The sequence below is a fragment of the Schistocerca nitens genome, chromosome 2 (genome assembly GCF_023898315.1).
Source record: "Schistocerca nitens isolate TAMUIC-IGC-003100 chromosome 2, iqSchNite1.1, whole genome shotgun sequence".
Classification (NCBI taxonomy): domain Eukaryota; kingdom Metazoa; phylum Arthropoda; class Insecta; order Orthoptera; family Acrididae; genus Schistocerca; species Schistocerca nitens.
This window is the reverse complement of record NC_064615.1, coordinates 365,626,770-365,770,948: the sequence shown is the minus strand read 5'-3', so window position 1 is coordinate 365,770,948 and position 144,179 is coordinate 365,626,770. Positions and strand designations below refer to the sequence as shown.

Below are 144,179 nucleotides of genomic sequence, written 5' to 3'. Positions count from 1 at the left end.
AACACCCACCTGAAGACACTGATTAGCAAAAATGACAAAAAACTGTTAAAGCAATATGCGTCCCTGCAGAGTAAGGACAAGAGAGGTTCAAGGCACCTCCAAAAATGTGTCCATGACCATCGGCATGGAGGTCATTTTGTAACACCTTGTCGCCATTTGTTGGATCTTGCCTACTTGCCTTGTATAGGATGCCATTCTCGGAATATTACACAACAATTCAAACATTTAACATTAGTAGTTTTATTTCAAATAAGCAGATTGACAATACTTAACTTTGAGATTTACAAGCAGAAGTCACAAATGAGTGGTGACATGCAATATAATTTAGAGTCCTTGGCTTATTATAGCGTTCCTGGAAATTGACACACATCAGTAATGCTGCTCAGCAAATCCTGTCCACTATTGTCCATATACGGAGCCAATCTGAGCAGCCGAGGCTGGCAGGAGCTGTGCTTATATTCACTTCTTGCAGGGGGCATTTGTGGCATGGTGCAGTCCTTGTCTGCGCACCATTGGCCGACGTTTCCTCACCACCTTCTCTGGTTTTCCGTTCTTCGTCTTTGTTCCAGCACTTGTGGTTATGCCAAAATTATCACTCAAAATAAAACCAAAATATAAAATTGCAGTCCTAAACAAAAAGTTTTTCACGTGACTCTCAATCACCATCAGTTTGAACAAAAGTAGAAGCAATTGTTGGAAATGCCTTGTTGCAAATGATGATGTTGCTGTTGGCTCAGTTGAATGATGTTGTAGTTTGCTGTACTCATGGTTGAAACTTGTATTTTATTTTGCCCAAATAATTGTTTGTCTTTGTTTATTCTTCTCTTTGTCCAAAGTTTGTTTCAGATCATGATTTTTGATGATGTGTTGTCAAAGTATACATGAAACTTCAAAATTGTGCTGCCAGAAATTTGTATTGAACCCAGCTCCTCCATCACTTGAAATGTTTCCTATTATGGCTGGAATGAAATATTTAATTTGAGTTATGTGCTTCATTGAGTTGACCTGTTACTATTGCTTCAGACAAGAAACTAGTTGATATCCTGGTATAACAAAGGCTGACCAAGCGGGTACTATTTCCCACATTAATTCGTGCCACTCATGATATTTGAGTTTTGTTCTAGCTCAAAGGAGTTTTTCCAGAAACTAACAAGGTTTCTGTTCTCTTTTGCATGTACATATTGACAACTTAATGCTTCTGCTATTCACTATTCAGTGAGCAGTCCCTTTATTCCTAAATTATTTGCAAAATTAAATAGTGGTAATGCAGGCATAGGTTTAACAATTAATAATAAATTATAAATTAACGATTTAAGATATCCACCTCTGGGTATTTGACAGATGCAGATGAGCTGGCTTAAGTATCCCAGTAGAATAGTGCTGAGTGCTGTCACAGAGAGCATGCGTGAAGCATTGCATTGACAGAGCCACTGACTGGTGTTTACCAGCCATCAGCAGTAGGCGTGGCCCAGCAGCTCTTATCTCAGACCTGGCCTTTGCCTTGGCCTGTGCTGTTTACTGTGTGCTTAGTTTATTCAGTCTCTTGCACTGCTCCCCACCTCTACAGGGTGTTCAGACTTTCTACTTCCCCATAGATTGAGTCACAGTTCTAATTTCATTCCTTCTTCCTGGGTTCAACTCGCTGAGCTTGTTATCAAGCAATCATCAGCTAGTATAGTAATATTTTGTGCTGACAGTGACACTTTTGCGGCATTATCAATCCTGTACAGATACAAAAGTGGTGACACAGGACATTTATGTGGGTGTGACGCTTTTCTTTTTCATTTGTATTAAATTATGGCTGCCATGAACCTAACATTTTTGGAATACTGCTAGGAGCAGTGCCCCTCAAGAAGCAGCAAAAAGGCTGTAGCCCGAGAAGACACAAGAAGTTCTCAAACAGAATGAAAAATAGCTCCATACACATGTTGTGCTCTTGGTGAGCCAGGCAGCTGCAAGAAAGTATTCTCCTTTGCATCCCTGATGCCATTAGCTGGCTTCAGCAAATCTACGGAAAGGTGAGAGAATCACCCATGCCAATTCTTGCTGTGCAACCAGACAAGGCATATTGTTGATCTAGTTGATAAGAATGCCTTGTCCTGCAGTTTGGGTCTATACAAAATAGTGCAGTACCTGAACATTGAGGATCTGTGTCAGTTGCTCATACAGTATTAGGGTGATCAAACTCATGTGGTAGAGGCACAATTAGTCATATATGGCATGTGGAATGGATTGCTGACCTTCAAGGTCTCTGACGCAAGTGTTGTTCTGAGTGTATGTGCTACCTCATATGCAGACATGCTAATTAGGTACATGATCATCTGGTTAACACCTGACCCTGAAATGCAAACTAAGGAATTAGCATTTCTGACCCTTCCTTAGCCAAAGTTGCTAAGATTTCAGATCTCATGAACTTCCAGCAGTGGCAATGGTTGTGCCGTCAGGCAATTGGCAGGTGGAAAGTTACATATACATGGAACAGATCTCAGTGCTCCATGTAGTGAGCCAGGTGGCCTAAGCCACTGTGTGTTGATGCCATTGATGATTTGAGTAGAACAACATCACAGCACTGCTTGCTGTCACTAGTGTTGGGCTAAGCAGTTTTGAGTCAGTCACAGCATCATTATCCCCATCTGCATGGTTTTTTGGCTCTTTGATATTGCTCTCCTTCCACATCTGTTTCCGCTGAGTGGACGAGTAGGTAGTCCTGCTCCATCCGTGACTTTGTGCATATTCAATGGTAGTGCCTGTGTGTAGAGGCCATGTGGGGGTATGCCACAAGTTGGGCCACTTGTCAATGGTTTCTGATAGTCAGCAAGCCACTGGATTGTTTTGCCTTGGTGTTTTCCTCAACTCTTAGGATGTCTCTGACATGCCACAAGTATGAGCCCAGCATATTCTGTATATATTGGTAGTGGATAGGTGGCTTATTAACTTTCAGGTAGACACAGGGGCTATGCTCACCCTATTTAATATAGATACATTCAGGTTCGTGGGCTGCCATGCATTACAATGACACTACATCACATTGGGTCTTACAGTAAACAGTGTATTCTTTTGAGGGGCAATTCTCCATCTCAGCATGTTATAAGAATGTGGAACAGCAGCTTCATTGTTAGTGGTTAATTCACTGTTGGAAAAAAATATTTTTGGGTAAAGATGTCTTCATCCCTGTGGCAATCACATCAAAGCCATTATCAGCGTGCCAGAGAACCTGAAGGAGTTCCAATCCTTCAGTCCTTTTTGGGCAAGCTTTCTTATTACGCTAATTTCATTCCCCGGCCATGCACATCTGCTGTCCCCTTAACCAGATTTGCCTAAAGGGCATCACATTTGTGTGATCTGCAGACAGTCAACATGCTTTTCAGTCCCTCAAGCAGTCTTTGTGCTCCCTGTTTGGCTTCCATTACAATGGGTAAACCATTAACCGGGGCCACTAATTTCTCCCAGTATACCACTGGTGCAGTTCACTCACATTGAAACATTGAAACCTAGACAGCACTAAGTGGCCCACCAAATTTTATTTTATTTTATTTATTTATTTATTTATTTTTTTAATCAGTCTACTGACTGGTTAGATGCAGCCCAGCCCGCCACGAATTCCTTTCCTGTGCTAACCTCTTCATCTCAGAGTAGCACTTGCAACCTACATCCTCAATTATTTGCTTGACATATTCCAATCTCTGTCTTCCTCTACAGTTTTGGCCCTCTACAGCTCCCCCTAGTACCATGGAAGTCATTCCCTCATGTCTTAGCAATGTCCTATCATCCTGTCCCTTCTCCTTATCAGTGTTTTCCACATATTCCTTTCCTCTCCAATTCTGCATAGAACCTCCTCATTCCTTACCTTATCAGTCCACGTAATTTTCAACATTTGTCTATAGCACCACATCTCAAATGCTTCAATCCTCTTCTGTTCCGGTTTTCCCACAGTCCATGCTGTACTCCAGATGTATATCCTCAGAAATTTCTTCCTCAAATTAAGGCCGGTATTTGATATTAGTAGACTTCTCTTGGCCAGAAATGCCTTTTTTGCCATAGCAAGTCTGCTTTTGATGTCCTCCTTGCTCCGTCTGTCATTGGTTATTTTACTGCCTAGGTAGCAGAATTCCTTAACTTCATTGACTTCGTGACCATCAATCCTGATGTTAAGTTTCTCGCTGTTCTTATTTCTACTACTTCTCATTACCTTTGTCTTTCTCCGATTTACTCTCAAACCATACTGTGTACTCATTAGACTGTTCATTCCGTTCAGCAGATCATTTAATTCTTCTTCACTTTCACTCAGGATAGCAATGTCATCAGCGAATCATATCATTGATATCCTTTCACCTTGTATTTTAATTCCACTCTTGAACCTTTCTTTTATTTCCATCATTGCTTCCTCGATGTACAGATTGAAGAGTAGGGGCGAAAGGCTACAGCCTTATCTTACACCCTTCTTAATACAAGCACTTCGTTCTTGATCGTCCACTCTTATTATTCCCTCTTGTTTGTTGTACATATTGTATATGACCCGTCTCTCCCTATAGCTTACCCCTACTTTTTTCAGAATCTCGAACAGCTTGCACCATTTTATATTGTTGAACGCTTTTTCCGGGTCGACAAATCCTATGAAAATGTCTTGATTTTTCTTTAGCCTTGCTTCCATTATTAGCCGTAACGTCAGAATTGCCTCTCTCGTCCCTTTACTTTTCCTAAAGCCAAACTGATCGTCACCTAGCGCATTCTCAATTTTCTTTTCCATTCTTCTGTATATTATTCTTGTAAGCAGCTTCGATGCATGAGCTGTTAAGCTGATTGTGCGATAATTCTCGCACTTGTCAGCTCTTGCTGTCTTCGGAATTGTGTGGATGATGCTTTTCCGAAAGTCAGATGGTATGTCGCCAGACTCATATATTCTACACACCAACGTGAATAGTCATTTTGTTGCCACTTCCCCCAACGATTTTAGAAATTCTGATGAAATGTTATCTATCCCTTCTGCCTTATTTGACCGTAAGTCCTCCAGAGCTCTTTTAAATTCCGATTCTAATACTGGATCCCCTATCTCTTCTAAATCGACTCCTGTTTCTTCTTCTATCACATCAGACAAATCTTCACCCTCATAGAGGCTTTCAATGTATTCTTTCCACCTATCTGCTCTCTCCTCTGCATTTAACAGTGGAATTCCCGTTGCACTCTTAATGTTACCACCATTGCCTTTAATGTCACCAAAGGTTGTTTTGACTTTCCTGTATGCTGAGTCTGTCCTTCCAACAATCATATCTTTTTCGATGGCTTCACATTTTTCCTGCAGCCATTTTGTCTTAGCTTCCCTGCACTTCCTATTTATTTCATTCCTCAGCAAGTTGTATTTCTGTATTCCTGATTTTCCTGGAACATGTTTGTACTTCCTCCTTTCATCAATCAACTGAAGTATTTCTTCTGTTACCCATGGTTTCTTCGCAGCTACCTTCTTTATACCTATGTTTTCCTTCCCAACTTCTGTGATGGCCTTTTTTAGAGATGTCCATTCCTCTTCAACTGTACTGCCTACTGCGCTATTCCTTATTGCTGTATCTATAGCGTTAGAGAACTGCAAACGTATCTCGTCATTCCTTAGTACTTCCGTATCCCACATCTTTGTGTATTGATTCTTCCTGACTAATGTCTTGAACTTCAGCCTACTCTTCATCACTACTATATTGTGATCTGAGTCTATATCTGCTCCTGGGTACGCCTTACAATCCAGTATCCCATCACTTATGCATTGATTATTCTTTCTGTGGGACAATGTGGAAAAGGAGATACCAGCTATCATTTTCTGCACTTAAAAATGTCATTTTTTTTATGTGGAGCGAAGTTCATACTCACTGCCAACCACAGGCCCTTGGTTTCCTTATTTGGCTCTTGCTCTAAGCTACCAGTCTACACTGCCCACCAATAGCAGAGGCATGTCATCTTTCTCAGTCATTATTCTGACGACATTTGTTACCTGTCCACTGCTCAGCATGCTAATACATATGTGCTGTTGCAGCTGCCGGTTGGAATTTGGTTGACAGGAGGCTTTATTTTTCACACTGGGCAATATCTTGGTGCTGACATTGCTGTATTTTTCTTTGATTGTGGAAGAGCTCATGGCCACCAACCTGCTTTTCTGGGAAGGTGTTTCAGCAGTCTAGATGGGATGGTGTGAGCACACTCCTTTGGGTGTGGACTTGGAATGGCATACAGTTTTTCTGCTGCAGGATTGGCTAAATATTCTCCAGGGGGTCATGCTGGCGACAGAGGAGCGAAGCTGTCATGTGATTGCTTTCTGGTATTGCTTCATTGCATACTCCAGTTGCTGCATATGTCACAATGGAGTACACCAGGTATGGAAACACTGGCATAGTGTCACATCAACCGACCAGTGATCAATCACAATATTGACCATTGTGTGCAGGCTTGTGTGTCTTGTGCATAGAACCAGGCTGCACCACCAATTCAGTTTACTTCTTGACTAGTTTCGGAGCACCCTTGGGACAGGGTGAACATTGACTTTGTGGACCCTTTCTTTGGAGGCAAGTGGTTCTTAGTGGTCAACACATTTTTTAAATTTTCTGTGTGTGACTAAACTGAATGATATTGACTGCCACTATTTATGCATGTCTCTCATTTCTGCTGTTGAGAGCTCTCCTCAAACCCTTCACTCTGATAATGGTGGGAAATTCATGTCATGGGGGTCTGCAGATTTTTGTATTTGTAATGGTGTCTGGCATCTGACTGCTACCTCTTCTCACCCAGATTTTAACTTGGATGTGGATCTACTCCTACAAATGTTCAAAATGCAAATGAAGAAGTCCACATCTGTCTCATATTGCCACAACGCCTTGTCTTGTTCTCTTGCCACATACCAGGTGATGTCAGTTAAAGGCTATTGCCTGGCAGAACATTTGCATGAGTGCCAGCCATGTGGCCTTTTGCAACCCAAGTCACATGCACAGTTGTGGCCAAGTGCATTTTTCTTGTGGGGTTACCATTTGGGCGCAGTGTTTTGGCCAGCAGCAGGAGGCACTGCCAAGTGCCATGGGGAACACAAAGGTTGACAGTTGTTTGTGACAAATGTCCAATGGAGCAGGTGACTCATCATTCTGACCAGTTGGATCTGCGACCTGTTGGAACCTTGGCACCATTCTCTCCATGCCAGCTTGGTGACTGAACCAGTTGCAGTGTTGTTCTAGTGGGAGACTCCCAATTGCAGCAAAGTGCTCAGCCACTGCTGCCACCATCCTCCTTTTGGCCTCGGAACAGAACACTAGTAAGGATAGCTCCTCCAACTACTGATGCAGGCCCCATGGAAGCTTAACCAGTCTGTTCTTTCCCATGTTTGCCAGTCGAAGAAGCCTCACCCCACTGGTACTGCTGGACCAACTCTTATCTCCACCTATGCAATATTCTGCCCCTCTGCCTCAGCTGGTTGTGTCAGTGTTGTCTCCTTTGACACTCAGTCCACCTCCAGGAAATTTAAAGCCCTCTCTGGTTTTGCACTTGATGTTGTGGCACAAGCCTGACCATTTTCAGCCCCACGTGGCCTTTTAATGCGAGAGGCTTTAGTATCTCTAACAGTGGATATTGGGATGGATTCAGATGAAATGGTATAGGTTTTGCAGTGGAATAATACAGAAGGCATACAGAGGGCATACACAAAATATTGTATGGGTAGCACCACTGATCTAGGTGTTTACCTGCCAGGAGCAATAGGCCTGGCCTGGTAGATTGTGTGCAGACATTTATGTTAGGCGGCATTCACCTCATGCCATGCTGTTTTCTGTGTACTTAGTTTACTCACTCACTCTCACTGGTCACATTGTGTTGGCTCCCTCTTCCTGAGCTCAACTCTCTGGGCTTGTAGTCGAGCCTATATCGGCTAGTATAGTAATATTTTGTGCCAGGAGTGATGGTTTCATGATATTGTACACCTGTGCGGATACAAGGAACAGCATTTTTGTAGCTAAGACAGATACAAAGCTAAAATTCAGCACAGTAATACAAATTGATACAATAAAAAGACTAATTCCTACGCTCATGATTTCACATTACTTCTTTTCTTCCTATGCTCATGATTTCACATTACTTCTTTTCTTCCTGTCAATAAACTGCATCATTCTGAATTGTTTTGTTGTTAATCTAAATAAAAATGAATATTGCATCCCCCCCCCCCCCCCCATTCTCTGCATATACTTTTCCCATCCAAAATGTGATGCCATCTAAGTCAGTCTTGTTCCTTCCCTTGCTCTACTTTAGTTTTCCTTTTCTCACCAGAAAGATTACTGTAAGAGGAAAGATAAGTTTCAAGTGCAGAGCCCATGATATGATCTTTTTAACTAATTCCATAACTGGTAATATGGAATCCTAAGTTTGTTGGGCAGCAAACAAGGTATTAATATGAAAAATAAAGTCAAAAGCCAATGAGAAGTGTGTGGATTTGAGGGATGGGGAGGGGGTGGGGGAGAGGAATGAAAAATTTCTGGCCTTGGGTGTTGCCGTCTATAAATCCTATCTTGAGGGTCCCTACCCTAGCCTGCTCATATTTCTTGAAAATATTATTCTGCTTCTATGTTGAGTGAAGATGACATCTAATAATATTTTATTTCACTAATTTAAGCACTAACAGATGCTATACACTAAGTGATCCTTCATGCTATCTCAGCAAAATTAATGCTTTACCAATTTTTGCATTTTCAGCTAAGTTTTTGTGACACATGTTGCTTCACAAGAAGAAGTGGCTGTACAGTAACATATGAAGACCACCAAATTGTGTGGGCGAATGCTATTATGACTTGATTAACATTATTTCGAGTTTGTTCATTTGATAAATCTCAGTGTCATTTCTAGGTGTTTACCCATACTCATCCAGACACCACTGGGCTGCATAAGCTTTTCCATCTCAATTACACTGTACATACACAAGAAGAATGTGAAACACATTTACATTGGAATGCTATACAATTCTACTTCAACTTACATAGGAGCATCTACTAGTAGTCTGAACCATTACCCATCCTGTGTTGGTATAAATAACACAGAACACCATTGCTGCAGACAAACTGTACACTTACAGATGTATGACATCTGATCAAAAAGTAATAGGAATTTTTTTAATTCACAGGCTTTATACATCCCATAAAAATTGTTCTGTTGAAAACATGCTCCTGATTTATGTTTGCATTTTCAGCTGTTTTAAATAGTTAATTTATTGTCACTGATCAAAATGGTTGTACATATTTTGGAGTGCTTGGCAAAATTTTACTTTTGAAATAGCTGGATCAAAGAATTTGCATTAAATCTTACTTGGAGAATCGAAAAAATTCAGCACCACATTGGACATGTTGGCTATGGGTTTTGGCAAGTCTGCTATGATTAAGAAAGTGAGTGGTATAAACATTTCAAAGAGGGTCGAGAAGACATTGAAGATGGTGATCGTCCTGGATGCCCTAGCACTTCAGTTACTGATGGTAATTTAGAAGTAGTATAGAAAATTGTTCTTGAAAGTTGTTGAATCATCATCACAGAGCTTTCTGATGATGTTGGCGTATGTTTTGGCTTATTCCATGATTTTTTTGTGTAACAGCAAAATTTGTTCTAAAATTTCTGAATTTTGACCAAAATCAAAGTCATTTGGACATCACTCAGAAATTGCTGAATGATGGGGACAGCCACACAGAACTTCTTGAGAAGATTATAACTGGTGATGAAACATGGGTATGAGGGTGTAATGCCGAAACCAAGGCCTGAAAATCTTAATGGAAACTGCTTTAACAGTCAAGACTGAAAATATTTGACAAGTTTGATCATATGTGAAGGTTCTTCTCAGTGTTTTCTTCGTTTACAATGCCATAGTGCATCATGAGTTCCTGCGTTATGGTTGTGTGATCAAAACGGGGAACTACCTGGAAGTTACACACTGTTACCATAAGCAATCTGAAGGAAATGATCAGAATTATGGCAAAACCTCTCATAGACATTGCTTCATGATAATGCTCCTGCTCACACCTCAAAGCTTGTCCATGATTTTTTGGCAAAAACCAGACAATTATATTGTCTCAGCCATTGTACTTTCTGGACATGGCCCCCTGCAACTTCTTTCTATCCCCAAGGATGAAAAGAACCATGAGAGAACGTCATTTTACACCATTCACTAGATAAAAGCAGAATCACTGAAGGAAGTGAACACCATAATGAAAAGAGAGTTCCAGAAGTGCTTCTAAGATTGGAAAAAGTGCAGGTACAAGTGGGTTATATCTAAGGGGGACTACTTTGAAGGGGACAAAATTGGTGTTTATGAATAAGTAAAGATTCCTAATGAAAAACAGAACTTCCCTTTTGGTCATACTTTGTGTATGTCACATTTTATTTCTCTCCAAAATTGGTGTGATGTGTCTCAGCACCCTCATGTAAATCCCCATTACCCCCATGTCATACCTTATTCTGCATTTACTCCCCCAAAACTCTTTACCAAAACTAATATTTAAACTTTATAAATATATATTGAAAAAACTTCCTTGTAATTCTTATGACAATTGGTTTTAAGTGGAAAATTATGACAATGGCTCATCAACGAATCACTGCCAGTTTCTTAGACAAAGAATGTAAACAGATTTACATTAATATGCAAGTTAGTACATTCTTCTAAATACAAGTAGCACATTGACTGAATAATAAACATTATCTCAATGCTACATCAGGATTAAGTTTATTTGGCACCTCCACACACAATGCTTCTACTTATGTACATTTCCTCATCATGTAAAACAATATTTCTAATACTTTATGTTCAAATTGAAGAAACTGACACAGAACATGTGCTATGATGATTACAGTGTGTAGAGTCTGGCCTTGTATGACCACTGCTGGAAGAGTAGTGAGCCACTCTTCTCTAGTAATAATTGTTTGGCTGCTCCCTATCTAGGCTTTCTGGGTACAAAAGTTGACCTATTCACATGCTCTGTGAGCAAAGAATGGTCATTGTGAACAGGAACTAATTAGCAAGACACCAACATATGAGTATGAGTAGAACATTTTATTAACCATGGGCTTTCAGACATCGAGCATGATCAGACATGGATCTCTAGCTTGTGTGAAGCAAGGCTGCACTGCGAAACTTGGTCTGTGAGGCAGCTCTAGACTTGATGGTGGATGAGGCAATGCATTGCAAGATGCAGCTGATGCTGATTCACTGGAGTCATAGCCCTTCTGCTTGGCTTGCATTACAGGCTGCAACCATAGTACTGGGGATGACAGGGATGGAGAGCTGAGATGGCTCTAAACTCCAGGCCTCAATGTACAATGAAGCGTGGTGATGAACAACAGTTTCCCCGAGGAAGCTGAGCAGGTGGAGGATGCAGCTGTCATGCTACAGTGGCCATCAGCTTGATACCCTGGTGGCTGGATGGCCACTTATAAATATTGTGCCTTAGTGGCTGTTTGTTTAGCTGCTCGCTGTAGCATGATGTAGCAAGGTTGGTGCAACACTGACTCGACACCATGCATGTTGAACTGCTGCAAAGCCAGCATAACATGGATCATGGATGACAGATAGTGTTCAGATGATGATTTTTGTTGCAAAGGAAATGGCACAATAGCCACTGAAAGTGTACCATGTCATGTGGCCACCGAAGTACACACTGCTACTCACACATCATGTCTGCAAGCATGCATCATCTATCCTGATATCATCTAATGATGATTCATTGGGAATCACCAATGATACCATTTGTGGGACCTGAGTTTGAAAAACACAATAAAAGAACAACCATTCTGAGTCTGGGGCATACACAGAATTCAAACCTGTAATTTCCACTTTTCATGAGTGCTCATCTTCACCAATTAAGCAGTGAAATAGGAGATATGATACTGGGAGAAGAATTTGACAGAGCACTAAAAGACCTAAGTGGAAACAAGGTCCCAGGAGTAGACAGCATTCCATTAGAACTACTGATAGCCTTGGGAGAGCCAGCCCTGATAAAACTCTACCATCTGGTGAGCAAGATGTACAAGACAGGAGAAATATCCTCAGACTTCAAGAAGAATATAATAATTTCAGTCCCATAGAAGGAAGGTGTTGACAGTTGTGAAAATTACTGAGCTATCAATTTAATAAGTCAAAGCTGCAAAATACTAACAGGAATTGTTCACAGACAAATGGAAAAGCTGGTAGAAGCTGACCTCGGGGAGAATCAGTTTGGATTCTGTAGAAATGTTGGAACACGTGAGGCAATACTGCACCTACGACTATCTTAAAAGATAGATTAAGGAAAGGCAAACCTATGTTTCTAGCATTTGTAGACGTAGAGAAAGCTTTCGACAATGTTGACTGGAATACTCCCTTTCAAATTTGAAGGTGGCAGGGGTAAAATACAGGGAGTGAAAGCCTATTTACAATTTGTACAGAAACCTGATGGCAGTTATGAGTCAGGGGGCATGAAAGGGAAGCAGTGGTTGGGAAGGGAGTGAGATAGGGTTGCAGCCTATCGCCCATGTTATTCAATCTATATATTGAGCAAGCACTAAAGGAAACAAAATAAAAATTTTGAGTAGGAATTAAAAGCCATGGAGAAGAAATAAAAACTTTGCGGTTTGCCAATGACATTGTAATTCTGTCAGAGACAGCAAATGACCTGGAAGAGCAGGTGAACAGAATGGATGGTGTCTTGAAAGGAGGATATGAGATGAACATCAACAAAAGCAAAATGAGGATAATGGTATGTTGTCAAATTAAATCAGTTGATGCTGCTGGAATTAGATTAGGAAATGAGACACTTAAAGTAACAGATGAGTTTTGCTATTTGGGGAGTAAAATAACTGATGATGGTCGAGGTAGAGAGAATATGAAATGTAGACTGGCAATGGCAAGGAAAGTGTTTCTGAATAAGAGAAATTTGTTAACGAGTATAGATTTAAGTGTCAGGAAGACATTTCTTAAAGTTTTTAAGTAGAGTGTAGCCATGTATGGAAGTGAAACGTGGACGGTAACTAGTTTAGACAAGAAGAGAATAGAAGCTTTCAAAATGTGGTGCTACAGAAGAATACTGAAGATTAGATGGGTAGATCAAATAACTAATGAGGAGGTAATGAACAGAATTGGGGAGAAGAGGAATTTGTGGCACAGCTTGAATAGTAGAAGTGATTGGGTGGTAGGACATGTTCTGAGGCATCAAGGGATCATCAATTTAGTGTTGGAGGGCAGCATGGAGGGTAAAAACCATAGAGGGAGACCAAGAGATGACTACACCAAGCAGATTCAGAAGGATGTAAGTTGCAGTAGTTACTTGGAGATGAAGAAACTTGTGCAGGAAAGAGTAGCATGGAGGGCTGCATCAAATCAGTTTCTGGACTGAAGACCACAGCAACAACAGCAACTCAAAAAGGAATTGGGTATAACATAAAGCTACAGTGAAACTTTCTGAACACAGCCCTCACACAAATTGTTGTTGTTGTTATTGTGGTCTTCAGTCTGAAGAATGGTTTGACATAGCTCTTCATGCTCATCCATTCTGTGTAAGCATCTTTGTCTCTACATAACTCCTGCAACATGCATACATTTGAGCATGCTTATCGCAACACTTCATACCATTACGTAAGTGACTGGTCCTTGAAGCCTCAGTATGTGTCCTATCAACCTATCCCATCTCTCAGCGAATTTAGACCACAAATTTCTTTGTTAGATTCTGGTTTGTGAACAGTTAAGGTTCTCCATCCAAAGAGAGTCTATCTGTTCACCATCGATGGAACAGACAGACATATCGCTCTTATGAGCGGCAAATTTGCCCAAAAAATCCACAAGAGATACATGAACTACTGACATCATTGTGCACATGCCTGGGGGTCTTAAATTTCAAAAGAGCTGCAGAGGCTTCTTATGGCAAACACCAAAATAAATGTTGAATCCTTCACCACTCTCCTCAATTTTAAAGTGTAAGAATTTGATTCAGTACATTCTTATTAGTTATTCACTCTACTCATTTAATTTTCAATATCCTTATGTAGTGCCACATTTCAAAGACTTCTATTCTCTTCTTGTCTGAAGTGCTTACCCTCCATATTTCACTTCTGTACAATGCTACACTCCTACAGGACATTCAGAAAAGACCTCTCAACATTTAAATTTATAACTGATGATAACAAATTTGACTTTTTTTAGAAATATTTTTAGTGCTATTGTCAGTCTGCATATTATATCCACTCTGCTTTGGCAGTCATCTGTTACTTTGCTGCTAAAGTAACAAAACTTATGGACTTCTTTTAGTGCCTCATTTTGTAATCAAATTCTATCAGCATCAGTTACATTCTGTTACCCTCATTGTACTTTTTCTTATGTTCATCTTAATAGTCTCTTTTCAAAATATTATCCAGTCAGTTCAAGTGAACCTCCAAGTATGTAAATAAATAAATTTCCTTTACCGCTAGCTGTGGTTGCCAATCAAATAACACTGGGGAGAAGCTACAACCTAGTCTTAATCCCTTCTCAACTACTACTTCCCTTTAATGTCCTTTGACTCGTGTGTGTAGCCCAGATTCTGTACAGGTTGCAGATAACTTTTTGCTCTCTGAATTTTACACATGCTGCCTTCAAAACTTCAAAGAGTTTGTTCCAGGTAACATTGTTAATAACTTTCTCTAAATCTAAAAATGCTATGAATGTAGGTTTTCTTTCTTCAGAGTCAATCTCCTGAAAGGCATTGCTGATCTGATCCTTGTAGTATCTCCTCAATAACACCACTCTCAATCACCATGAAGCAAAACGTCTAAATGAGTGTGGGATGGTGTTTGCTGAAAGATGTACGTGACACCATAATTCAGATTGAAACTAACATCCACATTTATTCTTCACTAAGCTGAGTTATTAAGAATGGTGATCATTTGTACACTATGAAAATATTAGCTCTCTGGACCATGTAAAGCTCCTAGTCTCATTAATGTCTTTTTATTTTTGTGGATATTGGTCTATCAGACTCAAGTATGGGAGCTTCACATTGAGAACATGCTTCAAAATAGAGTTGACCATGTGCCTAATATGAACATTTTACTTTTCAGATATTAAAGTTACTCAGTTAAAGAATGAAAAATGCCACTTTTTAATAACAGTAGAAGTCAAAGTACTTTCCTCTGTTACACATTTCCCTAAGAAGGCATACTCTTATCCAGGCCTGCTTAACAATTGTGTTTTTTCACATTCAAACTGAAGTAGCAGTTGCTATGTAACATTTCCACATTAATTAAACAGGTAATTACTAATCATGAAGGCCTTTTCATCTATGATCTGCTTCCAATATGTTTCTCTATGACAATTACTGATTCTAATACTCTTCTGCTACAAACCAATGTAACACTTTCAATCATTATTTCCACTTTCTAGCAAATTTTCTTCTTATTACATATTCTTGACACAGCAGCATGTGACAGCTCCATGCTGGAGCTCAACACTGACTCCTTGCACACTCCAAAAGATGTGATGACTAGCAATGGGGCATTGTTGTCATTATACACCATGACAGTGGTCCATCAGAGGAAAGGTGCACTCGTTACAACCAGATCAGAATATACAATACCTAATAGCAGCGGCATCTCCTGCAAAATTTTACCAATATGGTACAGTGCAGTGTCCAGTAGCCTTTTGACTTACAAAGGCAGTAATCAGAAAAAAATTTGATGTAGTAATTTTGTGTATATGAATACACATATTATATAATTAATAAATAATTGATGGTAGCAGCAGGAATCAAACCTGAGCTGACAAACTGCCAGTCAGTGCACTTGACCACTGGGCTACAGCTGCTCAAAAAGCCCTAATACTCTGCGTGTAAATTTTTAAAGAGTATTTTACCTTTCCTATAGCCCACCCGGCTTAGATATCCTAGGTACCTGGAAGGGGCATCTACCTGTTTCCACTCATAAAGTTTGAGGCAAATCAGTGAACTTTATCCCACGTCCTCCTGTTGTTAGATTTCAATTTTGAGTAAATATATCTAACTCTTCAACTTCCAATTTCTCCTCCAAAGAGATACTGGAAAAGGGCCACTTTAGCACATCATCTGCAGAAAACATTTTCACACAAAATTACCTCGTATACTCTTTTCTTTATCATCACCTATAGCCTTGTGACTTACAATGGTAGTTATCATAACTAAATAGAATATATTAATTTTATGTACACAAACTGAAGTGTCTGAATAAAATGAAATTTTATAATAAACATGTTATTTTAAAGTGCAGGCAACTGCAGCCAAATTTTCACATTTTGGATGAAATGGTCGACACTGGTTGTAAAATACTTTTATTCAGTGTCGTGACCAGTTTCATATCCTCAGGTGATATGTGCAAAAATTAATAGAGAAAAGATGTTTACAAAGAATTCTTAACAGTGATCTAAACAATAAAGAGATACTTAAAAATAATATCATACAGCAATACTCTTGGCACAGTAAGGCTCTACTCGTTTTTTGTATTTTTACATCTGCTTATAACTTGATGTGAATGATGGAGAGTTGCTCTAACACAGTTACCCTGCTGCTATGAGTTGTTAAAAATAATCTCTGCGTGACATAACATCAAAGCATGCACAGACAGCTGCATCCCTCCCCTGAGTTGATAGTAGCATGGCTGACCATCATTTCAGCACTTGATAGTGTTTTCTAGTTATCACAGGGAGAGCACTACAAAACATATTTTAGTCTATTTAATTTGCATACTAACATGCATTCAAAGAGAAATGTCATGATTTTAGTGCAATTTTCAGCTCACATTCACATTTACAGTGTGCCAGTGGTGGATTTAAAAATTTTGCACCCCTAGCCACACCATATTATATGTCCCCCCAAAAAAGCATGTTTTAAATAATAACTATTACCCGATCACTTGACAATTGCCATTTTGGGTGGGAGCACTGTGAGCTGTTTCTGTACTCTGCTATTCATTGTCCTGAAGGATGCGTCAGTGGTCTACTCGCGCTCAATCAAACTGTAATATGGTTCCTGAACTGTAGTTGGTGTACGGCAGCAGATAAAACAAACTTAAAATTGCATTGTGTTAACACATTCTTCTGTCAAAAGACAACAGAAATGAACAGAAGGAAAATAACTTTTCTTTCGTGGCCTAACAATTCAGCAGAGCGTGTAGGAGACAACCGATTTCTGTTATACATTCGCATTTAATATTGTCAAGTAGAAAAGGTGTAATTAGATGAATGATGAACACTAACTTCACTTAATGAAGGTTTATTCAGCATTTGCACATACAAGAGCGTGGAGTGAACTGCCTGCGGCCAGAACACATACAGTATATATACAGCTACAGAACATTCCAGTACAATGATCCTGTCAATTTGTGGATACTTGTAAAATTTACTTGAAAGGAATATAGAAATTAAAATTGTACAGTCCTTGTGAGTTTTAAACTAACGACCTTCGAAGCAACAGTTTAGTATCATTACCGCTATACCATGGTGCTATTCAGCAACTTCTGTGAAATTGCTCCCTCCTTAAGTGAACAGTGTCTTGGTGTTATGTCCTCCTAATCCAGGAGCAAGCCATCGGTCCTGCATACTCCAACTCCTGATGACTGACTCTAGCGCTGGCGGTGAACTACTTAGAACTTCTTTTGCTGTTACGCTCTTCGTCACCGTTCTGCTTGCTGCCTGTCACTGGAGCTTCAAATTTAAGCTGGGTTGCAGGATCCTTATAGGGCTTCATTCAAAGGATGTTGACTGTATCTCTGATATTTTGTCGTCTTGTGTCAGCGTCGAAATCTTCAACTTCATAAATAACATCAGACAACTGTCTTTACAACCTTATAAGGTCCAAAGTAGCGCTTGAGATGCTTCTCTGAGAGACCAACCTTCTGAACAGGAATGAAGATCCAGAGTCGAGCTAACTGCCAAGCTTCCTCCGCTCTAGTTAACACCTGGCCATTGTAGTCATTGTCCACATCATCAGGATGTAACAGAAACACAGTGTCTATCCTTGTAGTCGCCTCACGCCCATGCACCAGGAAAAATGGCGTAAATCTTGTGGTGTCTTGTTTGGCGGTGTTGTAGGCAAACGCCACGAAAGGTAGCACCTCATCTCAGTTGCTGTGCTCAACATTGACGAACATCGATAGCATGTCGGCCAGGGTCTTATTAAGGCGTTCAGTAAGCCCGTTAGTTTGCAGATAGTAGGCAGTCGCCATGTGATAAGTAATGTTGCACCAACGGTTTATCTCTGTCACAAGATTCGATTGAAAAACTTTCCCTCGATCCGTAATTAACGACCTCAGGGCACTGTGTTTTAATACAATGTTTTCCATGATGAATTTGGCTACATCAGATGCTTCGGCTACTTTCAAGGCTTTTGTAATGGCACAGCCTGTCAGATAATCAGTGCAAACAATAATCCATCTATTGCCACTAGCAGACGTTGGAAATAGTCCGATGAGGTCAGTCCCAACATGCTGGAAAGGCGTTTAGGCTGGTGGAATTGGTATCAGTCGCCAGGTGGTTTCTAAGGGACTGCCTTTCTCCTCTGGCACTCTCGACAGTGAGACACATAATGACGGACGCTCCTAAATAAACCTGGCCAGAAAAAATCTCTTGCGGATGTCTTAATAAACCCTAAACGTCCAGTCTCAGGTGTGTCATGGAATTTCTGTAGAACGTCTAAGTGGATGTGTTTAGGAATCACTGGTAGCCACCTCCTTCCAAACGGATCAAAGTTTTTCTTACAAAGTAATCCATTAACTACCTTACATTGTCCTTTCACATCCTCTGACCGATTGAAGGCAAGCATAATTCGAGCTATCTTGGCATCCTTCTGCTCAGCAGAGAGATCCTGGAGTGCAGTGAGACAGTCACTATCGTCATCAAAGTCTTGACGGTCTTGCACAGGGTTTCTTGCGAGACAGTCGGCATCTTGGTGTTTTCTTTCACTTTTGTACACTATGGCAATGTCATACTCTTGAAGACGTAGTGCCCACCAGGCGAGTCTTCCCGTTGGATCCTTAAGACCTGTCAACGAACAAAGTTGATGGTCTGTAACAACTGTGAATGGCCTTCCATAGAGATACTGTCGAAATTTGCATGTGGCCCAGATCACAGCAAGACATTATCTTTCTGTAGTTGAGTAGTTTCTCTCAGCTTTTGTAGGTGTATTAGAAGCATAGGCTATAACCTTCTCTTTTCCATCCGAAATTTGCACCAGAACAGCGCCGATCCCATACTCGCTGGCATCTGTGTGTAGTTGTGTAGCTGCTCTCTCATCATACAGACCAAGTACAGCGTCAGTCGTCAGAGCTTTTTGCAGCACATCGAAAGAATCTTGTTGAGCACCACTGGCAATAAATTTAGCAGCAGCTTTTAACAACTCTGACAAAATGACGGTAATAAGAACAATCCGAAGAAGCTTCTCACATCTCTAATACTTTCAAGAATAGGAAATTCCGTTATAGATCTCACTTTTTCTGGATCTGGCCGCACACCTTCGTTTGACACAGGGTGCCCAAGTATTTTGATTTCTTTTGCTCCAAAGAGACACTTTCTTGGATTAAGTATCAGTCCGCCTTGTTGGAGACATAATAATAATATTTATTTATTTATTTATTTATTTGATTAGCCATCCATAGACATTTTGCAATGTATGGATGTTGTCAGTTTGGATACAGTGATTTTTGCAGATACATTGACACTTTTATATGCATTTACAGAGTATACAAATACAATGACATTTATCACTTACATTCAACAATTAAATATTCACTTATTGTTTAGAAACAGTGTTCCTGAAAATATATTTTAAGGGTTTTCTGTAACAGTACATGTTGTTAATTTCTTTGATGTCCTGTGCAGCTTGTTATACATTTACAGAATATACAATACAATGTCATTATGTCACTTAAATTACATTCAAACATTTAAATATTCACTTACTGTGTAAAAACAGTGTTCCTGAAAATACAGTTTAAGAGTTTTTCTGAAACAGTACATGCTGTTAATTTCTTTGATTTCCTGTGGCAGCTTGTTGTACAATTTTACACCCTGATACAAGAAACTTTTTTGGGTCTTATGCTTGTTTCTCCTATCTAGATGAAGGCAGTGGCTTGTTCTTGTGCTATAGCTGTGTAAAATGCTGTTTGTACTATAATTCACTATATTTTTCTTTATATATACTATAGTGTGGAACATAAATAAACAGGGAACAGTTAGAATACCAAGTATTTTGAATAGTTCTCTGCAGTGAGCCCACTTACTGCTTTTAGTTATAATTCTCACTGCTCTCTTCTGCACTTTAAAAACTGTTTGTAAGTTGAGTACATTATTTCCCCAGAAAATTATCCCATAGCTTATGACTGAATGTACATAGCTAAAATATACAGTTCTTAGACATTCATCGCTGCATACTGAGGAGAGAACTCTAAGTGCGTAACACGTTGTAGATATCTTTTTTGTGAGTTTTTTAACATGTTCACTCCACCTAAGCTGGCTGTCAATATGCAACCCTAGGAATTTTGTGGTGGGCACTTCGTCTACAGAGGTGTTATGTAGCTTTAACTTTAGGGGACTGTTTTTTCTGTTTATTCTAAAGCGTATGCTATTTGTTTTCTTAATATTTAAGGTCACTTTATTCTCTGTAGACCATTTGTAGACATCTTTCAGTGATTCATTACAAGTTTCCAACATTTTTGCTGATGTCTCACTGGTGATTATAATATTGCTGTCATCGGCAAACAATATCTTCTCTCCATGTCGGATATATTGTGGAAAGTCATTTATATAAATCAAGAACAACACCGGACCCAGCACACTTCCCTGAGGGACCCCAATATTAATATGTTGTGGATCTGACAGGTGTTTTTCTATGAACTTTGATCTACTGGAGACATGCGAGATCTCTACCCACTGTACTCTATTTTTTAGGTATGAATGGAACCATTTGTTGATTACCCCTCTTACTCCTAGTGCTTCTAACTTAAGTAATAGATTCTGGTGGTCAACTGTATCAAAGGCCTTTGACAGGTCAAGGAATATGCCAGATACATAGTTGCCTTCATCCAGTGCTTCTAAAACCACTTTAGTGAAATGTGCTATTGCCATTTCTGTATCTCTGCCTGGTCTGAAACCAAATTGGTCATTTGAAAGAAGGTTGTATTTGTTTAGATAGCTCATAAGTCTGTTCTTCATTATGGACTCTATTATTTTGGAAAATGATGACAGTAGGGCAATTGGCCTGTAGTTCTCAATGTTTTCTACATCATCTTTTTTGTGTAGAGGTAAAATTTTTGCATGTTTCAGATAATCAGGGAAACAACCGGCTTTGAAAGATTCATTTATGATATTGGTTAGGGGGGCTTTGATACTATTTATGCATTTTTTCAGCACTGACATTGGAATTTCATCTAAACCTGCTGAATTTTTGCTCTTTAATTTCCTTACCACATTACATACTTCTTCCTCAGTAGTGGGTAGCAATACCATTGAATTTGATGTATATTCCCGTGTTCGTGGATTATGAGATTTTGAAAAATTTTCCTGTAACTTTGTAGCTATACTACTAAAGTAAGAATTAACAAAGTTTGCTAGTTCTTTTGGGGTACTTGTTAGGTTTTCTTTGTTCCTGATTTGGGTGTTTATTTGCCTTTGTGTTGCTGTTCCTGTCTCTTGTTTCACTATAGTCCATGTAGCTTTACTTTTATTTTTAGCTAGATTTATTAGTCTATCATTGGCCTTTTTTTTTGCAACATTGAGCACCTTCCTATAGATTTTTTTGTAGTTTCTGTAGTAATGAAGAAAATCTGGATCACTGTTGTTGTTTTTTATAGAGTTTAGGTATTTAAAAGTTTGGGCAGATTTTCTAATTCCTGTGGTAATCCACTTATTTTTGGTGGATGTTCCAGTAGAACTTAGTGCTTTGGGGAATAATAATAATAATAATAATAATAATAATAATAATAATAATTTTACTGTCGTTCAGCTGATTACAGCAATAGATAAAGTCAAGAGCATATATTTCTACATAAACTACTATATCGATGTAAATTGGTTTACATAAAATAGGTACACGTTAGAATACAGTATTTTCATCTTCAAAGAATTCATCAATGGTCTAAAACGGATTGTTCACTAGTAGCTTGTATTATTTAGCTTTAAAGATATTTACAGGCAGTTCTTTAAGGTCAGCACTTAGCCTATTAAACATCCTTAGTCCAATAACTAGGTAAGAGTTATGCGATATTGATAATCTATGATATGGTACGTCTACAGATGTTCTGTTTCTAGTAATATGGCTATGAATATCAATTCTCAACACAAAATTAGACACATTGTTTCTAATGTACATTAAAACATTGTAGATGAATAAGTTTACTACTGTAAGACACTGCAATTTAATAAACAGAGGTTTACAATGTTCTGTTTTATCAGAATCCATTATCATTCTTTTTACTTTCTTCTGTAAAAGTAAAATGTCATTTACATGACAGCTACTACCCCACAGTAAAATTCCATAAGAGATGATGCTTTGGAAGAAGGCAAAATATGCTGATCTCACATAGTCATTGGGTACATGCCTTTTTAAATTTCTAATTAGATAAATAACTCTTGAAAGCCTAGCCAATATATTTTAATGTGTGGTTCCCACGTCAATTTATTGTCAATAGTAACACCTAAAAATTTAACAGTTTCTAATTCCTGGTAGTTAGGAATCTCTTTGAGGCTAAAGTAAAGTGTCTGGGTTTTGTTTTCATTTAGCAAGAAGCCATTAGCTTTGAACCATAATGAGGACTGAGCAAGTGTATTTTTGGTCAGTGTTTTCAGTGTACCTAGATCAGAGCTTTTATGTAGAAAAGTTGTGTCATCAGCATACAATATTGTATGAGAATTTATGAATAAGGGCAGGTCATTAATCATTAGTATAAACAGTAAAGGTCCAAGCACCGACCCTTGAGGCACTCCGTACCTAACATTAACCAAATTTGATGTCTCCCTACCAATGCACACAACTTGTTGACGGTTCTCTAGAAAAGACCTGAACATATTTATACTGTTGTCATCAAAACCTTAGTAAACTAGCTTATTCAGCACAGTGTCATGCTCTACACAGTCAAAGGCTCTGCTCAGGTCACAAAATGTAGCCTGGGCATAGTCCCTAGCCTCGAACACACCTAGGACTAATTTTACGAGGGAGTCCATTGCATCAGTTGTGGATTTACCTTTCCTAAATCCAAACTGTTTATCACTAATTATATTTAGTTTACCCAAGTAGGCACTAACTTGCTCATACATAATCGTTTCTAAAATTTCTGAAAAAACTGGGGTTATGGATATAGGTCTGTACTAGCGGGACAGTTCTTTTCCCCTTTTGTGTATATGGGCACAACTCTAGAAATTTTTAGTATGTCGGGGAACTTACTTTCAACTAGGCATTTGTTAACACGAAAGGTTAAAGTTTAAATCACACAATCAATAACATCTTTCAACAAATTACATTACATATCATAGTAAACAACACTAACTGAAGGTTTGAAATATTTCACTATTTTTAGGATATTATTTAGGCTCACTTCTGTGAAAGTGAAGGTGCTTGGGGGAATCTTTTCAAAGCAGCTGTCCATAATACTAACAAGGGAACCTCCCCATCGCACCCCCCTCAGAATTAGTTATAAGTTGGTACAGTGGATAGGCCTTGAAGAACTGAACACAGATCAATCGAGAAAACAGGAAGAAGTTATGTGGAACTATGAAAAAAAAAAAAAAGTAAGCAAAATATACAAACTGAGTAGTCCATGTGCAAGACGGGCAACATCTAGGAGAGTCTAAGTTCAGGAGCGCCGTGGTTAGCGTGAGCAACTGCGTAACGAGAGGTTCGTGGTTCAAATCTTCCCTAGAGTGAAAAGTTTACTTTCTTTATTTTTGCCAACTTATAACTAAATCTGAGGGGGGTGCGATGGGGAGGTTCCCTTGTAAGTGAATTTTCAGGTGGTTTGATTATTGAACTACTAATTTCTTCAATGGACTGAATGCAATATTTATTAAATTCTTCTGGGGTAATGGCAATTTCCTCTTTGTGTTTAGTGTGTGCAATGGAGTTTATTACACTCCAGGCCTTCTTGCATTTATCGTTAGATTTTTCAATGTTTACTATGTTATGCAGTTTCTTTGCTTCATTTATTGCCTTCCTATATTTGCATTTAGCTTTAGCAGAGGTCTTTATACAGTTCTGATTTACTGGTTTTGTACAGACTAGAATACAGCATAACAGTATTTTTCAGTTGCCCTAACTGTGAAGTATACCATTCCTTCGTTTTCCTTTTCTTGTAATTAATACTAATATTCACTGTACTATTTTTCAGAGGGATGTTATTTTCAAATACATTTAAAAAGACGGAGAAAAACTTTGTGAATACAATATCAGCTGAACAGTGTTGAAGCCTAATAAAACATGTGTCCCAACTGAAATAAGTGAGGGCATGTCTAAACCTATCCATCCTCTCTCTGCCCACTGGTCTAGTAATCACAGTTTTAGATTCTGGTTTGGTGCAGTCTGAAGTTACATTATTAAGACTAAGATATACTGCATCATGGTCTGAGAAAGGGAAACTAATTACATCAGTGGACATACAAGTTCTCTTAATATTTGTAAATATATTGTCTAGACAGGATGAGCCTCTGGAAGGTTTGCAGTTAACATAGTACAGGATAAATTGTCGAAGCTCATTTTTGAACTCTGTCACAGTTTTTCTGTCCTGCAGGACATCAAAACTTGAATTGATATCCCCTCCAATGACAACATTGTATTTTTTCCATTTCGGTATACATATGTACATTAAGAGTTCCTCAAGTTTCTCCAGAAAGATATAGGGGTCACCACTAGGTGGCCTGTACACTACTACTACCATTAGCTTAAGGCTCTCAATTACTAGACCTGACATTTCAAAATGCATTTCATCACAAAGTGTATCGAGATCTATCCTGCCACAGTTTGGTGCAAGAGGTGTTTTTACATATATTGCTACGCCACCACGGAGGTGCTGTTTTCTGCAATAGCAATTAAGTAGTGTGTAATCGTCCAATACTTTGTACCCAAGTTCATCCTCTTTACACCAATGTTCACTTAAACATAGAATATCTATCACGTTTTCATTTGAAAATTCGTTGACAATTAAGTTTTTATCTGCCATGCCATGAATATTGAGGTAGCATATTTTAAACTCTACTTTAGGCATTTCTTTTTTTGCATATTCGCTTAGTTGACACGACCTACTGTTACTGCATGAAAGTTGACCAGGTTGTGTCCTTATGTTACTAGAACACCCAACCTGGTCTATGCATACAAGTTTTTTGTCATCTCAGTTGAAACATAATCCAAACACATTACTGGTCTTTTTTCCTTCTCTAGCTTATCCAATACTATTACGATAATTGTATCACTTAAAACACGTTTACCTAGATAACTGAAATGTTGACCATGCTTGGTATGCCATTCTCTGCTACAACTACTGGTGTTAATTAAGGAAACATTCTTAAAGTGCTTACAGATAGCTTTGTACTCCTTGTTTGTCTGCTCCACTTCCTTATTCACACATGACCACTGGGGCAAATCATGTCGATGTGGCACATTAACAACAATCACGTTGGTGTGGGTTAACATTCCGAGAGTCTTCTTCAGTGTCGAGGTAACAATCTTCCTTTCGTTTCTGCGGACGTCGTTTGCTCCGGCCATTACCACTACAAAGTCTCTGTCCGCGAGGACTGTGCTTTCTTTCTTGATTGATGTTGAAACATCTCGTAAACCAGCTCCTGATTTAACGGTACCTTCTATTTCAAACTCGTTAATCACACGAGGTCCGCTTTCCGTTAACATAGCTGCTAATCCTCTGGCGTAACTGTCTGAATAAATCTTGATTTTACGTTTTTTCTTATACCTTACTTGGCTGTTCGCTAAGTTTTGAGAGTCCTGCACCACCTTATCAGATGAGTGTGCTGATACAGTTTCTATGTCATTGTGTTTTGAAGCGAATTATATTTGTTATTTAATGGTAACACAAAGTCCTGGCTATGTTTATTGTTAATATGTTTGTAAGCGCTCCCCTTCGATTTTACAGTTACCCATCTACTGCTAGGCCTGTTGTGAGCCGTTTTAGTCGTAGCTTCCCTTTCTGGCAATCCTTCCATAGGTTTTGGGATATTAAGACATACCTGATGACCACTTTCGTCCAATTTAAGGTTGAGTCTTCTGTTTTCATCACTCAGAATTTTTGTGTCCACTCGTTGCTCAGCAATAATTAACAACAGATCATTTTCGGAGGATGAAGCACCGATTTTCACATCTTTGGTTTTTGTTTTACCACGCCATTGCTCCGACTTGTGTGGATTTAATTCATATTTCTGTACAGTTTTTTTAATTCGTCCTGTAAGAGTCCAATAATTGTAATATATGATAGGCACAGTTTACAATCGGCACAGTTCCACGTAGTCGCACAATTATCGTCGCTTCTCAGGGAAGGATCAACCTTTCCCCAACGAAAATGAAATTTATGGTTACACTGGACACAGACGAAGCCACTTTTAACAGGTTTCGTGCACTTTTTGCAAGATTGACACTGTATAACACTATTTTCGCGAACTTCTATATTCAATACTTCCGCAACTGACGCCATCTTGCTCATATCTTAAGAACGGCCCTCAGTCTTTTGATATGTTCATCAAATGTCTCTGAGAACACTATAATGTCATCTAAATAACAAAGACACATCGTCCACTTCAGGTGTCTTAGAAGATTATCCATCATCCGTTCAAAAGTTGATGGTGCATTACACAAACCAAACGGCATTACGTTAAACTCATACAGGCCCTCAGGGGTGATGAATGCAGTTTTCTCAAGATCAGCCTCATCTGTTTCGATTTGTCAGTATCCCGAGTACATGTCCATGGTTGGGAAAAACTTAGCCCCCTTCAGACGATCTAGTGTATCGTCAATTCGTGAAAGAGGTTAAACGTCCCTTTTAGTTATCTTATTAAGCTTCCTGTAATCAACACAAAAGTGCCAACTGCCATCCTTCTTCCTGACGAGTACCACTGGCTCTGCAAAGGCTGAATGATGTCATTCTTCATCATTTTCTCTACCTCGTTGTGAATTATTCGACGTTCCGTTGCTGACACACGGTATGCTCTCTGTCTTATTGGTTTATGATCTCCAGTGCTAATCCGGTTCTTCACCATCGATTTGTCTAATTTGCTCTTCACCTGTGGATTGAAGCATTCAGAGAACTCTTCAAGAATGGCAAGTAGATTCTTCTGTTGTTCCTTAGTGAGATCTGGTGATAGTCGAGCTAGAATGTCTTGTCTCGTAGTGGTAGCGCTAATTTCGCCCACAGACTCGGCAAGGGAGGTTTCTATTACGCTCAGCTGTTCAACTAACGGCTCAGTGTTTGCTATGCACATGCATCTTGGAAGAATTTGCGGTTCTTGGCGCCAGTTAACTATCCACAATTCACCGAATCCGTTCTTAAATAAGAAGACAGAGGCTGGGATGACCAAGTTATTCTTCAATTGTATGTACATTCCACTACAAGATCCATGGGTTGATGCATGGCATGACACATGACACTAACCTTTCTAGCGCTGACTGTAGGAATGATCACTTCATCCAGTACACATAGTCTCCACACACTAAGATGTGCATCTTCCTTCCACAGTATCTCATCTCGTCTAGCATAAACTTCGAGTGACCACAATCTATAATTGCCTGAGAAGCTTTCAACAAATCTTATCCGAGAATGACATCATGACTACACTCATGTAAGACAATGAATTCTAAGGACTGTGTGTGGCCTCTTATACCCACACGAATGATACATCTTCCTGTAGGTTTTACATATTTCCCATTCGCCACCTTCAGAAGAGATGTTTTGCTGTCGACAAATACGGTTTTCTGCAACTGGCGACGGTACTTCTCCAAAATGACGGAATATGATGCTCCAGAGTCCACAAGAGCTTGGGCTGGTTGGCCACCCATGAGGATATCGACATAGTTTCCTATCATTTTTGCAGTGATCCATGGCAGAGGATTTTTTCCCTTCGGTGGCCTCACCTCCAAGGAGGGTCATACCCTTTAGTTCTACAGGTTGTGGCGGCTAGGTGATAGGCTGGAGCTTCTAAACGGCGATGGAGACCTTGATCGGCATGTTGGGGAGCGTTCTCTCCAGCGGCTATCTTGCGGCGATGGTGACCTACGTCATCCTGTACCCACATCTTCTTGTTCATCTTCGTCGTCCCGGAGCTGGCGTCAGCTAAGATCAGTCTGCTGTCTTCTGGTGCGGGCGTCATCAAATATCCGCCGCCTTTCTCGACAATAGCGCACCGTATGTCTCTGTCGTCTACAGTGGAAACATACTGGTTGGTTATCCTGGGTCCTCCAGACGTCAGTCTTCCTTGGTACCCAAACAGGTTCCTCATGAGGCATTGTAGGAACGTATCTCCATCTGGGTCTCGACGTTTTCACCGTTTTAAAGGGAAATGAAGGACGAGAGATTGGGTTCAATATCTGTTCCACTTCCTTTTTATGACCTCTTGAAGCGTCTCGGTTTTTGGCTCACCGTGCAATCCTAGCGCCTCCTGAACTTCCTCTCTCACTACTTGACGAAGAGCATTTGTGAAATCAGTCGCTTCCTCCATTATAGACATTGATACGACGTTTGGAAGCCTTTCAAACTTCTTGCATGTAATTCTTTTTTGATGCATTGTCTCGATATACTGGCACCCTTTTATGAAGTCATCTGCTGTCGAAACCTCCTTCAGGAGTAGGGCTTGATACATGTCCTCAGCAACACCCTTCATGAGATGTGCAACCTTACCTTCCTCCTTCTTTCTAGGATCCACTATTTTGCACAGCTCCAAGACGTCTTGAATGTAGGATGCTGTAGTTTCTCCTGGACGCCGTGCACTGCACTTTAATTTATCTTCAGCCTTGCACTTCTGTCGTTGTGTGTCGCCAAAATACTTGCGCAGTTCCGCCTGGATTACTTCCCAATTTGTGAACTTCTCCTCGTTGTTCTCATACCATTGCTTGGCAGTGCCCTCCAAGTAGAAAAATACATGAGCCAAACACATGGTGTCATCCCAATTGTTCAATTTGGCTACACACTCATACACCTTCAGCCACTTGTATGGATCTTAGCCATCATCACCAGAGAACCCGGAAGGATGTCTCATGGGGTGGCACACAGTTGCTGTCAGCGTAATGTCCTCTTCTTGTTCTGTCTCCGATAGATTGCGATCTGTTGAATATGGCTCTAACTCAGGTTTCTCGCCACGTAAGCGGCGGCTCTGTCGTGGCCTGATGGGAGCCACTGTGACGTCGATAATGCGTGGCATCAAAAGTTCCAATACCCAGTGTCTCCACCAGAATAACGTCATGTAGAAGAAAAGGTGTAATTAGATGAATGACGAACACTAACTTCACTTAACAAAGGTTTATTCAACACTTGCACATACAAGAGCGCGGAGCGAACTGCCTCCGGCCAGAACACATACAGAATATATATAGCTACAGAACATTCCAGTATAATGATCCTGTCAATTTGTGGATACTTCTAGAATGTACTCGAACCGGATACAGAAATTAAAATTGTACAGTCCACATGAGTTTTAAACTAACGACCTTCGAAGCAACAGTTTAGTATCATAACCACTATACCAGTGCTACTCAGCTTCTTCTGCAACAATATGTTTCCATGAAACAATTGAAAATGAAAATAAAAAAGTTGTGTTACGATCTAAAAATTGAACCGAATGAGTCATACATTAGAAATTAAAAAAAAGAAAAAAAAAGTGAAACTGTAGGGAACCAGACAATTGGGGCAGTGCTATAACAGGAAGTCCCCAGTGCAACCCAACCCCTACGATTTTTCTTGCACAAACTTACTGACTCCCAGAAAATGCGGTTAACCTTCAACCATGAGCTTTCGGTGATATACAAAGCAGTTCAGTACTTCTGAGATGACATCAAGGACCGGTCACTTAATATCTACATGAGCACTGTCCTCTGACTGATGCTACTAAAGACCTGCCAGCTGATGCATCCCCTCAACGATTCCACCAACTGTTCTTGATTTCACAATATACTATGGATATCCGTTATGTACAGGGAGCAGAAAACACGGTGGCTGACCACCTCTCATGACTTGCCGCCTCATCGGCACACCTTGACTTCAACCATCTAGTGGAGGTAGAAGCAACTGACACCAACCTTCGAAACCTGCTATCTGGAGACACAATGGGCCTCCAGCTCAATCAGAGCAGCATCTCATGGTAGGCAATGACCAGCTGTCCCACAGTACTTCAGGAAGACAGTTTTCGACCTCCACCACAACTTGTCTCTCCCTGGAGTATGCCTAACACTGAAACCTATAATGGAATATTTTGTTTGGACTAACATTAAACAGGACTGTGCTGCATGGATGAGAGCCTGCATCCAATGCCAACAAGGCAAGACCGGACGTCACACCCAACCACACTTCAGGAAATTCCCCAAACTAAAGGGCAGTTTCCAACATGTATACACAGACCTGGTGGGGCCATTCCCAGATTCAAATGGATACTAGTACATCTTGTCAGCCATAGACAGGACAACTCAATGGGTGGAGGTCGCACCTCTGACTGATATCTTGGCTGACACCATCACCCAAGCTTTCATCACACTATGGATTGCACACTTCAGCTGCCCAGAGTCTCTGACAACTTACCAGGGTCAGCAGTTCAAGTCAGCCCTGTTCTCCCAGCTCTGCCGCCTCTGTGGGTGCCACCAGTTCCACATGACAGCCTACCATCCTCAATCCAAGGGTCTTGATGAATGGTGGCACCGCACCCTCGAGAATGCATTCATATGCAATGAGCAGGAGTGGACGGGGGCCCTCCCCTGGATGCTGCTGAGTATATGAGCTGCCTACAAAGAAGATCTGGATGCCTCAGCCACAGAGGTGCTCTATGGGGAACCAATCACCCTCCCAGTAGAGTTCATATCATAAACCTCCAACCCAGTGGACGTCAACCTGCCAGACCTAGTAAAACATGTCAGGGACCACATCCATCACGTCCACATCCCACTGCCATCCCACCATGCCACACCGACCATCTTCATGCAGAAGGACCTCCAATCATGTACACACATAATGCTCAGGACTGACTCTGCCAAACCCGCCCTCCACCCTGCGTACAGTGGCCTGTACAAGGTGTTGAAACAAGGACCAAACACTTTTGATATCTTGCAAGCTGGAAAAATGACAACAGTGTCACTGAAGCATCTGAAATCTAGACCTGCAAGACTACCTCCCAGAAGACATTTCTGTAACACTGCACAGGCACCTGGTGGACTATGATATGTCAGCCCTCACCATCACTAGCAGGACACTTCATTATGATATACACCAGTCACCGTGCTCTGCACTAGTGGGGGGAGGGGTCTCTGTGGGGCCATAGAACCACTGGCCCTACCCCCCAATAATATCACTGCCTTACCTCATGAAGAGCAACTGTATCTTTGCCAGATCAGTTCTCTGTAGTACACACTCTATGCTTCATGCATTGTGTATACGCTTGTAGAATAAAAGTATTTATAGTGAGTGATGGGAGTGTGGGTGATTATTTATTGTCATAATCACCATGCTCACTCCCCACTACCTACAATATCATTAACAGCATTAGACTGTGGAAAAATGAGCTTCTAGTTTACATCTTTTCTGTGATAGTTTTGAGCTCATTAATTTAATAGTATGTTTTTTTTTAGTTCTATGGAATACATTTTCCAAAATTTCTGTTGATTTCTTTAAGATGAATGTATATTTCTTAATTTGGTACCCTATTTCATTTTCAAAGTTAGTGGTAGTTGTCAGTTATGATTCAATTTAGTGTCCAAAGTTCATCTACAGTATTTGTAGATTCACATTGTAATCTGTCTTTGAGATATATGACTCAAGTTTATTTTTGGATGGTTCTCGTTTTTATGAGAAACAGTTCTTTTCAGTTCATATTATGACAGCCTAATAGACTGTCTCTGTATGTTCTGATGTCCATTATAAGATAATGTGTTTTTACGATATTCAATCCCTTTCTGTTTCCAATAATTATTATTTACATCATTCATTACAATATTAGTTATTCAAAGAATTTGTTTTGCAATGTGGTAAATTTTCTTACTCAGAAGTGTTTCTGTTTATTATATTCCTGAAAAGGGCACTGATATGATGTCACAGTCAGCATATTGTTTATGATGTTTTTTGATTGTTTCCTACATCACTGATCATACCTGACAACTTGTGTTGAACATTCCTGTTTATTACCAAGCCCTAGTGCCATGTATTAGATTGGATAGTTTGGTAGTTATTTTATTTCAAGCAAACAGAGCCAACAAAACAACCAAAGAAGCATATTGGATGGTGTTGTAGGTTGATGTGCCAGCTCCTCGCACATTGTCATTTCATTACCTTCAGAAGAATCACATGTCAGTGGGAAACTGAATAGTTGGAAGGTGACAAAAAAACTGCCGTTATGCTGACATCGTAGACTTCATGGCAACCTCACTGATGGAAGGAATGTACAACACACTGCATATAAGTCATAGCACTTTAACACACGATTTCCTCCTCCGGCAGGGGATCCACCACGCTGTGAAGTTCATGGTGTGCCACTTTCACTTCAGTATATTTTGTTTACATGTGTCTTATACACTGACATCATGGCAGCTCTCGGTTTGACTCGAGATTGGCTCACCATCCTTGCTGACACTGACAACACTGTGCACAGGTTCTGAAATTTTGTGAACTGTTGGGCACTGTCCCCAAAGTGTTGGGGAGGGGAGATGGACTTAAATGCAGTATAAACTACTCCACATGTGAGGACAGCCTTCTTCCACTGACCCTCCCTTCCCCATGAAAATGTTATGATGACTTTTCATCAGGATGCTGATGACCAAGATGCTGGGTGCCAAGCTTCTAAAATCATCATCATCATCATCATCATCATCATCATCATCATTATCATTATCATCCCTGACAGCCATATCTCTAAGGGGCACCATTACATGCCTAAAGGTTTAAGTGTGCTGTACATTCACGTTTGCCTCAACAATGCTAATCACACACTGGATTGCAGTGAGGACTGTGTGTTGTTACAGCATGTGATGCAATACCAAAAATTCTGACCTATGATGAGATTAACCAAAAATTAGAAGTGAGCGAGACAAAAGTAGTATCTGCCTCATATTGTGTCTAAATAGAACCTATCAGCCAAACAGTGTGAAACATTTTGGCACTGGTTGTTGCAGAGCTATTCATCATTGTGTGAACAGCCTAGAACAGCTGTACCCCGATTAGAAATGACTACCAGAGCAGCAAATCCAATTAGCATTTATCTATCAGTGCACGGTCACATCAAAATTAAAGTTAAACTGCTATTTTGGTTAGTAGTGGATGACATAATGTAAAACAAGAGTGTTTCAACTTCAAATAATTGTCCTATTTTTATGTATAAAAAGTATTGAAATTTGTAGCTAGTGTTTGAATATCTGAACAAAGCTTAAGAAATGGCATCTTCATACGTGGTCCACTCACATTAATGTGACCACCACTTATGTTCAACATCAGTGTGCAATAACCACTCACAGACTGGGGTAGCATCAGTAGCAGTGGCAGGTATACAAAGAGTATTGGGTGAGGGATGCAAATAACAGTGCAGTCGTTATCATGATGCCGAAATGGAGCAATTTATCTGATGTCCAGAAGGGCATGATCATTGGTTTTTGAGCCCAGATTGGAAGCATTTCTGAAATGGCTAAATTTGTAAACTTTTCATGTGCTATCATGGTTAAAAAGTATTGTGCATGGCAAAATGTCGCTATATGGTACCAGTGCTGATGCAACTGTGGTGTACCAGGGGCCATAGATGACAGGTTTGAATGACAGTGGCAGAGATGTGTATGGCTAAATAGACTTGCAGCTGTTGAGCAACTGAACACCCAAATGAATCAAAGGGCTAACAACAATGTCTGCTCAATAACTGTTCAGTGAATTTTTCTGCTTATGAGCCTCCACAGCAGGCACCTCGTTGATGCACCCATGCTGATTGCTGTCCATTGGCTACAAAGGCTGGAATTTGCATGCCAGTACTGCAACTAGATGTCCACTGAGTGGCAACAGGTGACCTTTACAGATGTATCATATTGAAGCCCCATCGGACAGATGGTCATTGGTGTATACAGTATGGAATGTCTGACAGCAAACACTGATCAACAATTATGGTCTGGGGAGTGTTTTTGTGGCATTGCCTGGATTATTTCATCATTCTGGTAGCCTCAATGAATCAACAAAAGTATGCATCTATCATAGGGATCATGTCCGCCCGTAAATCCAGTTTGCTTTTCCTCAGTACGGATTCATCTATCAGCAGGACAGTGCGGTGTGTCACACAGCTTGGATTGTATGTGCATGAGTCAAAGAGCAGCAGGATGAGCTGACCATACTCATCTGGCCACCAGACTCTCACAATTTAAACCCAATTGAGAATTTATGGGACCACTTCAACCAAACTGTTCATACTATGGATTGTCAACTGAGAAATCTAGCATAGCTGTCAGCATAACACCACATCCATGCTAGTAATTTCCAGAACCTCACTGACTGTCTTCCTGCATGACTTGCACAGTGAAAGGTGTTTATTCAGGCTTTTAACAGGTGGCCATATTAATGTGACTGGAAAACGTAGATCAGACTGTTATTGCTGCATTGGTGAAAAAAACCCAGAAGGTTTTTGTTTGTGGTCTTCAGTCCTGAGACTGGTTTGATGCAGCTCTCGATGCTACTCTATCCTGTGCAAGCTTCTTCATCTCCCGGTACCTACTACAGCCTACATCCATCTGAATCTGCTTAGTGTAGTCATCTCTTGGTATCCCACTATGAATCTTACCCTCCACACTGCCCTCCTGTACTAAATTGGTGATCCCTCAATGTCTCAGAACATGTCCTACCAACCAATCCCTTCTTCTAGTCACGTTGTGCCACAAGCTCCATTTCTCCCCAATTCTATTCAATACCTCCTCATTAGTTATGTGATCTACCCATCTAATATTCAGCATTCTTCTGTAGCACCACATTTCAAAAGATTCTATTCTCTTCTTGTCTATACTATTTATCATCCATGTTTCACTTCCATACATGGCTACACTCCATACAAACACTTCCAGAAACGACTTCCTGACACTTAAATCTACACTCGATGTTAACAAATTTTTCTTCTTCAGAAACGCTTTCTTTGCCATTGCCAGTCTACATTTTATATTCTCTCTACTTTGACCATCATCAGTTATTTTGCTCCCCAAATAGCAAAATTCCTTCACTACTTTAAGTCTCTCATTTCCTAATCTAATTCCCTCAGCATCACCCGATTTAATTTGACTACATTCCATTATCCTCGTTTTGCTTTTGTTGATGTTCATCTTATACCCTCCTTTCAAGACACTGTCCATTCTGTTCAACTGCTCTTCCAAGTCCTTTAGCTGTCCCTGACAGAATTACAATGTCATTGGCGAACCTCAAAGTTTTTGTTTCTTCTCCATGGATTTTAATACCTACTCTGAACTTTTCTTTTGTTTCCTTTATTGCTCGCTCAATATACAGATTGAATAACATCGGGGATAGGCTACAACCGTGTCTCACTCCCTTCCCAACCACTGCTTCCCTTTCATGTCCCTCAACTCTTATAACTGCCATCTGCTTTCTGTACAAACTGTAAATAGCCTTTCGCTCCCTGTATTTTACCCCTGCCACCTTTAGAATTTGAAAGAGAGTATTCCAATCAACATTGTCAAAAGCTTTCTCTATGTCTACAAATGCTAGAAACGTAGGTTTGCCTTTCCTAAATCTTTCTTCTAAGATACGTTGTAGGGTCAGTATTGCCTCAAGTGTTCCTACATTTCTACAGAATCCAAACTGATCTTCCCCGAGGTCGGCTTCTATCAGTTTTTCCATTTGTCTGTAAAGAATTCGTGTTAGTATTTTGCAGCTGTGACTTATTAAACTGATAGTTCAGTAATTTTCACATCTGTCAACACCTGCTTTCTTTGGGATTGGATTTATTATATTCTTCTTGAAGTCTGAGGGTATTTCGCCTGTCTAATACATCTTGCTCACCAGATGGGAGAGTTTTGTCACGACTGGCTCTCCCAAGGCTGTCAGTAGTTCCAATGGAATGTTGTCTACTCCGGGGGCCTTGTTTCGACTCAGGTCTTTCAGTGCCCTGTCAAACTCTTCATGCAGTATCATATCTCCCATTTCATCTTCATCTACATCCTCTTCCATTTCGATAATATTGCCCTCAAGTACATCGCCCTTGCATAGACCCTCTATATACTCCTTCCACCTTTCTGCTTTCTCTTCTTTGCTTAGAACTGGGTTTCCATCAAAGCTCTTGATATTCATGCAAGTGGTTAGGAATGTGTTATAGTTGCTTAGTTACATGTGATACTCAATTGTAGTCATAACTCTACTGCTCCTCCTGGATTTATGAAGGCTGATTTATTCATTTGAAGGTTCATGCATATATTTTAAGTCTTCTGGAACCTTCTAGGAGCAGAGCCAGAATCACAGTGGTAGTATTGTTGGTAACAAGGCCTTGCTACTTGTGGAAATCATGGCAATGATGATCTCTCTGCCAGTGTGCATCAGTTGTTCAAACCGGCATCCAGCTTAGACGAGGGGCTGTCCTCTGTATGCAGAAGTGGGAAAATTCCATCAAATGAAAGTGAATAACCATTTATTGTATGGAAAAGGTCAAAAGAAATTCGAGGCTACTGATTCTTCATTTTGCTATCTTGTTTGCTGAAGCCTTAAAAAACTAATATCACAAGCCAGAGTCACCACCAGTAGGTGCGACTGTCAACACTTGCTCTTTCATATTTCCCTTTCAGGTCACCTAGACCACTTCTCTCTCCAGAGAAGCAGAAAAAAAGGAAGCTGCAACATCCCATATGAAGAAGAGATCTATTCCAAGATTTGATAAATAAAAAAATATATTTCACAGTTATCTGACCAAATATCTGTAGTCAATCTAATCAAATATCTGTGGTCATTAATCTCCTGGGCAGATTAAAACTTTGAGCTGTATCAGGACTCAAAACCAAAGACCAATATGTTTCATGGTCAAGGAGTCTATCAATGAAGCTACTCGAGCATGACTCTTGACCCATCCTCACAGCTTTACTTCTGACAGTATCCCACCTCCTACCTTCCAGACGTATGACCCTGGTAGAGCACTAGTTCCTGAAAGGCAAAGGTTTTGGTTTAGGGGTGCCAGTCTGGCACACAGTTTTAATTTGCCAGGAAGTTTTATATTAGTGTGCACTCTACTGCAGAGTGAAAATTCATTCTGGAATGTCTAATCATATCAGAGAAACTGGATAAAGAGCTTTCAAGAATGGATGTATGTGCTGATGGCTTCCTGAGGAAACTGTGGAGCCCTTAACCTAAATGGAGAGTTAAGTGACAGTATGGAATAATTCTTGTCAGTAAGATACTTTTGTGCTTCAGTAGAACATAAATTTGTTCATGATTCGTGTGGATTAGCTGAGCCTTTTGTTACAACTTTAGGTTCATGTGTCTTTTTTTCCAGGGAACTCATGTAAAGGATTCTTATGTGCCTTTGGTAAGAAACTGTAGCCTCAACAGAAAGAAAAGCTTAGTGAACTACCTTCCATCAATTTCAGCTTGGAAGCAGTTGCTGAAATAGTGTATGCGTTATGCGTTTTTGTCCCTGAATGAAGATTCAGGCAAAGTGGCTCTCACAAAATTTATTGCATGGCTCCTTTACCCCTTCCTCCTTTGTGGATGCTTTAACGTTAACAATGTGCTATAGAGCTCTTCAAAATGCCCATTTCAGGGATCGGACTACTAAAAGCCACAATCCTCAGAAACATTACATCTTTGGAACATAGGGCAGGGCCTGCACTTTGGCACTTCTATGGAACTGTTCTCCATCATAGAGAACTTGTTATAGTGCCCCATCTATCTCAACACTGTTACTTGGAAAATTTGTTATATATTTTCACTCTAATGGTCTTCCCTGATTTGAATATGCCTAAATATCAAAGATTGCTATAAAAAGAAGCTGCCAAATGGGCATTAAGAATGCCTAGCTGGATAGTGAATGGCCAACTGGCTGTGTTTGTATAGCATGACTATCCAGAAATGGTCAGGTCTCATTACATCTGTGATCCATGACAGGCAAGCAGCTCTGTGAAATTTCAAATCCCAGTTAACTGCAGAGAAAGTACCTTCCTTTTTGTTAAGAAGTGGCAGTTGTTACAGAGATTAAAAAAAAGAGAACAAGACAAGATCATGGAATGAATCATTCCACCAAGTCCATATTGCTGACATAGAACAACAGACAACTTGTAGACAACATGGTAGATACTCAGTTCTAGGTCCTGTAATAAAAGTGGTCAATAGTACAGACTAGTATACAATTTGTTCCCCTAACTTTGATATGGATTCCAATACACAGGCCATGGGAATGACGACATTTGTAAATACTGTTAACTTTCTGTCTCTGTTATTTATACCATGGTGGACATATACGTGTATATAAAACTGTGTGTGTGTGTGTGTGTGTGTGTGTGTGTGTGTGTGTGTGTGTGTGTGTGTGTGTGTGTGTGCAATAACAGAACTTTCTGTACACAACACAGATGTGTTAAAGGTTTTTCTTCTTTTTATTTTCTTTAATAAAAATACAAATCATATTTCCCCAAAATATTCCAATCCATAAATAAAATAAGGGAAAGGCAACCACTCACCTATAGGGAGCTGAAATGTGCACCACAGAAACACATAACAGAATATGGTATTCACACTAACTTTTGAGTTCTTGCTCATTTTCTAGTAAAAGTACAAACATTCACAAACACAATAAGACATAGACACCCAAACATACACCCCACAGCAAGACTGAGAATAATCGGTCTTGCCAAAGCCGTATTAGTGCATGTTTCAATGTCTGTGTGGTTGCATGTGTGAATATGTGTACTTTTACTAGCAAAAGTACAAGACCTCAAAAGCTAGTGTGATGACCTTTTTGTGTTATGTGTTTCTGTGCTCCAGCATCAGTTTCCTATAGTTTAATGGTTGCCTTTCCTTTATTTTACATATTGTTCCATCCAGGAGTTCCCATTATTGTTGTTCCAATTCATGGTTCCCTGAAGGAAATTGTTTATGTCTATGTTAACAAATTTTTGCTTCAAAGTAAATAAAATAAATTCATAACATTTCCCTTCCGTAACTGTCCAAGCATATTTTTACTATTGTGTATACTTTAGGTGTGGAACACATTCAAATTATCTCATGTATTTCAATTTATAGGCAACTACGCATTTTAACATTATGAAGCCACTCAATTAACAGTTTTAGATGGCACTAGCTGTCTTAAGAACTTTGTGATGTCTCATAAAACATGACTTAACATTCATATAGAAAATAACACCATTTCAGATGTGAAGGAGATTTCTGTGACTGATTGTTTGCTAGAACTGTCAAACACATTCACATAAAATTTAAAATGTAACTTACTGGTTTTGAACCAGTCACCAGTCATTCTTATATCTGAAGATGGCTGGTGACAGCTGAAAATTGTAATTTTTCATTTGGAAGTTTGTGGTTGTGCTGGAAAGTAAACCATTTCAAAAAGAATTTCTTACAATGTTTTTATCTTATTCTCTTCTCTATGTGAAGAGATATGTTTTCATGATATGTTTTTGACCTGCAAACAGAGCTTCATTATACTCTTTTGAAGCCTTTCCAACATTTATTAATTGGGAAGCAATGTAATTTTGCCTCTCATTCTGATATTATCTAACTCACCTGTTTACTTCTTTTTGCAGTGAATAGCCTCAGCATATCATTCATTCAGTAAACATAGTATAGTTCCTGGCAGATCAAAATTGTGTGCCAAATGTGGACTTGTAACCAGGGTCCTGCCTTTTGTGGATAACGCTCTTATAGCCCAGTCAATGAAGACCAAAAAATGTTGACTGGGAGAAGATATTTGTATAGACACAAATTTTTGTACAGTGGAGAAGGGGAGTATCATGCACAACACAGTAATAATTCTGACTGGTAGGGTGTGGGCATGGGGATGTGGTGTGGTGGTTGTGTAAACATCACATGTTTTAGGTTTTTCTTGAACATCAGTAAAACTGCAGCATGCAGTGAAAATTTTTCTGAGTTCAAAATTAAGCTTTTTTTTCTACAAAAAATATCTTATTCATTTTTTTGTATAGGACTAATAGTTTCTGCCTTGTAGTGGACGGAAAAATCACATAGTATTAAAAGCAGTATTTTAATGGTATAAAATTTATGTGTACTGTTAAACAAAGGAGGTTAATAACAAATATTAAATGTGTGCTAAATGCAGCAGAACCATTTTAAGGGGTAAATTGTGTTTTAGAGTTGTAACAGGGTGGAAAGACAGGAGTGGAGCTTACAAGCATGGGAAATGGTAGGGCACTGGATTGTGGATTCATTTCCTTCTTCATAGATCTGTAAAATGAAGAGCAAGCATTCTCTATCCACTATGTCACAAAAAACAAATTATACCAACCCTTCTGCAGTTCGCCCTATGAATCACCGGTGACACAGTAAGTAGACACTCCCAGGAGGGATGTTTATTTTCCCCAAAGTGTGTTAACACTATCGTTGGCAAGTGCTCTACTGACTGACCTTCCCAAGCACAACTCATGATCTGTCCTCACAGCTTTACTTCCACCAGTACCTTACCTCCTACCTTCCAAACTTGCCCATAAAAGGCAAAGATCCTGAGTTTGAGTATTGGTCTGGCACAAAGTTTTAATCTACAGGAAGTGACATATCAGTGCACAATCTGCTGTAGAGTGAAAATTTCATTCTGGAAACATCCCCCTGACTGTGGCTGTGCCATGTCTCTGCAGTATCCCTTCTTTCAGAAGGGCTTGTCTTGCAAGTTTCACTGGAGAGATCCTGTGAAGTTTGGAATGTAGAGCATGAGGTTCTAGCAGAAGAAAATCTGTGAGGATCACTCGTGGGTCATACCTGGGAAGCTCAGTCAGTAGAGCACTTGCCCATGAGAGGCAAAGGTCCTCAGTTCAAGTCTTGGTCCAGCACACAGTTTTAATCCACCAGGAACTTCCACATCAGTGTATACTCTACTGCACAGCAAAAATTTCATTCTGAAAACATCCCTCAGGCTGTGGCTAAGCTATGTCTCCACAATATTATTTCTTCCATGATTGCTAATCTTGCAAGTTTTGCAAGAGAGCTTCTGTGAAGTTTGGAAGGAAGGAGATGAGGTATGGGTAGCCCAGCTGATGGAGCACTTGCCCACAAAGGGCAAACATCACAGGTTCAAGTCTTGGTCTGGCACGTAGTTTTAATCTGCCAGGAAGTTTCAAATCAGCACACACTCCAATTCAGAGCGAAAATTTCATTCTGGAAACAGCCCCAGGCCATGGCTAAGCCATGCCTTCATAGTATCCTTTCTTTCAGGAGTGCCAGTCTTGCAAGCTTTGCATGAGAGATTCTGTGAAGTTTGGAAGGTAGGTGGTGAGGTCCTGGTGGAAGTAAAGCTGTGAGGATGGGCGATGAGTTCTGCTTGCATAGCTCAACTGGTGGAGCCCTTGCCTGAGAAAGGCAAATGTCCCAAGTTTGAGTTTCAGTTCAACACACAATTTTAATATGCCAGGAAGTTTCATATCAGTCACCCTCCACTGCAGAATGAAAATTTAAATCTGTGTTAATACTGCATTGAACACAGACATTAATTGCTAATAATACAAATGCAAGGACTGAAGTGGAAACATCCCTTCATTCTTAGTTTTCCTGTATGGCAGCTGTAGTAGTCTTCCAAGAAATGCAATTTCCTCCACAAAGAGCACTGCTTGCTTTTCAGTTTATAGACAGACTATATCTGCCTGGCATTTCCTATGCAGTCCAATCAAGTCCAGTCTAGTACTCTTATGAAACAGGCAAAATAACTTCACACAGCTTGTGTTTATGTAGTGGAGCTATTTTCAGTTTATTAAGTGAGTACTGATTTGCAGTTGTTTATGTAAATTATATTCCTATAAAGAAAGGCTGGGAAATGCTTAATTTGTAAATGTGAATTTGTCAGTGATGCACATGGTGTTGGTGGGAAAGGGGTTGTGTGACATCTTGCTGGTGTCTGTCATTGGAAGCATATTGTAAAGTCATGTAACAGTGTTGCAATCAGTTGGTGGTGAATTAATTAAAGACCAGACAGAATGTTAATGCATTCCTCTCATCATTAATTGTGTTACCAGTAGACTGCATAAATCTCTTTCAGCCCACCTGTGGGGTGGGCTGCACTGAGTAGATCCACTTACCACTTATCTTGAAAGGTAGGTGTCAATGTGCCTGTTGAATAGGACTGATCATTGTTAAATTTAGAACACAAATCTTATGTAATGCATTGCTTGACTTGTGTTGAAATATTTGAAGCTCAGTAACTTACCGCATCACTGCTTTTACTCCATTGAAGAATATTTAAATTTATGAAGTGTGTTATAATTATGTATAAAGTGTAATATTATAACCTTAAATATATATGCCTAGAAATGACTTTCAGCTGTATATTTATAACTTGACTTGTCCAACGTCTTATGCATAAGCTGCTTTGTAGGCAACAGGATCAATAAATACGACAACAACAACATCTAGGTGACCTACTTCTGTTAGGTAGGGAGCCAATTTAACCTCCTGTCCTCTTCACATATTGGGAGATGAGAGGACTGGGATGATACAGGTGATACCCTTAAAGCTGCAAAGAGTATTCCAGCCATGGTAGTGGATTCAATGAAATCAAAATTGTTGAAACATGTTAACAGCATGTTACTCTGGGAGGGGATGGTGGGGGTGGGGTGGGGGGGGGGCAGACTCTTACGTGTGATAGATAGACAACAACTTAAGCTGTTGACCTTTCTTACATAATAACTCATTTAACAACTGCAAATATTTTCTCACTTAATAAAATGAAAATAGTTCCACTATATAAACTCGAGCTCATTTTGTCTATTTACATAAGAGAACTTGATGGATATACAGGGGAGATGAAATCAGTCTGTAGACTGAAAAACAAGCTGTGTTGGTGGTGGGGGAATTTGCATTTACTGGAAGAATGCTATAGCTGCTGTACGGGATGACCAGAATCAATTTACCTTCTAGCAATGTAGAACAATGTGCAGAGATTTACATAGATTCTGGCCATTTGTGTTTCTTGCATTGGCATTATTAGTACCTCCTATCTGTATTCTATGTAGTGTTAATGCATTTTGTGAAAAATAAACAATACCTGAGCATGTCTATGCACTGCGTCACCAGTGATTCATAAGGGATGCTCCTGAGAGTCAGTATAACTTTGTGAAACAAACTATAGTAGGTTCTTATATGACATAGTTAAGTAGGTAGCATGGGCAATGACCTGCTCCCTCTTCGGTTTACAGACCTATGAAGGAGGGTACTGCATGAACACAGTCTGGCGACCTAGCTTTTCCCACACTTCTTTCAGATCCCTATTTCCAACCTTTTATGCCCTCAAAATGCAGTTTATTGCTTAATGTGACTATGCTATACTTATGTGTGTACACACATTTAATTTTTGCTGATAACTCACTTTATTTAAAAGTAAACAGTAATTTTACACTTTATACCATTAAAACACTATTTTTAATGTTCTGCAACTTTTCAATTCCCTGCAATGCAGAAACTATTGGTCCCAGAGAAAAAAATGAATATGACTCTTTTTGCAGGAAATTTAAACAGTTTAATTTTGTACTGTGCAATATTTTTGCTGTATGCCACTGTTTTCCAAATAGTCAAGAAAAATGTGAAAAAGTGACCTTTACATGTCACCACACTCCCACACTGATGCCCCAGGTGCAGAATTTTTTAATATGTTATTCGTTACACTTCCTCCCTCCCCTCCCCTACCTCCCCAACCACCCTATGCTTCTCCTGACCACTGTACAAAAATTTTTGATTACAATAATTTTTCCCTCTAACTTTTCTTTGTTGACTGGGTTATTACCGATTGAGTTACCAAGGCAAACTCACAATGCATCTACACAGCCTTACTGCTGCCAGTACCTCTTCTCCTACTTTTTCAACTTCACATAAGTTCTCCTGCATGTCTTTCTGGACTGGCACTGCAGAAAGAAAGGGTATTGTGAAGAACTGGTTTAGCCAATACCTTGGGGACTGTTTCCAAAAGGAATATTTTACCCTGCACTGGATGGTGTACTATTTTGCAACCATCTGGGACATTAATGCTTTCTGGCACTGGAACTCAAACCCAGAAGTATATCTTTTGTGGACAATGCTCTTCCTAACTGACCTATCTGACTGTTATGACAGGATAACTTAGTCAATAGGAGCATTTCCCACACGAGGTGAGGTCCTAGCATCTAGTCAAGATCCAGCATAAAAGATTTTTCTAATCTACTAGGATTTGTGGAAAGAGTATACATTCTGCTGCAGAGTGAGAGCTTAATTCTGGAGTCTTAGAATAGTTTATTCATTCTGATTTAATACTCACATTTTACAAGCTAAACCCCAACTTTCTTAACAAATTTTTATTAGGTCACTTCCTATGTGTTGGGTATAAATTTTGCAAATAATTTTAAAATAACTTCCTGATGAATTAGGGACTTGAAATCTTAAACATAGCTCAGCATAGATGACAATGCAATATTAACTTCCTTTCTTGTGTTTCTGATCTATGTAGCTCTCATTGGAGCTAGGGTGAAAGGGTTGATAGTACTTGATATTCCAGCTGCCCTGCAGGGTCAACATGTTGTGCAAATTGGACTAGAAAGTACAAAATAATTTGTTTAGTCCCATACAGAATTGTGACCCCAATAAGGATAGTTTTGAAAATTTGTAATTGTGAATTTTTGATAGCTATGAAAAATGTAGGGTACATGCAGTACATCAGTGATGCATAAATAATTCACCTCCCAACTATTGTATGTTTCATGCACCCTGCATTATTTGTTATAAATCTTACAAATAACTTCGTAGCTATTAAAAATTCAGTCACAAAAATTCAGTTAGGAGTCTGTATGTGGCTAGGAAAAATTATTTTATATTGTTTAGTCTGATTTAAAAATGTTTTATATTAAATATTTATTTCTATACATATATAATTATTTTAAGTAATGGTGTATATATTTCAGAGACAGCTGTGAGTCATTAAAGATGAATTATTCCTTACATCTCACTTACATCTTCAAAACAACTGGTATGCATCTTCCAGGTGCAGGGTATTCTCAGACAGCCTAATCTCCAGATTTGATTTATTTCGGTTTTCCCTGTTGTGAGATAGGTTTTTTATTTAGCTTTCCTTATTTTCATGCTGCATTACTTACTTATATAGATGAATGTTTGGTGCAACAGAGCAACACAAGGAAACTCTCTGATAAGTCAGGTGAGCAACAGAACTGGAAAGGAAGAGTTCTGCTGCCATGCAAGGGGTGTATGCCAAGAGCCACAGGAAAAATTAGGTGCAGAGTGCAGAATCACAAGTTTTGTGAAACCAATTACTAAATTTAGCCAGTTAACAGGAGGTGTGGGACAAATATGTAAGGGTTTTAACAAAGAAGTTCAAGTGCTAATATTTTGGTGGAGCTGGAAACAGACGTTAAATGAAAAATTAAGTCATTGTTGTTATAGTCTTAGAATGCTGCAAACTTCCTATTGTATTGAAACAGTGTTATGTTCATACTTTTCACTCATACATAGCATGTTAAGATATGGCATCATATTTTGGAAGAGTACCAGTCTGGCAAAACATGTATTTATGCTCCAAAAAAGAGAAATAAGAATAATAAAAGGGATGATGCATAGACAGTCAAGTAAAAATTTTTCAAGAAACTAAAAATCATTACGCCACCATGAATTAATATTTATGAAAGTATATGTTTTCTGAAGGCTCACCATGAACATTCTGTGTTAAATAGTCAAGTTCACAACTGCAAAATGAGAAATAGAGATGATTTTCATAGAGAACTTCACACAAAAGCCATGTATCAAGAAAGTGCTCTTTATCAGCCTAAAATACTGTTGATTGAACTACCAAAGGAAATTAAAAGAATATCAAAATGCTACATATTCAAAAAAAGAACTCAAAGAAATGTTTATTAGCAATAGTTTCTGTATTATCAAGGAATACTTGTATCATCAACATATAAAATAGAGCAGTTTATTCCCTTCATCAAAGTAACCTGTAGAGCTCATTTGAAAAATAAGTGGTATTCATTTATTATTCTAATTTTGTGTAGTATGACTGTTGTCATGCATATGGTTTCATGTTATACAGAAGGAAGTTTTATTAGCCAACATATAATGGTAAATCTTTCATGTCCTATTATCTATGTAAGATTGTCTATGACAAGTCCTGTATCATTTCAAAATGATGACATACAAGGATGGCAAATAAATAAATAAATGGCTAAAAGCAAAAAGATACAGTATTATGGGTTATATGGATAAAATAGGAGCAGCTACTGAGCACCCAAATGTGAGTTTTGTGAAAATTCTGTGACACCATAAACAGCCATGGGTTCACTCTGTTGTTAAGCAAGGAAACAGGGAACTGAGGGGACTGCTTCACATGGATGCCAAGTGTCATATTGATGCTGTTCCAGTAGCTGCTACAGGAAGGTGGGCACATACTTTGTATGACCTGGACATGAATAGGAGAGGGTTAACTAATCTATTTATAGAAAACAAGGGGGCCCACGAGCACACAAAGGTAAATTCCTACAGTTTTTTGAGTCAAGTAAGACACTTAATTTATGTCAAATTTTGAATTCAGACATTGTAGTCACATGAAATTAAAGTGATATAGTTCATTTTATAGTAATAGAAAGAAAAGTGAAATCAACTTGTTGCATTAAGATATTAGAGGACAAAAACTAAAGTAAATGAGCTGTTGATTTGTTTCAAAGATCATTAGTAGTTAGAAATAAATTGATGTCATTTGTTTGTCTAAACACCACACAACCACAGGGACAGAAAAAATTAATGGAAATGGTTAAAAATTAGACACATATTCATATAGATCCAATATAGATAAAGTAGGAGTTACTATATTTATATAAAAAGGAATAAAAATACAATAATGTTCAAATAAATTAATTCTATAAAGAGCAGGACAAAGCAACTAGTGTTTGTGAGTTAATATTAGGAAATGTAATTGTTACAGTATACACCCAATTGGAAAATTTCCATGCAAAACTTTATTGTGTCCTCTGTCTGACAAATAGAACGGATTGTGATTATTATGGTGATTTTAATGTGAATTTCTTGAAGGAGTCTTACAGGAAAAGTGATCTAGAGGTGCTGCTAACCTCTTGTAGTGTAGTATCTGCTAAGTTTTCATACCTAAAGTTGCTCAAGATAGCAGTACCCTTATAGATAATATATTCACACAACAAGCACAAGTAGAAGAGGCACATACCTATCCTGTTGTAAACCTGTTGTTGGATTACAGTATTAAGAAAAGGAAAGTCGCTACTTACTATCTAGCAGAGATGCTGAGTTGCAGATAGGCACAACAAAATACTGTCACAAATAAAGCTTTTGGCCATTAAGGCCTTCATCAACAACAGACGACACAAACACAAACACACACACACACACACACACACACACACACACACACACACACACACACACACACACTCACACACACACAAACACACACTCATGCCGACACAAATCACACAAACTGCAGTCTCAAGCAACTGAAGCCACACTGCAAGCAGCAGTACCAGTGCACGATCGGAGTGGCAACTGGATGGTGGTAAGGAGGAGGCTGGGGTGGAGAGGGGGACAGATAGTTTGGTGGGGCTGGTGGACAGTGAAATTATGCAGGTTAGATGGGGGTAGGGGAGAGGTGGTATGGGGGGAGGCGGGGGGGGGGGGGAAGCAGTGGGAAAGGAGAGAAATAAAACGACTGGGTGTGATGGTGGAATGATGGTTGATTAGTCCTGGAATAGGAACAGGGAAGGGGCTGGATGGGTGAGGACAGCAACTAACAAAGGTTCAGGCCAGGACTATTACGGGAACATATGATGTAGTGGAAGGAAAGTTTCCACCTGCACAATTCAGAAAAGCCAGTGTTGGTGGGAAGGACCCATATGGCACAGGCTGTGAAGCAGTTATTGAAATGAAGGATATCATATTTGGTAGTATGTTCAGCAGTAATGTGATCCACTTGTTTCTTGGCCACAGTTTGTTGATGGCCATTCATGCGGATAGACAGCTTCTTGGTTGTCATGCCCACATAGAATGCAGCACAGTGGTTGCAGATTAGCTTGTAGATCACTTGACTAGTTTCACGGGTAGCCCTGCTTTTGATGGGATAGGTGATGTTAGTGACCAGACTGGAGTAGGTGGTGGTGGGAGGATTATAGGACAGGTCTTGCATCTAGGTCTATCACAGGAGTATGAGCCATGAGATAAGGGATTGGGAGCAGTGGTTATGTAAGCATGGACAACTATATTGTGTACATTCAGTGGACAATGGAATACTACTGTGGGAGGGGTGGGAAGGATAGTGGGCAGGACATTTCTCAATTCAGGACATGATGAGAGGTAATCCTGGCAGACAATGTAATTCAGTTGGTACCGAGTTATGGTGGAATGCTCCTCTGTGGCTGGATGGTGGAACTTTGGGAGGTGGTGGGAGACTGGAAAGATAGGGCATGGGAGATTTGTTTTTGTACAAGGTTGGGAGGATAATTACAGTCAGTGAGACCCTCAGTATATTTATAGGGGGACTGCTCATTACTGCACATGGGTGGGTAGACTGTAATTATCCTCCCAAACTTGTACAAAAACAAATATCCCATGCCTTATTTTTCGTCTCCCAAAAGAGGTCATCAAATGCATATTCAACAAGAAATCTAAATCTAAGAGACAAAGAAGAAAACCATTGATTACCTGGAATAGAATTATGGAGAAGAAAATCAAAGGTGCACAGAGTGGACAGAAGGCAACTTCCTTGAATCAGATCAAGATGGATGGAAAAGATTTGTAGTTGCTTTGTGTACAAGTTACCAATAAAGATAATGATGAGAGAAGTGGAGATTTTACAGTAAATTTTGTTATGAAATAATCATGGGGCATTGTTAGATTTCATAAAAAACTGTTATGATGAAGACATCATATAGCTATTGCTCTTCATTATTGGAATGTTCTAAATTTTATGGCATAGAATTTTTTTGAATAATTTTCAGTTTTATAACCTTCCTCGGAAACATGGGAGATGACAGCAAGTAAAAAGGAAACTGCAAGTACTTATGAACAAATGTCTTTTTTCCACAGTTGGTTTCAGGTGACAAAACTCGTATCAAATTAATATCAGGGGAAGTCACTCAGAGCTGTCTGATGTGGCAGTTGAAGATATCAAAATGAAAGTAGAAGTTTTAAATTTCATGTTCAAGAAATCATTCACAAAGGAGAATCATACAAACATACCATCATTTGACCATCAGACAGGTTCACATATGGACAACATAGTAATAAGCATCCCTGGCATAGATAAACTACTAAAAGATTTGAAACCAAATAAATCAGCAGGTCTGGGTGGAATCCCTAGCTTGCATTTATCATGAATCTCTCACCCAGCACGAAGTCCCAAGTGATTGAGAAATGGCACAGGTGACTCCAATATATGAGAAAGGTAAAACAACGAACCTGCAAAATTACAGACCAGTATCCTTAACTTCTGTTTGCTGCAGAATACTTGAACACATTCTCAGTTTGAATATAATAAACTTTCTGGAGACTGAGAAGCTTTTGTCCATGAATAAGCATTTTCAAGAGATATTGTTGAGAAAATTTAGAGAACTGGCATTTGAAGCCGACTGCCAAACTCTTGCAGATCTCAGCTTGCCCTTTTCTCATATGATTTACTGTGAATTATGGATGAAGGGCAATAGACAGATACTACACTTCTAGATTTCTTGAAAGCATTTGACATGATGCCCCATTGCAGGCTGTTAACGAAGGTATGAGCATTTGGAATATGTTCTCAGATATGTGAATTGCTTGAAGACTTCTTAAGTAATAGAATCCAGTATGTTGTCCTTGATGGTGAATGTTCATTGGAGACAAGGGTATGATTTACTGTGAATTATGGATGAAGGGCAATAGACAGATACTATACTTCTAGATTTCTTGAAAGCATTTGACATGATGCCCCATTGCAGGCTGTTAATGAAGGTATGAGCATATGGAATATGTTCTCAGATATGTGAATTGCTCGAAGACTTCTTAAGTAATAGAATCCAGTATGTTGTCCTTGATGGTGAATGTTCATTGGAGACAAGGGTATTGTCAGGAGTACCCTAGGGAAGTGTGATAGGACAACTGGTGTTCTCTATATACATAAATGATTTGGCAGCCAGGGTGACCAGCAACCTTCAGTTGTTTGCTGATGATGCATGGTGTACAGTAAGGTGTTGAAGTTGAGTGACTGTAGGAAGCTACAAGATGACATTGATATAATTTCTAGTTGGTATGATGAATGGCAGCTAGTCCTAAATGTGGAAAAATGTAAGTTAATGCAGATGAGTAGGAAGAACAAACCTGTAAAGTTCAGAGACAGTATTACTATTGTGCTACTTGACACAGTCAATATTTGGGCATAATGTTGCAAAATGATAGGAGATGTAATGAACATGTGAGAACTGTTGTGGGGAAGGCAAATGGTCAACTTCGGTTTATCAGGAGAATTTCAGGAAAGAGTGGCTCACCTGTAAAGGAGACCACTTATAGGAAACTGTGCAACCTATTCTTGAGTACTGCTCGAGTGTTTGGGATCCATACCAGGTTGGATTGAAGGAAGTCATCAAAGCCATTCAGAGGTGGGCTCCTAGATTTGTTACTAGTAAGTCTGAACAACACCAAAGTGTTACAGAGATGCTTCAGGAACTCAAATAGGAGTCCCTGGAGGGAAGGTGACATTCTTTTTGAGAGATACTGTTGAAAAAATTTAGATAACTGATATTTGAAGGTGACTTCCAAATGATTATACTGCCACCAGCATACATTGCTTTTAAGGACCATGAAGATAAGATAATGAGAAATTAGGGCTCATACGAAGACATATAGGCAGTTGTTCTTCCTTGCTCTATTTGCGAGTGGAACAGGAAAGGAAATGACTAGTAGTGGTGCAGGGTACCCTCCACCATGCACTGTACAGTGGCTTGTGGAGTGTCTATGTAGATGTGGATGTGGACGTAAATAGAAAATATATGGCAGTCAACATGTACACACCATCTAACATTATGTGCTAGTTGTGTTGTGCTCCCCACATTTCCTTATACTTATGGCCTTTCCCCTCCTTTTTTAAGTTTTTAAGAATCCCAGTAGTAATCAGGCATGAATTTATTTACATACTACTATCTTCTTTCTGTTGCTGTTCAGCATAATTATGTCCATTATTGCAACATTAGGAATAATCACCTGTGATTATAAGTAGCTTTGTCATTATTGTGATAGCACAAGTGTCATTATATCTGAAATAATGTACCTATTGTTTCTAATACCTGTACCAAGACACTCCATTACTATTTCAATCATTTTGTTGTGGTTACTTGGTTTGATTTTCATGTTGAACCTTCTCACACCTGAACTGAAGATTTCAATCCACTTATAGAACACTGATGCACTCCTTGCCTCATTCTGTAAAACTGTCTTGTCCTGCATACTGGACAAACAAATAACTCCCAAATTTCAATATGCAGTGACACTGTGAATAGAGTTCACCACTAAAAGGATGTAACATACAGTCATAATCAGACAGAGGGAAAAAACCATTTGTATGGTGCAAATAAAAAATCTTGTAGTGTCACTTAAAACTTAGTATTTGTATAATCTATATAAATTAATTTGTGATAAAATAGCAACAGTAAGTATTAGTTTATCAATACTGGCATCTAATGTGTTACCATTTCAACTTTTGTAATAAAAGTGTTTCATACAGGGCAATGTAGTACAGTCGATATTGCAATATTATAAATGGAAACAAACTATAACTTTAGCCTTATAAATAAAAAAAAAAGGCCTCACAGATGTTAAAGAGCAACAAATAAATATTCTGCAAAAGCAGGTAATTGTTGCTTAAACTCATAACCAGAAAACATCCAGAGTGCAGATATTGCGTAAATGACAAACATTCATTAACATCTTTGATAGTACATATACTCTTTAATTGCATTGTGACTGATAACAAAAGTGAGTTTTTGAGTAAACTGTGATGTGCAAAAGTGGAGGACAAAGTATTCCAAAACTATTTTCTTTTAAAGCTTAATAGGGAGTCCTCTGTTTTGGTAAACAGCATTTGCAAAATGTTCCAAAGACATGAGAGATAACATTAACAAAGATGATGTGACTTACCAAATGAAAGTGCTGGCAGGTCGACAGACACACAAACGAACACAAACATACACACAAAATTCAAGCTTTCGCAACAAACTGTTGCCTCATCAGGAAAGAGGGAAGGAGAGGGAAAGACGAAAGGATATGGGTTTTAAGGGAGAAGGTAAGGAGTCATTCCAATCCCGGGAGCGGAAAGACTTACCTTAGGGGGAAAAAAGGACGGGTATACACTCGCACACACACACATATCCATCCACACATATACAGACACAAGCAGACATCTCACAAGCAGACATATTTAAAGACAAAGAGTATATATATATATATATATATATATATATATATATATATATATATATATATATATATATATATATATATAGTGACTTACCAAACGAAAGTGCCGGCAGGCTGATAGTGCCCTCTTTCCTGAAGAAGCAACCGTTGGTTGCGAAAGCTTGAATTTTGTGTGTATGTTTGTGTTTATTTATGTGTCTATCAGCCTGCCAGTGCTTTCGTTTCGTAAGTCACATCATCTTTGTTTTTAGATATATTTTTCCCATGCGGAATGTATGAACCTAATATTTTGTATTGTCAGACTGAAAACACTTCTTAAAAAATTTTCTGGAATCAATGTTCACAGCAAAATAAATCTTCCAGCATACATGTCTACATGGAATGTACACTGTACATGTAAACAGCAGCTGAGTACTGGAACCGAGACATAATGATGTTTTTATTGGATATAATACAGGAATTGAACCAGTTTTGACATGTTTAAGTGTCTATCCAAGAATTTTGAAGAAAAGTCAAGAATATATACAAACAGAATATGTTCAGAATTGCACTGAGAAACCAACATCAACTGCATATGTATTTCATGGAGGTAATAAAAGTTTATTACACAATTATTGGTATGTGCCTGGTCATATCTCTTGCCAGAAAGAAACTGTATTTCCATGTTTCACATATATTGGTAATATGTACAAATAAGAGTTGCTTCATTTCTGACCACTCCAAGTACTGTTATTCCTTTGTGCAAAAAAATCACTAGCTGACTTCAGTAACATTTCTACAAGAATATTTTGAATTGTACTTTGTGATGCCATTGTTTACTTGGTCATATTATTGTGGTGTACAGATATTAATTTTCAGTGTACAGTGCAACACAGTCCACTTAAATCCATTTAGGAAAGCACCCATATAACATTTCACAGCTCAGACTAATTTGACAGTCCTGCAACAAATACAAGATGCAATCAAACAATGCAAGTGGCTGTAATTTATCTCAGAAAAATATTTTCCACTTCTCTTACCTTTCACTGTAAACTGTCTGACAGAAACAACTTCCTGTCAGGCATCAATGGTTGCATCAAATGCACGAACTACCAGACTGTACAGCTGCAAAAGTTATTAAAAATACTGAATGTAACTTACAGAATTTTGCTAATAGTAGTCTATTTATAACAAGTATGAAATCTAGTTATTAAATTGAACCAAAACCTCTAAACGAGAGTCTGCAGATATTTATATTGATAATACAGGTGGAATTAATCATAAATGTAATTCATAATGTAACACTGAGACTGAATATTTGTCAATAACTATCTGTTAAAGCTCTATTTCACATTGGGACTCTATCTGTGTAGCAACAGTGGAGTGCCTGTCCTGTTATTCAAGTAAACTTCACGGAGATTGACTCAAGGTCTCAGCTTGATGCAAGCTTCTCTATGAGCATTCTTAACTTATGGGAAGCTGAGACTTCATGTTACTCTGTTGTAATGCAACCTGTAAAACAAAGTTTAACTTGGTATCTTGGAATTTGTAATATAACCAGTGTATATGCTCCAGAGAGATCATAAGCCCTGCTGCATTGGGGAGAAGGGGGGGGGGGGGGGGAGGCTGTGATAAATTAAAGCTTTTAGGCTGTGTAAAGGGACACCCTCCTCTAGAATTACTTTTCTTCAACAGTAGTTGATACCAAAAATAATTACAACTTTTTAGACAGGTTAGTACATAGCTAACAATTGGTTCAAGAATCATAAAAGAAGGTCGTATACATGGAAGAAGCCTGGAGATACTGACAAGTTTCAGATAGATTATATAATGGTAAGACAGAGATTTAGGAACCAGGTTTTAAATTGTAAGACATTTCCAGGGGCAGATGTGGAATCTGATCACAATCTATTGGTTATGAACTGTAGATTAAAACTGAAGAAACTGCAAAAAGGTGGGAATTTAAGGAGATGGGACCTGGATAAACTGAAAGAACCAGAGATTGTACAGAGTTTCAGGGAGAGCATAAGAGAAAAACTGACAGGGATGGGGGAAAGAAATACAGTAGAAGAAGGATGGGTAGCTTTGAGGGATGAAGTAGTGAGGGCAGAAGAGGATCAAATAGATAAAAAGACAAGGGCTAGTAGAAACCCTTGGGTAACAGAAGAAATATTGAATTTAATTGATGAAAGGAGAAAATATAAAAATGCAGTAAATGAAGCAGACAAAAAGGAATACAAACGTCTCAAAAATGAGATCGACACGAAGTGCAAAATGGCTAAACAGAGATGGCTAGAGGACAAATGTAAGAATGTAGAAGCGTATCTCACTAGGGGTAAGCTAGATACCACCTACAGGAATATTAAAAGAGACCTTTGGAGAGAAGAGAAACACTTGTATGAATATCAAGAGCTCAGATGGAAACCCAGTTCTAAGCAAAGAAGGGAAAGCAGAAAGGTGGAAGGAGTATATAGAGGGTCTATACAAGGGCGATTTACTTGAGGCCAATATTATGGAAATGGAAGAGGATGTAGATGAAGATGAAATGGGAGATATGATACTGCGTGAAGAGTTTGACAGGGCACTGAAAGACCTGAGTCAAAACAAGGCCCCCGGAGTAGACAACATTCCATTGGAACTACTGACAGCCTTGAGAGAGCCAGTCCTGACAAAATTCTACCATCTGGTGAGCCAGATGTATGAGACAGGCGAAATACCCTCAGACTTCAAGAAGAATATAATAATTCCAATCCCAAAGAAAGCAGGTACTGACAGATGTGAAAATTACTGAACTATCAGTTTAATATATCACGGATGCAAAATATTAACGCGAATTCTTTACAGACGAATGGAAAAACTGGTAGAAGCCAATATTGGGGAAGATCAGTTTGGATTACGTAGAAATACTGGAACACGTGAGGCAGTACTGACCCTACGACTTATCTTAGAAGCTAGATTAAGGAAAGGCAAACCTACATTTCTAGAATTAGTAGAGAAAGCTTTTGACAATGTTGACTGGAATAATCTTTTCAAATTCTGAAGGTGACAGGGGTAAAATACGGGAAGCGAAATGCTATTTACAATTTGTACAGAAACCAGATGGCAGCTTTAAGAGTCGAAGGACATGAAAGGGAAGCAGTGGTTGGGAAGGGAGTGTGACAGGGTTGTAGCCTCTCCCCGATGTTATTCAGTCTGTATATTGAGCAAGCAGTGAAGGAAGCAAAAGAAAAATTTGGAGTAGGTATTAAAATCCATGGAGAAGAAATAAAAACTTTGAGGTTCGCCGATGACATTGTAATTCTGTCAGAGACAGCAAAGGACTTGGAAGAGCAGTTGAATGGAATGGATAGCGTCTTGAAAGGAGGATATAAGATGAACATCAACAAAAGCAAAATGAGGATAATGGAATGTAGTCAAATTAAGTCGGGTGATACTGAGGGAATTAGATTAGGAAATGAGACACTTAAAGTAGTAAAGGAGTTTTGCTATTTCTGATGATGGTCGAAGTAGAGAGGATATAAAATGTAGACTGGCAATGGCATGGAAAGCGTTTTTGAAGAAGAGAATTTTGTTAACATCGAGTATAGATTTAAGTGTAAGGAAGTCAATTTGATATAATCCATTATGGAGTCGAGGTAGCAGTTGTCGTTATACTGGTTATCACATTTAGCATTCAACCGCGATTTTTATATATATTTTAACAACGCGTTTCGAGAGACAATGCTCTCATCATCAGGTTGTAAAATCTATGTCGCGAAATTAAACGTACTAAAAAGACAAAATACCATCACCAATAGTTGGTGGGTCCATAAAGTAAAAAAGAATTAAAAGTATATTGGACTGTGGGTCCTCGTCTTACATTAAAGTTGTTGACGCAGGTCGATGGCCGTCCCATATCTACCAAATATGCTGTCGACTGCGCCGGCTCGGGTGCTGTTGTGGACTAACGTGCCTAGGTGTTGTGGCGTGGTTACCGCCGTGTGCTTGACGGTAACGCTATGCTATTGGGCGCCTCATTTCCTTACTGCATTGGTCTGCCATCGTTAGCCTCTCGCAACTCCGTCATTGACATGCTACAAGTTTTAAGTCGCATGCCTGCCCTAAAATAATTCTAAAAACCCGCTAAAAAATCTCATTTCTTTAAAGTTATCTTGTACATTTAGGATATTGCTTTGTTTCTTTTCATGGATAGCTATCTCGAATTCCTCTAGTAAGTCAAGTTTCCTCCCTTTCTTTTCTACATGCAATATTTCTACGTTGTCTTCTATGCTATTAAGGGGATGGCCTATTTCATATATATGGTTCGCAACAGCTGATTTGTCATAATTTCCTAACCTGAACGCATCTTTATGTTCTTTATACCGGATCGCGAATGATCTTCCTGTCTGCCCTATATATTTTGCATCACACGTTCTGCACTGAATCTTATAAACTCCCGATCTTTCAAACTTATTTCTCTTCTCGCCAATATCGTGCTTAAGGCTATACCTCACTAGGTTATTAGTCTGAAAGGCTATTTTGACATCGTATGGCTTAAAAATATTTGCTATCTTTTGTGAGACTTTTCCGTAGTATGGCATCGTGATAATTTTCGCTTTCTCTCCATCAGGTTTATTCTTTTTGCGCTTATTACATTTTCGTAACAGTTTTTTAACTATATCTATTCTGTAACCGTTATTCTTCGCTATTCTCTTAACGGTGTTAATTTCAGTCTCCCTATCTTTTTCACTCATAGATATATTGACTGCCCTATGCACGAGACTACGGAAAGCAGCTTCTTTATACGCCTGCGGATGGCATGAATCATTCGGGATCACGGCATCAGTTGTAGTTTGTTTTCTATAAACGGAAAACGCATGTTTGTTGCCCTGCTTTTTTATATTCAGGTCCAGGAACTGTAGACAATTGTCAGTTTCGTACTCCACGGTAAATTTTATTTTATTATGTGCGTCGTTGAACTTTTTTACTATTTCCTCAATGTCCTCACTGGAACCATCAACAAGTAACAGAGTGTCGTCAACATAACGTTTGTAATAAACAATTTTATCCGTAATGTTTTCGTCAGAATTTAGAACTTTATCTTCAAGGTCATTCATAAAAATGTCCGCCATAGTTCCTGAAATGCTGGACCCCATGGCTAACCCATCGTCCTGAATATAAAATTTGTTATTAAACGTAAAATAATTAAAACTTGTAATGAGCTGTAGGAGTTCAATAAATTCAATTGTCTCTTGCGTTGAAATTTTACCGTATTTCAGGAAATTTCTCTTAATGATTTCTATAGTTTCGTTAACCGGAACACTGGAGTATAAGTTCTTAACATCCAACGAAACCAAACGGGAAGTGTCGGTGACTGGCGTATCTTTAATTTCACCTATCATGGTCATACTACCACGCACTGAATAATTATTATTATACACGTAAGTCTTTTTCAGAATTTGGTCCAACATTTTCGTTATTTTATATGCTGGACTATTTCGACCGTTAACAATCGGACGAACCGGATGCAGATCTTTATGTATCTTCACCTGTGATCTTAATTTGGGGGCCGTTGGATTCATGATAACACATCTTCTTTTTTCGGCTTCTGTCAGCAGGAAGTGCGTGCGTTTAAGAACATTTTTTAGTTTAGTTTGGAAATTGGCTGTTATGTCTTTCGGAATTTCTGTAATGCTATTTTCGACAAAGAACGCTAAGGTTTTCGAAACGTACTCCTCCTCTTTTAATATTACGACCGTATTCCCCTTATCCGCTTTCGTGGCAATAGCTTTCGCTTCATTAAGCTTTTTATTTATAGAATCGACAGTTAGTCGGTCTGCTCTAGTCTTATGATTAACACTATTTCTGTTATTTAATTCATTTGTTACTATTTTATGTAGCTTATGACCGACATGGCCTGTTTCATTATTATTTAATTGCCCTCACTAAAATGACAACAGAAATTGCTAAATTAAATAATAATGAAACAGGCCATGTCGGTCATAAGCTACATAAAATAGTAACAAATGAATTAAATAACAGAAATAGTGTTAATCATAAGACTAGAGCAGACCGACTAACTGTCGATTCTATAAATAAAAAGCTTAATGAAGCGAAAGCTATTGCCACGAAAGCGGATAAGGGGAATACGGTCGTAATATTAAAAGAGGAGGAGTACGTTTCGAAAACCTTAGCGTTCTTTGTCGAAAATAGCATTACAGAAATTCCGAAAGACATAACAGCCAATTTCCAAACTAAACTAAAAAATGTTCTTAAACGCACGCACTTCCTGCTGACAGAAGCCGAAAAAAGAAGATGTGTTATCATGAATCCAACGGCCCCCAAATTAAGATCACAGGTGAAGATACATAAAGATCTGCATCCGGTTCGTCCGATTGTTAACGGTCGAAATAGTCCAGCATATAAAATAACGAAAATGTTGGACCAAATTCTGAAAAAGACTTACGTGTATAATAATAATTATTCAGTGCGTGGTAGTATGACCATGATAGGTGAAATTAAAGATACGCCAGTCACCGACACTTCCCGTTTGGTTTCGTTGGATGTTAAGAACTTATACTCCAGTGTTCCGGTTAACGAAACTATAGAAATCATTAAGAGAAATTTCCTGAAATACGGTAAAATTTCAACGCAAGAGACAATTGAATTTATTGAACTCCTACAGCTCATTACAAGTTTTAATTATTTTACGTTTAATAACAAATTTTATATTCAGGACGATGGGTTAGCCATGGGGTCCAGCATTTCAGGAACTATGGCGGACATTTTTATGAATGACCTTGAAGATAAAGTTCTAAATTCTGACGAAAACATTACGGATAAAATTGTTTATTACAAACGTTATGTTGACGACACTCTGTTACTTGTTGATGGTTCCAGTGAGGACATTGAGGAAATAGTAAAAAAGTTCAACGACGCACATAATAAAATAAAATTTACCGTGGAGTACGAAACTGACAATTGTCTACAGTTCCTGGACCTGAATATAAAAAAGCAGGGCAACAAACATGCGTTTTCCGTTTATAGAAAACAAACTACAACTGATGCCGTGATCCCGAATGATTCATGCCATCCGCAGGCGTATAAAGAAGCTGCTTTCCGTAGTCTCGTGCATAGGGCAGTCAATATATCTATGAGTGAAAAAGATAGGGAGACTGAAATTAACACCGTTAAGAGAATAGCGAAGAATAACGGTTACAGAATAGATATAGTTAAAAAACTGTTACGAAAATGTAATAAGCGCAAAAAGAATAAACCTGATGGAGAGAAAGCGAAAATTATCACGATGCCATACTACGGAAAAGTCTCACAAAAGATAGCAAATATTTTTAAGCCATACGATGTCAAAATAGCCTTTCAGACTAATAACCTAGTGAGGTATAGCCTTAAGCACGATATTGGCGAGAAGAGAAATAAGTTTGAAAGATCGGGAGTTTATAAGATTCAGTGCAGAACGTGTGATGCAAAATATATAGGGCAGACAGGAAGATCATTCGCGATCCGGTATAAAGAACATAAAGATGCGTTCAGGTTAGGAAATTATGACAAATCAGCTGTTGCGAACCATATATATGAAATAGGCCATCCCCTTAATAGCATAGAAGACAACGTAGAAATATTGCATGTAGAAAAGAAAGGGAGGAAACTTGACTTACTAGAGGAATTCGAGATAGCTATCCATGAAAAGAAACAAAGCAATATCCTAAATGTACAAGATAACTTTAAAGAAATGAGATTTTTTAGCGGGTTTTTAGAATTATTTTAGGGCAGGCATGCGACTTAAAACTTGTAGCATGTCAATGACGGAGTTGCGAGAGGCTAACGATGGCAGACCAATGCAGTAAGGAAATGAGGCGCCCAATAGCATAGCGTTACCGTCAAGCACACGGCGGTAACCACGCCACAACACCTAGGCACGTTAGTCCACAACAGCACCCGAGCCGGCGCAGTCGACAGCATATTTGGTAGATATGGGACGGCCATCGACCTGCGTCAACAACTTTAATGTAAGACGAGGACCCACAGTCCAATATACTTTTAATTCTTTTTTACTTTATGGACCCACCAACTATTGGTGATGGTATTTTGTCTTTTTAGTACGTTTAATTTCGCGACATAGATTTTACAACCTGATGATGAGAGCATTGTCTCTCGAAATGCGTTGTTAAAATATATATAAAAATCACGGTTGAATGCTAAATGTGATAACCAGTAAGGAAGTCATTTCTGAAAGTATGTGTATGGAGTGTAGCCATGTATGGAAGTGAAACATGGATGATAAATAGTTTGGACAAGAAGAGAATAGAAGCTTTTGAAATGTGGTGCTACAGAAGAATGCTGAATATTAGATGGGTAGATCATATAACTAATGAGGAGGTACTGAATCGGATTGGGGAGAAGAGAAGTTTGTGGCATGACTTGACTAGAAGAAGGTATCGGTTGGTAGGACATGTTCTGAGGCATCAAGGGATCACCAATTTAGTACTGGAGGGCAGCGTGGAGGGTAATAATCATAGAGGGAGGCCAAGAGATGAATACACTAAACAGATACAGAAGGATGTACGTTGCAGTAGGTACTGGGAGATGAAGAAGCTTGCACAGGATAGAGTAGCATGGAGAGTTGCATCAAACCAGTCTCAGGACTGAATACCACAACAACAACAGTATTACCTCAGCCATTTTTGTAAAAGAATTTCATATGATTTTGTACATGAGGTGGTATATTTAGGCTATAAGACATAAAAAGAAATTACTTTATTTTCGTTGTTATAGTCAACAAGTTAAAATTTCTTAAAAAAAATTGTAATTACAAAATAACTGGCAGTCTTAAAATTCCTGTTATTAATTGCATAATCTGGTGATATTTATTATGTTTACTTCTGGATTCCTTTATAAAATAATGATATAGAAATTAATAGAATGTCATTTGTCAAGAAAATTTGTAAACCTTTTTGGAATATTGATATTAGCATAGAGTGGAGTAGTAGGCTTCTGTTGTGATCATACATGTTTTTATTTTTGGCAATAACAATGTAATTTTCGGTTTTGTTGAAGTGGAAATTGTAAAGACAGTGTGATATGCAAAAATGTGAAGGAATAAAAATAAAAAAAATAGAAATTATTGCTCAGTCAATACTTCAGCATTATTTATGTCAATTGGAACCATAAGAACATAACAATGTCAAAAATTTCAGCTTCAAGAATGAGCCCCTAGACATGAAGAACTGGAGCTAACTGCTAGAAAAGAGAATAAGTAAAAAGTTTATTGTAAATCTTTCTTCTCTTGAAGCTTGTTAAAAGAGTTAATTTTGAAATCAGTGACAATCAACAAATGATATGAAGGAGGGGTAGACTACAAGTGATGGTGGCATCTGGGATTAGTTGATTGATAATGAAGTTTTGTCTGTTGCAGAAGAAGGCAGAGTGATTTGAGTAAATTGCAGTTTATGTATGAACAGATTCCTAATCACTTGAAGAAAGATGACTGAGAGCTGTCAACAAAGTTGGATCACCAGTGACGATGTACTACTAACGATGACGGACCGGATCAAATGAGAGATGACATTACAACTATGACGAGAGACATCAAAAAGGAAATATAAGTACAAAGTATTTGTGAAATTAATTTGTTTGTGGATTTGTGTGCTTGTTAACAAAATTAATATAGATGAGGGTATTAGTGATGTAGAAGTGAAAGTGTGGTATCCAGTCAGGACATGTTTGAGCTGAGTGAAAGTTTAGTCAGCAAAGAAATAGTAAAAACTTATATATCTAAAAACAAAGATGATGTGACTTACCGAACGAAAGTGCTGGCAGGTCGATTGACACACAAACAAACACAAACATACACACGAAATTCAAGCTTTCCCAACAAACTGTTGCTTCATCAGGAAAGAGCGAAGGAGAGGAAAAGACGAAAGGATGTGGGTTTTAAGGAAGAGGGTAAGGAGTCATTCCAATCCCGGGAGTGGGAAGACTTACCTTGGGGGAAAAAAGGACAGGTATACACTCGCACACATACACATATCCATCCGCACATACACAGACACAAGCAGACATTTGTAAAGGCAAAGAGTTTGGGTAGAGATGTCAGTCAAGGCGGAAGTAGAGGCAAAGATGTTGTTGAAAGACAGGTGACGTATGAGCGGCGGCAAATTGAAATTAGGGGAGATTGAGGCCTGGCAGATAATGAAAAGAGAGGATATACTGAAGGGCAGAAGAACCCCAAAAGTGCCCCACTTGTGACAGGATACTTTCCGGGACTGGATTAGACTCTGAATGTGGCTCTCCAGCAGGGATACGACTTCCTCAAATTCTGCCCTGAAATGAGATCCATCCTTCATGAAATCCTCCCAACTCCACCGAGAGTGTCTTTCCACCATCCACCTAACCTTCGTAACCTCTTAGTTCATCCCTATGAAATCCCCAAACCACCTTCCCTACCCTCTGGCTCCTACCCTTGTAACCGCCCCCAGTGTAAAACCTGTCCCATGCACCCTCCCACCACCACCTACTCCAGTCCTGTAACCCAGAAGGTGTACACGATCAAAGGCAGAGCCACGTGTGAAAGCACCCACGTGATTTACCAACTGACCTGCCTACACTGTGAAGCTTTCAGTGTGGGAATGACAAGCAACAAACCGTCCATTCGCATGAATGGACACAGGCAGACAATGTTTGTTGGTAATGAGGATCACCCTGTGGCTAAACATGCCTTGGTGCACGGCCAGCACATCTTGGCACAGTGTTACACCATCCGGGTTATCTGGATACTTCCCACTAACACCAACCTGTCAGAACTCCGGAGATGGGAACTTGCCCTTCAGTATATCCTCTCTTCTCATTATCTGCCAGGCCTCAATCTCCCCTAATTTCAATTTGCCGCCGCTCATACGTCACCTGTCTTTCAACAACATCTTTGCCTCTACTTCCGCCTCGACTGACATCTCTGCCCAAACTCTTTGCCTTTACAAATGTCTGCTTGTGTCTGTGTATGTGCGGATGGATATGTGTGTGTGTGCGAGTGTATACCTGTCCTTTTTTCCCCCAAGGTAAGTCTTCCCACTCCCGGGATTGGAATGACTCCTTACCCTCTTCCTTAAAACCCCCATCCTTTCGTCTTTTCCTCTCCTTCGCTCTTTCCTGATGAAGCAACAGTTTGTTGCGAAAGCTTGAATTTCGTGTGTATGTTTGTGTTTGTTTGTGTGTCAATCGACCTGCCAGCACTTTCGTTTGGTAAGTCGCATCATCTTTGTTTTTAGATATATTTTTCCCACGTGGAATGTTTCCCTCTATTATATTCGTATCATTAAATAGTAAAAACTGATATTTTGCAGTTAGATTTGGCAAAACTAGAGGAAACAAAGACAGATAATAATAGCAGATTTAATGGAGTTAATGTTCAGTTAACTGAAATAAGAACAGATAATATAGCAAATTTACTTCACTACAAGGACAATTAAATGACCTAAAAACTGAAAACAATAGTAAAATGGATAGGGTACAATTACAAATAAACCAACTTAGTAATCAAGTTTTAGAGTTAAAAAATGGGTTGTCAGAGAGGTTAAAAAGTGTGAATGAAAAAGTTGATGTCTTAGAAAATAAATTTATTTTTTTGGAAAATGAGTTCATTGTCGAATCAGCAAGACAGTCCAAGAATGTTAATGATGTCAGAGTTGAACAGAAGTCCATGGCAGATCAACATCATTAGTTTAGATAAAAAAATTTTAAATGTTGAAAACAGTGTGCAAACTAATGTAAATGTTTTTGATCAAAAAATTTCAGCAGTTCAGGAAAAATGCATTCACAAAAATCTGTATTCAAACAATGGTATTGCATGGTCCATCATTCCTATCAAAAGTCTTCTCTCAGACAATTTATGTCCAATGAATTTTCTGCACCACTGTAGAAATAGTTTTGTGTCAGGCATGAGTGACAATCAAAAATTTAAATTTGCTAAAAGGTGTCTTGAAGGTGAAGCTGTACCTTGGGCAAATTTAAGTCAGTGCGAAACATATCAAAGTTTCGGAAAAAGTTTTTTAAGTAAATTTTGGTTGGAAGCTGAAGAGAGCAGAATTAAAAGTGAATTTTAGAATGTTCTTAATTATAGGAATAGGGACAGTACTCTGAAAGAGTTTTGTAAGAATCGGCTTAAGAAATCAACACACCTTGACAAACCATTTGATGAAATGACATTGATTGATCCAGTTAAAAGGAGATTACCAGAAAGTTTACAGGGGGGTTTGGTACATGGACCTGTCGTTTGTCTTGAGCAGCTTTTATGAAATGTTGACAAGCTGGACAGGGCAGTAGAAAGAAATATTTATCATAACAATTAGAATGGTAGAAATTGTAATGGGAATAATTACAGAGTCGGCCGTTGTGGCTGAGCGGTTCTAGGCACTTCAGTCTGGAACCACGCTACTGCTATGGTCATAGGTTCAAATCCTGCCTCGGGCATGGGTGTGTCTCATGTCCTTAGGTTAGTTAGGTTTAAGTAGTTCTAAATCTAGGGGACTGATGACCTCACATTTTAAGTCCCATAGTGCTTAGAACCATTTGAATCAAAAACTACAGAAACAGAGATAATGGTATCAAAATGTTGATAGAGAGAGAAATTCTGAACATCAGCAGAATAGGAATAATGGAGGCCTGCCTCAATGAAGGTCTACAGTTTTGGGGTGAGGAAACACTACAAGCACAGGACCCCCAATTTACAGTTGCAATTAGACAATAATAAGTGTTAATGATATCACAGGTACCTGAAATTGAACAGAAGGAATATCATATTTCTCATTTATGTCTTGATCAAACTTTTTGGGATACTTTGTTTAATTATGGTGATGTAGGTACTAATCATAAATGAGAATGTGAGAGTAGTGACAATTTTGATGTAATATGCACTAATGATTTCTTCTCTTGGTCAGAAAACAGTGTTATTAATGTATGTAAATAAGGTGACAAATGTATTGGATCTGAAGCAGGTGATATTTTTGATATAGTCGTGAAAGAGAGCTGTGAAATAGCTGAGGTTGGTAAGTCTGAGACTGGTAGCTTATTGCAAATGAATGTAGGTGTTGATGGAGATGAGACTTGTGTTGTTAATGATGTTGTTGATGAATTAATTTTGGAATGATATTATAATAATGATGATGATGTTGATGTTGATAGTATCAGGTATTTGTGGAATTTAAGTGTAATGAAGTTTCAGAGTTGTTTGTGACTAATGTTGCAATAAAGATAAGGTAAGTGAAGTATCTGATGATTTAAGTGAGAGTCATGGTATACCAGTCCAGTCAAAGCAGTTTTTCGTTAATGTCATATAGAGTAATGAATCAAACAGTAAAGGTGAGTTATTGGTAAGCCTAGAGAATAAAGGTGGAAACTTTCTGAAGTTTGTTTGGGCCATGTTGATGATAATGTAGATAAATGTCATTCTGGAATAAGTTAGCTGTGGTTAGTCGAAATTTGTATCCTGATTGGTGGAATGAAGTGAGAGAAGATCTAGGCAGGAAGTGTAATTTTGACAATAATATGTTTTGTGTTCCTTCTGTAATAAGTGATTTTAATTGTGCTATGGAATCCATTCATTGTGTTCAAACTTTTCGTGACAACATTAGTAACCAAAGTACTGCTAAGATACCAGTAAGGTTGATAATACCCTGTGAAGACAGTGTGGATGTAGCATTTGATGAAATTGAAAGTGATCTTTTACATGAAGTGTCTAATAACGGAGATGATGATTCAGATTTTGGGTGTCCTTACATTAAGATTAAGACTGATCAGTGGGAAGGAAACTGTTTGATTGATACAGGTAGCCCAATTTGTGGAATATCCAAACCATTTAGAGACAAGATTAAGTATAGTAAGAATTTAGTGGAAATGCTCATTGTGGGAGCTACAAGTAAGCAAAGCAAATTGGTAAAATCTCAGGTACTTTTAACGTTTAGTATACAAGACAAAACTGTTGAACATGGATGCTTAACAATCCCTAGTCTGGAAGAAAATATAGTTCTTAGTGTGGACTGGATAGTGAAAGATGAGGCTTGTTTTGGATGGAATGCTAATGAACTGTTTATTTTGGAATCTAGAAGTAATATTTATGTGAAAACTAATTTCTGTATTTGAAACTATGGGAAAAGTTGTAACTATTTGCTAAACATTATGAACTGAGGTGAGCACCAGGTTCTTGATGATGATATGGATTTTGATGAGACTGAGGATCAAGATTTTAAAAGTGTAGTAGATTCTAAAGTAAAGGAAGCTACAGCTCTTACCGACCAACAAAAGGAACAACTTAAGAATTTGTTATTGGAGTTTAGAAATGGGTTTAGTGAGAAAGCAAGGAAAGTGAATAGCTATCAGTGCATGCTTTATCTTACAGACCATCAACCTTACTTTCTCAAGCCATATAATATACCATTTTTAAAAAGGAAAGATGTAGAGAAAGAAATTCAGAAAATGGAAATGTGGGGTGTAATTGAGAGAAGTATGAGTGTTTACAATAATCCTTTAGGTGTGGTAAGTAAGAGAAATGGTGAAGTGAGAATTGTTTTGGACTCCAGACATCTTAATAAGCTTCTTATCAGAGACAATGACCTTCCTGAGAACATGGGCGAGCTGTTTCACAAATTTGATTATGTAAATTACATGAATAGTTTGGAGTTGACCTCTGGGTTTCACCAGATCCCACTTGAAATTAATTCTAGAAACTAAACAGCATTTTTGTATGGAGGTAAGTGTTTTGAGTACTGTTTGGTGCCATTTGGGATAAATGTATATGTAGCTGAATTCATAAGAGCTCTGGATTCTGTGTTGGTAAGTGAAGTGAGTTCAAAATTAATTGTGTACATTGATGATAATTTGCTCACTGAATAGACTTGGGAAAAACATTTGGATCTGTTAAGAAATGTGTTTTCAAAATTAGAGTCAGGAGGTATGACTCTGAAAATAGGTACGTGTAAATTTGGTGCGGAAGAAGTTAAATTTTTAGGACATGTTATATTTGAAAAAGAAATTGCACCTGATAAAGAGAAAGTTGATGCTATTGCTAATTTTCCTACTCCTCACAACAAAAACAACTTAAATCATTTTTTGGGTTAACTGGATTTTATAGAAAATTTTGTAGCTGCCAAGCTTTGAATGCTTTTGAAGAAGAATACCATTTGGGATTGGAATCAGAAGTGTTAGGATGCTTTTGCTGAGATCAAAGGACAGTTGTGTCAAAGTCAGTTATTGTTCAAACCAGATTTGTCTCTCCCTTTTTGTATTATGACAGATAGTAGAGATATTGGTTTGGGTGCTCATCTGTTTCATGAGGTTGAAGTTGATGGTGTTATTGAACATAGATCTCTTGAATTTGCTAGTAGAGTATTGCAGAAACATGAAAAGGCATACACTGTAACTGATAAAGAACTTTTGGCTGTACATTGGGCATTGAACAAGTTTAAAAATTATCATTATGTTATCTACAGGTGTGTAAACTGTACCATAACAGAATTACTCGTTGGGCCTTATTTTTACAGCAATTCAATTATGAAATCAGATACATTAAGGGCACAGACAATGTAGTTGCTGATGGTTTCTGTGGGCTACTTTTAGGGAGTGAATCATCTAACAACTTTGGAGAAGGAAAGAAAGAGTTTAAAATTATGTGCTTGAGAGGTGTGAAAGAGGAAAAAGAGATCTTGAAAATTTGCAAAGACATCTGCAGGTATCAAAATCATGATGAAAACTCGAAATTGATTAAGAGCATATTGAGTAAGAAAGGAGGAGAAAAGATGGAACAGTATTATAAGGTACACAAGAGTATCTTATTCAGGGGACTCAGCAGATTGGAAACTATGTTGGCTGAAACAGTGCATTGATACATTAATTAATTATACACATGAGAGTTTTGGTCATTGTGTATCAACCAAATGCACACAAAAGATTCAGGAAAACATCTATTTTTAAAATGTATCAAGGAGAGTCAAGAAGAAGATTGCCAGCTATGACAGATGTCCAAGTGTGAAGATAAGTAACCACGCAAGTGGAGGCCAAATGCAGAACATACTGCCTAATAGTAGCCTAGATCTCATGTCTGTGGATGTTTATAGAACTCTGCCTAAGTCTAAGAATGGATTTTGTTATGTTTTTGCGACGATGTATTTTCGAAGTTCATACAGCTGTTTCCTCTTCAGACAGCTACCAGTAAGCAAATCATTCCTAAGTTTGAAAACACATATTTTCATCAGGTGGGTATTCCTTAAACAATTTTATCTGACAACCGTTCTCAGTTTACATCACAAGCTTGGAAAGTTTTTGTTGATCACACAAAAGTAAGTCATATTCTAACCTTGGTGTACCATCCTTCGAGTAAATCTGCAGAAATTTATATGAGAGGGTTTGGAAGAATGTTTAGAACATACTGTAGTGATTTTGAGGATATTATGAACAGCTTACAACATTCTTCAACAGCTTTTTCACCATTTGAAATCATGTTTAATCACAGACCAGCTAACCTTATTTTTGAGAATGTTGAGTTTCTACCATGTAAAATTCTGTCACTGCGAGAGAGGGAATAATGTTTAAGGGAGATGATGAAAGAACAGGAACATAGGAGAAAGCAGAGGCATGTTGGCAGACTTTTTAAGTTTGAGGTAGAAGATGTTGTGTTGGCGAAAGCCAAAGAGAAATCTAAAGTGTTGACATCTGAGATAAATAAATCTTTCAATATATATAATGGACCATTTGAAATTCTTGAAAATCCACATTCTAATGCATGCAGACACATGTATCCTAAATCTAAGAAGTTGTCTGGTTTATGCAATATCACTGAACTGAAAGCGTATAGATATGATCCATCAGTATCTAAATTTTTGTTTGTTTGTTCTTTTTCCATTGTTAGGAATTTATTATGTAAGATAATGTGCTTTTTAAAGTTCTGTCTTAACTATTGACTGAGTTTAAATCTATGATACACTATATACTTATGTTTTGTAGTAGATTTGTGCTGTAGAATTTGATACATACATGCCATGATAGTAAATCAGTAGATCTTTTTACAATTTTGAAATAGGACAATGCCATTAAATATCTAGCAGTGAGTTTTCATACTGTAAAAATTAGGAATAGTATCTTAGTATATCTGTGCGTATCATCTTATTATTTAAAAACAAAGATGTTGAGGAGGACTTTGATGTTGAGGACTTATGATGTGACTTACCAAATGAAAGTGCTGGCAGGTCGATAGACACACAAACAAACACACAAAATTCAAGCTTTCGCAACCAACGGTTGCTTCATCAGGAAAGAGGGAAGGAGAGGGGAAGATGAAAGGATGTGGGTTTTAAGGGAGAGGGTAAGGAGTCATTCCAATCCCGGGAGCGGAAAGACTTACCTTAGGGGGAAAAAAGGACAGGTATACACTCACACACACACACACATATCCATCCGCACATACACAGACACAAGCAGACATTTGCCTTTACAAATGTTTAGAACAACTTGCCTTTGCCTTTACAAATGTCTGCTTGTGTCTGTGTATGTGCAGATGGATATGTGTGTGTGTGCGAGTGTATACCTGTCCTTTTTTCCCCCTAAGGTAAGTCTTTCCGCTCCCGGGATTGGAATGACTCCTTACCCTCTCTCTTAAAACCCACATCCTTTCATCTTCCCCTCTCCTTCCCTCTTTCCTGACAAAGCAACCGTTGGTTGCGAAAGCTTGAATTTTGTGTGTTTGTTTGTGTGTCTATCGACCTGCCAGCACTTTCATTTGGTAAGTCACATCATCTTTGTTTTTAGATATATTTTTCCCACGTGGAATGTTTCCCTCTATTATATTCATCTTATTATTTCATTTTTTTCACTGCATTTAGATCTGTTTATTAAAATTTCATATGTGAACACTTTTTAATCCTATCTGACGTAAATCCTACATAATTACTTTTGCAATAGAAATGCTGTGTGATGTGAGGAAGGTATTGAACAGCATATTTAGTACACAAAACAATGTTTCAGGATTTGATGTGAATGTTAGACAGGAAGTTATCTATCTGTTGGAGGGTGTGATGAGAACTCTAGGGAGGAAACTGCAAGATGTTTGCAGATCCACTCCCCACACTGCTGTGTGGCTGTACTCCACTGGACCTGTCAACTTACAAGAGATTATAGGTGCTGCATAATGTACTCAATTCTGTGTCAACTACATCAGTAATGACTGAGATTTGTAAATTGTTAGCCAAGACTGCCAAAGAAAGTATTATTCCACATAAATGTGTGTTTTTTCAAGTAGGGGATTGACTTTCCAATACATTATATAACTCTAAATCAGTATTTTTTTATCAGTTGTAAATGAATCTTCTAGGCCTTTATTTATGTATGTTAGTTTGTATGGACAATTAGCAAATAGTATGGAAGGCATTTGGTAGTATAGACAATATAACAAGATGTATACATGTCTGCTTTCATACACTGATTTTGGTCCTCAAGCTACTTGATTATGTCATCATTCAAACCTATTTATGACTCTATTTACCTGTATTTATCCTGAACACTGCAATATTGTATCTCATAAGAACTTGAGTTGTGTGCAAACTCATGCTTAACTCTGTTTTCGGTACCTCTGGTCATCGCAACTGTGTGTGTGTGTACTCAAGGAGAGTGTGCAACTATTGATTAAGGCTACATGCTTCTTATAATTACTCTTTACATATGATCAAACTTATTGAGATGATTATGAACTTTATTCATTTTGTTGTGTCGAAACATTTTTTGCTGGTTTCTACCCGGTGTGGTACACCTGGGCTCTGAATTTTTTCTCTTCTCTTTTAAAGGTTTTGAAGGCATGATTTTATGAATGTAAACTTGCAATTTGTAATTCTAGTAATTTACATTGTCTCTGTACTTATTTCTATAGTTTAGTGTGGTAATGTTGTAGTTTTGACTTTGTATTAATTGTCTTGTGACAGAATGTTCCACAGATCTGAAAATCTGAGTGCCATGTCCTGATATATGTAGTATAAATTATGACTTGTATAGTAGATATTTTTCTTATGTTTTCTGTAATATGTTATGTATCAGATACTTCTATAGATCCGTATGCTATCTTTTGGCACTGATTTCTCAGGATCTATGCACCCAAATTGCGTGAAAATGTAATCACATGTCAGTTCTAGTACAATAGATTAGTCTAATGAATACCCATTTATCATCTGCATTTCTTCTTGGTGTAGCAATATTAATGGCCAGTAGTGTATAACATGCCACAGCTGTTAGGAATATTGTAGACACCCACACAAATCAGAATCATCTTCTATGAAACCTAAAAGGATTTTAATCTTAGTACTGGTTGAAAAACAGATTTGACATCAAATTTCCACAAAATAATACCAGTCCTGTTGGTAACGCTCCCTATGTAAGGCATAAGGCTTTGGTGCCACCTCAGTATTATCATCAGTGTGTAGATTGTCTGTCTTTCACTGTAACCTTGCTGATGAAAGGTGACCTCAGGATGGGCTAACTCAACAGACAGAATCTCTGGGACTTGGATAATGTGGGTCTTGTGAACTAGGGTACAAAGTACCCAATCATGCTGAGACAGATGGTGACAACTATCAGGCTGTAGGTGCAAATCAGTGTGAGAAGGCTTGCTATAGGAAGCATATCCCAATTTGCCATTAACCATCCTCCTGATCAACAAATCAAGGAAGGGCAGGCAGCCATCCTTTTCCATTGTGAAACAAATATTTGGGTGTGTTGTATCCAGATGTTCCAAAAAGTTGTTGAAACTCTGACTGCCACGAGGCCAAATAACAAAAGTATCATCTGTGTATCTGCAAATATGCAGTGGACTCATAATTCTTGAGGTCTGCCATCCACATTTAGAGGTCTCATGGTTTCGTACATTCCTTAATTGAAATGTTGGGTTAGCCTATTCAAAAATGACACAATTTCCTCAATGCTGAGCTTGTGCTCTGTCTCTTATGACGTCATTGTTGATGGGGCATTGCCCTACTTATCCTTGATTTTTCCATCTACAAATATAAACAAATCTGGAATTCATAGAATAGACTTAAATACATAATTCCAGGTGACTATAAGATCCCAACTCTAACAGGCTGATTGTTTTACTGCATTGAAAATTTCTATAGTTTTTTAGAAAACCAGTATCAAGGACATGGGACCTGGATATACTGAAAGAACCAGTGATTTTTGAGAATTTTAAAGAGAACATTAAGTAGTCATTGACTGAAACAGGGGAGATGAATACAATAAAAGATGGAAAGATCCCTTTGGGATATAGCTGACATCCATGAATAATACGCAAGATATTGAATTTTATTGAGAAGAGGTTGAAATATCAAAGTCCAGCAAATGAAGCGAGCAAAAGTGTGTACTGCTGTCTAGAAAATGAGATAGATAGGCAATGCAAAATGGCTAAACAGGAATGGTTAGAGGAGAAACGTAAAGCAGTAAAAGTGTGCTGATTACAGGAAAGAGAGATGCCATGTCTAAGAATACTACAGAAACTGTATGAACATGAAGGACTCGAATGGTAAGTGAATACTAAGCAAGAAAGAAAAAGCTGAAAAATGGAAAGAATGTATAGAAAGACTACAAAGGAAACAAAATTGTAGACAATGCTATTGAAGAGTAAGAGGAAGTAGATGAGAATGCGATGGGAGATATGATACTGTGAGAAAAATTTGATAGCGCACTGAATAACCTAAGTTGAAACAAAGCACTTGGGATTGCAAACATTTCCTCATAAACAATGAGATCCTAGAGGAAATCAAGATATTATGCAAGATATATGAAGCAGACAAAATACCCTCAGGCTTGAAGAAGAATGCAGTTTATAATCCCGGTTCTAAAGAAGGCAGGTACTGACATTTGTAATCATTACCCAACCAACAGTTTAATAAGTTATGGTTGCAAAATACTAACACAAATTCTTTTCAGAAGAATGGAAAAACTAATAGAAGTTTACCTCTGTGAAGATTGGTTTTGGTTCCAGACCAATGTAGGAGCACACGAAACAAACTATTATTTTGGAAGATAGATTGTAGATGTAAAAATCCACAGTTATATTATTTGTGGGTAGAGAAATATTTTGAGAATAACTGGATTGCTTTCTCAAATTTTTCAAGGAGTAGACAGAAAATGCAAGGAACAACTTATGTAGAAACCATGTAGCTGGTATAAGTATCAAAGGATATGAAACAGAAGCAGTAATTCTTCAGGAAGACACTGATCCTGTCGCAGATGGAAAAGGAGTTGTAAGAACACATGAATGGAATGGATAGTATCTTGAAAGGAGTTTATAAAATGAACATTAGTAAAAGTAAAAATATAGTGCTTAATGGTGTGTAGTCATATTAAATCAGCTAATGCTGAGAGAATCACTTTAGGAAAGGGAATCCAAAAGTAGTGGCTGAGTTGTTCTATTTGGGCAGCATAATAACTGATGATCACTGATGCAGAGAGGATTTGAAATATGTATTTGTGGTAGCCACAAAGAATATATGAAAAAGAGAAATATTTTAACATATAACATAAATATAAGTATTGGAAACTCTTTTATGAATGTATTTGTATGGAGTGTAGTGCTACATGCAAGTGAAAATGCACGGGTACTAATTAGTACAGAAATGAAGAGAATATAAACTTTTAAAATGTGGTACAGGGAAGAATGCCAAAGATTAAATGTGTAGAATGGAAGACTGATGAAGAGATACTGAACTGAACTGATGAGAAGAGAAATTTATCAAACAACCTGACTAAAAGAAGTGGTCAGCTGGTAGGACGCATCAAGGAATAGTCAGTATGTTTATAGAGAGAAGTGGAAGAGGTAAAAATTGTAGAGAGAAAACAAGGTTGGTTTTAGGAAGAAGGTTCTCATGGGTATAGATTGCAATGAATATGCAGAGATGAAGAAGCTTGGACAGGATAGATCAGCATGGGAAGCTGTATCAAACCAGTCTTTAGACTGAAGACCACAACAATATTAAGAACAAAATAATACAGTCCACTCACCTCAGGGTCACTCTGTTTATAGCACTGATGTATCTGGTAAGCTGTCTGACAAGCTTCATCATGATCTGTAACATAAATTTTGTAATTCTTGTAGGTTTTTTAGCTTTGCAATTCATGGAATGAATATCATTATTTTAGTAAACTTCATCTCAGACTTTACATCAGCATTACTTACTTATGTGTTTGCAGCTGTGTACAACCCTATGGCCTTCTTCTTTTATTTCTGGAGGAACATTTTCTAATTCTTCTTCCAAAACAAAAACTCCATCCTCTGAGAGCTTAAACAGGAAATGTTTATTTATTATAATGCATGACTGTTAAAAGTGTTTGGTATTTTACAGAATTGTTTTGTAAGACTTGAGATACTTACAGAATTAAACTCAACCATAATACATTTCAAGTAACACTGAAAGAAAAAGAAAAGCAAAGTTTGTCAGATGCATTCTGTTTTGTATACTGAAATCAGTTCATAAGCAGTATCACTTATTTATTGGATATGAATTTTGCAATCATGCATGTGAGTACAGCACCAAATAAATGACAAAATATGTGGCTACAAACCTTGAAATCATCGTCATCTACTGTTTCCCCATCAGCATATCTATGGAGCATTTCTGTAAATAAAAATGTATCTTAAATGCCATTTTTTACACATTTACTTGGTAGTTATCTGTTAAACCCATCACTTAACTGAAAATTTCTCTGTAATATGACTGATATAGAATGTATTTGAGGTACCTTACTTCATTCACATATTCATCATATTGCATAGATCACATCAAGAAGGAGAAACTTGAGGTGTATGGAACACGTCAAGTTGCCCTCCCTCTATAGCTTTAACCCCCTGCCCCCCTTACCCATCCCCCCTTGCCTACCAGTACTAAATTGGTAATCCCGTGATGTCTCAGAATGTGTCCTATCAACTGATCCATTCTTCTAGTCAGATTGTTCTAGAAATTTCTTTTCTCCCCAATTCTGTACAGTACCTCCTCATTAGTTACATGCTCTTCAGCATTCTTTTGTAACACACTCTGAAAGCTTCTATTCTCTTCTCACCTGAACTGTTCATCATCCATGTTTCACCTCAGCTTCCACAATATCCTAAACAAAAGTCAGTTTGGTTTTCGTGCAGGTCTTTGTAAGGAACAAACAATATTCTCTTTCACCAATCAAGTTCTGGAATCCATGAACAAAAAGATGTCTCCAGTAGGTATTTTTTGTGACCTTTCTAAAGCCTTTGATTGTGTAAACCATCTAATTCTTTTGAAAAAAACCAGAATATTATGGTTTGGGTGGTACCATTGGTTCGTGCCTCCAGTCATATCTAAAGGACCAAAAGCAGACTGTAATGCTGAATGGAACATCCAGAGAACCTGCCTCATCTAAGTGGGGCACAGTGAGTTGTGGTGTGCCACAAGGCTCTGTTTTGGATCCAGTGCTGTTTCTCATCTTCATTAATGATCTTCCACTTTGTTCTGACACAAAGAGTAAATTTACTATTTTTGAAGATGACACTACGATTCTAATTGATGATTTTACAGACAAAAATCTTGAACAAACTAACTTTTCAATGATATAGTAAATTGTTTTTCGTCAAACGGTCTCTCACTCAATACAGATAAAACCATTTATATGAGATTCCATACTCTGCAAAGAAATCTGGAAGAAATTAACATTAAGTGTAGAGATCAAGCAATACAAAAAGTTGAGGTTACAAAATTCCTGGGTGCTTATATAGACATCAAATGTAATTGGTCGACACACATTCTTCATCTTGACAAAACACTTAGCTCAGCAATATTTGCACTAAGGGTTATTGCTTCAGTGGCTGACATAGATACCATTAAGGTTTCTTACTTTGGTTATTTTCATTCATTAATGTAATATGCTATTATATTCTGGGGGAACCAACCTCTCACAAAAAAATTTCACTGCAAAAAAAAAAAAAAAAAAAAAAAAAATCAGAATAATGAGTGGCGTCCATCACAGACACTCTTGTAGATGCTTGTTTCGAAAGATGCGGATCCTTAACACCACCTCACAGTATATCTTTTCTTTGTTGATCTTTGTCTGTAATACCCCTTCTATCTACAGAGATAACAGCCAATTGCATGACTATAGCACAAGGACCAAAAACAGTCTGCACATTGAATGGAAAAGTCTCGCTATGTTTCCAAAAGGAGCTTACTACTCCAGCATTAAGCTGTTTAATGCTCTCCTACCACACATAAAATGCCTTAACAATAGATTGCCAGCAATCAAACAAACTCTCAAGGAATACCTGATAGAGAAATCTTTTTATACAATTGATGAATATGTGAAAGAAAGTGTATATAATCACTAAACTTGCAAGTGTTGTATAAATAATGTAATTATTTTTGTTTTGAATAGGCATATGAAAATTGTTTATTGTTATTTCAGTGTTTCCCTTGGAATAAGAATAAGAATCTTTATTAGCCGTTCAGTATTTTCTTATACAACGGGCTTCGTCAATAAGTTCAATTACAGTATAAAGATGTATATATAAATCATATGAAATTTAGTGTAGTACAATAGCACACATTTGGAATTTTATATATTATTAATTTTACAATAAAAAGGAAAACATTATACAGATTTATACTAAGCAGGGAGTATTCATGTTGATGACACTATGTCATTATCATATACATGTTGATAACACTATGTCATTATCCTAAGCTATTGATACAAATTTAGGTCCTACTACAGGCAGAGGTACCTTTCTCTATGTTAAAACAGCAAATCTGCCATATTACAATCTTTAAATTCATCAACTGAGTAAAATGCTTTACCTTTGAGCCATTGACCCAATGTTGTCTTAAATTTACTTTTAGATACTGTTTGTTCAATTTTAAGGAGCATATTAAACAGTTCGAGACCTACATAGTGAACTTATCTTGATTCCCATATATATTACTCATCATTAACATGTGAAACATAAACTTTCTGTCAGTTTAATGTGTTTAGTTGGTATCTTATTTACATTGTATCTTTTTGTTGCATTTATATAAGATGTACTTCAGGTGTGTACAATCAGACACATGCCATATCATATATATATTACCTATCCTTAATATGTGAAAAACAATTTTCTGCTTATTGATTGTGCTGTTGTCTATTGATTTTATTTACATTGTATCTTTATTGTAAGTATTTATACAAGTTATGCTTGAACTATGTACAATTTGACACATTCCATATCCTTGCGATTTACTTGCTTCCAGGATCTAAGGAACATGAGATAAATAAATAAACTTCCATACAGGCTACATTCCATACAAATATTTTCAGAAAAGACTCCCTGACACTTAAATTTTTACTCAACATTAACAAATTTCTTTTGTTCAGAAATGCTTTTTCTGCAGTTGCCAATCTACATTTTATATCCTCTCTACTTTGGCCATCATCAATTATTTTGCTGCCCAAATAGCAAAACTCATTTACCACTTTAAGTGTCTTGTTTTCTAATCTAATTCACTCACTGTCACCTGGTTTAATTCAGCTACACTCCATTATCCTCATTTTGCATTTTTTGATGTTCATCTTATATCCTTCTTTCAAGACACTGTCCATTTTGTGCAACTACTCTTCCAAGTTGTTTGCTCCTTCTGACAGAATTACAATGTCATCAGCAAACCTTAAAAGTTTTTATTGCTCCTCCCTGGACTTTAATACTTGCACCAAATTTTTCTTTTGTTTCCTTTACTGCTTGCTCAATGTATAGATTGAATAACGTAAGGGATTGGCTACAACCCGGTCTCATTCCCTCCTCAACCACTGCTTCCCTTTCATGCCCTCGACTCTTGTAACCACCATCTGGTTTCTGTACATGTTGTAAATTAGCCTTTCATTCCTTGTATTTTTCCTCTGCTACCCTCAGAATTTCAAAGAGAGTATTCCAGTCAACATTGTCAAAAGCTTTCCTTAAGTCTACAAATGCTGTAAACATAGGTTTGCCTTTCCTGAACATATTTTCTAAGAGAAATAGTAAGGTTAGTACTATCTTGCATATTCCTACATTGCTCCAGAATCCAAACTGATCTTCTTTGAGGTCAGTTTCTATAAGTTTCCCATTCTTCTGTAAAGAATCTGTGTTAGTGTTTTGCATCCATGATATATTAAACAGATAGTTCAGTAATATTCACTCCTGTCAGCACATGCTTTTCTGGAATATGAATTATTACATTCTTGTTGAAGTCTGAGGGCATTTTTCCTGTCTCATATATATTGCTTACCAGATGGAAAAGTTTTGTCTCCCCAGGCTATCAGTAGTTCTAACAGAATCTCGTGTACTGTCAAACGGGGTGATTTTGGACACTGCAGCAAATTTGGACAGTATGCCTTATTTGCTCTTTGCTACTGTATAGAAACAAAGAGTTACTTATTTTAACGTCTGTCCACCAGTTATTTTAAGTGCAAGATTGCATTTATCGCTTTCCACAACTTTTATTTTGCGTCAATTGTATCCTTAGGTGAATAACTGATGAAAAGTCTGAGTGTTAAAAATCCATGCATTATCATAAAGTGGAAACTTTCTATTGTTGCACTGAGCAGGAAGTTATTGTAACCATAATTGTCAACGCACTCAGTAGCTAACAGCATTGAGACAATTTCTGTACAAGTTTGTCAAGTTTCTCGTGCAAGTTTATATAATAATGACGGATTTTGTAAAACTGTGTACCATGTGGGGTGATTTTGGACAATGCCAAGAAGGTATAAGAGCGGGAGAGGTGCTACAGTACGGTGTAATTATGACCTGGAACTTTAATATAAAGCTGTTCATGATGTTCAGAGTGGTAAATTATCATACAGAAAAGCATGTGATGGTATACCTAAATCAACCATACCGTATAAAGTGCAGGAAGCACATCGCAAAAAAAATGGGAGGACAGCCAGTGCTAAATAAAGAAGAAGAAATGTTGAAGCAAGGTATCTTGAAGGCTGCACATTGGGGATTTCCCTACACTAAATTGGATATTAGATATTTAGTTAAAGGCTACCTTGATAAATCTAGCCAAAAAGGGAAGAAATTTTGTAATATCTTGCCAGGGGAAGAATGGGTGCATTTATTCCTCAAACGACAGTCAGAAGATCTTTCCATTTGCTTAAGCGAAAATATTAAATGAGCTCATGCAGAAGTGAACAAAGAGACTGTTTATTTAAATTCTTGCAAAATAAAAACTTATCTGTAATATATAACATTCATTATATCATTCCCACATCACTTATTCATAACAAAGGGCTTTCTTAAAATGTGTAAAATGTCACCAAAATCAAATAAATAGCATGTAGAATTTAAAATAAAGCAGTAACTGTCCGAATTTGACCTCTATATACTGTAACTTCAGACAGAGATTTAGAAAACACACATATCCAAAATCACCCCAATCCATGGGGTGACTTCAGATACTTTATTTAACTGCCTCAGATAAATATACCTACGCATACACTTTCTGGTTCTCGGATATTTTATTTGTTACACATGTACCCTACCACTTTCATAACAATCAATTTAATCTAACAATGTATATGAAAGTTACAATCAAAATAATGACAAAACCGTCCAAAATCACCCCATTTGACGGTACTCCTGGGACCTTGTTTCTTCTTAGGCTTTTCAGTGCTCTGCCAAATTCCTCTCACAGTATCATCTCTCTCATCTGATTTTCATCTAGATCTTCTTCCATTTTTATAATATTGTCCTCAACTACATCTCCCTTGTATAGACCCTCTACCGACTGCTTCCATCTTTCAGCTTACCCTTCTGTGCTTAGGACTGTTTTCCTTCAGAGATCTTGATATTCATACAGATTTACTCCAAAGGTCTCTTTAATTTTCCTCTAGGCGGTATCTATCTTTCCCCAAGAGAAATATCCTTCTATGTCCTTGCATTTTTCCTCTTATCATTCTCACTTAGCCATTTTGCACATCCTGTCAATCTCATTTCTTAGAAGTTGTATTCCCATTTGCCTGCTTCATTTACATTATTTTTATATTTTTATATTTCTTCCTTTCATCAATAAAATTTTGTATTTTTGTATTATCCAAGGATTTCTGCTAGACCTTGTCTGTTTACCTATTTGACCCTCTGCCGCCTTCACTATTTCATCTCTCAAAGCTATTTATACTTCTTCTACTGCATTACTTCACCATATTCTTGTCAATTGTTCCCTAATGCTCCCTTTGAAACTCTCAAGAACCGCTGGTTCTTTCAGTTTATACAGATCCCATCTTGTTATTTTCTTACATTTTTGCAATTTCTCCAGTTGTAATCTATATCTTGTAACCAATAAATTGTGGTCAGAATCTACATCTGCCCCCGGAAATGTCTCATAATTTAAAATCTAGTTCCAAAATCTCTGTCTTACCATTATACGATCAATCAGAAACCTTCCAATGTCTCCAGGTCTCTTCCATGTACATAATCTTCTTTCACAATTCTTAAACCAAGTGTTGGTAATGATTAAATTATGCTTTGGGCAAAATTCTACCACACAGCTTCCTTTTTCATTCCTTTCTCCCAATCCACATGCATCTACTAATTTTCCTTCTCTTCCTTTTCCTACTATTGAATTTCAGTTCCCCATGACTTTTTAATTTTCATTTCCCTTAACCATGTGAATAATTTCTTTTATCTCATCATACATTTTTTTGATCTCTTCATCATCTGCACAGATAATTGGCATATAAACTTGTACTACTGTGATGGGTGTGGGCTTTGTCTCTATCTTGGCTACAATAATGCATTCAATATGTTGTTCACAGTAGCCTGCTTGTTTCATATTTTGTTATTAATTATAAAACCTACTCCAGCATTGCCCCTATTTGATTTTGTATTTATAACCCTGTATTCATGTGACCAGAAGTCCTGCTTCTCCTGCCACTGAACTTCACTATTTCCCACTATAACTAATTTTAACCTATCCATTTCACTTTCTAAATTTTCTAACCTAGCTGCCCAATTAAGAGGTCTGACATTCCATGCCCCAATTTGTAGACCACCAGTTTTGTTTATCTTGAAAATGACATCCTCATGAGTAGTCCCCACCTGGAGATCCAAATAGGGGCTATTTTACCTCTGGAATATTTTACACAAGGAGATGCCATTGTCATTTAACCATACAGTTACATGTCATGCAGACATACAAAGAACACTTCAGCTTGCCATTTAGCCAAAAGGAATTTACAATCTTTGAATCTAGGTAATTAGATAATTTTTAAGAGTGAAATTGCAATGAAACGAATACCCTTAGCTGCTTACAGGTGCGGATATAAGTCAACGAGGACAGTTGAAAACCTGTGCCCCAACTGGGACTCGAACCCTCAAAGGGTGCGGGGCAAAGTCAGGACATGCGGGAACCAAGCACCAATCGGTATTGTAATTGTAAGCTGTTGAAGCTGCATTGGTAAAGTACCGGAACTTCAAGTGCTGATAGGAAGCACCGAAGCTGAAATTGTTATAGGTACAGAAAGCTGTCTGAAGGCACAGATAAATTCTGCTGAAATTTTTACAAAGGCACAGACAGTGTTTAGAAAGGATAGATTGCATGCAACTGGTGGTGGTGTGTTTGTTACTGTTATTAGTTGTTTATCCTGTAGTGAAATAGAAGTGGATAGTTCCTGTGAATTGTTATGGGTGGAGGCTATACTCAACAACTGAGCTAGGTTAATAATTGGCTCCTTTTACCATTCTCCCAACTCAGCAGCATTAGTGGCATAACAACTGACAGAAGCATGTTATAGTCTTAGGTGGAGATTTCAATTTACCAGATATAGACTGGGACACTCAGATGTTTAGGACAGGTGGTAGGGACACAGCATCGAGTGACATTATACTGAGAGCACTATCCGAAAAATTACCTCGAGCAATTAAACAGAGAACGGACTCATGGAGATAACATCTTGGACCTACTGATAACAAACAGACTCGAACTTATCGACTCTGTAAGCGCAGAACAGGGAATCAGAGATCATAAGGCCATTGCAGCATCCCTGAATATGGAAGTAAATAGGAATATAAAAAAGGGAGGAAGGTTTATATGTTTAGCAAGAGTAATAGGAGGCAGATTTCTGACTACCTGACAGAGCAAAACAAAAATTTGTGTTCCGACACTGACAATGTTGAGTGTTTATGGAAAAAGTTCAATGCAATCGTAAAATGCATTTTAGACAGGTACGTGCCGAGTAAAACTGTGAGGGACAGGAAGAACCCACAACAAACTTAGGAAACTACTGAAAAAGCAAAGAGAGCTTCACTGCAAATTTAAACATAGCCAAAACCTCTCAGACAAACGCAAGCTAAATGATGTCAAAGTTAGTGTAAGGAGGGCTATGCATGAAGCGATCAGTAAATTCGAAAGTAAAATTCTATGTACCGACTAGACGGAAAATCCTAGGAAGTTCTGGTCTTATGTTAAATCAGTAAGTAGATTGAAACAGCATATCCAGACACTCTGGGATGATAATGGCATTGAAACAGAGGATGACACGCGTAAAGCTGAAATACTAAACACCTTTTTCCAAAGCAGAGGAAGACCGCACTGCAGTTCCTTCTCTAAATCCTCTCATCAATGAAGAAATGTCTGACATTGAAATGTGCCCAAGGAATAGAAAAGTAACTGAAATCACTCAACAGAGGAAAGTCCACTGGACCTGATGGGATACCAATTCTATTCTACACAGAGTACGTGAAAGAACTTGCGCCCCTTGCAGCCGTGTACTGCAAGTCTCTAGAGGAACGGAAGGATCCAAATGACTGGAAAAGAGCACAGGTAGTTCCAGTTTTCAAGAAGGGTCGTCAAGCAAATGTACAAAACTATAGGCCTATATCTCTGACATCGATCTGTTGTAGAATTTTAGAACATGTTTTTTGCTCACGTATCATGTCATTTCTGGAAACCCAGAATCTACTCTGTAGGAATCAACATGGATTCTGGAAACAGCAATTGTGTGAGACCCAACTCACTTTATTTGTTCATGAGAGGCAGAAAATATTTGATACAGGCTCCCAGGTAGATGCTAGTTTCCTTGACTTCTGGAAGGTGTTCGATACAGTTCCGCACTGTTGCCTGATAAGGTAAGAGCCTATGGAATATCAGACCAGCTGTGTGGCTGGACAGAAGAGTTTTTAGCAAACAGAACACAGCATGTTATTCTCAATGGAGAGACGTCTACAGATGTTAAAGTAACCTCTGGCGTGCCACAGGGGAGTGTTATGGGACCATTGCTTTTCACAATATATATAAATAACCTAGTAGATAGTGTCGGAAATTCCATGCGGATTTTTGTGGATGATGCTGTAGCATACAGAGAAGTTGCAGCATTATAAAATTGCAGCGAAATGCAGGAAGATATGCAGCAGATAGGCACTTGCTGAAGGGAGTGGAAACTGACCCTTAACACAGACAAATGTAATGTATTACGAATACATAGAAAGAAGGATCCTTTATTGTATGATTATATGATAGCAGAACAAACACTGGTAGCAGTTACTTCTGTAAAGTATCTGCGAGTATGTGTATGGAATGATTTGAAGTGGAATGATCATATAAAATTAATTGTTGGTTGTGAGGGTGCCAAGTTGAGATTCATTGGGAGAGTCCTTAGAAAATGTAGTCCATCAACAAAGGAGGTGGCTTACAAAACACTCGTTCGACCTGTACTTGAGTATTGCTCATCAGTGTGGGATCCATACCAACTCGGGTTGACAGAGGAGATAGAGAAGATCCAAAGAAGAACTGCGCGTTTTGTCACAGAGTTATTTGGTAAGCGTGATAGCATTACGGAGATGTTTAGCAAACTCAAGTGGCAGACTCTGCAAGAGAGGTGCTCTGCAGCGCAGTGTAGCTTGCTATCCAGGTTTCAAGAGGGTGTGTTTCTGGATGGGGTATCCAATATATTGCTTTCCCCTACTTACACCACCTGAGGAGATCAGAAATGTAAAATTAGAGAGATTCGAGTGCGCACGGAGGCTTTCCGGCAGTCTTTCTTCCCTCAAACCATACGCGAGTGGAACAGAAAAGAGAGGTAATGCAGTGGCACGTAAAATGCCCTCCACCACACACCATTGGGTGGCTTGCGGAGTATAAATGTAGATGTAGATGTAGATGTAGATGTAGATCTCCTGCTTAAATGGCAGACACTCTATCCATATGAGCCACCGAGGACACAGAGGGTAGTGCGACTGAAGGGACTTATCTCTGGCACACCTTCCTTGAGACCCACATTCGCAATTTATTGCCCCACACTATATTCATAGTGCCCCTGCCCATCGTACTCATTACTCACAACTTTACTGCCAATTCCCGTAAGCGTTCAGGCACTGTTTGTGCATCTGCACAGAAGAAGATGGTAAAATGGCCAGTGAGCCTTAACTACATAAATATGAAGATGGTATCTACTCTTTCGGACATGTCTGAAAGAACAGATACCATTGTCATACATATATTTTTAAGAGTGTCTGATGGGGTATGTTTCATATTCCCTTTTGAACTGGTAGAGATTCCTAATTTCTTTCACTAAGTTAAATTGGAACTTGTTGAATACCTTTGAACCAGAGAACATACTGTGATTCTAACCACAGACAAGAGGTCAATACCTACATGAAAAATATTTTTGTGTCCTATATTATGATAGTGTGTGTCACAGATCAGTCAAAACTGCCCTCCATTATCAGTAACAAAAACTCTGGAAGGAACAAATGTCTCTATGTGTTCCTAAATATTTGAAAGTACCTCTGTGTGATCTTTTGGAATTATCTTATGGCAGCAAAAAGTAAATATTCTTTCTATAAAAGTGAGCAGGAAGAATATTGTTTAAAGCTGATAACAGCATATTTTGCAGATACCTCTTTATACATCTTGTAATTCCCACATTTACTCTCCAGCTCTTTTGCTCCTCAACTGTATCCCTTGCTATTAATAAAAATTACTTTCAATACAACATTAACTTAAAGTCCTCCAGTAAAATTTTAAATAGATCATAATGGTGTAAGTACGAACAGTAAGTACTAGAAATACACAGTAGTGGATTGTAATTATTTATGTTTGTTCTGGGGCATAAAATATATTATTGTAATTAAAAAGGAGATTTTACTGGAAGATTTAGAGTGCTGTTACCATTCTGATATGCATATGGAAAGAAATTGCTGTATGATTTTATTATGACCTCAGTTTAATAACTTTAATAGTTTTTCCACACCTCATAGCTATACATTCAGTGATAAACTAAAATATGGTGTGATAGAAATTGGCAAAATAATAGCACATGAAACTGGTAAATGGATGAATGTTTAGTTTTGAATGTGTAATGTGACAAAATTGCAGCTTGACAACTATTAGGTTGGTGCATAACTTTGTAGCATTTTTGTTTTGCATGTTGTTATTCCTGTTGCTATGGGTTTATTTATCAATTGTCATTTTTTATTTGTAGTTCACTGTTGTTACTTGATTTTAGATATTGTCATTTCATTATTTGGGGAGAGTGAGTGGAGCAGTGAAAGCTAAAATGTAGAATGCCAAGTGGAGAAATCAGAATGTTTCTTACATACATTTCATAGGTCCCTTGAACAAAAAAAGCTATGCCCAGTTCTTGAGGAAAAGTGCAAGTCACACCTGTCTACAAGAAGGGTAGCACAAGTGATACACAAAACTACCATCCAGTATCCTTGACATTGATTTGTTGTAGAATCTTAAAACATAATCTGAGCTCAAACATAATGAGGTGTCTTTAGCAGAATGACCTCCTAAATTCCAACCAGCATGGACTCCAAAAATATCAATAATGTGAAACCCTACTCTCACTTTTCTCACATGACATACGGAAAGCTTTTAATCAAGGCAGTCAGGTAGATGCGGTATTTCTTGATTTCTAAAAAACATTTGACTCATTACCACACATAGGCTTATTGTCAAAAGTATGATCATATGGGGTATCAAGTGAAATCTGTGACTGGATTGAGGACTCTTTGGTAGGGAGGGTGCAGCATGTTATCTTGGATGGAGAGTCATCATCAGATGTAGAAGTAACTTTGAGTGTGCCCCAGGGATGTGTGTTGTTGGTACCCTTGCTCTTCATGCTGTATGTTGATAACTTTGTGGACAATAGCAATAGTAACTTCAGACTTTTTGCAGATGATGCAGTTATCTATAATGAACTACTGTCTGAAAGAAATTGCATAAATATTGAATCAGATCTTGATAAGATTTGAAAGTGGTGCAAAGATTGGCAGCTTTGTTTAAATATTCAGAAATATAAAATTATGCCCTTCACTAAATGAAAGCGTGATATATCCTACGACTGTAATATCAATGAGTCATTGTTCGAATTGGCCAACTCATACATATACTTGAGTGTCACATTTCATAGGGATATGAAATGGAATCATTACAAATGCTCAGTCATGGCTAAAGTGGATGGTAGACTTTGATTTCATGATATAATACTGAGGAAGTGAAATCAGTCTACAATGGAGACTGCTTACAAATCAAGCAGGAGATACTTAACATATACAGAGAAGGGCAACACAAATGGTGACAGGTTTGTTTGTTTCATGGGAGAGTGTCACAGAGATACTGAAGGAAGTGAGTGGGAGACTCTTGAAGACAGACATAAACTATTCTGAGGAAGTCTATTAGCATAGTTTCAAAAACTGGCTTTAAATGATGACCCTAGGTATACACTACAATTTCCTACATGTCACTCATATAGGGTCATGAGGATAAGATTAAAACAATTACTGCATGCACAGAGGCATTCCAGCAATCATTCTTCCTACACTCCATATGTGAATGGAACAGGAAGAAATCCCAGTAACTGGCACAGTGGGATTGTACCCTCTGCCATGCGCCTCAAAGTGGTTTGCAGAGTATAGATGTAGATATTCTTCTGGTTGAGTCCTTTAGAGGGGTGACCGCATTGTAGGCATGCAGGAACATTCATGCTGTGTGTGGGGATAACACCTTTGAACAGAGCATGGAAAGAAAATTTTTCTCATTTTAAGGAGGACTGTTTTGACATTAGTGGCTCACCAATTTCAGGAAGACCTTTAAGCTTTGATGAAGATCATTTAAATGCATTAATCCACAATGATGCATGTCATTATTATCTAGAATTGGCAAATGTGATGAACTGTGATCATTCCACCATTATGTCACATTTGCACGCAATGTGGAGTGTTCGAAACTTGGATTTACGGATACTGCGTGCTGTAAGGCAAAATCACAAGTATCAGCCATTGGCTATAAGTGCATCTCTGCTTGCTCATCATCTGTCAGCTCATGAACAGCACTGACCATTCCTGCCCTGTATCATTACTGTTGATGAGAAATGGTGCTCTGATGCAAACATAAGGAAAAGAAAGGGATGGTTGAGACTATACAAAACAAAATTCTCCATACCAAGACCTGTATGGGTCCACAAAATGCTGTGCATCTTGTGGAACAGTGAGTGTGTGGTGTATTACAAATTGCTTCCCTGAGGTGTAGCCATCAGTGCTGACATTTATTGTCAACAACTGAGATGTCTTGCAGATGAAGTCCAAGAACGAAGACCAGGAAGACTGCATGAAGTGATGCTACTCCATGATAATGCCTGCCAGCATTCTGCTGGACTGACAAAAACCTCTATACAGGAGTTGGGTTGGGAAGTCATTCCACACCCACCTTATTCACCTGACGCTGCCCCCTCAGATTTTCACCTGTTCTGCCCTCTGTCAAGAAGCCTTTAAGAAACTTCCTTTCTGGGTGAAAATGCACTCCAAACATGACTCAAAGAGTTCTTCAACTCAAAACCATGTGATTTCTATAGTCACAGAATGAAAAAGTTACTCCAGCATTGGCAGGCTGTTGTAAACAGTGAAGGAGAATATATTATTGATGACTAAAAGCTTGTGATGTGTAACTTTTATAGTTATTAAACTTATCGAAAAATGATATGAACTTATGCACAAACTCAGTATGCTTGTATTTATATTATAATTATAAGTTTGTTGTGTTTATTATTATACCTACATCTTGTGCAACAGAATCACACAATGCAAAAATATAGTTTTCGAGTGTTTGTCTGTCAAGTTGACCCCTGCCTGGTCTGTTTTAAAGTTGTACACGCATTGTGTAAGTATATCATGCTCTTCACCTGTTTATTTATTTTATTTATTTATTTATTTGATTATTGTTCCTTTTTTCATTATTTGTTGCATACAAGACTTACAACAATACAGAACATATATAACAATGACAATTTTTTAAAAAGATAGATAATGTCTACAATCAAGATAATTTATATATGGAGGTCAGGGAATAACAAATACAAATCAAATAACTCTTGCAATAAAGAAAAAGAGTTTCATGTTTTAAGAAACTCATTTAAGGAATAAAAGCAGTGTTCAGCCAAGTGGCCCTTTGCCCATATTTTAAACTGTTTAGTGTCTTTTAATAATTTTATGTGTGCAGGTAAAGCAATGACGAATTTGATGCCAGGGTGCAAGATATCTTTCTGCAAAAATGTCATTCTTGTTTTTTTACATGGGTCTCTTCCTTTTATTTAATTTTGTAATTATGTAGTATGTAATTTTGATAAGTCTGTGAGTATTTTACATTAACTTTTCCTTTCACAAGTATCACATTTTCCAAAATGTGTGTGCAAGGAAGAAGCAAGATGCAGTTTTTTTAAACAATGCCCTTCTTGATTTTCTCTGGTCTACAACTTCCAATACTCTTGTTATTTTCCTTTGTAGTCTGAAAGCCTAAAGGCTGACACCACTACTGCCCCAAAAGTGATATAAAATATGTAAGTATGGAGTGGACGTAAAAGACACAAACCTAAGTGTGTCACTTCTGGTACAGTTTTTTTGATACCATGACTGTGCAAAGAGTTGTACTAAGTTTTTTATTTATTTTATGTACATGTGTGTTCCATTGAGGATTATACTGTATCCAAAGACACAGAAATTTTATACAGTCTGTCTTTTATGATTATTTGACAATGCAGTTTAGTGTGAGGAGACAATGAAGTGCTGTTCTGGACTGTGTAGGCCTATGTGTTCATAGCCACTGTTTTCTGTGTGTTTATTATTAAACAGTTAGTAGAAAAATAATCTGAGATGCTATCTGTGGCCTCTTGGATGTGTTTCAGCAGTGTTTCTTCTGTGCTGCTTTTAATCATTATAACAGTGTCATCTGAAAATTGAAATGTCTTATATGCATTATCTTTCTAACACTAAGTTATTCACATAGGCAGGACTTTTTCCTGTCTGAAAGTTATGACTCAACCAATTAATTTGCTGTTGCCCTAACATATATTTTTCTGATTTAAAAAGCAGATTTTTATAAAAGTTTGTGTTAAATTCTTGTGATAAGTCTAGAAATAAAACTTTAACATTCTCTTGCTAACTGCTAATAGCACATCATGTACAGCTGAGAGGCAACTGTTCTGTTGAGCTAGCTGTTCAGAAACCCTTTTCAGTCTATGGCAACATGTTTTTGTTTTCTAAGAAGTCCGATACCCTTCCAGGGAAAGATTTTTCTATTGCCTTTGAAAATGCTGATAATTTGAGACACTACCCTTATTCCACTTTCTATTCAGTGGTTTGACTTTTTTGTTATAAGATGCGTTCTGAAAATTGTATGCAATTTAATCATTGGGTGCAAATGACTGCAGTTGTTTTTGTGCCCTGAACCAAAACAAAACAAACAATTTAATCATACAAGACAGAGGTGTGGATATCGGATCCTCACATGTTTTTATAATGAAGTCCGGTATGCTACCTATGCCTGTCATGTATTTGGTTTTAAGTTTTTATTGTAGCTTGTCACACCTTCTCTACACTTGTCTGGTATAAAAAGCATTGTTTGGCACAGTGGTTAACATGGAAATTAGATATAAGACCAAACATATGAAGCACCTATTAGACACATTAAGATAACTAAACTTCTGCTGTCTAAATGACAAATCCTCCAAGCTCAATGCACTTGTAGATAATATAATCTGCAACTTTCAGCCAAATAAAACTGAATTTGGTACTGTAAACCCCAGGACAAAGATCAAGCAAGGCTGTGGCTTAGGCACCATCTAAATAACAAAATAGAGAGTTTTTCAACTACACTAGAAAAGGCAATCATAATCAATCAGTGTACATAAATTAAATGAGCTAAAAAACAATCTTAATCACATAAACAGGGATTCAGTACTCAATAATGACTATTGACTGAGAAAACAACCTGTACAACTCTTCTAGATGTGAGTAAGGCTTTTGATACTGTCTCCCATAGCATACTTAACAAAAAGCTCCAGTACAATGGAGTTGGGAAGAATGCTCTTCACATTATTGAGCCACATGTTAGCAACAGAGAGCAGATGGTAATGATAAACAACAAAAGGTCAGACACATTACCTGGTACAAAAGGTGTTCTACAGGGCTCGGCTCTGGATCTGTTCCTGTTGATTTTATATATAAACAACTCACCCTCATTCTTGCCATGTGAGACAGTATTGTACACAAATGATACAACTTTAATCACACAAGCTGACAATCAAGAAGAGCTGTGACATAATGTAAATGTAGCAATGAACTGGTTCCAGGCAAATTATTTAAAAATTAAGAACAATAAAATGGAAGGCATTTTTACAGTCTAAGTCTTCAATGGGGATCAAAAAATAATAAAACTCTTAGGTTTCTACATAGATCTGAAACTGTTGTACAAACTGAGGAATAATGTAAGCAAATACTGCTATATGTGTATATTTTACATTTTTCCACTCCCATCTTACCTATGGAACTCTTCAATGAGGTAGCTTCCTCAGCTCAAAAAGTGTAAAGAATTGGCAGAGAAAGACAATCAGATGTATAGCAGCACTTACTCCAAGAGAATATTGTAAAGATCACTTCAAAGAGGTCAGTATTATGACAGTTCATAGCCTCTATATGTACATAGTTGCTTTCTCAGTGTTAAAGATAATTTAAATAATTTTAAAACTAGGATTTCCTTATATGATCATAACACAAGAACTGGATAATCAATTGATACACCCTACAGTAGGCTAGCAAGGGTTTGAAATGACAACAAATATCTAGACTTCAGATATTTCAGTAGACTCTCAAAAGCAGTCCATTCTTTCCCCTACATGACATTTAAGAAGAAGGCATACTACTCCATAAAAGAGTATCAGGAATCAGATTTAAGTGACATGAAATAGTGACCTCTGACATACTAAGTTGCAATAAATAAATGGCTGAAAGGGTCCTGCATATATAATTTACACATTTATGTGCAACAATGTGTCAGTGATGTAAATATCATGAAATTTTTATGTACTTCATGTCTCTTAGCTTTATGTGTAAATATTTACACAAATAACATATAAAATATTTGAAGGTGAATAAATTCTATTCTGCTTTGTTGAGCTGATCTATCTTATCCACAGTTTCTCTTTTTCTCCTTTCCCTGCAGCTTTTGTCCTTTGTAAGCTTTAAAGTATCTGTCAAAGTCAGATGTGATCCATCTTTTCTTAGCTACATTTCCTGGCACACGATTTTAATGTACCAAACTCAATCACCCACCTGTTATGGATGTTTGTATCCTGTTGAGTTCTGTAACTCATTTTTGCCACTCCTAGTGGCATCTAGAGCTGCATATTGCAACTGGGCAAGTCAACCTGTTCAGTGCAATCTACTCTCTGCAGGAAATACATGTAGCTGTGTTGGGTGCGACTGCCTGGAGCATCTGACCCTTTGGTAACAGCACCAGCTAACTTGGAGATGCCACAGCAAGTGGTCATGTGTGTGAGCCTGGCAAGCTCCACTGTTTGCAGAACATTTCTTTTTATCACTTGATATAATGAATGTGTTTTTGTATCAGGTACCTGGTGGTGTATTATCTGAGTGGAAATAAGGCAAGGCAATGAGTCTTGTCAGATAATACACTTGTAATGTAAGTGCACCAATGGAGGACCAGAGGCCCTGCATTGGTACACACACATTATCTTAAATTTTAAAAGGAAAGCAAGATTGAAGCAGTATCTGTGAAAAATTGAAATTTGTATGACACTTCACACTGCTCATTAACTGAATCCCAAGATTTTTGCTCTAAGTCGCTTCTGAATGGTGTTCTGTGGTTGCTATAGAACCCACCTTGAAAAGTAAATTAGTTGCTTTGTGTTATGTGGTGAGTTATTTGGAGTATCTGGAGTATCAAAATGTATGACTTGTGCATGGTGATCTCTTAGACCCATATTTAGTACTTGTAAATGTAATTTAGCTTATTAGCAGTAATTGTTATCTGACATGAAATATAGCTGGAATCTCAGTTTCACAAGTGGGGGAGCACATACTGCTCTCTATGTTGTAGGTTGATAATATATTTTCTGATTTAGTTTTTTCCCTTTATGGTTTACTAAAATCTACATTAAAGTGTCCAGAGACAAGCACATTTTTTCCTTTTTGCTCTCATTGTTTTGTTTAGTGCTATTTTGAGTTTCATAAGAAAGCTTTTCAGGTCTCTATTTGGAGATCTATATAAACACAGAATAATTATTATTATGACTAATTCTATTCTCTATCCTTGCACTACCCACCCATATCTTTAACTGTAATAATGTCAGTAATGATGGGACAGTACATTCTAATGTTCCACCCATACTTCCTTCTTTCATCTTTACCTCTTGGCACCCCAGTAGATCCACGGCACTTGTGGTCCACTTCCTTTGCTGCATCCATAATGCGGCCAGTCAGTTTCTGTGAACCAAAGTAAAATAAAAGTGATCAGTGTAACAAAATTGATCTAACAAAAGACTTCATGGATATGTAATTTCCTATACATGTGTCATTGAAAACACTGAAAGTACGAATACAGATTGGTTGTGCAAAACTCAGCTCACATTTTTCTTGCGTGACATCATGAAAGTTAGCTAGATGCAATACTTCTTGACTTCCAGAAAGTATTATTTGAATCTGTAACGTACCTACACTCATTACTAAAAGTATAACTGTATGAGGAATCAAGCGAAATTTGTGAATGGATAGAGGTTTTATTGGCAGGAAGAACACAGCACATTATTTAGAATGGAGAGTCATTGACAGACATAGAAGAAATTGCAAGCATGGCACAAGGGAAATCTGTTGGGAAACTTGTTGTTCATGTTGTATAATAATGAGATGCACACAGTATCGATAGTAGCCACAGACTTTCTTCGGATGACACAGTTATCTACAATGAAATATTGTCTGAAAAAGCTGCACAAACATTCAGTTAGATCTTGATGAGATATTACAGAGGTGGAAAGATTGGTAACTTGCTTTAAATGTTCATAAATATAAAATATTGCTGTAAACACGATGAAAAAATGTAGTACCCTATGACTAAATTCTCAATGAGCCACAGATAGAATTGATCGGCTCATACAATACAAAACAACTGGTTGGGGTATGAAATGGAATGATAACATACGCTCAGTTGTAGCACATTCAGGATGACAGGGTTTGGTATGTTGGTAGAATATTATGAAAATTCAGTCAGTCTACAGAGAAGATTGTGTATAAAAAACTAGTATGCCTATGACTCATCTTAAAACATTGCTGAAGTGTGTGGTACCCATGCCATATATGACTATCAGGATATACTGAACATACACATATAAGGGCACAACAAATGGTCACAGATTTGTCTGATGCATGAGAGAGAATTATGGAGATGTTGTAAAAGCTAAACTGGCAGAGGCTTAACTATTTAGTGTGTAAAGGGAGACCATCCTCTAATATTACCTTTACTCAACAGAACTAATCGATACCAAAAATATTTTCAAATCTTGTATAGGTTAATATTATCTGTTTAACTAAAAGAATTTCATATGATTTTCTATATGATGTGGTATATTTCAGGCTAAAATGTATAAAAAGGAATAACTCTGTTACAATCAATATGTACTAACTCTATATGTACACTTAAAATTACTTTTCTTTTAGAAACATTTGAAATTATGAAATATTTGGCACATTTAAAATACCTATTATTAGTTGCACAATCCGACAATATTTATTAAATTTATTTCTGGACTCATTTATAAAATAGTAATATAACTTGGTGAAGATTCTTCTTTTGTCAAGAAAGTTTGTAAACTCTGTTAGTTTTGCAAACTCTTTGGAATATTGGTCCTACTTCAGAACGAGTTAGTAGTGGGGATGCCTCTGATGAGATCAGATGTGTTTTTATGTTTGGCAACAACAATGTGATTTGTGGTGATATAGAAGTGGAAATTGTAAAGATGGTGTGATATGGAAGAATGTGACATATTAAAATTTATGAAAACAGAAATCATGGAGCAGGCTTACTTAGACATTATCACATCATTTTGAATCAACAATGTCAAAAATTTCAGCCTCAAGAATCAATCCCTAGACATCATGAAGTGGAGCCAACTACGAGAAAAGAAGATAAGTAAAAAAAAGTTTATTTTTAAATCTTACTCCTGTTGTAGCTTATGAAATGAGTCAATTGTGAAGAGAGTGAAAATTAACTGGTGATGTGAGGGAGGCTAAGATTACAAGCGTTTCAAGATTCGGTTTTAAATGATGAATCTAGTAATATGCTAATAAAATCCCTATGTCTCACTTCAATTGGGATGGCAACTATAAGATTAGCTAATTACAGTGCATAGAGAGGCATTTAGGCATTCATTCTTCCCATGCTCCTTATGCAAACAGAATGGAAAGAAGCCCTGATAACTGGTACCGTGGGAAGTACCATCTGGCAGCACTTATCAGTGGTTTTCAGACTAAAAGTCACTGAATACACAGTCATCATAGTAGAAAGAATAGTGCAATTTACACAGAGATGTGGGACTGATCTCATAAGGCCAGTTCCACATCAGAGGAATAGCAAGCTCTGGTTGATTGAGATAGACATAGAAATAGAAAAATATCTAACAGAGAGGGATATGTGTGAGCTGTAAGCAAGTCTCCAATGAGACAGTGTTCGTTAGATGCTGTTTGTTTGAAAGGGAGATTTAATTTATGACATCTAGCAATGAATACATTCACAGAGGTGATTAATGTTAGTTACCTGTTTGGTTTATTCAACCTGACAACATATTTCATTCATGCTGGTCTGTGTAGGACATATTCAAGTCTGTTGCTAAGTGAACTTATGTCAATGGAGATTAAAATGTAATTGTGAGAGTTGAAATACCATTATTTGTGGTTGGATATCACAACGTCTATATTATACTACATTTAGGCCAACACTGGACCATGTACCACTTAATTCTGTGAACATTCCTCTTAGCTTAATATTCTCTCATCCTGGAAGTAGGGTAGTTTTCAGTTTCTGTGTCCATTTTACTCATTTCCTGGATGCACTTTAACTGCCGTTAGTAACTGGAAGAAATCTGATTTTCATGTAAGTATTCTGTACTGGTATCTATAGTGAATGATGTGATTAATTTCTGATAATCAAGGTCTTCCTGGAATTTTTTCGTTCATAATAGAGCCCCTCATATCCGTAAATGATGTTGCTTCTGAAATAATCAGGCAAAATGAGTTCTTTTTGCAGATGATACACTATTGTAATCAATCTGTGCATACATACAGCAACAGTTTAAATGGTACACAGATAAGCACCCTCCATCATGACTACCTATCTAGCAAACATATTTTTAAACAGATGTAGCATGGAAGCAAAATGGTTGCAGACATGTGTTCCAATTCAACATAATGTCTTCTCAGTCCCTCTATAACTGCCTTAAATTTGTAAGGTGAATTTCCGAACACCATGTACAGTTGTCGAGTAAAAGTGTCATTAACTGGTTTTCTGCAAATGGTCTGATGCCAAGTTTTAAAAAGACAAAACATATTCAATACTGCCCATCTTGGGAGACTACACCAATGTTAAGTGTAAAACTTGGTGAAGAAATACTAAATAGGGTGGAAACTTCAAAATTCTCACACAACATAACTACTGACATCTGGGCAGTAATAAACAGTTTTAGAACTGGCAATGACAAATCCTGTATGGACTTTACTATTAACCACAATGGCATGCTCATAAAAGACCAACTGGAAATTGCAAATATTTTTAATGAATATTTTTCTTCCGTAGGGGAAGTCATAAATGGCAAACATAAAAACATGCACTACAGTTTTAAAGGTAATACATGTGACCATAGTATATATCTAGCCCCCACAAACTGTGCAGAAATAATGGGCATCATTAGCTCTCTAAAACCCTCTAATTCAGCTGGGAATGATGGCCTAAATACTAATGTTTTAAAAGCCTGTAGCCAAAATGTATCTGTACCTCTGTCTGCAGCAGTCAACAATATAATAGAATCAGGCACCTTTCCAGACAGACTCAAAATAGCACAGGTAACACCCATTTTTAAGAAAGGTGACAACAACAAAATAGAAAACTACAGACCAGTCTCAATCCTTCCTGCCTTTTCCAAAATAGTTGAGAAAGTTATATACAACAGGATTATAAACTTTCTTAACAAACACAACCTGATGTTCGAAAATCAAAATGGATTCGTAAAAGGTAAATCAACTAGCACTGCAGCTGCTCAACTAATTGAAGAGGTGTTACGGGGTATCGAAAGCAAGGAACATGTGGCAGGTGTATACCTAGACCTGGAAAAAGCCTTTGATTGTGTGAACGTTGACATCCTATTAGACAAGCTATGGAACATGGGCATTAGAGGTGCTGCTTATGATCTAATAAAATGTTATATGAGCAATAGAAAGCAGTTTGTTCTACTTAAAACAGAAAGTGGTGTCTACAAATCAGAGATCTCTTGCATAAAATATGGGGTGCCCCAGGGCTCGGTATTGGGCCCCCTTCTGTTCTTGATCTATGTAAATGATATTAAATACTGTACTATAAATTCCAAAATTGTCCTGTATGCTGATGACATGTCCATTGTATGTAAAAAGGAATCATGTAATGAACTAGAGGCCGAGTGTAATAATGTGACAAAAGAAATTGTTCAGTTTTTTAATGAAAGCCACTTAAATGTAAGCACCAGTAAAACATGTTTGATGGAGTTTAACAAAAGTAGTTTGAATAATGAAATAAAATTATACATGGGCAACGAATTGGTAAAGAAAGAGTCTAGTGTAAAATTCCTTGGCATAACAATCCAAAGCAACCTGAAATGGGACACACATATTGACTCTCTAGCAACTAAGCTGTCAAAAAATATATTTGCAATCAGTACTATTAGCAAGTTCTGTAGAGACACCGTAGTCCTAAAGACTGCATACCATGCTCTTTTCTCCTCTCACTTGAACTATGGTATTGAAATTTGGGGGGCAACAACCAAAGCTAATCTAGATAAGCTACTCATTCTTCAAAAAAGGGGTGTGAGAATAATCTGTGGAGCAAAATATAGGGAATCTTGTCGCAACTTGTTTCCAAAAACAGAGGTGTTAACTGTTATAAACACATACATTCTAAAAGCCATATTGCTTGTGAAAAGACTGCACCCAAACACTTATTCAGATTTCCACCAGTACAATACTAGAAATAAAGAAAGATTTTACATTGGCAGCCACAGAACAGCACTTTACGAAAAGGGGCCTCAGTATGCAGGTATAAAATTAGCTAATGCACTGCCTAGAGCAGTCATGGCTCTTCCTACAATTAAACTGAAACATCAGCTTAAGAAATTTTTAGTAAAACACCCTTTCTACACATTAGAAGAGTACCATACTTATATGAAGAACAACAAATGCTTTGTGAAATTATGTGAACAGAAATAAGTAAACACCTTATTGTAATTTTGTTGTAAATTAATGACGTATTCAGAAGAATGTGTCTTGTGTATTGTACAAATAACTTTAATTATTACTGTTTCTTTGTACATGTGCAGTGTACCATTCGATGTTGAACAAAGCTATTATTATTATTATTATTATTATGAGAATTTAAACAGAAAAAAGTGCATTTTGGAATTCTTGAAACAGCTTAGTTCAGCTACTTTTGCATTTACAATCATTGCAAATCTTGAGGGGATACAAATGAGTACATAGTCATATTTTGTATATTTTCATTCAGTAATGTCATGTGGAATGCCCATCTTTAATAAAGTAAGTCTTCTTTGTTCAAAAACATGCAGTAACGGTAACATGCGAGCTTTGTTTAAGTTTGGCATTCTGACTACTGCTGCACAGTTATTCCCTCATGAGGTTCATTGTAAATAATCCTCTTCAGTCCACAATGAACAATAATCTACATAATTACAATAGCAGAGGAAAAAATGACAGTCATTATTCCACATTACTGTCATATTTAGCACAGAAGAGTGCACAATACTGCAACTAAAATTTTTGATAACTGACCCAGTGATATAAAATGCCTGACAGCAAATTAAAATTTGAAAGCAAAGTAAAAAAATTTCTCCTTGACAACTCCTTCTATTCCGTAGAAGAACAGCTGTTGTGGTAATGTTGTGAGTAGGAATTACTAACTCACATCTGTGTATTAAAAAAGCTTACACATATTCAGAATGTAGTCATATTTAAAATTTAATTTGCTGTATGAATATAAAATGACTTGTTCCATGTAATTAAATTTTATCAAGCAAATGATCCATGGAGCATTGAACTAACTAACTGTACCACATTGATGCACATGAAACAGTTGTTACACATTGGGCCTGTGGCAGTTGATGCTTATGGTTATAATTTTCTCCAAATCTTAGGTATTCACTCTAGAACCTCAACATAGAGCTAAGTGAAAAATTCAGTGCTTTCACTATTGCCCCCATGCATGGGGCAGCCATGTGCTGATAACCTTCATCTTGTCCATTCTGAATTTGACTAATTAACTAACCACTCCTACAACAATTTCAACATAGGGTGAGGTGAAAAAAGTGATGGGATACCTTCTAGTATCATGTTTGACCTCCTTTTGCCCAGCTTAGTGCAGCAGCTCAATGTGGCATGGACTGAACTCACCATTGGAAGTCCCTTGCAAAAATATTGAGCCATACTGCCTCTGTAGCCATCCATGATTGTGAAAGTGTTGCCAAGTGCAGGATTTTGTGCCCAAACTGACCTCTCTAATACACCCCATAAATAGTTGATGGGATTCATGTCTGGTGACCTGAATGGCCAAACCATTCACTCAAATTGTCTAGAATATTCATCATACCGATCGCATACAACTGTGGCCTGGTGACATGGTACATTGTCATCCCTAAAAAAAGTCCATCTTTGGGAGTATGAAGTTCATGAATGGCTACAAATGGTCTAGCCAAACATAACCATTTCCAGTCAATGATTGGTTCAGTAGGAACAGAGAACCCAGCCCATTCCGAGTAAGCACAGTCCCCACCATCATGAAGCCATTACCGTCTTGCACAGTGCCTTGTTCACAACTTTGGTCCATGGCTTCATTGGGTTCAAATGGTTCAAATGGCTCTGAGCACTATGGGACTTAACATCTGAGGCCATCAGTCCCCTGGAACGTAGAACTACTTAAACCTAACTAACCTAAGGACATCACACACATCCAAGCCCGAGGCAGGATTCGAATCTGCGACTGTGCTTCATTGGGTCTGCTTCACACTTGAAACCTACCATCAGCTCTTACCAACTGAAATCAGGACTCATCTGACCAGGCCACCATTCTCCAGTAGTGTATGGTCCAACTGATGTGGTTACAAGCCTATGAGAAGCACCGCAGGTGGTGTCATATTGTTAGCAAAGGAATTGTGTCGGTCAGCTGCTGCATAGCCCCTTAACACTGTATTTCACCACAATGGATACTAACATTAATCATACACCCCACACTGATTTCTGCTTTGTTTCATGTAGTATCCAGTGTTGCTTGTCTGTTAGCTCTGACAACTCTATGCAAATGCCTCTGGTCTCAGTCGTTTAGTGAAGGCCGTTTTCTCTGGTAGAGTTAGTGCCTGAAATTTGGTATTCTTGGCACACTCCTGACACTGTGGGTCTTGGAATACTGAATTCCGTAACAATTTCCAGAACGGAATGTCTAATATTTCTAGGTACAACTACCATTCCGTGTTCAAAGTCTGTTAATTCTCAGTGTCATGAATTATCTAAGTACAAATGACAGCTCTACCAATGTACTGCACTGCCCTTTTATGCCTTGTGTACACAATACTACAACCATCTATGTATGTGCATATCACTATCCCAATGACTTTTACAACCTCAGTGTATGTCGACTGTATAGTCACATGACCTGTAGCACTTTCTCTCCAATACAGTGACATCTCCGACTGATCATCTATACCATTTTTAACTGAAGCAAAGCATTGGTGATTAGATACCAGAGAGCTACCAAATCGTGGGAATACTGATTTCTATGTTCACTTGCTGTTTCATATTCGTAGATATTTCCTATAGGATTAAGATCAGGCAACTTAGGGAGCCAGTCTAGGTGTGATTTGGTATGTATACGTGCATGCTTGTGAACAGAACTCTTGTCAGTTTAGAAGACGAGAGCATCCACAGTGTACTTATCATGGAGGTGTAAAGGAGAGGGCACTACTTGGTCATCACTGATGTTGAAATATAAGCATCCTGCATGGTAAAAAAAAAAAAAAAATACCCAATTTTCACTCCGTCAATGTGAAATGTCAGCTATCTTTATTGCATCAAAATATTCGAGGACTGAGAAATAAAATTAATGAATTAACTACCTGCATAGATGAATTAGAGTCTTCAAACCCAGCTGACATAATCTGCCTCTCTGAACATCATGTCACCACTGGTATAGAACTTTTAAGTGTTACAGGGTTTAGGTTAGCATCTCACTTTTGTAGATCAGAAATGGAGAATGGAGGAGTTGCCACATTCATCAGGAACTGTCATAAATTTAAGAACATAGATATTTATAAATTTTGCCTAGAACAGCATATGGAATCATGTGCAACAGAAGTAGAATAATCACAAAAAATCCTTCATAATATTAAGTGTATATCAAGCACCTGCAGGTAACTTTAATCTGTTCGTAAACCACTTTGAAGCTGTACCGGCCCATTTAACAACCAAAAACAAAGAAATAGTGGTTGCTGGTGATTTCAATGTAGATTTCCTTAAATACCCTCCCTATAAGAACTTATTTGAGTTAGTAACACTATCATATTCAACTTAATTCCCGCTGTAAAGTTCCCCACTAGGGTAGACAATTGCTCACAAACAGCCATTGATAATATCTTTATAGAAAAGTTCAATGAACAAAATTGTAAATACAAAACCAATAGTCAATGGCCTCTCAGACCATGACATGCAGTTCTTTCTGTTAAATGTTAATACAGAACAGGATATAAAATCTGTTAAATCTGAGCTCAAGAGAGTAATCAATAAGCCAAAAATTGATTATTTTAGGACACTCCTCAGAGACATTCACTGGACTGATGTTTACAGTGCCCAAGGCATGAATGAAAAATATAACACTTTTGCTAATAAAGTGCTTACCTTATTCAAACACTGTTTACCCCCAAAACTTACCAAGGTTAGAGCAAAGTCTACAAAGAAGCCATGGATTACCCAAGGAATAGAGGTATCTTGTAAAACAGTTCTGATGTTGATGCTATAGCATATTACAAGAAATACTGCAAAATATTAAAGACTGTAATATGGACATCAAAGCAAATATATTACAAGGAAAAGATAGTCATACCAGATAACAAAATAAAGACGGTATGGGGTATAGTGAAGGAGGAGACCGGTAGAACCATACATGAAGAGGGGCAAATAGCATTAAGAGTAAATGATACATTGGTGACAGATGTGTATAGTGTTGCAGAACTTTTAACAAACATTTTATAACTGTTACTGAAAAGATGGGGCTGTCAGATTCTGTAGATGCTGCTGTGGAATACCTCGAACCAAATATTTCAAGTAATTTCCATAATATGAATTTGACCCTCACTACCCCAGCAGAAATAATGTCCATCGCAAAATCTTTAAAATCAAAAACATCTAGTGGTTATTCTGAAATATCAACAAATTTAATTAAAGAATGTGATTCTGAGCTAAGTAACGTATTAAGCTATCTGTGTAACCAATCGTTTATTAGTGGAATATTTCCTGAATGGTTGAAATATGCTGAAGTTAAGCCACTGTTTAAGAAGGGAGATAAAGAAATAGCATAAAATTTCTGTCCAATTTCACTGTTGCCAGCATTCTCAAAAATTTTAGAAAAAGTAATGTACAATTGGCTTTATAACCATCTTATCTCAAATAACATACTGTCAAAGTCACCGTTTGGATTTCTAAGGGATTCCGATATTGAGAAGGCTATCTACACTTACAGTGAAAATGTGCTTAATTCATTAGACAAAAAATTGCAGGCAACTGGTATATTTTGTGATCTGTCAAAGGCATTTGACTGTGTAAATCCCAATATCCTTTTAAATAAATTAGAATATTATAGTGTAACAGGAAATGCTGCAAAATGGTTCAAATCTTATACCTCTGGCAGGAAACAAAGGGTGTTATTAGGAAAGAGACATGTATCAAGCTATCAGACATCATCCAACTGGGAACTAATTACATGTGGGGTCCCACGAGGTTCCATTTTGTAGTCCTTACTTTTTCTTGTGTGTATCAATGACCTTTCATCAGTTACATTACCAGATGCCAAGTTCATTTTGTTTGCCGGTGATACAAGCATTGCAATAAATAGCAATTCAAGTGTAGTCTTAGAAAAGTCAGCTAATAAAATATTTGTGGACACTAATCACTGGTTCCTAGCCAATTCTTCTCACTAAACTTTGGAAAAACACACTACAGGCAGTTCAGAACTTGTAAGGAGTGTCCCACAAGTATATCTTGACAAGCAGATAGAAGAAGTGGCCGCTGTTAAATTCTTGGGATTACAGCTTGGTAATAAATTCAACTGGGAGGAGCACACCACAGAACTGCTGAAGTGTTTTAACAAATCTCTATTTGCAATGTGAATTGTGTCAGACATAGGGGATATAAAAATGAAAAAGCTGGCATACCGTGCTTACTTTCATTCCATAATGTCATGTGGGATTATTTTTTGGGGTAATTCATCAAGCTAAGCTAAGGTTTTCTGGGCACAAAAACGTGCAGTAAGAGTTATATGTGGTTTGAACTCAAGAACATCCTGCAGAAGCCTTTTTAGGGAGTTAGGGATACTAACTACTGCTTCCCAAAATATTTATTCCTTAATGAAATTTGTCATTAAAAATATATCACTTTTTCAAACCAACGGCTCAGTTCATGGAATCAATACTAGAAATAAAAATAATCTTCACAAGGATTTAAAGTCACTGAGTCTTGTTCAAAAAGGTGTGCATTATTCAGGAACATACATTTTCAATAACTAGCCAGCAGCAATAAAAAGCTTAGCAACCAATGAAATTCTGTTTAAAGAGAATCCTAAAGTATTTATTGGTGGCCAACTCCTTCTACTCCACTGACGAATTTCTCAGTAAAACCAACTGGTTTGTGTGTGTGTGTGGTGTGTGTGTGTGTGTGTGTGTGTGTATGTACAATCTAACTTCTGTTAACTTCTGCACCCTTTCAGTGCAATAATGTGTTCATTGTAAATAAGTATTATAGTGGTTGTATTATGTGTTTATTACATTATAAATAAATAAAAAAAACTTTTTTGTTTTAAATTCACCGCATTAGTATTTGTAAAATGACGCTTTCATATAGTGGTCATTAAAAAATGACAATCATTCCACATGGGACCTGTGGAATGGTACATTAGCTTATTTGTTTTAGTTGTAAATGTTGTTGTTGTGGTCGTCAGTCTTGAGACTGGTTTGATGCAGCTATCCATGCTACTCTATCCTGTGCAAGCTTCTTCATCTCCCAGTAACTACTGCAACCTACATCCTTCTGAATCTGCTTAGTGTATTCATCTCTTGGTCTCCCTCTATGAATTTTACCCTCCACGCTGCCCTCCAATACTAAATTGGCGATCCCTTGATGCCTCAGAACATGTCCTACCAACCGGTCCCTTCATCTAGTCAAGTTGTGCCACAAACTTCACTTCTCCCCAGTCCTATTCAATACCTCCTCATTAGTTATGTGATCTACCCATCTAATCTTCAGTATTCTTCTGTAGCACCAGATTTCGAAAGCTTCTATTCTCTTCTTGTCTAAACTATTAATCATCCACGTTTCACCTCCATACATGGCTACACTCCATACAAATACTTTCAGAAACGACTTCCTGACACTTAAATCTATACCCGATGTTAACAAATTTCTCTTCTTCAGAAACTCTTTTCTTGCCTTGCCACTTATATCCTCTCTACTTTGACCATCATCAGTTATTTTTCTCTCCAAATAGCAAAACTCCTTTACTACTTTAAGTGTCTCATTTCCTAATCTAATTCCCTCAGAATCACCCGATTTAATTCGACTACATTCCATTATCCTAGTTTTCCTTTTGTTGATGTTCATCTTATATCCTCCTTTCAAGACACTATCCATTCCGTTCAACTGCTCTTCCAAGTCCTTTGCTGTCTCTGACAGAATTACAATGTCATCGGCGAACCTGAAAGTTTTTATTTCTTCTCCATGGATTTTAATACCTACTACAAACTTTTCTTTTGTTTCCTTCACTGCTTGCTCAATATACAGACTGAATAACATCGGGGAGAGGCTACAACCCTGTCTCACTCCCTTCCCAACCACTGCTTCCCTTTCATGTCCCTCAACTCTTAACTGCCATCTGGTTTCTGTACAAATTGTAAATAGCCTTTCGCTTCCTGTATTTTACCCCTGCCACCTTCAGAATTTGAAATAGAGTATTCCAGTCAACATTGTCAAAAGCTTTCTTTAAGTCTACTAATGCTAGAAATGTAGGTTTGCCTTTCTTTAATCTAGCTTCCAAGATACGTCGTATGGTCAGTATTGCCTCACGTGTTCCATTATTTCTATGGAATCCAAATTTATCTTCTCCGAGGTCGGTCTGTACTAGTTTTTCCATTGTTATGTAAAGAATTCGCGTTAGTATTTTGCAGCTGTGACTTATCAAACTGATAGTTTGGTAATTTTCGCATTTGTCAATGCCTGCTTTCTTTGGGATTGGAATTATTATATTCTTCTTGAAGTCTGAGGGTATTTCGCCTGTCTCATACATCTTGCCCACCAGATGGTAGAGTTTTGTCAGAACTGGCTCTCCCAAGGCTGTCAGTAGTTCTAATGGAATGTTGTCTACTCTGGGGGCCTAGTTTCGACTCAGGTCTTTCAGTGCCCTGTAAAACTCTTCACGCAGTATCATATCACCCATTTCATCCTCATCTACATCCTCTTCCATTTCCATGATATTGTCCTCAAGTACGTCGCCCTTGTATAGACCCTCTATATACTCCTTCCACCTTTCTGCTTTCCCTTCTTTGCTTAGAACTGGGTTTCCATCTGAGCTCTTGATATTCATACAAGTGGTGCTCTTTTCTCCAAACTTCTCTTTAATTTTCCTGTAGGCAGTATCTATCTTACCCCTAGTGAGATGAGCCTCTACATCCTTACATCTGTCCTCTAGCCATCCCTGCTTAGCCGTTTTGCACTTCCTGTCGATCTCATTTTTGAGACGTTTGTATTCCTTTTTGTGTACTTCACTTGCTGCATTTTTATATTTTCTCCTTTCATCAATTAAATTCAATATTTCTTCTGTTACCCAAGGATTTCTACTAGCCCTTGTCTTCTTACCTACTTGATCCTCTTCTGCCTTCACTACTTCATCCCTCAAAGCTACCCATCTTCTTCTACTGTATTTCTTTCCCCCATTCCTGTCAATTGTTCCCTTATGCTCTCCCTGAAACTCTGTACAACCTCTGGTTCTTTCAGTTTATCCAGGTCCCATCTCCTTAAATTTCCACCTTTTTGCATTTTCTTAGTTGTAAATACTTGTCATGTATTGTTGTTTTTCTGACATGTTCTACATCCTGGAGGACCTCCTCACTACGGATCAATTGGAATGAAAGTAAATCTAATCTAATCTAGTCTAATCTAATCATGTTCCTGGTAACCCTAATGAGAGGGGTCAAGTCACAGAAAAAAAAGAAAGAAGTAAGACATCACCGAACCGAACCCCCTTCAGCTTGTACTACACCCTCCACACACTGCAGATTAAACACTTGAGCCGTGCTCGATGCCTTACATTATTTAAAGAGATGCAAAATTGTGACTCATCAGACCACAGTACACATCTCCACTCAGTCAGAATACAGTTCCAGCATCATTTGGCCCATTTAAGATGTTCAGCTCTTTGTGAGGTACCCAAATTTAAATGTCCACTGAATGCAGTTCTCTTTCCAGTGTTCTTTTGGAAACTGGTTATGAACCTGCATTCATGATAGCACATTCCCATCGTTATTTAAACTGGTTGACATTAGCATGGCGTGAAATTAGTCTCCAATTCTGGTCCATTAGGAACTTTTTATGAGTACTGTTTTTTCTGGTCTGGATCAGGGGGAGCAAACCGGGATAAGAGCCCTGCGCGGCATTTTCAGGGAGCGCCAAATTCTTATTCCTGAAGAAAAAAAACCTTGTTTCACAATGTGCCTAGTATCCTGCGCACATATGTCTATCGATTGTTCGTATGATTTTGAAACGTATCCCTGTTGGTTTTTGAACACATTCTAAGTTGATTTCTGTCGAATCATAAGCTGATGTTTGAATGCATGCATAGTGCCGTGACGTCTCTGCCAGGGAATCCCCGTCGCATATAGAAATTTAAAAAAAATTGCCACAGACAAAAGGGGATGGGGCTATGCGAGCTCGGCCGAATAAAGCCCAACGGGTGAAGGCCAATCGCTGTTGGTTTATGTGGTTGAATGCGTGTGTCATTGATAAGCGCTGTTATAATTATTAGTGAAATCCATAGATTCAGATTAAAAGTTCAGAAATAAACGACTAACAGGAATAACAGGATAAACGATTATATATTATCTACTCGATGTATCCAAGAAAATGAAATTTTGACAAAATTTTTTTTGACAGAATGCAATACTTCTAAGGGCCAGTTATACAGTCCCTGGTTAGCAGCCCAAGTTCTATTCCCAAAATAGCGCGGAAAACGCGTTGCACGGACATGGAATAAAGCTTAGCCGGAGCTTAACGCGCGGTAACTGACTCGGTGATTGTGGCAGAGTTAGCGACGTTAACTGGAAAATAAGTTTCGACAATGGCAGGAATAGTTACAGAATTAGTGATGACGATATCGTTTGTTACAACGAGGAAGGAGAAGAAACGGAGACATCACACAAACTGTATGGAAGGATATGACGATTCCAAATTCATATAAAAATTTCGTACTACTACTACTCTTCGATCTCATGCTTGAGAAACTGAAGCATATGAACGAAATGTGAAACTATTTCCTAACATGAAACTTTTTGCTTGTAGTGGGCGTAATAGGCATTTGATATTATACTTCATGAATTATATTCAGTCGTGTTATTTATGTAAAATGACCATTTGCGCCAAAACAGTGTCGCTTATTTGGGCGTGTTTTACAATTGCTGCAATGTTAGAAAGACCTATTTCGTTTTATCTGGTAGAGAGTGACAAAATAGATGCTGTCAATTCGAGAAAGCACACCTGTCTTGGGTACTACTCGTATTGACAGTTTTTTCAGTATCAGACAGCGACATTTTGATTTTTGATGTGGTAAAACGTTTGATGAACTTGGATGAGTTAATAGATTCTTTTGCAGAAAGGAAAGCACGCCATGTAAAGCTGTAGCAAGATTAGAGAGAAAAAAATTCTGGGACCTAAGGATTGAAGGGCTCGGCCGACTTCCTTTCCCGTCCTTCCCTAATCCGATGAGACCGATGACCTCGCTGTCTGGTCTCCTCCCCATAAGAATCCAATCCAATCCTAAGGATTGAAGAAATGTGTACTGTCTTGCTTGTCTCTTGTCTTTACTGGTTTTACGTTTCCTAAATTTAATTTTATGTCACACAAAAGAGAAAGCTATTAGCTAATAGGCAATAAAGAGTGCAAATTTTCTGAAGAGTTCTTGTTCTCCCGGCCAAAAATAATCCCACCCAGTACTAACTGTGAGTTTTTAAAAACAGAGGTAGGAAGTCAAACCGGTTGACTGGAAACAGGAGAGGCACCACAGGACATTTTAATGTCTACTGTCCCGAATGCAGTTTTGATGGCTTCCATTGCAAAATATACACGTTTGAATTCCACAGAGCGAAATACAGTGACGAGCGATAGAAGAATGCTGTGTAAAGAACCGTGACACTGTGTTGTGTCACACCTACAATGAAATAACATGTCTTACACTTCCTAGAACATATATGTTTTATATATCCAACTCTCCATAAAGACGTGCGCTACAAAATAAACCTACTATTGAAAAATCAGTTTTTTCAAATTTTTGACATTCTATCTCAAGCGCTCGAGGGGGAGAGCACTATCAGATTTTTGCCCTGGTTTGGAAATCACGTAGATCAAGCGCTGCTGTTCTTACGCCATATTATGGTGGTAGAACCTTCCGTGTAGACCCGTTGGAAAGTCTGCGTTGATAAACCAATAAATCGTGAAACTTCGTGCACAGTGTAGTCATGGGCACGATCAAGCAGAATTACTGTTTCCACCATTCTATTACGTCTGCACGTCGGCCCATCTTACTCCATGCAATCCACTCGCACTTCACTGCCACTACTTAACGTCAGCAGAGGAGGTCACCTGATCGCCTAACATAAGTTCTACAGGGCTCCAAAGCGGTGTACAAGGTGAGGCTATGAGTGTGCAGAGTATCCTGATTCTATAGGATCAAAATTATATTGTTTGTGTACGAATCTGCGTGCGGCGGATCGTTAACTGAGTTCTCTCTGACATGGAATTAGTGGTAGGAGACGAATAATTAATGTAGTACTGACATAAACAAATTACACACTACAGCAATAAAGTAAGCTCGTAACAACTGCTCATCGCAACATAATTCAGTGACAAAACTGAATTCGAGGATCAAAATAAATTTTCTCTATTACAATGGATGTTCAATAACTAACGCAACACATTTCTTTACTCGGTCAATTTAGGTTGAAAAAATACGAAATTTGGCCGGCCGGTGTGCCCGAGTGGTTCTAGGCGCTGCAGTCTGGAACCGCGCGACCACTGCGGTCGCAGGTTCGAATCCTGCCTTGGGCATGGATGTGTGTGATGTCCTTAGGTTAGTTAGGTTTAAGTAGTTCTAAGTTCAAGGGGACTGATGACCTCAGATGTTAAGTCCCATAGTGCTCAGAGCCATTTGCACCAAATACGAAATTTCTTGTGAAACATTGTGAAATACTTCCGCCTCAGCCCCTGTAGTTACATGAAGTTCCGATAGGTGAGGGAGCTATATATATACTTAAAAATAGCGCCTGCAATGGAAGTGCATTCCAAGCAGATAGATGCCTGGAATTTCTTTTGCGGAAAACCTGACCATCGCAGATATTCATAGGTGCTTGTAAAATGTCTATGGATACCCTTATTCTGAACAAAGGCACGGTGAGTGGTAGGCGAGGCAGCTGTTGTCATCGCACCAAGGTCACGCAAACCTGTCCGATTTCCCGCCTTCTGGCCGGCCGCACAAACCTGTGATAACTGCAGTGTTGCAACACGTGGACACATGCATTTGAGGTGATCGACAGATCACAATCAATCACCTCACTGCTCAGCTGGACGTCTCTGTTGGTAGGGCTGACACACTCGCCCCCAGCTGGGGTACTCACAGGTGTGTGCCCATTGGGTTCCTACCGGCTTAACAGAAGACCACAAACATGAAGGAAGACCACCTGTTTGGAATTGGTTGTGACAATTTTTTGTCGAACATCATCACAGGCGACGAAACGTGGGTTAATCACTTCGAACTCGAAACAAATCGGCAATCCATGGAATGGCACCATACCACCTCTCCTCTGAAGAAAGAGTTCAAACCACACCCTCAGCCAGGGAAGTCTTTTCGACGGTCTGCTGGGACGCTGAATGGATTATTCTGTTTGACGTCCTCCCATTGCAACGGTCAACTCTGAAGTCTACTGTGCTATTCTCAGGATATTGAAGAAACGACTTCAGCGTGTTCCATCTCCACAAAAATGCAGATGAACTTCTTCTTGACAACGCAAGGCCTCACACAAGTCTACGAACTCGAGAAGAGCTCACAAAACTTTAACGGACTGTTCTTCCTCAGCAATCCTACAACTTGGATCTCGGACCTTCACTTGTTTCGCCCACTGAAGGAAGCGTTACATGGGAAGCAGAACGTGGAAGATACGGAGGTTACTGATGCAGCAAGACATGGCTCTGGCGTTGATCAATGGAGTGGTACCATGTGGGTATACAGGCCCTCCCAGTAAGGTGGCATAAGGCAGTAACACTGAATGGAGATGATGCTGCAAAATGGAGTTCTGCAGCCAAAAGAGTGGGGAACAATATCGTGTACTGGCATCCTGAATAAAACCAACCTGCTTTTAAAAAAATGTGTTTCGTTACTTGTTGAATGCTGCTCGTACTTGCACGCATATAATCTAGTCTACAAAATCGCGCGTAGTCTACAAAATTCCAGTGATAGAAGAAAATGGAAATAGTAAAAGAAACGTACAGAGAAAGTCACAGGAATACTGAAAATGATTTACATGAACATCAGCAGTTCGCATATGAGGTGGTAAAACACCGAAACAAAATAAAGAGATTCTGGAAGACTGAACGTTATAAAAGAAGAAGACTGGATTCAGTAATATAAAGAGTTATGGTATGATGAAGCGTGATAAGAGGGAGAATTTGTACATAAAAATTTACATGTTGATTTATCAAGTGAGAAGTAGCTCTGAAAACCAAAAGAAAGGGGAAAGGTATACGAATAAATAAGATTAACGTGGAACTTCTGAAGTATGGTGGAACATCCCTTTGATTACGGCTGCTTAATTTGTAAAATTTGTGGGGGTATAACAACAAATACCACAAAACAGGATAGTTAGTTCATGAGCTCACGCGAATAGTAAACGGTTGTGAAAACACACTTGACCTCTTAGTAACAAATAATCCTGAACTAATAGTGGGCATCGAAACCGATTCAGGGATTAGTGAACACAGGGTTGTCGTAGCGAGATTGAATATTATAGTCCCAAAATCCTCGAAAAATAAGAGAAAAATATACCTATTCAAAAAAGCAGAAAAAATTCACTTGACGCCTTCCTGAGAGACAATCTCCACTAATTCCAAATTAATGATATAAGTGTAGACCAGTTGTGGCTTAAATTCAAAGAAATAGTATCGGCAGCAATTGAGAGATTTATACCAAATAAATTAACAAACGACGTAGCTGATCCTCCTTGCTACATAAAACGGCTTAGAACACTGATGCAGAAACAACGAAACAAACATACCAAATTTAAACAGACGCAAAATCCCCAAGATTGGCGATCTTCTACAGAAGCTCGAAATTTAGCGAGCACTTCAATGCGAGATGCTTATAACAGTTTACACAACGAAACTTTGTCTCGAAACCTGGCAGAAAATCCAAAGAGATTCTGGTCGTATGTGAAGTACATTAGCGGCAAGAAACAATGCCTTCTGTGCGCGATAGCAATGGAAATACTATCGAAGACAGCGCTGCCAAAGCAGATTACTAAATACAACCTTCTGAAATGCCTTCACAAAAGAAGACGAAGTAAATATTCCAGAATTCGAATCGATAACAGCTGAGTAATGTAGAAGTAAATATCCTCGGAGAAGTGGAGCAACTTAAATCACCCAATAAAAGCCAGTCTTCTGGTTCAGACTGCATACCACTTAGGTTCCTTTCGGAGTATGCTGATGCATTAGCTCCATACTTAAACAATCATATACAACCGTTCTCTCGACGAAACATCCGTACCAAAAGACTGAAAAGTTGCACAGGTCACACCAATATTCAAGAAAGGTAGTAAAAGTAATCCACTAAATTACACGCCCATATCGTTAACGTCCATGCACAGCAGGATTTTGGAACATATATTGTGTTCGAACATTATGAATTACCTAGAAGAAAACGGCCTATTGACACACAATCAACATGGGTTTAGAAAACATCGTTCCTGTGAAACACAACTAGCTCTTTATTCACATGAAGTGTTAAGTGCTATAGACAAGGGATTTCAGATCGATTCCGTTTTTCAGGATTTGCAGAAGGCTTTTGACAGTGTACCACAGAAGTGGCTCGTAGGGAAGTGTGTGCTTATGGAATATCGTCTTAGTTATGTGACTGGATTTGTGATTTCCTGTCAGAGAGGTCACAGTTCGTAGTAATTGACGGAAAGTCATCGAGTAAAACAGAAGTCATTTCTGGCGTTCCCCAAGGTAGTGTCACAGGCCGTTTGCTGTTCCTTATCTATATAAACGATTTGGGAGACAATCTGAGCAGCCATCTTAGGTTATTTGCAGATGCGCTGTCGTTTATCGAGTAATAAAGTCATCAGAAGATCAAAACAAATTGCAAAGCGATTTAGAAGGAATATTTGAATGATGCAAAAAGTAGCAGTTGACCCTAAATAACGAAAAGGGTGAGGTCATCCACATGAGTCCTTAAAGGAACTCGTTAAACTTTGGTTAGACGATAAATCAGTATAATCTAAAAGCCGTAAATTCAACTAAATACCTAGGTATTACAATTACGAACAACTTAAATTGGAAGGAACACATAGAAAATGTTGTGGGGAAGGCTAACCAAAGACTGCGTTTTATTGGCAGGACACTTAGAAAATGTAACAGACCTACTAAGGAGACTGCCTACACTGCGCTTGTCCGTCCTCTTTCAGAATACTGCTGCATGGTGTGGGATCCTTACCAGCTAGGACTGACAGAGTACATCGAAAAAGTTCGAAGAAAGGCAGCACGTTTTGTATTATCGTGAAATATGGGAGGGAGTGTCACACAAATGATACAAGATTTGGGCTGGACATCATTAAAAGAAAGGCGTTTTTCGTTGCGACGGAATCTTCTCACGAAATTCCAATCACCAAATTTCTCCTCCGAATGCGAAAATATTTTGTTGACACCAACCTACATATGGAGGAACGATCACCACGATAAAATAAGGGAAATCAGAGCTCATACGGAAATATATATAGGTGTTCATTCTTTCCATGCGCTATTACGAGATTGGAATAATAGAGAATTGTGAAGGTGGTTCGATGAACCCTCTGTCAGGCACTTAAATGTGATTTGAAGAGTACCCATGTAGATGTAGATTAATGTCAGTGATTTCAGTTTTTGAGAAGGAAAAGAGAGTAGTTTGTAACAATTACATGGGAATAGTATTACAACAGTCCGATATAAGATCTCTGAAAAACTGTAAATTAATGAATGAAAACAATTATGGAGACCTTACGGCTTCAGGAACAATGAGTTTAGGCCAGCCTGCTCATGCACTGATAGTGTATTTGTATCGAACCAGACTGTTGGGAAACATAAGGAATTCAACATAGACACCCACTTAGCGTTTATAGACCATTAGAAGGCCTTCGATCGTGTGAGGAGGAGGAATTGTGAAAGATTCAGGTTAGGGAGGGGTACCCCAAGTAATTAATAAATGTTCTTAAAAGTCTGTAGGGTCGTACAAGATAGTCGTAGAAACCAATGAAGAACTGAGTAAACCAATAAATGTTAACAAGGGCCTACTTCAGGGCTGCTGTCACGTTTACTGTGTAACATTTATATTGACGACATCATACGAGAATGGATAGATGAACCATATACGAGGGTGAGTCAAATGAAAACCTTAAATTTTTTAAAAATATTATTTCTTGTGCTGAGGTGGTACTAAGCTGTATCACTTTTCAACATAATCTCCCCCACGCTCAATGAAAGTCCTCCAGCGCTTACAAAGTGCATATGAAAAAAATTCTTTTGGTAGTCCGCACAACCACTCATGCACCACATAGCGTACCTCTTCATCAGAACGGAATTTCTTTCCTCCCATTGCGTCTTTGAGTGGTCCAAACATATGGAAATCACTTGGGACAAGGTCTGGTGAATATGGTGGATGAGGACGACACTCAAAATGCAGGTCTGCGATTGTTGCAACTGTTGTACAGGCAGTGTGGGGCCTTGCATTGTCATGTTGCAAAAGGACACCTGCTGACAGCAATCCACGTCGCTTTGATTTGATTGCAGGCCACAGATGATTTTTTAGGAGATCTGTGTATGATGCACTGGTGACAGTGGTATCTCTAGGCATGTTATGCTCCAAAATGACGCCTTTTCCGTCTCAAAAGAGAGTCAGCGTAACCTTCCCTGCTGATGGTTCTGTTCGAAACTTCCTTAGTTTTGGTTATTAGGAATGGTGCCATTCCTTCCTTGCTCTCACCGTTTCCAGTTGGTGGAAGTGAGCCCAGGTTTCGTCCCCAGCAACGATTCTTGCATGGAAGCCATCACCTTCTCGTTCAAAGCTCCGAAGAAGTTCTTCACAAGCATCAACACGTCATTCTCTCATTTCAGGAGTCAGCTGCCGTGGCACCCATCTCACAGACACTTTGTGAAACTGGAGCACATCATGCACAATGTGGTGTGCTGACCCATGACTAATCTGTAAACATGCTGCAATGTCATTCAGTGTCACTCGGCAGTTTTCCTTCACTATGGCTTTAATTGCTGCAATGTTCTGTGGAGTCACAACTCATTGTGCCTGACCTGGACGAGGAGCATCTTCCACTGACGTCACACGAGTTGCGAACTTCCTACTCCATTCGCAGACTTTCTGCTGTGACAAACATGCGTCACCGTACTGAACCTTCATTCGACGATGAATTTCAATAGGTTTCGCACCTCACTACGCAAAAACCGAATAACAGAGCGCTGTTCTTCACTGATGCAAGTCACAAGTGGGGCGGCCATCTTTATACTGATTCTGCGACGGGATGTGAGCATCTGCACTATGCTGCCACCTACATGCCATTCTGCACGGTGTTTGTAGCACGCTTACCAACTTACAGGACAACGGCGCGAAATTTCGATTTGTTATTACAAATTTAAGGTTTTCATTCGACTCACCCTCGTACGTAACTACTGCTAGTTAGCTTTCAAAATTCCTTTACTTAAGTCGGCTACCTGTTTGGACACGAAAAAAATAAGTTTTTGTCATTTTCTGTGTGTGTAGTATATACGTCAACGGTTCAGTGCACTGTCACTTGGGTGCGCATCTCTTTTTCTCATCAGTTTCAATTCCTTGTCGGTTCCTGCTGGAACTCTCTTCCTTTTTCTTCAAAATTCGTATACGGACAATTTTCGAAAATGCTTTGCAAAACATTGTATTTGTCTCAGTATAAAATTTTACGAAAATGAAGTGTGGACGATCGTAAGTTCATACATGAAGATAATAGAAGTCTTTGAATTCCAGTGTTACAGCGTGATCCTGAACATTAGAGAGGTACATCGGATAACTAATGAGGAAGTAATGAACTGAAATGGGAAAAGTACATTTTTTGAACAAGTTTGCTGAAGAAGGGATCGGATGATAAGACACATACTGAAGAATCATTTGATTGACAATGGAGGTTGTTGGGGGGTTATAAATTGTTGAGGGATACAAAGGCTTGAATACAGTAAGCAGATTCAAAGCCATGTAGATTGTCCGGGATGGTTCCTTTGAAAGGGCACGGCCGATTTCCTTCCCAATCCTTCCGTAACCCGAGCTTGCGCTCCGTCTCTAATGACCTCGTTGTCGACGGGACGTTAAACACTAACCACCACCACCACCATGTAGATTGCCACGTATCTTCTTCATTTTTTTATGCAGCTCGCCATGAAATCCTCCCTTGTGTCAATCTCTTCGTTTCAGAGTAGCACTTGCGCCCTGCTTCTGCAATTATACTCCAACCTCTTGTCTTGGTCTACAGTTTTTTAATCTCTATAGCTTCCTCTAGTGCCACGGAAATTATTCCCTGATGTCGTAACAAGTACCATATCATCCAACCCTTCTTCTCGTCAGTGTTTTCCATAAGTTCTTTTCTTCGCCGATTCTGCAGAGAACTTCCTCAGTCCTTACCTTCTCAGTCACCTAATTTTCAATGTGATACACACCTCAAACACTTAGATTCTCTTCTGTTCTAGTGTTCCCACCACCCATGAACATTACCATACAATGCTGTGCTCCAGACATACATCCTCAAAAATTTATTTCTCAACTTAAGACCGATATTGGATGTTAGTAGACCTTTTTTGGCCAGGAATGTCCTCTTTTCCTCTGATAGTCTGTTTCTTGTATCCTCCTTGATACGTGAGTCATACGTAATTTTGCTTGCCAAGTAGCAAAATTCCATAAGTTCATCTGATTTGTTGCTACTAATTTCGATGTTGACTTTATCGCTAATCTCATTTCTGCTGTTCCTGCTCGTAACTGAATTGTAGTCTGAATCTGTATCTGCTCCTATGTACGTCTTGGTACGAATAACAACAAATACAAATAGCAGAAAAGAGATTTTTAAAATCAGTGGAGGGATGTACGAAATAATGGCTTCAAATGGCTCTGAGCACTATGGGACTCAACTGCTGAGGTCATTAGTCCCCTAGAACTTAGAACTAGTTAAACCTAACTAACCTAAGGACATCACAAACATCCATGCCCGAGGCAGGATTCGAACCTGCGACCGTAGCGGTCTTGCGGTTCCAGACTGCAGCGCCTTTAACCGCACGGCCACTTCGGCCGGCTGTACGAAATAAGTAATGAATATATTCCTCATAAACATCTCTGTCATGAAAGACAAGATAATCGACTACAGGCAAAATGAGAAGATCATATGGATAGGAGAGAGGAAATTCGACTTCCCAGACTGGCAAGATCCTACATACCAAACTGCCTACCGAAGAAAAGGTGGAAGGGGGCTGGAATTCTTGAAAGAAAGAAAAAGAATACGACGACTTGCACGCGTTGGTTGGGGTGGGGATGTAATTACTGCTGCATCAATACCCTCCGACCGTTTTCCTCGAAGTGGACATATTACAGACTAGTTAACAGGTGCTAATCGATCAATCTACTCCGACGCAATCTAGCATCATTCTCTCAAACTCTGCCATGAGAACTGTTCTCTGTCGAGAACCTAGGCCAGCCTCTGTGGCTTCAACTACACAGTTTCTCGTAAATCTGTGTCTACGACGATAAACGTATTTCACTATGGGTGCTACCTACTGTGAAACTTCGATCTATGCATTCATTCGATTATCAGTCAGTGCATCCTGTTGCACTATAGGTTAGAAGCCTGTTTGCAAGTTCGTGTAATGAGTACAGCTCCATCCTCGAAAACGTGTTAAACTCTGCAGTGGATAAACCGAAGACAGTTTCGTTTTGGTTTGCAAAGTAGCGCTATCAACGTCGATTCAGCAGACATTTGTTTTTTGTAAGATATTTAAAAGAGACTAAACTCTAAGTTGAGTCCAGGGAACTGCCGTATTATCCTCTGTTCCTTGGCGCCATACGAATGCGGTGTGAAGGAGAATTGGATCGGCGCACCGCCCTCCGGGTATTGCGAAGTTGAGTGGAACCCGTTCAATTCGTCCCTCCGAGGAAACGTACCGGGGAGTACCGGGAATTGAAGTCGGGTCCTTCTCATGACAGTCAGACACGCTCCTTTTTTCTAATTAACTAAATTCTTCTTCATTAAACTCAACTAAAAATCTTCTGTGTCTTATAACCAAAACTTCTTCTTCTTAAGAGGGTGGGACATAATCCACATTTTTACAAGTTTTTGTTCGAAAGCTGCTTCCATAGAAGTCACTTTCATTCTTTGTACCATAAATTAATTGCACGTTTGTAACCGTTCTGCTGCGGAGGCGCACGTTATGAAATGTGAGCATGTAAAATCACGTGTCTCACGCATACTGCTTGTTCAAGACCTGATACAACACGAAATACTCATTTCCGACTATTGATTCGTCATCTCTAAATACCTAGTTTAGTACCTGTATCGTCTACTGTCTGTACAATTTTGACCCTAAATCAATGGACTCGGGGTAGCATTGGTAGTCACAAGTATTGCATTTTTTATATGCGAATAGCCAAGAAATAAAAATACTGATGCCATAACTAAGTGACTGTGATACAGTTTCCCAATACTGATTTCGCAGAGGCCCTCTTAGTGACAGACAGGAGTGTTTCAGACCGAAATTGCTGAAAGCGAAGTATCACATGACGTGCTGTAGACAGTTCTTGTTTTCGCGACTACCACAAGTTGTAATAAGAACTTCTCTATGTAACTACACTGATTAGTGGTGCCGATTGCACTTCTTTCGGTACGACCTCTGTAAATCTGTCTTTCGACAGATCGTGGAGCGCCAGCTGTAGTTATAGATCTTATTTTGTTTGCAATCGATTTCGATGTTACATTACACCGTCTTCAGGCCCCGCTATCATATCAGGTCGTCATGCGGATACTGGATAACCATCATTACACGTCTGTAGAGGCTAAAAAAATATCTGTGTTCGCTATGCTGAACCTTCTTTTCTGCTTATGGTGTGAAGGGCGGCAGCACATCAATCAAGCTGTTGGTAGGAAACAGAGTTCTCAGTTGGCACTTCCAACGGTGTCCACAGTACATCTACAAATTAACTGCCAAGGGAACTGATTTTCTATCGAAAGTGTTATAACATTCGGATGGTGCGCCTCTCAGCCTCTCGCAAGAACGACAGAAGGGTTTCAGTTTTGAACTCCTTTTTATTCCGTAATTTTCTGTCAGGCTTGTGAAGTATCACTGACCTTATCACACTAGCAAATGACATTTGGAACCGAAATACGGCGTAGTTCCGTTAAAATAACAAAGTTAATTGACGTATACCTTCTATCCGTCCTCTCACTCACGAACTGTCAACAGCGCGATTTTTCGCCTTCAGCAATTTTGGTCTGAACCACTCCTGTCCGTCACTAAGAGTGCCTGTGCTATTCTGATGCCCTGACGTAGCTCACCATGCATAGTGAGAACGAAATAACTTCCAAAAGTTTTCTATGAGGCACTCCTGACGCTACTTTTGTATTGGATGGTCCTGAATATCGAAGGGCATATTACGATCGTTTATTTATAGGTTTCTTGTGTCACTGACGTTTTTCTGAAGGTACTTGGTGTGTCCTTTACCTGTTGTTAACAGGCGGCAGTGTAGAAAGGCGCAGAACGTATACTTGCAAATATAGATCACAGAATACGAGTACGCTTCTTCGTTTTTGACCATGGTTTGCATTTCTTGTGCAAAAATCACTGTTTGCATCTCAAGCGCACGAAATCAGTAATAATTTTTGTGGAACTCGGAACATATTTTGGGATCGTGAAACTACATTTTGATGACAGATAATGGTGCCCAGGTGGATGTCGTGTTCCTTGATTTCTGGAAGGTATTCGATACATTTCAGCACTGCCGCTTAGTGAGCAAAATACGAACTTACTAAGTATCGGATCAGATTTGTGACTGGATCCAGGATTTCCTAATAGGCAGAATTCAACACGTCGTTTTCCATTAGACAAGATCACTTTTCGAAGCCAGAATATGTTTCGTGGTCCTACAACAGTTACAGGTTAATGATAATAGTCTACTAGTTTGCGCATAATTTATATTATTGGGCTAACGAAAAGCTGTGCCTAAACTCACTTAGTACCGTTCGCAGTGTGAGAGACTTGCGATAAAGTACGAGGGTTGAGTAAAAAATAATGCCTCCACCTTCTCAACTCTTCAACAGTTGGCAGCATTCGTATTGAGTAGGTACTGGCTTGTTCCGTAGCCTCTTCTCTACAGCTCCAGTTGGCGGGAAGCCTTAGCATTGAACGGTTGTGTTGTTACTGTGTGAAGTATGGAACCCTGTGCAGACGGTCGGTCAATGCGATTTAAGCAACGTGCAGTCATTGAATTATTGACAGCAGAAGGTGTCACACCAAAGGAAATTCATCAGAGAATGAAAGCAGTTTATGGTGATTGTGTTGATGTGAGTACTGTGCGTCTTTGGGCGAGTAAGTTTAAAGATGTTGAGGCGAGAACATCTGACCTGTGTGACAAAGAGTTGGATGTCCTGTGACAGCAACCACTGAGTTTCACAAGCCAAATGTTGACAGATTGATTTAGCACCGTCTGACTTCCATCTGTTACCGATAATGAAAGACGATCTGCGGGGACATCATTATGCTTCTGACCAAGATTTTGAGAGAACTGTGAGACTGTGGTTCTGGAAACAGAGTGTCGACTTATTCCGTGACGGCTTCAGAGGACTTGTTCATTGTTGGCAGAAATGTGTCCAATTGGCTGGTGATTATGTGGACAAGTGAATATTAGTAATTAAAGATCACATTCTAAGGATTGTTTCTGCGTTTGATTTATTAAAATATCCCCATCCGAACCCAATTAACGAAGCTGGAGGCATCACTTTTCGTTCTTCCCTCATAAAATAAGATGGCTGCTAATTCCCCACGTATTTCATAATTTTATCGAGACCTAGATCAATATTCGTTCCCAATATTCTGAATTTCTTTTGAACACCGGCGATCCTTGTTTCTATGGCTGCACTGCAGAAAACTGTTATACAACTCCTCGTTTCAATGAGATCACGAACACAGAACTGACAGATATTGACTTTAGTCAATCTTGGAGTAGTAAATCAACTGAAATCATCCAACAGTGGAAGCGCATCAGGAGCTGATGACATACCAATTCAGATTATGCCAACAGTGTATAGAAGTTTGCTGAAGCAATGAGGATAGCAAGCGATTGCAAAGAAAGCACAAGTCATTCCCATTTTTAAGAAGAGTATTCAGAGGGATGTACATGTCTAAAGGCATGTGTCGCTGACATCTTTGTGTTATATAATTATGGGACCCGATTTATGTTCAAATAATGTGATCATTTTGGAGAGTGTATTCTGTAAACAGGTATCTTGTGAAATTTAGCTCGCTCTCTTTGTCTATGAGATGCAGAGGACCGTAGGCAATGGCGCCCAAGTTGATCCGTGTTCCTAGCATTTGGTACAATTTCGTACTGTTGTTTAGTGAACAAAATACAAGTTTGCCAGATATGGATCAGATCTATGTCTTCATTCAAGATTTCGTAACTGCACTCAACACGTGGTTCTTAATGTTGGGAACTCAGTAGATGTAAAAGTAACTAAGCAAGTATCCCAACAGAGCATTATAAAGACATAAATATGTATAAATAACGTATTGAATAATGCCAGAAGCTCCGCGAGGCTGTTTGCGAACGATTATTTTGTCTACAAGAAGGTTACATCACCAGATCTAATTCATCCGTCAAAGAAGTGGCTCACAAAACACTAGTTAGACCTATTCTTGAGTAATGTTTATCAGCGTGGGCCCTGCACCAGGTAAGATTAATAGATGGAGATGATCCAAAGAAGAGCAGCGCGTTTTGCCACGGGCTTCTATAGTAAGCCCGTAGGGAGGCATTTTGCACCACGGAGAAGGTTACTGTCAAATTTTCAGGAAGGTACGTTCCAAGAATGTTGAGGTGACGTACAATTTCATTCCTCATAAATGATGCGCATTGACCACAACGGGAAAATCAGAGAAATTAGAGCTCATGCAGTGTCGTTCTTTCAACGCGCCACTCGCGAATGATGTAGACCCATTATGCTGTCGTCAGACTGTAATGGTACTATCACTCCATTAGAAGATCTGAATTTCCAATACCTTCCATCCACTGCACTTTATAGTATCATAAATGCTGCTAGTAAGTGTATCACTGCAAAATGAAAAGTGGAACATAATGCTTCCTTGGATATGCTGGTTAACGTCGCGGCGCAGTTTCTGGTATCTCTTCCTTCAGTGAAGGCCATCTACGGTTAGAGGATGGCTACAGCAAACGAATGATCAACGTTATCGAGAAGTGCGCCTCACGTATCATCACGATTATCAACTAGTGAGAACCGTTACCGTTCATACGAACAAATTCTATGTATGGGAAGTTTCTAGCCTGTCCAGTTTGGAGAGAAGACCAACTGAGACTGAAATGCCAATGTGTGTAACTGGAAAATAGTTACTTGGGAACTGTGGGATATTGCATATGCGTATTTACTGGAATTACTACATGAGATTATTAAGATTGTTATATTTACTGTTAAAACTGCGTTGAATTTTAGGTACATCAAATATATTAAGTGTGTTGGAACACGGAGTCGGTTTTACCGCATTTCATTAAAAATACGATATTTTTCATTTCTAAATAGTCCCCTTTTATCAGAATTTGTCCATCTGATCGACTTGAACCAACGATTGCGATTTTTCGAATGATGTTATTTCGGTCATGATCGTACAACACACCTCTTTGAACGTCAATTAATTTATTCATGTCACATTACCGACTCAGCAGAATAGCAGTAATCCGTAGCGTTAACGCAACAACGAAATATATGACTTGGGTACTTTTTCACTTGTCTGAAGAAATATTTTTATCTTTGACTGTTAGCGCCAACTACTCATGAATTATTTTCTATAATTATTCATTAAATATGTGCAGTGTGGACTTCGGATCATTTCTGCCTTTTGTGGGCAGGCTGTAAATATCAACCTATATAAAGAAAAACAATTGTCACCATAACTCTGCAGTTAATGGAACATTTTCGCCATTCTTCTCTGCAGTTACCCTCAGGAATTTTGCAGATCTTACAGAATCGCCTTTCACGCGTGGAGCAACAGTGGCCAAAGTGAATTAATTTAAAATGTCTACGTCCAGATTATAAATGCTTAGGTTTCGTGAAGTAACCTACTACCATTAACAGAGAGGACGGCTGCGGACTTTTGGTGTTCAGGTTGGTTGGCAGCAATCTCAGTACGACGGGCCGAGTGTTATCGGGAGGCAGCAACCTCCCCGCAGCTTAATAACTCATGAAACCAGGTTGCTGACAAGATTAATACACAGATTGGCTTTGGGAAACATGTCTTGGAGTCTGTTCTGACGTTGCGCTTGGTACTCGAAACAAGAGTGAAGAAAAATCAAGACACATTCACAGGATCTGTCGATCTAGAAGGAAACTTCCGACAATTTAAAATGGTACAAGATATTCGAAATTCTGCTAAAAATAGGGGTAAGCAATAGTAGAAGACAGGTAATATACAATATGTACAAAAATTAGGGGGAGCAATAAGTCTGGAAGACCTAGAACGAAGTGCTCAGGTTAAAAATGGCATAAGACAGGAACGCAGTCTTTCACCCGTTCTGTTCAATCTATACATCGAAGAGACAATAACGGAAATAAAAGAAAGGTTCAAGGTAGGAATTAAAATTCAGGGTGGGAGGATATCAAAGATAACATTCGCTGCTGACACTGCTATCCTCAGTGAAAGTGAAGAAAAATTACAGGATCTATTGAATGGAATGCACAGTCTAATGGGCACAGAATAAGAATTGATAGTAAATCGAACACAGACGAAAGTTAGGAGAAGCAGCTGAAATGAGAACAGCGAGAAAGTTAACATCAGATTTGGGGAACATGAAGCAGACCAAGTTAAGGAGTTCTGGTACTTAGGTAGCAAAATAACTCATGATGGACGGAGGGAGTAAGACTTAAAAGGCAGAATAACCCTGGCAAAAGGAGCATTGCTGGCCAAGAGAAGTCTACTAGTATCAAACGTAGGCCTTAATTTCAGGAAGAAATTTCTGAGCAAGTACGTTTGGAACAGAGCACTGTACGGCAGTGAAACATGGACTGTGGAAAAGCAGCAACGGAAGACAATCGAAGCATTTGGGATATGGTACTACAAACGAATGTTGAAAATTGTTATTGTTCTTGTTGTGGTCTTAAGTCCTGAGACTGGTTTGATGCAGCTCTCCATGCTACTCTATCCTGTGCAAGCTTCTTCATCTCCCAGTACCTACTGCAACCTACATCCTTCTGCATCTGCTTAGTGTATTCATCTCTTGGTCTCCCACTACGATTTTTAACCTCCACGCTGCGCTTCAATGCTAATTTTGTGATCCCTTGATGCCTCAGAATATGTCCTACGAACCTGTCCCTTCTTCTTGTCAAGTTGTGCCACAAACTCCTCTTCTCTCCAATTCTATTCAATACCTCCTCATTAGTTATGTGATCTACTCATCTAATCTTCAGCATTCTTCTGTAGCACCACATTTCTAAAGCTTCTATTCTCTTCTTGTCCAAACTATTTATCGTTCATGCTTCAGTTCCATACATGGCTACAACCCATACAAATACTTTTAGAAACGACTTCCTGACACTTAAATCTATAATCGATGTTAACAAATTTCTCTTCTTCAGAAACGTTTTCCTTGCCATTGCCAGTCTACATTTTATATCTTCTCTACTTCCACCATCATCAGTTATTTTGCACCCCAAATAGCAAAACTCCTTTACTACTTTAAGTGTCTCATTTCCTAATCTAATTCCCTCAGGATCACCCGACTTAATTCGACTACATTCCATTATCCTCGTTTTGCTTTTATTGGTGTTCATCTTGTATCATCCTTTCAAGACACTGTCCATTCCGTTCAACTGCTCTTCCAAGTCCTTTGCTGTCTCTGACAGAATTGCAATGTCATCGGCGAACGTCAAAGTTTTTATTTCTTCTCCGTGGATTTTAATACCTACTCCGAATTTTTCTTTTGTTTCCTTTACTGCTTGCTCAATATAGAGATTGAATAACATCGGGGAGAGGCTACAACCCTGTCTCACTCCCTTCCCTTGAAAATTAGGTGGACTGATAATATAAGAAATGAGGAGGTTCTCTGTAAAATCAGCGAAGAAAGGAATATATGGAAAACACTGACAAGAAAAAGCGACATGGTGATAGGAGGCCCATTAAGAGACCAGGAATAATTTCGGTGGCACTAGAGGGAGCTGTAGAGAGTAAAAACTGCAGAGGAAGACAGAGACTGAAATACATACAGCAAATAATTGAGGACGTAGGTTGCAATTGCTACTCTGAGATGGAAAGGTTAGTGAAGTAGAGGATTTCAAGGCGGGCATCAAACCAGTCAAAAGACTGATGACTTAAAAAAAATGATGCTGCAGTTCTTTAATGATATGTACGCCAATTTTTCGCCTAAAATGTGGTCTTTACTACCGGCTATTCTAACCTTGCGTTGCCACAACAAACTTTTGGAGACGACGCGTTCCTCGTATCAAAAGACTCGGCAAACATCGCAGGTCAGTTTGAGAGAGTATGTCGATGGAGTTCGAACTGCCGGCCGCGGTGGTCTAGCGGTTCTGGCGCTGCAGTCCGGAACCGCGGGACTGCTACGGTCGCAGGTTCGAATCCTGCCTCGGGCATGGATGGATGTGTGTGATGTCCTTAGGTTAGTTAGGTTTAAGTAGTTCTAAGTTCTAGGGGACTTATGACCTAAGATGTTGAGTCCCATAGTGCTCAGAGCCATTTGAACCATTTTTTGGAGTTCGAACTCACCCTGTTTGGTGAAGAAATACCTAGGAAACACAACGCGGACAAGTGCGGCTATGGAATGACGAGATATCCCTACTGGCCGTCCGACTCGGGAGGTAGTTTTCGGTAAGCAGGTACTCACCATGTTGACGTCCCAGGCTTGGGCGGCAGCGACCAGCAGAAGGAGGGCCGCGCAGGCGGAGAGGCGGAGAGGGGTCCACATGTCTTCGGCGTCTACGTGCGCGTCAGTGGCGCCGGCGGCGGCGCGGCGCTCCTTAAGTACGGCGGCCTCGCGTGCCGCCGCGGCCCGCCCCCGCCGGCCGTCACGCGCGCCCACGCACGCCGCGGCGGCGGCCCATTCAGCGTTCCGCGCCGCGAGCCCCGACCTCCTCTCCGCCGCTTCCGCTCTCCAGGAGCCATCTACTGCCATTGACGGTTCCGGCGACGTAACGTGACCTTAAACACCGCAAAAGACCATCTCTTTTTAGTAACACATATCTCTGGTAACGGCGGTGATTCACCCTGGAATGCATCTACGACACACCATTTGCATTCAGGAGCTCTTTTTGAACACTCAACTACCCCTCTCGTATGTTATTAGGAGCTGGGTCCGAGGCACGCACTTCTCGCTCGATAGCACCCTCCTCCCCACTAAATATTCTGTAGCATTTAGTGGGTGCTCTTTGGAGCGGGAAGGGGGGGGGGGGGTGGCTGATGGAGGCCATAGAGGGCGGAGTACAAGAACCTTCATGCCCATGGATCGTTCTTCAAATTTTTCTGGCACAGTTCGATGTACAATGGGATAGGATTGATGATGAAAATAGGATCACATTTGAGGAAGTGGAGAAAATGGTCAATAGATTGCTGTGCAATAAAGCGACTGGGGTGGATGACATTAAGTCGGAACTCATCAAATACAGTGGAATGTCAGGTCTTAAATGGCTGCACAGAATAATTGAAATGGCGTGGAAGTTGGGACAGGTTCCATCAGACTGGACGAAAGCAGTAATCACATCAATCTTTAAACATGGAAACAGAAAAGATTGTAACAACTACAGAGGTATCTCTTTAATCAGCGCCGTTGGTAAAATCTTCTAAGATATTGTTTAAAGGAAAGTGCGAGTATTAGTTGAGGACAAACTGGATGAAAATCAATGTGGGTTTAGGCCTCTTAGAGGTTGTCAGGACCAGATCTTTAGCTCACGGCAAATAATGGAGAAGTGTTACGAGTGGAACAGGGAATTGTACCTATGCTTTATAGATCTAGAAAAGGCATATGACCGGGTTCCTAGCAGGAAGTTATTGTCTGGTTCAAAAATGGTTCAAATGGCTCTGAGCACTATGGGACTCAACTGCTGTGGTTATCAGTCCCCTAGAACTTAGAACTACTTAAACCTAACTAACCTAAGGACATCACACACATCCAAGCCCGAGGCAGGATTCGAACCTGCGACCGTAGCAGTCGCACGGCTCCGGACTGCGCGCCTAGAACCGCGAGACCACCGCGGCCGGCGTTATTGTCTGTTCTACGAGATTATGGAATAGGAGGCAAACTTTTGCAAGCAATTAAAGGTCTTTAAATAGATAGTCAGGCAGCAGTTAGAGTTGACGGTAAATTGAGTTCATGGTTCAGAGTAGTTTCAGGGGCAAGACAAGGCTGCAACCTGTCTCCAGTGTTGTTCATATTATTTTTGGATCATATGTTGAAAACAATAGACTGGCTGGGTGAGATTAAGATATGTGAACACAAAATAAGCAGTCTCGCATATGCGGATGACTTAGTTGTGATGGCAGATTCGATTGAAAGTTTGCAAAGTAATATTTCAGAGCTACATCAGAAATGTAAGGACTATGGTATGAAGATTAGCATCTCGAAAACGAAAGTAATGTCAGTGGGAAAAAGATATAAACGGATTGAGCGCCAAATAGGAGGAACAAAGTTAGAACAGGTGGACGGTTTCAAGTACTTCGGATGCATATTCTCACAGGACGGCAACATAGTGAAATAACTGGAAGCGAGGTGTAGCAAAGCTAATGCAGTGAGCGCTCAGCTACGATCTACTCTCTTCTGCAAGAAAGAAGTCAGTACCAAGACTAAGTTATCTGTGCACCATTCAATCTTTCGACCAACTTTGTTATATGGGAGCGAAAGCTGGGTGAATTCAGGTTACCTTATCAATGAGGTTGAGGTTACGGATATGAAAGTAGCTAAGATGATTGCAGGTACTAGTAGATGGGAACAATGGCAGGAGGGTGTCCACAATGAGGAAATCAAAGAAAAACTGGGAATGAACTCTATAGATGTAGCAGTCAGGGCGAACAGGGTCATGTTACACGCATGGGTGAAGCAAGGTTACCCAAGAGACTCATGGGTTCAGCAGTAGAGGGTAGGAGGATTCGGGGTAGACCAAGGAGAAGGTACCTGGATTCGGTTAAGAATGATTTTGAAGTAATAGGCTTAACATCAGAAGAGGCACCAACGTTAGCGCTTAATAGAGGATCATAGAGGAATTTTATAAGGGGGGCTATGCCCCAGACTGAACGCTGAAAGGCATAATCAGTCTTAAATGATGATGAGTTCAGGACCGATGAGAAAGTGCAATGTTTTCCTGAAGGTAAAAACTTTCTAAAGATCGCATAAAATTTTTTTTATTTATAAACAACCAGTTTCAAAGACTTTGATATCATCTTCAAGCCTGTAATACAATGAGCGTACATGGAATATATCACACATCATGAGTTATGACATAATATTTGAGACAGAACTTTTACTTTGGCATTACAAAAGACAGAAATGGAACTGTGCATTTACATATCTTCAGAACTGTACAGTTCCATTTTCGTTTCTTGTAATGCCAAAGTAAAACTTCTGTATCAAATATTACGTCATAACAGATGACACGAGATAAATTCCGTGTATATGATACAGACCTGAAGATGACAGCAAAATCTGTCGAAACAGTTTGTTAAGAAACAAAGAATTTTTTTTTTTTGCGGTCTTGACTTTATAAAATTTTTACCAAATAAAACAGATGTCTTATTCTGCGTTCTCAACAAGAAAAAATTCGGGTCAAGTTTTGCTGAAGGTATTGATCGTCATATGGCCATCGGGGTGCTGCAGGTGAACAAGTAGCGTCCTGTACCTTTCGCCTGTGAGAGATGATAACATTTTTTAAATTAAATAGTTACTGATATTCCCGTAACTGGGGTTGGTCTGGCACCGAGGTTTTGCCGTTGCATTGTATACTATCTGTTCGTAAATATCCGGACACAACTATCTAATTTAGAATTGACCGTAAGGTGTCACGAAAGGAGGATGCGTCAATATAAAATGAGGTAGCGAATAATGTGTTGTCATTAGAGAACCAGAATGCGACCGTCAGAACAGTTCATTGATTTCGAACGTGAACTAGTCACTGAATGTGATCTGAGTAACAAATCAATCTGGGACATTTAAATCCTTATAAAGCTACCCAAGTGGGCCATTGGTGATGTGACCGTGTAATGGAAACGCTAAGGAACAACAATAGCTAAACAAAGACCAGCCAGACCGGGGGAGCCGACAGGACCTGTCTGCTCCAATTATACAGGGCGTTTGTGCGATCTCGGCTCGATTATGGGTGCACAGTGTATGGGTCTGCGAGGCCTTCTTACTTAAAGATGTTGGACGTCGTGCACCATGAAGGGCTTCGGTTGGCCACTGGGGCATTCAGAACTAGCCCCATACCAAGCCTCTGTGTAGAGGCTGGTGAACCGTCACTTCATATGCAGCGGCGGCTACTTACGGTGCGCCAGGCGTATTAAACTTTGTCCACACCATACACTCCTGCATACCATACCGTTGCTCAGCTTCCTCTGGCACGGCTATTTCATAACAGGCAACGAGCAACGAGGCCCTATGGGATTCGCGCACAGGATTGTCTCTCTGCATATGGCTGGTCTTCATGTTTTCCGTCACGGTTGGAGCAATTTCCACCTTGGCTCCTCCGGAGACCCAGACTTCTTTTAGATATGACTAATTTTAAGAAAGATAGTACACCAGATTTTGCCGGCCGAAGTGGCCGTGCGGTTAAAGGCGCTGCAGTCTGGAACCGCAAGACCGCTACGGTCGCAGGTTCGAATCCTGCCTCGGGCATGGATGTTTGTGATGTCCTTAGGTTAGTTAGGTTTAACTAGTTCTGAGTTCTATGGGACTAATGACCTTAGCAGTTGAGTCCCATAGTGCTCAGAGCCATTTGAACCATACACCAGATTTTACATTACAATCTCAGTTTTTTGACATTTTAGGTGCGCATCATGGTTTTACCGTCTTTTACACTGATTGCTCCAAACAGGAGAATTTCCTTGGCTGTTCTGTAGTGTTTCCTGATCATGTTACCCGGATTCGCCTCCCTGATGAATATACCGTTTTCGCAGCGGAGCTCCACGCGATCCTGAAGGCACTGGAGTGGATGAATCGTGTTCCGGGCAATCGATTTCTCCTCTGCTCCGATTCTCTTAGTGCCTTACAATCATTTCAGAATCTGTACCCAACTGAGGAGATGGTCCAGCTGATATATGACCAACCGTACTTGCTCCAACGGCGGGGTAAGGAGGTTTCCTTCTGCTGGGTGCCTGGTCATGTAGGAATGTGGGGCAATGAACAGGCCGATCGGGCTGCCAAGGAAGCCTGCAGAGAGCAGGATGTGGTCCAGTGTCCTATTCCCTTGCACTCTGTCATTTCTGCACTCAACAAGAAGTGCATGGAGTTGTGGGAGGAAGAATGGCTGGCTGTGACGGCCAATAAATTGCGGTTGGTGAAGTCAACAACTCGGCCGTGGCGTTCCTCCTGCCGGTTGCTCAGGCGGGAAGAAGTGACCCTCACGCGCCTTCGGATTGGGCACTGTCCTCACACACATAGCTTTCTATTACGGCGGGAGGATCCTCCGATTTGTGATGCTTGTGGTGTGCACATCTCTGTCCAGCACATTTTAACAGACTGCATTTTATACCGTGATGCAAGGTCAGAAGCACAAGTTGATGGGGATCTGTCCTGTGTTTTAGCTAATGATGAGACGTGTGTGTCTAGGGTTTTAAAGTTTTGTGATGTGTCTGGACTCTGGCCTAAGCTTTTAGGCTGGAAGTTTTAGTGTATTGCAAAGTGGCTGGCTCCTCACTTTTTTCCTTGCGGTCAGCCAACCACTTCCATCTGCTATATTGTTTTAGCTCCATCTACCACTTTCTTCCTGTGTTATCCATGTTTTACTGCAGACGGCATGCTTCGTCAGACGCTTCGGTGTGGGTAGGCACATATTTTTCCAAGCTTGTTACCTGTGTTTTACGTTCTGTTTTATCTTACTGTTCTGAGTATTTTCTTGACACCCGTCTCAATCTGTTACTGAGCGGGCGCTGAAGACCTTGCCGTCGCGCGCCCATACAACCCTCTCCATCATCATCATCATCATCATCATCATCATCATCATCATCAGGCAGACCTAATGCACTGACGGCCAGAGACAGTCGATCGTTCACGAAGATGGTTGTAAAAAGTAGCCTGAGGGCAGCGGAAGGAATCACTGGTGAGTTCCAAAATGCTACCAGAGTCCAGCTAGCACAATGACTGTGCTGTGGGAGTTAAAACAATGGGATGCAGTCGTCGAGCAGTTCCTCAAATGGTTCAAATGGCTGTGAGCACTATGGGACTTAACAAAATGGTTCAAATGGCTCTGAGCACTATAGGACTTAACATCTGAGGTCATCAGTCCCCTAGAACCTAGAACTACTTGAAGCTAACTAAGCTAAGGACATAACACACATCCATGCCCGAGTCAGGATTCGAACCTGCGACCATAGCGGTTGCGCGGTTCCAGTCCGAAGCGCCTAGAACTGCTTGGCCACTGCGGTCGGCAGCAGTTCCTCATAAGGCACAGATTTCTGAAGGTAGTGTTAAGCGACACTTGAGGTGATCTAAAGAGCGGCACCACAGGACTGTAGATGATCGTAAACGAGCCATTTGGAGTACTGTATCACGCTATATCCTGTGGCAATCTGATGAAAGGGTGTGGATTTGGCGAATGCCTGGAGACTGTGTAGTGCCAACATTGAAGTATGGAGGAGGTGGTGATAAGGTATGGGTGTATTTTTCATAGTTAGGGTGTGATCCATTTATTGAATTTAAGAAGACGCTAAATTCAGCAGGACATAAAAACATTTTATAGCAAAGCGTACTACGAACAGTTCAGGAACTGTTTGGAGACGATGACTGTATCAGTATGAAAATTCGCTCTATGATAAAGAAGAATTTGTGAGGCGTACTCAGTAACATTCCTGAAACGATCTTACTGCCCTGAGTCCTGTCCCGAACTCAATAGAATACCATTTGGATGACTAGGAAAACGGCTTCACACCAGACTACATCGTCCAAAATCACTACTTACGTAGTTTCGGCTGTTGAGAAAGAGTGGCCTGCCATTCCTCTACAGACATTCAGACACCTCATTGAAAGTTTCCTCAGCAGAGCTGAAGACTCGATAATGGAGAATGGTGGACGAATGGTTCAAATGGCTATTAGCACTATGGGACTTAACATCTGAGGTCATCAGTCCCCTAGACTTAGAACTATTTAAACCTAACTAACCTAAGGACGTCACACACATCCATGCCCGAGGCAGGATTCGAACCTGCGACCGCAGCAGCAGCGCGGTTCCGGACTGAAGTGCCTAAAAGCGCTCGGCCACAGCGGCCGGCCGAATGGTGGACACGTCATATATTAATTTCAGCTAATAGGTGTCCAAGTACTTTTGATATGGTAATGTGTAGTTTACAATTTTAATATAAAAAGTTGAAAAATGTAATCTACGTGAGAGTTATAACACGCTGATCCTGATGTGCTGTACATTCTCTTCATTACCACCGGCGCACCTGACTACTATTGGTATGGATTGGGATGTGGGTAGTATTGAAGAATTTTACATGGAAAAATATGAGGGATGTCTATACAGTGTGGTCCATTGATAGTGACTGGGCCAAATATCTCACGAAATAAGCGTCAAACGAACAAACTACAAAGAACGAAACTTGTCTAGCTTGAAGGTAGAAACCAGATGGCGATATGGTTCGCCCGCTAGATGGCGCTGCCATAGGTCAAACGGTATCAACTGCGTTTTTTTCAAAATAGGAAACCCATTTTTTATTACATATTCGTGTATTACGTAAAGAAATATGAATGTTTTGGTTGGATCACTTTTTTCGCTTTGTGATGGATGGCGCTGTAATAGTCACAAACATATGGCTCACAATTTTAGACGAACAGTTGGTAACAGGCAGGTTTTTTAAATTAAAATACAGAAAGTAGGTACGTTTGAACATTTTATTTCGGTTGTTCCAAAGTGATTCATGTACTTTTGTGAATTTATCATTTCTGAGAACGCATGCTGTTACAGCGTGATTACCTGTAAATACCACATTAATGTAATAAACGCTCAAAATGATGTCCGTCAACCTCAATGCATTTGGCAATACGTGTAACGACATTCCTCTTAACAGCGAGTAGTTCGCCTTCCGTAATGTTCGCACATGCATTGACAATGCGCTGACGCATGTTGTCAGGCGTTGTCGGTGGATCACGATGGCGAATATCCTTCAGCTTTCCCCACAGAAAGAAATCCGGGGACGTCAGATCCGGTGAACGTGCGGGCCATGGTAGGTGCTTCGATGACCAATCCACCTGTCATGAAATATGCTATTCAGTACCGCTTCAACCGCATGCGAGCTATGTGCCGGACATCCATCATGTTGGAAGTACATCGCCATTCTGTCATGCAGTGAAACATCTTGTAGTAACATCAGTAGAACGCTACGTAGGAAATCAGCATACATTGCACCATTTCGATTGCCATCGATAAAATGGGTGCCAATTATCCTTCCTCCCATAATGTCGCACCATACATTAACCCGCCAAGGTCGCTGATGTTCCTCTTGTCGCAGCCATCGTGGATTTTCCGTTGCCCAATAGTGCATATTATGCCGGTTTATGTTACCGTTGTTAGTGAATGACGCTTCGTCGCTAAATAGAACGCGTGCAAAATATCTGTCATCGTCCCGTAATTTCTCTTGTGCCCAGTGGCAGAACTGCACACGACGTTCAAAGTCGTCGCCATGCAATTCCTGGTGCATAGAAATATGGTACGGGTGCGATCGATGTTGATGTAGCATTCTCAATACCGACGTTTGTGAGATTCCCGTTTCTCGCGCCATTTGCCTGCTACTGATGTGCGGATTAGCCGCGACAGCAGCTACAACACCTACTTGGGCATCATCATTTGTTGCAGGTCGTGGCTGACGTTTCACATGTGGCTGAACACTTCCTGTTTCCTTAAATAACGTAGCTATCCGGCGAACGGTCCGGACACTTGGATGATGTCGTCCAGGATACCGAGCAGTATACATAGCACACGCCCGTTGGGCATTTTGATCACAATAGCCATACGTAAACACGATATCGATCTTTTCCGCAATTGGTAAACGGTCCATATTAACACGGGTAACGTATCACGAAGCAAATAGCGTCCACAGTGGCAGAATGTTACGCGATAGCACGTACTTGTCCGCAGCTCGTGGTCGTGCGGTAGCGTTCTCGCTTCCCACGCCCGGGTTCCCGGGTTCGATTCCCGGCGGGGTCAGGGATTTTCTCTGCCTCGTGATGACTGGGCGTTGTGTGATGTCCTTAGGTTAGTTAGGTTTAAGTAGTTCTAAGTTCTAGGGGACTGATGACCATAGATGTTAAGTCCCATAGTGCTCAGAGCCATTTGAAGCCATTTTAACCACGTACTTATACGTTTGTGACTATTACGGCGTCATCTATCACAAAGCGAAAAAAGTAGTCCAATTAAAACATTCATATTTCTTTACGTACTACACGAATATGTAATAAAAATGGGGGTTCGTATTTAAAGAAACACAGTTAATATCGGTTTGACCTATGGCAGCGCCATCTAGCGGGCCAACCATAGCGCCATCTGGTTTCCTCCTTCAAGCTAAACGAATTTCGTTCTTTGTAGTTTTTCGTTTGATGCTTATTTCGTTAGATATTTGGCCCGGTCATTGTCAATGGACCACCCTGTATACACCACCGTTTGTGGAAACGTGGAAAGAAGGAAACGCATTAATTCAATTAATTTAAGTTGGCTCTGAGCACTATGGGACTTAACATCTATGGTCATCAGTCCCCTAGAACTTAGAAGCACTTAAACCTAACTAACCTAAGGACAGCACACAACACCCAGCCATCACGAGGCAGAGAAAATCCCTGACCCCGCCGGGAATCGAATCCGGGAACCCGGGCGTGGGAAGCGAGAACGCTACCACACGACCACGAGATGCGGGCAATTAATTTAATTCCACAGGTTAGGTACATGGCAAGTAACAAATGATTACCTTCCCAAATCTTTACATGTCCTTTGAGCCCTACTATGCGGTACGACGTGTGGCCACCATGCGCTGCAATTAGAGCTGCGATACGTCTTGGCATTGAATCAATAAGGTTCTGAATACGTTCCTGTATCCTGTATCCGAGCCCACAAATCTGTGACACCAGTTACTGGAGGACCGTGACGCACCAGGTGCCGACCAACCATATCCCAGACATGTTCGATGGGTGACATGTCTGGCGAACGTGCAGGCCAGGGAAGCAATGGCACCCATCGCTCTTCGAAGAAGGTCTGTACATTCCTCGCAGTATGTGGCCGGGAATTGTCCTGTTGACCTGTGGCCTGTGGAGATGCCTGAAGCAGGGAGAGTACCTCAGGCCCCACAACCTCCGTTAGGTAGCGGTTGCTGTTCAAAGTGCCCGCAATACGTAAGAGGCGAGATTGGTTGTCGTAACCAAACACCTGATGTTTGTCCACTCCACAATGCAGCCCTCCAGGTTGCGGTCACCACGGTGTCGCCGGACACGTATGCGGCCATTGCTGTAGGACACGTGGAAGAGGGACTCATCCCAAAATATTACATGCTGCCACTCAGCACTTCAGTGACGGTGTTCACGTGCCCATTGCAGTCGGAGGAGATTGTGGTTTCTGGACAACGCAAGCCGACGCTATGGCATGCGTGCAACTAGCCCAACCTGCAGCAGACGGCGACGAACCGTCTATGCAGACAAGTTCACACCTGATGCAGTGCTCCAGCCATGAGCCAACACTGCGGATGACGCTGTACGGTCCGTAATGGCCATGTGGACAAGGTGCTGTGGTCATGTTCCGTGGCCCAGTTCCCGCTCGTCGCTGCGTACGACCCTCCTCTATCCGCTGCTTCCACATACGCATAACTGCCGTAGCAGCATGCCATATGCGAGCCGAAATGTCACGGTATGACAACCCCACAACCCCGTTTTCCGGAGACTGGTCATCCTGTCCCGCTCGAACTCGCTCACATGCCCATATGGCTGCCTTTGACGTCGACGAGGCATACTGGCACTCACTGTATTGCTTCTACCCTGTGTGACAGCTCTGCAGCCTGTAGGACCGACACGAGAGGGCCCTGTTCGGCTTACGTGTACCTCATCTCGCTGAAAAACGTATCACGTATTGCTTGCACACCCGTCGCCACTTCCATTAAGCGTGGCGCTATTCGGGTAATTCCTTGTCGGTGTTGCACTTTTCACAAACGGCAGTGTGGGAAGGAACTAACAGCTGGCATGTAAGTGTTAAGAGATGAGTGGGATGCTAACTGAGCAAAGATAGTGCGGGTTAGAGCATTCATTTGAGATGGGTACGATATGGTATTGTTGGAAGGAAGGGTAGATGTCGGGGATGACTTCAGGGTTTGAGAAGCAAAGGTGAATGAGTTTACATTTGGAAGGGACATGAAGTGTTTTGAGATGAAGGGAAGGTGAGATGTATTGATAAAGGCACCATACAATGCCAGAGTTACCAATGTTGGGAGTAAACTATAGGGTTTTCGGAAGTTTGGGTGTCACGAAATTCTCAGGAGTTTCAGAAAGTTTGTGAAATTTATGAGTCAGTACAGTATACAAGTGCGAGAATGTAATCGCATACAGAATGTTAGGGGGAGAGTATGTTGTTTCCGAGTCTGGAAAGAGTGATAAAACTCGGGAGGAGTTGAAATGCCTGGCACTTTGGAATAGATACGAATTGGACTTTGTATGAAAGGATGATGAGCGTCAGTCTACTAGGGCTTCCTTTTGGTTGATTAGTAGGTAAGAGGATGTAACCGATTTCAGGTGGGTATCAATGGAGTGTAAATAGGAGACTAGAAATAGAGACATGATCTTAGGCTTTTTTTTCTTTTATTTCTACGAAGAGGAAGAGGGAGGGACGACATTGGTTGTGTTGTTCACTTCAGAGGTGAACTAGATCGATTTCATCATCGGAGGAGAGGGGGGGGGGTGGCAAATGTATCTGGGATACCGCTTTATTCCAGATAAAACTCCCCTTGACTTACAACACCTACACCACCTGTTTGGACAGTGCCTGTTAACAAGCGGGAGACATTTAGTTTTTGATTTATACGTGCCATGCCATCTGCGTGCACCAATGTGCCGCTCATCAGTCCTAGTGCTCTTTCAATATATTTTAAACGTTCAGTGAGGTGGTTCCTGCACTCGTGCTGTTCACTGTGAGCTGTGGTGTGCAACAAGTTTATTGGTAGCGCGTAATTGTAGAGAGAATCTCCTTTGTAGTTGCAGTCTTTCATTGTTGTACAGTAAAACAGTTGTGGCATGCATGTAGATTTGCACCAAGTATTTCGCAGCTGCGCTTGCAATTAACTAGATATTATTTTCAGTGCTATGTTAATGTGTTTTCTTATTTTGCTATTCAAATTGCGCTTTTCTGCGTTATCATGTGAAATATTGCGACAATAATGGGGTGCGAAAAACGTAATACTAGGCTCCAAAGTAAACTGAGAAATGACAGTGAAGACGAAAGCAGTGTGTTAGTGCCACCGAGTAATGAATTAACTAACGTTCAAAGTAGTAATTTGGTAGTCGTGCATAGGGAAACGGAGCGGGCTGCAAATAATGGTGTAGACAGTGAAACAATTAGTGAACAGGGAAGCATTGTCGATCGGTCGGTCGGCAACAGCTCGCCTCAGGAATCCGAAATGACAGGACACAATCTTGCAAATACTGTAGATTCAGGTTTTGCGTCCCCACCGTTTTCTCAAATAATTCAGGACACATTTTCTGCGTTTCAAATTGCGAATATTGCCGGTTCAAATGCACTGTCTTATGTTCCTCAGTGCTATGTTTCAGACACCAGTGCATTGTTATTACAGTTAATGCAACAAATGGGACAAAGGCTACAAAAGTTAGACACAACGCTTGAACAAAATCAGAAACAAATGGGACAAAATCTGCAAAAGTTAGACGCAATGGAACAAAATCAAAAACAGTTACAGCAACAACTTCAAAAGTTAGACACCACGCTTGAACAAACACGTGAAGGTTTAACTGCTGAGTTACTTAAAATCGAATCGAAATGTCAAAAAGTCTGTAATGACGTAAAAACACAAATTTGTGAGCATTTCCAACCTATTTTTTCGCGTCACGAAAATGCATTACAGAATCACGAAGCAGCCATAAAGGAACTGCAAACTATTGTTCATGAAAATCACGACACCTTGTAAGCTAAAATTGACTCAGTTGCATCTACCGATTCGGTTACGCAACTTGCAAAAGCTCAGAAAAACTTAAAGGACACAGTAGATACGATTTCAACACAAATGGACACTCTGAAACTTGGTTCGGAAAAACACACTGAGGAAATAAGTTTCCTATCAGAGAAAGTAGCCGAACTTTCGGATCAGTTCACTCACTTATCTACAAAGGTGCATGATCATCTGAATGACACAAGACCTGTAGCCTTCACTGACACAGAAGACTATGAACAAATTAAGAAATTCAAACAAAATCAGAATCAAATTAATAAAAAACACAAAAGAGAAATCCTGGAAGTACAAGATCAGTTGGCACAAGTAATACAAGAATTACATAGTTCAAAGTACACTCGCGCTCCAACACGGGAAGAGGGACTTAGAAATACGGAAAAGCCACAAAATAATAACACAGGGCATTTCGGAAATTATGAAAGAAATTGGCAAGGTGCACCGAATTTTGAGATGGAACCGCCGACACGACGTAACAATGGCCGATATGCGACTCGCCGACACCATGATTTTGACTATAAGCTGTTCATTACTACACGTAATTTCAAAACATTTAAGAATTCTGGCAACGACATTCATCCACAAGCATGGCTTCATCAATTCTCTCATTGTTTTCCTCCCAACTGGTCATTAGAGCACAGGTTAGAATTTATGTGTGGCTACTTGGAGAATGAACCAGCTGTAAGAATGCGATCGGTCATTCACGATTGTCACAGTGAAGGAGATTTCTATCATGCCTTCCTCTCAGCATATTGGTCTCAAGCTACACAAGACCGAGTAAAACATAGCATCATAATGATGAAACATTTCGAACAATCTGAATTTTCCAGTCTTGTGAAATATTTTGAAGACATGTTTAAGGAGATGGGACCTGGATAAACTGAAAGAACCAGAGGTTGTACAGAGTTTCAGGGACAGCATAAGGGAACAATTGACAGGAAGGGGGGAAAGAAATACAGTAGAAGAGGAATGGGTAGCTTTGAGGGATGAAGTAGTGAAGGCAGCAGAGGATCAAATAGGTAAAAAGACGAGGGCTAGTAGAAATCCTTGGGTAACAGAAGAAATATTGAATTTAATTGATGAAAGGAGAAAATATAAAAATGCAGTAAATGAAGCAGGCAAAAAGGAATACAAACGTCTCAAAAAGGAGATCGACAGGAAGTGCAAAATGGCTAAGCAGGGATGGCTAGAGGACAAATGTAAGGATGTAGAGGCTTATCTCACTAGGGGTAAGATAGATACTGCCTACAGGAAAATTAAAGAGACCTTTGGAGATGAGAGAACCACTTGTATGAACATCAAGAGCTCAGATGGAAACCCAGTTCTAACCAAAGAAGGGAAAGCAGAAAGGTGGAAGGAGTATATAGAGGGTCTATACAAGGGCGATGTACTTGAGGCCAATATTATGGAAATGGAAGAGGATGTAGATGAAGATGAAATGGGAGATACGATACTGCGTGAAGAGTTTGACAGAGCACTGAAAGACCTGAGTCGAAACAAGGCCCCCGGAGTAGACAACATTCCATTGGAACTACTGACGGCCTTGGGAGAGCCAGTCCTGACAAAACTCTACCATCTGGTGAGCAAGATGTATGAAACAGGTGAAATACCCTCAGAATTAAAGAAGAATATAATAATTCCAATCCCAAAGAAAGCAGGTGTTGACAGATGTGAAAATTACCGAACTATCAGTTTGATAAGCCACAGCTGCAAAATACTAACACGAATTCTTTACAGACGAATGGAAAAACTAGTAGAAGCCGGCCTCGGGGAAGATCAGTTTGGATTCCGTAGAAACACTGGAACATGTGAGGCAATACAGACCTTACGACTTATCTTAGAAGAATGATTAAGGAAAGGCAAACCTACGTTTCTAGCATTTGTAGACTTAGAGAAAGCTTTTGACAATGTTGACTGGAATACTCTCTTTCAAATTCTAAAGGTGGCAGGGGTAAAATACAGGGAGCGAAAGGCTATTTACAATTTGTACAGAAACCAGATGGCAGTTATAAGAGTCGAGGGACATGAAAGGGAAGCAGCGGTTGGGAAGGGAGTAAGACCGGGTTGTAGCCTCTCCCCGATGTTATTCAATCTGTATATTGAGCAAGCAGTAAAGGAAACAAAAGAAAAATTCGAAGTATTAAAATCCATGGAGAAGAAATAAAAACTTTGAGGTTCGCCGACGACATTGTAATTTTGTCAGAGACAGCAAAGTACTTGGAAGAGCAGTTGAACGGAATGGATGGTGTTTTGAAGGGAGGGTATAAGATGAACATCAACAAAAGCAAAATGAGGATAATGGAATGTAGTCGAATTAAGTCGGGTGATGTTGAGGATATTAGATTAGGAAATGAGACACTTAAAGTAGTAAAGGAGTTTTGCTATTTGGGGAGCAAAATAACTGATGATGGTCGAAGTAGAGAGGATATAAAATGTAGACTGGCAATGGCAAGGAAAGCGTTTCTGAAGAAGAAAAATTTGTTAACATCGAGTATAGATTTAAGTGTCAGGAAGTCATTTCTGAAAGTATTTGTATGGAGTGTAGCAATGTATGGAAGTGAAACATGGACGGTAAATAGTTTGGACAAGAAGAGAATAGAAGCTTTCGAAATGTGGTGCTACAGAAGAATGCTGAAGATTAGATGGGTAGATCACATAACTAATGAGGAAGTATTGAATAGAATTGGGGAAAAGAGAAGTTTGTGGCACAACTTGACCAGAAGAAGGGATCGGTTGGTAGGACATGTTCTGAGGCATCAAGGGATCACCAATTTAGAACTGGAGGGCATCGTGGAGGATAAAAATCGTAGGGGGAGACCAAGAGATGAATACACTAAGCAGATTCAGAAGGATGTAGGTTGCAGTAGTTACTGGGAGATGAAGAAGCTTGCACAGGATAGAGTAGCATGGAGAGCTGCATCAAACCAGTCTCAGGACTGAAGACCACAACAACATGTTGCACAGAATCAGTACCTGTCAAACCCATACAGCCCCTCAGAACTCATCCGCATTTGCTTAATCAAATTGCCTGAACATTTACGACACATTATTTTGGCAGGACGCTGCAAAGACGACATTGAAGCTTTTCAGGGACTCTTACAAGAATTGGAAATTGACACTGACAATCGCGGGACGCGAAAACAGGAACACAACAATTACAGGTCAAATCCGTCACAATTCCGCGATGACAGAAATAATAAATGGACACGACAAGGCTATTCTTACAATGTAAATCGTGACCAAACCAGACACCACCCGTATGACAACCGTTGGCAGAATAGTAATAATTAAGAGAAAGATCGCATTTCCGTAGTAATGAATATGACAGAGATAACCTTAGAAACAGACAATATGGGAACATAAATAATTATTATCAAGGGAGACAGAATAACTTCAGACGCAACGGTCCACCGCGCAATTACGATTCCGGGAGAAATTCTCCACCACATGACCGACAAAAGAGAAACTATGGAATCTACCGACATGACGACAGACGATATAATCGTAACGACAGACCTGAATTTCATTAAAAAGTGGCGGGATTCAAACAGGGCAAGGCCGTCTCAACAAGGTGAATTTGTAGAAGTTAGTTCTCGCAGGCAGCCACGTTTACCGGCTGGCTCTCAGAAAAATAACATAGACGCAACTCTGCTCTCTAGAAAGGGTAAAAGATTGTACCACACTTCACACGTAAAACCGTTTATTGAGAGATAATCTGTTTTTTTTTTTTTTAACTTAGTCTTTGCTATAAAATTTTTCACTTCACGTTACTAGTACTCTTTGTCACACTTAGAAACTGTTAACATGCAACTATGTTTTAAAATTAACTATCCAGTCTAGAATGCATTGTTATAGTGAATAGACGACACAGTGTTATTGTGTGTGTACATTCTTGCTTGTTAGTTGAACGATTACGTAACGACTATAAGGCTCACATACTTAGAACATTTACCACTACTGCTAATGAGATTTTAATGTAACATTTTGGAAAATACATTCTGGATTTAAAGTACTTTCTGAGAGATACAGATGACACAGTGGATAGTTTATTTGACAGCTACACGATTAAATCACGACGCTACTAATGTGTGACACAATTTACATTGTTGCGCTAAACATATTGTGTGTCAGTTTAGTAAAGATCAGAATAAGTAAAGAGAGAAATGTCTGAGTACGTTCAGTTTTGCTCAGGTGTTTGAAAATCAAATAACGTAAGGGGTTTACCATTACAGTAATTCACTAATTTTTCTAAGGGGACGTTTCAACCTGTACAACTCATTTTCCCCGTATGTTGATTATCTGTACAGCGTCTGGTCCATATAACTTCTTTCTTCGTAACTAGGACGCCAAGGCAGACAAATTCAACCTAAAAGTTGGAGAAATTAACGAGAAAAGAAAGACTGAAGTATTGGTCCCACATGATGATTTACTCACATGAAATAGCCCACATTTTTACAGCGTATGTTATTATTATTATTATTATCGTAGAACCATAAACTATCGACATACGATTCAAAAAAATGATCAGATGTGTGTGAAATCTTATGGGACTTAACTGCTAAGGTCATCAGTCCCTAAGCTTACACACTACTTAACCTAAATTTTCCTAAGGACAAACACACACACACATATGCCTGAGGGAGGACTCGAACCTCCGCCGGGACCAGCCGCACAGGCCATGACTGCAGCGCCTAAGACCGCTCGGCTAATCCACGCGGCATACGATTCAGAATATACTAAAACTTCCAATGCATGCTACTGCTTCCTAATAAAGCTGATAAAGGGTATCATTGGCGGAGTGAATGTCATCTTCGTTTCTCCAGATGTATGGTCCGTTATGTCACTGGAGTTGGGATGCACAGTTATGAAGCTGTGAGCGAGCATGCCGAGTGGCAGCTTAACTCATACCCCAGCTTGCTACAAACCATTCCTTGTGTTCCTAGCCGATATTCTGGATGTGACATTAATCTGGATTTGTACTGAAATCGCTGTGCGATCAGCAGTGCCTGCTCGTCTGATATCATGAAAGAAACAGACACTGTCGAAACAGGCTGTGAACGCTCAATGGTACGGAATGGCCATTGTGTCATCTTCAGCTCTCAGGTGTCAACAGATATGAATATGGAGGGGCCTGTGGTCAGTAAAACCGCTCTCTCAGCCATTGTCAGTTTTCATGACTGGTGTCGCTACTTCTCAATCAAGTAGCTTCTGAATTGGCCTCACGATGGCTTACTTCACCCCGCTTGTCAAAAGCACTCGGCAGACCCGGACAGTGACCCATCCAAGTGCTAGCCAAACCCAACAGCGCTTAACTTCAGTGACCTGATGGGAACTGGTGTTACTACTGCAGCAAGGCCATTAGCCTGATGTCATTATCCAAGAGTGAATTTGTACATCATTATCATCTGCAACCAGGACAACGAGTATA

The 144,179-nt window shown here is 39.2% G+C and overlaps 1 protein-coding gene across 1 annotated transcript; it reads right to left on the bottom strand.

Moving 5' to 3' along the window:
• Nucleotides 1-53,340: 53,340 nt before the first annotated feature.
• Nucleotides 53,341-126,332, bottom strand: LOC126234405 (general odorant-binding protein 83a-like). The gene is made up of 8 exons (XM_049943094.1): nt 126,231-126,332; nt 93,436-93,511; nt 75,322-75,374; nt 75,131-75,166; nt 74,936-75,038; nt 74,761-74,825; nt 53,781-53,865; nt 53,341-53,701 (listed from the first exon to the last, which is right to left on the bottom strand). The coding sequence occupies exons 1-7, from the start codon at nt 126,309-126,311 to the stop codon at nt 53,818-53,820; spliced, it is 462 nt and encodes a 153-aa protein (XP_049799051.1). The 5' UTR covers nt 126,312-126,332; the 3' UTR covers nt 53,341-53,701; nt 53,781-53,817.
• Nucleotides 126,333-144,179: the final 17,847 nt, after the last annotated feature.

Coding starts and splice junctions, on each gene's coding strand:
- LOC126234405 (XM_049943094.1), bottom strand. CDS start 126,311: ATGTGGACCCCTCTCCGCCTCTCCGCCTGCGCGGCCCTCCTTCTGCTG. Junction 75,167..75,321: donor TAGATGACGATGATTTCAAG/GTTTGTAGCCAC, acceptor TTTTTCTTTCAG/TGTTACTTGAAATGTATTAT. Junction 53,866..74,760: donor ATAAACAGAGTGACCCTGAG/GTGAGTGGACTG, acceptor TAACTTTTGCAG/CTGTACAGTCTGGTAGTTCG.